Source organism: Trichomycterus rosablanca, chromosome 16, assembly GCF_030014385.1.
Source record: "Trichomycterus rosablanca isolate fTriRos1 chromosome 16, fTriRos1.hap1, whole genome shotgun sequence".
Lineage (NCBI taxonomy): Eukaryota > Metazoa > Chordata > Actinopteri > Siluriformes > Trichomycteridae > Trichomycterus > Trichomycterus rosablanca.
In genome coordinates, this window is record NC_086003.1 from 13,674,313 (window position 1) to 13,818,491 (window position 144,179).

The 144,179-nt window shown below is 40.9% G+C and overlaps 3 protein-coding genes across 6 annotated transcripts; 2 read left to right on the top strand and 1 right to left on the bottom strand.

Moving 5' to 3' along the window:
- Positions 1–2,249: 2,249 nt before the first annotated feature.
- rbm27 (RNA binding motif protein 27) lies at positions 2,250–61,253 on the bottom strand. Of its 3 annotated transcripts, none has more exons than XM_063011403.1 (21): positions 61,003–61,253; positions 56,134–56,252; positions 52,713–52,843; positions 52,518–52,597; positions 49,070–49,242; positions 48,573–48,878; positions 32,853–33,086; positions 23,425–23,604; positions 22,706–22,852; positions 21,574–21,715; positions 20,380–20,533; positions 15,304–15,507; positions 14,179–14,307; positions 12,583–12,708; positions 10,786–10,860; positions 9,615–9,782; positions 7,742–7,846; positions 6,000–6,197; positions 5,831–5,914; positions 4,474–4,593; positions 2,250–2,373 (listed from the first exon to the last, which is right to left on the bottom strand). In XM_063011403.1, the coding sequence occupies exons 1-21, from the start codon at positions 61,059–61,061 to the stop codon at positions 2,284–2,286; spliced, it is 3,024 nt and encodes a 1,007-aa protein (XP_062867473.1). In that variant the 5' UTR covers positions 61,062–61,253; the 3' UTR covers positions 2,250–2,283. The 3 variants fall into 3 exon arrangements, with proteins under 3 accessions (XP_062867473.1, XP_062867472.1, XP_062867474.1); XM_063011402.1 differs by having other exon boundaries at positions 49,046–49,242; XM_063011404.1 differs by lacking the exon at positions 23,425–23,604 and having other exon boundaries at positions 49,046–49,242; positions 61,003–61,252.
- Positions 61,254–63,765: 2,512 nt separating this feature from the next.
- On the top strand, positions 63,766–117,626 carry LOC134330630 (leucine--tRNA ligase, cytoplasmic-like). 2 transcript variants are annotated; one of them, XM_063011830.1, is made up of 32 exons: positions 63,766–63,835; positions 65,220–65,341; positions 65,449–65,536; positions 65,900–65,980; positions 68,728–68,868; positions 69,237–69,398; positions 69,534–69,646; positions 70,643–70,706; positions 70,787–70,854; positions 74,494–74,719; positions 76,834–76,921; positions 78,338–78,414; positions 78,531–78,584; positions 78,665–78,805; positions 79,104–79,181; positions 80,767–80,852; positions 81,252–81,317; positions 84,339–84,421; positions 85,074–85,212; positions 94,687–94,899; positions 95,705–95,762; positions 96,355–96,418; positions 99,151–99,334; positions 99,481–99,571; positions 102,805–102,945; positions 103,048–103,188; positions 104,226–104,336; positions 107,679–107,789; positions 112,711–112,815; positions 115,110–115,205; positions 115,584–115,716; positions 117,163–117,626. In XM_063011830.1, the coding sequence occupies exons 1-32, from the start codon at positions 63,830–63,832 to the stop codon at positions 117,384–117,386; spliced, it is 3,555 nt and encodes a 1,184-aa protein (XP_062867900.1). In that variant the 5' UTR covers positions 63,766–63,829; the 3' UTR covers positions 117,387–117,626. The 2 variants fall into 2 exon arrangements, with proteins under 2 accessions (XP_062867900.1, XP_062867901.1); XM_063011831.1 differs by having other exon boundaries at positions 117,181–117,626.
- Positions 117,627–120,768: 3,142 nt separating this feature from the next.
- plac8l1 (PLAC8 like 1) lies at positions 120,769–125,471 on the top strand. The gene is made up of 3 exons (XM_063012047.1): positions 120,769–121,041; positions 122,279–122,415; positions 125,142–125,471. The coding sequence occupies exons 1-3, from the start codon at positions 120,804–120,806 to the stop codon at positions 125,271–125,273; spliced, it is 507 nt and encodes a 168-aa protein (XP_062868117.1). The 5' UTR covers positions 120,769–120,803; the 3' UTR covers positions 125,274–125,471.
- Positions 125,472–144,179: the final 18,708 nt, after the last annotated feature.

The window sequence follows — 144,179 nt, forward strand, 5'->3', positions numbered from 1 at the left end:
TCTTGTTTGACCTGACCCATTCCTTTGCCTTTATTCAAATGCAAACGAGTGTTGAAATCCATTTTCACAAGCAGAAAAAATACATCCAACAAGCCTCAAAAATATATATATAAACAATAATAGTTCAAAAGTTCAAATCCAGTTTACACTTAATATTTTACACTACATGGTGTAGAAGCACGGCTGGAAAAACCAAGGGATCAAAGGAAGATTTGCACTTTTTCTTGAAATTTTAACCGACAGTCTTGAAATAACTAAGACGTTCAAACAGAATTGTTAGATGCTAGATATCTAGATAATCTATGTCCAAAAAAGTGGTTGATGCTGGCTTCAACGCTTTGAATTGATGAGGATCCTAAAGAAAGTGTTTGGACACATAATTAAATCGAATTAGTGTTAATGGTAAATTAGTAAACATTCTTATCTTAATAGTTATAAATAAGATGAGAGATGTTCCAAACATGATGTTATTATCAGGCTGACGCAGCACAGACATCAGAAATCTTCCAGAAATCGTTTTTTTCCCAAACTTCCCAAGTGACAAAATAGATGGCAAATGAAAACAAACCGTTAAAATTCAAACCAGGAATAAAATAATATACTAAAGAGCACATAATACAAGAATTAAGATTTATGGATGTAATTTGTGCGAATTGTTTTTACAAACTGACAAAATAGGGAAATATAACGAAACATGGAAAAAAAACCATGACTTAAGTGATCAACACTGAACTACCATTCATTCTAATAGTTAAAAATAATTAAACAGTCGTTACTATTGCAACCATTTACAAAATGTACAAAAGAAGATCTTATAAAAAGTCAGCCGATCTCAGAAAAAGTAAGGCGAAAATGATGTTTAAATTAAATACACATCCAAAATATTATCAACCTTGTTTCTACACTCACTGTCAATTTTATCAGCTCCACTTACCATATAGAAGCACTTTGTAGTTCTTTAATTACTAACTGTAGTCCATCTGTTTCTCTACATGCTTTGTTAGCCTCCTTTCATGCTGTTCTTCAATGGTCAGGACCCCCACAGAGCAGGTATTATTTGGGTGGTGGATCAGCAATGCTGATGGAGGTTTTTAAACACCTCACGGTCACTGCTAGACTGAGAATAGTCCACCAACCAAAACCATCAAGCCAACAGAGCCCTGTGGGTAGTGTCATGTGACCACTGATGAATGTCTAGAAGATGACCAACTCAAACAGCAGCAGTAGATGAGCGATCGTCCCTGACTTTACATCTACAAGGTGGACCAATTGGTAGGTGTATAATAGAGTGGACAGTGAGTGGACACGGTATTTAAAAACTCCAGCACAACACACACTAACACACCACCACCATGTCATTGTCACTGCAGTGCTGAGAATGATCCAACACCCAAATAATACCTTCTCTGTGGTGGTCCTGTAGGGGTCCTGACCATTGAAGAACAAGGTGAAAGCAAGTTTAAAAAAAAGTATGTAGAGAAACAGATGGACTACAGTCAACAATTGTAGAACTACAAAGTGCTTCTATATGGTAAGTGGAGCTGAAAAAAAATGGACAGCGAGTTTAGAAATGAGGTGGTTGTAATGTTATGGATGATCAGTGTATACTCATACTCCCATCCAAAGTGCTCTTTGGTTCAGGATGACAACACAGATCGGCCTGAAAGAAGCAATGACACACCCTAACAAGTCTATATTTACATCAAGTGGCATTAATCTGGAAGAAAGTCTAGTAAAAAATGTAATGAAAAACCGCTGGAAGTGTATTCAGAACTTCACACACAATGTATATTATTTAGGTAAATAAATGCCGTATTAATATGATCAAAAACGTGACATTCATAAAGAGGCTTAAAAAAACAATCATTCTGAATGTAAATATAACTCTTAATCTATGGGGAACATTTTTACTGGGCAGAAAAAAAATCCAAAAAAATATTCACAGTAGCGACAAATAGTTTTACTGCTATCTGATCAATCACAGTGAACCAAAATACATCTTTAAATGAACTTTCATCTCAGCAAAAGTGAGACTTTCGTAAATTATCCTGAGGTTCCAGAAAGGTAAAACAAAGCCCCTTCAGACGCCTCACATTTATCCAGATTGACCTTGACAGAAAGTGTCGTCCGACACCCCGAAATCCTTTTCTCGTCTCAAATACTAAAAATACTGCAACTAGTTTAGAAAACAAAGAGATTCGTTATGTATATCAAACACATTTAAATTAGCTTCTTAAAAAAAGCTGTCCTTTTCACTATGAAAACGTTTTATTGAGCTTCTGTTCAGCGCCTCCAGGAGCGACTCTCATACTCGTCGTCTTCATCCTCGTCTTCCTCTTCCTCTTCTGCCAACAAGAACGGGCTCTCTGGCTCCTGCACAAAATTATAAACAAATAAAATAAAACTTCTTTCTTTAAACCAATCTTTAGTCCAACCAAATGTTTTCCCCTTTCCTGCCAGTTTATTCATTTCTTACATTTACTTTGACTTTTATTTGATTGCAGACAGGATGAACCTGAGATATTTCATGTTTTATCTGCTCAACTTCATTTCATTTATTAATAAACATCCATTCCTGCATTTCAAGCCTGCAACACATTCCAAACAAAGTTGGGACAGTAAAGCATTTACCACTTTGTAATGTTGCCATTCCTTTTCACCACACTTAACAGACGTTTTGGCACCGAGGATACCAAGTGATTTAGTGTTTCAGCTTTTATTTTGTCCCATTCTTCCTGCAAACACGTCTTAATTCTCCACACATTCTCTATTGGGGACAGGTCAGGACTGCAGGCAGGCCAGTCCAGTACCCGTACCCTCTTATTCCACAGCCATGCTTTTGTAATGTGTGCAGCATGTCGTTTTGTATTGTCTTGTTGAAAAATGCATGGACGTCCCTGGAAAAGATGACGTCTTGAAAGCAGATCTCAATGTACTTTTCTGCATTAATGCTGCCATCACAGAAGTGTAAATGACCTTTGCCAAGGGCACTGACACAACCCCATACCATGACAGACCCTGGCTTTTAGACTTGTTGCTGATAACAGTCTGGATGGTCCTTTTTGTCTATGGTTCGGAGCACACGGCGTACATTTCTTCCAAAAAAAACCTGGAATGCTAATTTATCTGACCACAGTACATGTTTCCACTCTGTGATGGTCCATCCTAGATGCCTCCGAGCCCAGAGAAGTCAACGCCACTTCTGGACATGGTTAAGATAAGGCTTCTTTTTTGCACAGTAAAGGTTTAAGTGGCATTTGTGCATGTAACTCTGTATTGTAGTGCTTGACAAAGGTTTGCCAAAGTTATTCCTTGCCCATGTGGTTACATCAGCTATTGTTGAGTGGCGGTTCTTGACGCAGCACTGTCCGAGGGATTGAAGATCACGGATGTTCACCTTAAGCTTGCACCCTTGGCGCCCTCCAACGTATTTATTGACAAACTGGAGATCCTCAGGCCATGTTTGCATTTTCCATACTGTCTCAACTATTTTTGATTTGGGGTTGTATAATCTCTCTGCTGCTTTAACAAACCCAGCACTGGCCAAGGAGGCCTGCAGACAAGCCCATGGCCCATTTAACACATGTAAGGCTTCCTGGCTCTTCTATGCACCAGCAAGTGGTACAATGAAATTCTTTTTCCACATATACCAGCTTGGTTGGAATATGGGGTCAGTGTGCAGGGTCAGCCACTGTATGGTGCCCCTGGAGCTGAGAGGGCTAAGGGCCTTGCTCAAGTTTCCAACACTGGGGATTTAAACTCTCAACTTTTCGCTTCATAGCCCAAAGATCTTCCAACTAGACTACCACTGTCCCTATTTACTACATATGCTGACGTCTTAACCAGACAGCAAAGACATAGCTATCGCAGCTGCAATTTAAGGAAACCCTAATCAACCCCATCTCCCTCAGACATGGCCAAGTACATTTGTTTGGGGTATATAGTTGAGTTCCTACCCTGCATGATACAGTGACATCACAGGTCCAATTTCCCCCGGCTTTTGTATTCCTAATGCCACAACTGGTCTTGGTCAGACTTAAGTTATAATATAAACATAGTCAAAAGTATGTGTACCCCTGACCATGAGCTTGTTGGAAATCTCATTAAAATGGAGCTGCCACTATTCTGCAGCTATACCAACCTCCACCTTTCTGAGGGAGGTTTTGCACACTTTTTTGGAGAGTGCAAAAGTTGAGGTTGGTCTATTCAAGCAAAAGAGAATTTGTTGAGTCAGGCACTGATGTTGAGGCTGGCTCACAATCTGCATTCCAATTCATACCCAAAGTGTCTGTGCAGGCCACTGGAATTCCTCCACACCAAACTCTTCAAAACCATGTCTTTATGGACTTCACTTTGTGGCATCAGTTTGGGAAAGAGGCTTTCCTGTTCTATCCCTAGTTAACTGTTAACGTAATAATTAGAAGGGGTGTCCACATACTTTTGGCTGTATAATGCACATTAACAAAATCGTACCGTATTAACCTCCTCTTTCGACTCCTCTTCTTCTGGTTCAGTAGAGACTGATGGGGTTTTGGGTTTGTACCATGATATCTGAAGAATCCGTCCTTTGAATTTCGCTCCTTGATTTGCAGCCTAAAAGTAAATAAGAGTAAACAAGTTAATATTTACCAAATTTACATTCACCAAACACCAAGTAATTAAAAATAACGACACCAAAGTAAATAATGGTCATGTTCCCCCTTTTTTTCTTCCAATATAGTCAATTCCAAGTTCTTTTTACAATTAATTTTGCCACTTGAACATTCCCTATGCTGGCTGAGGAGATTTGCAGACTAGCATGTAGCCCCTCTGATGGTGTGCAGTCACAGGCTGCTTTCTTTCACCTGGCAGTAGTGGGTTCTGGTAGAGAACTTTCAAACCGAGGAGTCAGCCCTGGTGTGCTAGCGTATTTCCCACGTGACACCGTGAATCATCCAATATTTGTGCAGGCACCACTGTGCCACCTGAGTGCCCAATTGAGGAGCCCCACCCAGATTAAGGAGAGTGTACCGACACACGCCCCTCCGACATGTGCGCAGTAGCCGACTGCATCTTTTCACCTGCACGGGGCGAGTTCATATGCAAATCAGCTTTAGGTATGGAGAGCCAGACCCTGATCACATTATTCCTTAACTCTGTGCAGACACCATTAACCAGCCAGCAGAGGTCGTAATTGCACCAGTTATGAGGTCCCTATCCGGCTCCCTCCCTGTGTGAACAACAAGCCAATCGTTGTTCAAACAGCCGTCAAGCCCAGCCGGATGGCAGAGCCGAGTTTCAAACCGAGGAGTCAGCTCTGGTGTGCTAGCGTATCTCCCACGTGACACGGTGAATCATCCAACATTTGTGCAGGCGCCTTTTTCGACCTTTTTTTACTCAGACATGACCAATCGAGACGCCCAGCTAGGTCGATGGCACCATTTGAGCTCTCCATCGAAATGGGCTAGTGTTAGACCACTGTGCCACCTGAGTGCCAAATAACATAGTTAAAAAAACAGACTTACATTTACGTTTGTGGCATTTAGCACATCCAAAGCGACTTACTAATTATGAGCAACTGAGGGTTAAGGGCCTTGCTCAGGGGCCGAACAGTGGCAACTTGGCAGTAATGGGGCTTGAGCCGGCAACCTTCTAGTCCAGTACCTTAACCTCTGAGCTACCTAAGCTGCCCTTTTCTGATTTTTGTTCAAATTAGTTATGAATTATGGTTATGTGGGTGGAATGGGGACAATAATAATTCACTAATATACAGATAAGAACTATAAAAACTGTTAAATAATACAATCTATCATTAATATTAAGATACTGAAGATAATGAAAGCAGTAGTACATTTTCCGCTTCACTTCGAGTCTTGAACGTCAACACGACGCTGGTGGCATCTTGGTCATGGAGCTCTTCGACCTCCCCAAATTTCTGTAAAAGGAAAGTACACATGATAAATTCTAACCACCTCAAACAGCAACAATGTCTATTTATATTCTACAAGTATTGCTCTCACAACAAAGTGCGGCATAAGCTCCTCTTTCTCCTCCTGAGTGACTCCTAAAATAGCAAGGGCCCGAGGTCGGTGGTCCACCACCATGTGGTTGGGTGCTCCCCTGCCTCTCGCACTCCTCCCTCTGCCCCTGGCTCTGCCTCGACTTATGCTCTGCGTGGGTTTGGCTCGGCCGACTGGTAAAAGCCCCAAACGCTTCGCCTTTAAAGGAGAAAACAGGGGAGTTTTTTAGTACATACATTAGGTAGATTTGCAGATGACAGTTCCCCCAAAAAACATTAAAATAAATGCACAGACATTGTTTACTACTTGTAAGCATTAGTTACTGGTTTTAACTCTTTTTGTTAAGTAAACTATAACAGAACTCTGGTAAGTTTAAAAACTTTGCACATGTGAAGGATATATTCTCCGATCTGCATAAACATTTATAACTTATTATTGTGGCCAATCATGTCCAGATATATTTAAAATAATTGGGCTGAACCCTGTATCCAAAGAGGTTTAAGGGGTATGGGGGTACATCTGTGTATAGGTACCATTGATGCCAAAGAATACATTGGAATTTAAAATCCACCGTCTGACTCTCGTCTTCATTTTTAATAGGAGGCAGATCAGGGCTGCAGACAGGCCAGTCAAGCGCACACACACACTGTGTCTATGGAGTCATGCTGTTGTAGCCCATAACGAGGAATGAGGTCTGTCTTGCTGAAATATGCATGGACGTCACCTTGACGGCAGCATGTGTCTCTCTAAAATCCTAATCTACTCCCTTGCATCGATGGCACCCTCACACAAAAGCAAGTCACCCATGTTGTGTGTACTGATGCACCCCCATACCCCTTAATCCCCCTGGATAAAGAAGTCATCCAAATCATTTTCTTAATACAGGGAGCAGAAATTAAACTTTAATGTCTTAAAAGGCATTATACATTAGGCGTCGTCCTGAGGGTGTGGTGGGAGTGCTGCTGTGTAATTTGATGGAAATGGCTAATGGCATATATTTCGTACACCAGCTTAATGACTTTTTAGCTCTAAGCACGTGTTGGCTGTGCTTTAATGGGGATGTGTTAAGGGACATGAGCCATACTGAAATTAAATGTTGTATGAGGGTTCAACACCATAAATAAGTATAGATGCAAATTCAACTAGTTTCTTTTAACCAATAACCAACATCAAATCAACAGTTAACTAATGCCAAAATATACAGCAGTCATTAAATAACACTCATAAATTGAATAACAGAACAAATGGAAGCTACCATACACAGCACAGCCTACCTTAACGGTTGAATGTAAAACCTAGAATGATTGAAGGTAAATCCAGCGATGATCTCAAAAACAAGAATACTCGTTCATGTTTTGACACCCCCCTCCCCCTATGCATCCAAAGAATTGATTGGGAGTTACCCAAGTCATGTTTTTAGCTGCTTTACACTTCAACATCTCAGACTTTGCTATATAAATTGTCGTAGGATTGCTAGGACTGCCTCATATTGCAAATTAACCAGTAAACGTAAGACACTTAAAAATTTTAAATCGCTAAACACAAACCTTAAATGTGTAATTTGACAGAAAATTGCATATTACACAGAAAAAGTGCTCATTTCACAGTCCGTCAATTAGGTAGGGCCTTACTTATAACATAACCCTTAATTGCTTGCATTGTATTTGATCATAATCTGCTCAATGGCATAAATATAAATGTAAGTATAATGTAGGTAGGGCAAAGGCAATATTCTGGCATACCTCCACTTGCAGCTGACCCAGTTTCCTCTTTAGGTCTGTAGTGTCCTCTCCTGAAGATAACTTATTGTGGAAGTCCAACTCTGCATCTAGCAGCTCCTTCTGTGCCTTCAAATCAAGAAGCAATTTAATGCATTTCAACTTATCAGATACTTTGCAGTTACAACTGAGATATGCTGAATTGAACACTGAACAATGACTGGGCAAGTTAGGATGTAAACCAAACTGGGGCATGCACACTGAGGGGGTGAGTGTGGGTTACATTTAGGCACTGCTTGTTGTACAGCATGATTTTGGAAAAAAGATCACTGTCAGCTATTAAAAATAAATTTAAATGACAACTTAAACTGACAACATTAATCAAATAAATAATTCTTTGTCAGTTATTGGTTAATGATTACCATCCCTAATTTAACAAAGATTAATAATTAGGGATGCATCAATACCATTTTTTTCCCAACCAAGTACAAGTACATGTATTTTTGTACTTGCCGATACCGATACCAATACCTATTTAGAATACCGTTTTCTTTTTTAAACAAAAACACACATGAGAAGTGACGAGAAGTTCAATGATACCACGTCCAAAAATGCACGTCAACAAGTAGCGAGTGATCAAAGTGTTTGTGCGCTGATGTGATGAAATCAAGGAGGAAAAATAAATGAATCTGAGTTGATTTGGCAACACGAATAGCACGGATTGTTCTGTAGTGAGTTGGAGGTTAATAAATATTTTTGCAATGTTGGTGTTTTGTTGTTATGTTTTGTAGAGAACGATCAGGTCAGAAATACTGTAATACGTGTGTGTGCCGGTGTATTCTGATATAAACTATATTATCCCCCTGTCCCACCTGTTTACACTCCTCTCCTGCGTTTCCCCTCACACCGTATCCTGCGTTCTCATTGGCTGTTCGACATGTCACTCATTCCCAGTCGCACATCTCAGATCAGATATCTGACATGCTAGAAAACTCGATCCGGTCGCCGAGCGCCGAGCGAAAATCAGGGCAAAAATCGTGTAGTGTGAACTAGGCATAACGCAGCAACGTGCACTAGGCACACGGTATCGGATGTTTAGTATCGGAGCCTCGTTTGCGAGTACGAGTACAAGTTAATGAGCGCGGTATCGGGCAAATACCCGATACCAGTATCGGTACTCATGCATCTCTATTAATAATATAACTATAATTATCCTCTCTACTGATGTTGATCTCCACCCTGATTGAGAAGAGCCGTGACTAACACACGCCCCCTCCGACACGTGTGCAGTAGCCTACTGCATCTTTTCACCTGCACGGGGCAAGTTCATATGGATCAGCTTTTTATATGGAGAGACACATCCTGATCCCATTATCACTTGACTGGTGCCATCTATCAGCCAGCAGAGGTCCCGTCCGGCACCCTGCCCTTGAACAATAGCCAATCGCTGTTCATGTAGGCGCCCAGTTTGAAATGTCAGCTCTGGTGTGCTAGCTTGTTTTTCCGCTGTGCCAATATAACTGTAATTATTAAAGAACCAAATCAAATCTAACCTCTTAATTAAAGCCAGATAGAGTGAAGTTCTTTTAGTAAGGACACATTATAAGAAGAATCAATTCTTCTCTCTGGAGAAACACTATCCTTATCGTAATAGGAGCCAGAAAAGACTTGACAGCACAGTATAATAATAGAAAAATATAATGATATACTCATTTGTATCTTCCATTCAAACCAAAATTACTGGCCAAGTTTATTAATTCCTCACTAATCTTTAGCAAGTGCTGCATTTAGGATCAGGATAGACTTTTAAAAAATAAAACAATATCCAGCTTAGGTCAGATTTGCTGGGGATTTGAGCTGTTTGACTGAACATAGCCTGACATAGTGTATATCTTACATCTGTTTTGGTCTTGGCCTGAGCAGAATTTCCTGTTAACTGGGAGCCATGGCTGATTTCATTCTTTAGCTGAGAGATCTTCTCTGTGAGCTCTTTCAGGGTTTTCATAATGTTGGCCCGCTCCTCTGGCTTCATCCCTCGGTTCTTTTCCAGACGGTTTATTAAGGCCTGCAAACAATAAACATAAATAAGAAGTGCACCAGGTCGAGCAGGATTTGCTTTTGCTATAATTATAGACATATTACTACATATAACTACCAAACCCTAACCCTAACCCTTGTCTATACAAATATAATCCAAACACTTACTGATATGCAAATATGATATATCTGACTACTATAGAAATGTAGACATCCTTCTAATTATTGTGTTCAAGTATTTCATCTACACCCATTACTAACAAGTGTATACATGTAATTATAGGCTATAAAGTATATGGTTGCAACAATTTGAAATAGACCCTTTCCTGTGCAGTATGACTGTATTCCATGTGTACAAATGAAGGTCCATCAGGCCAAGTTTTTTTTTTTTTTTTTATGCATTTTCTCCCGTCGCTGTACACGCCTCCTCCGACACGTGCACAGCCCTCCTCTTCTCGCCCCTGCTTTCTGCACAGGCGTCTCTTTCGCCAATCAGGGACCTTACACAGCGTGTACCCACACATAGTCCGGTCATCCCACCCTAGCAGATACGGTGGCCAATTAGTATCTGCTGCAGGCACTCCCAATTATGGCTAGATGGCGCCCAGCCGACCGGAGACGACAACGAGTTTTGAACCGAGGTGTGCAAGTGGAATATCCCGCTGCACCACCTGGGCGCCATCAGGCCAAGTTTTGACGAGTTTGGTTTGAAAAAACTCCAATGTCCTGCACAAGAGCCCTGACCTCATTATCAATGAACACACATTTGGGATGAACTGGAATGCTGAAATGCTTCATATGAAACTGGAGCTCCTCCACACCAGTCTCATTAAACTGTGTCGTAAAATGTGTCCTATATTTGACTGTCTAATGATTTCAGGCCATGACACAAAACATTTTGTAAAACACAGTTTATGCACAGCTGTGCACCATTACAGTTGTAAAAATATTTACTTATTGAAAAAGTAAAGGTTTGAGACAATTAGCTTGTAGCTCACATCCTAGTCTGGATCATTTGGAAACCTTCTTACCTTCTGATACTCGATCTGCTTCTCCAGCATCTCCTGTTTCTTTTTCCTCATATCTTGCTGCAGCTTTAGCGCCTCCTGAAGGAGGAGAGAGAAGACGATTAAGATGCTTGATGAAAACATGCTAGACTTTTCAACCATCCCATGGTATGGTGCCTTGTTAAGATGAGAAGACTTGCATGCATCAGGCAAAGGGTGCTCTGGTGGTGCAATGGCAAAACACGCTAGCCTGCTAGATTTGGGGTTTGAATTTCTGCAATACTATTGGGCAGTCAGATATAGGAAGGCGCACATGTCAGGGTGCCCAGATAAAATAAGTAGGGTTGGTCACAAAGGGCATCCAGCATAAATACTGTGCCAAACCGAGAGTGCGGACCAGAATGATCCACTGTGGCATTGTGTAATTGTAGAACTACAAAGTGCTTCTATATGGTAGATGGAGCTGATAAAATGGACAATGTGTGTAAAAACAAGGAGTAGGGCTGTCGCGGTGAAAGAATTTCCCCTTGCGGTATTTAGCGTGGTTCAACACCGCGGTATGCGGTAATATCGCCAATTTTTTTTTGTTTTTGAAAATTACTTAATTTATCTGGATTTTAGAGCTATATAAACAAGCTTTATTGTTAGGCTATGATTCGGTATATTACTGCTTTATAATGACAAAGATGAGACAGATTTAAAGACAGCTTTAGGACAAATCAAATGCGTGTTTATTGTTAAATACAGAACAGAGCTAAGATGCGCGTCTTTTATTAAAAAAGGTTTAAATTTAGCTTCTAGCCTAGGCTAGATATACACTGTGAAACGAAAAAAAAGTGTTTAGGCTAAATATTTTAAATGCACATTAATCAAAATATGATTAAAAAAAATAGAATAAAGAATAAAGTCTGTAAGATCTTAAACCTGCGTTATCATGCGCGCTAGAAAAACCAACATGTTCACCAGATGTGGTTCCAGAGAGGATCTGAGTGGGGTAGCGATGTTCCCAACGGCACTAAAACTCTCTCTGATGGTGTGCTCGTTACACTAATACACACGTACTCTACCTGCATGCGACTTTAGAGAGCAGAGGAAATCTAGCCTGGTTGTTGTGCCACTATTAACCATCTATTTAGTAGGTATAATTAACAGAACAATATACAGTATACTACATTTCAAGTTATTATTCGTTTCAATACATTTTTATTCAACGAAAAAATACATTTAAATCATTCCAGCAAGAGAATATTTGCAGGCTGCAATGCCATATTAACCGTCATTAAGTGTTTTAGTACGCCAAGGCTTTTTTAAGATTTGAATATAGTCTAAATTACAAGTATTTTATTGAGTGTGAACTCGATTTGATCATTAATAAACTTGCCTATAATTACTGTTGCCATTGGTTCCATCTTAAAACACAAAGCCTGACACTCAGCAGCAACACATGTGAACAGGTTGCAGGAACATGACACTCTTAGCTCATTTTCATTATAAATTTATTTAATATTTATTACGCCCGAATGTAAGCGTACAACAAGATGGACCCTGCAACAAAAAAAAAAGAAAAAAAGAAAAAGAAAAAACGTGAACATCGCGGTGTTGTGGTTGCTTGGCATGCCCTGCGGTTGGCTGATCTATACCGCGGTATTTCAAAATTGCGGTTAGCGCGACAGCCCTAACAAGGAGGTGGTTTTAATGTTATGGCTGATCAGTGTATATATCACACATACAATATAAGACTTGCCAGCACTTAATAATATCAGCCTTTATGATGGTGGAAGTTACATCTCTGCTTTTGCGTTACAGGTTAAAAACACTCACCTGCTTCTTTTTCAGAACATCCTGATCTTCATGGGGTTTGGCCATCTTCCCCAGCACTTTTGGAGGTGGCTTCAATACTGTCCGTGAGTAAGGCCCTTTCTGTAGTGCACTGGCTGGAGCTACCACCTTCAAACAAATTGCAATAAAAAATATACATCTAATACAGGCTAATTTAAACAAAATTATGATAAATAGTATGTTTAAGCTCCAAGCTGGATTTGGTCAAACATTTAATCCCAGTTTACAGTTCTATATCAAGGAGCATGACCGAACCTGTACCCATTAACAGATGTTAAGAGTTCATGCTAGACCTTAAAGTCTGCCATCAGTATTAACTGGCTTGTAAAAATGAGCCCGTGTAGCTGGCTGAGGTAACGTTGCCACCTAGCTTGCCTTTGAGATATTACAGTATTAACAAAGCACTGTTTCCCTGATTTCAGGAAGTGCACCAATGCTAGAGGACTAGGGTGCCCTGGAAATGAGTTAGGTATTAATTAAATATAAGAGTCATGCTAACCCATTTAAAATCGTGTGTACCGTGTGGTTTTAACTGTGTACACTTGCTGTGGTAGTAGGATTTACTGTAAAATGTTACAAAAGGGTTTGCTTTTTAAATCAGTTTGGGGTCAACTATGTTACAACAATTCTAAAGCTATTTAGGGGTGGTGAAAAGCGCTGCTCTTTTTAGGAGTTGTGTCCATTTTATTATAGTAATTAATACAGATTATAAAAGATCATTGTTAGCAGGGTTCATTTTATCAGCCGACTCCCTCTATTTGTGGTCATTCCTGCCTGCTCTGCCCCCCTTGCTGGCGGAGGGGAGCTGAAATTGTAACGCACACCCTTCAAAATAAGTGCAGTGTGTCAACTGCATCTATTCACCTGGCAAAGGTGAAGTCTCACAAAGAGCTGTACCGCATACAGCAGTGGTCCTCAACCACCAGGTCATTTATTACCGGGCCGCACCGAAGGAATAAATAATTGGAGATCGCTACAATGAAAACACTGCTTCCATTTTCAACATCCTATCTTTGCAAAGCGGGGTTTTCTGCAGTGATGGCAACCAGAATAAAGTTACGGAGTAGACCAGACACAGAGAACACACTTTGGGTTTTATTGTCTCCCATCACGCCTAGGTGGGAGCGTCTCATTGCAAGCTCAGGGTTCCCACTGATTTTCCGTTATGGGTGAGTAGTATTGTGTTTTTTATTATGCTCTTCATATAATTTTATTTTAAATCCTCCTGCCCCTGCCGGTCCGTGAAATTATATCTTATCTGAAACAAGTCCGTGGTGCAAAAAAGGTTGGGGACCGCTGGCGTACAGAGAGAGATGTTAAACACACCGCAAATCGGCCATCACTAGTGCTGCTTCCACCACCAGACAGCTGAGGGCAAAATTATTCAGAAACCATAATTTTTTTAACCGTTTTCAACCTCTCTCTCTCTCCCTCCCTCAGGCACAGCCAATTGTATCTGTTAGCTGTCCGGCTAAGTCAATAGCATCATCTGGGATTCAAACTTCAGAGCATAAAAGCGTAATTTTTAGTGCTGTGTTAACAAATTTGAATAAAACACCAAGGTCAGTTTGTACATACCAATGAAGACTCAGTGGAAGAATTAGGAGGCTCGAGACTGCCTGCAGTTCCTGTTCCGAGGGTGTTCGGCTGTTTGGGGAGGGTTTTATTCAGCACATAGGCACCAGGTGCGTGTTGCTTGTTTATTACCTGAAGATACAGAAAGGCAAATGTTTCAATCAGTCTAAACTCTTGTTTAAACATCTGACACCTGTTACAGTATGGTGTAAATCCACATTTACCTACCAAACTCACACAGGTGCAGACATAGTGTTTGTTGTGTTTGTTACAGTAGGCTGACAATATCTAAATACAGTGGTTATGTGGCAGCTGTTTATATATACACTAATCAGCCATAACATTAAAACCACCTCCTTGTTTCTACACTCCCCCCTTTCATGCTGTTCTTCAATGGTCAGGACCCCCACAGGATCGCCACAGAGCAGGTATTATTTGGGTGTTGGGTCATTCTCAGCACTGCAGTGACACTGACATGGTGGTGGTGTGTTAGTGTGTGTTGTGCTGGTATGAGTGGATCAGACACAGCAGCGCTGCTGGAGTTTTTAATCACCTCACTGTCACTGCTGGACAGAGAATAGTCCACCAACCAAAAACATCCAGCCAACGGCACCCCGTGGGCAGCGTCCTGTGACCACTGATGAAGGTCTACAAGATGACCAACTCACACAGCAGCAATAGATGAGCGATCGTCTCTGACTTTACATCTACAAGGTGGACCAACTAGGAAGGAGTGTCTAATAGAGTGGACACGATATTTAAAAACTCCAGTAGCGCTACTGTGTCTGATCCACTCATACCAGCACAACACACACTAACACACCACCACCATGTCAGTGTCACTGCAGTGCTGAGAATGATCCACCACCTAAATAATGCTTGCTCTGTGGTGGCCCTGACCATTGAAGAACAGGGTGAAAGCAGGTTAAAAAGATATGCAGGGAAACAGATGGATTACAGTCAGTAATTGTAGAACTACAAAGTGCTTCTATATGGTAAGTGGAGCTGATAAAATGAACAGTGAGTGTAGAAACAAGGAGGTGGTTTTAATGTTATAGATATACTGTATATAAGAGAGAGTTTCATCCTGACACACATTTAAATAACCCCATCTCTAGTGCTCCTTACCTTGTGAGCAGCAGGCATCTGGGTACTGAGGTTGGCATTCTGGTTGGTGGTCTGATCCTGGTTCTGGGCCATATTTTCTCTGTGCCAGTAGACTCTGATGAAGCGGTTGTTGAGCACAGCCTCAGTGCTGGAGATTGCCCTCCGAGCTTCCTCGTTGGTCGTATACTGAATAAGAGCTGCGTCTGGGTCACCTCCAAACGCCACCTATCACAATACCAGCAACCACACACACAGTAAATCATTCGATTCAATCAATGTCTTAAACAGACACACTTTAAAAATGTCTGATTAAAATGATCCCCCTTCTTTAATATTTGTTGTTATGAATACAAATGTTATGCCACACAAAAAACGTTACTGAATTACTTTAACTTATGCCTGCATTCAATACGTGTACTACAAGTAACAACCATCAGCCCAAAAATGTTTATAGCCCTGACCATGACCTGTGCAATTGTTATGAAATAGTCATTGCTATGCACACCTTTGAAAGGTGGTCCTAATAGTTCTAATATTATGGCTGATCAGTGTGTATGTGTATATAGTTTTTGTGATGTAAAAACATAAAACCAAGATAAACCATTTCAGGTTTATTTCCTCTAAATTAAACCAATAATTTGTGCAATTCAATTGAAAAACAAACACTCTAAAACAGATTAAAAGAAATAAAACTGTTCTGGGAGGCTGCTAAGAGGCCTACAGCAACATTAAAAGAGCTGAAGGAATTTCTGGCAAGTACTGATTGTGTACTAAAGGTAACAACAATCTCCTTTAATCTACTTAGGTCTGGACTGTGGGGTCAAGTGGCAAGAAAAACACCCCAAGTCCAGCTACATTTAGCAAAAAAACTTGCATCAAGTCTGACGAATGCATGTGTTATAGTCTGATGAGACCTGATGAGGTGAACTTTTGGCCATAATTCCAAAAGGTATGTTTGGCACAAATCCATACCCCCAGTGAAGCATGGTGGTGGTAGCATTATGCTTTGGGTCAGTTTTCCTTCGGCCAGAACTGTGGCTTTGGTCAAGGCGGAGGGAATTATGAACAGTTCCAAATATCAGTAAATTCTGGCACAACACTGCTAAAAAGCTGAAGATGAAAAGGAATTTTACATTTTAGTACAATTATAACACAAAGCATACCAAGGGCTTCACCAGAAGATCAAACTTTTGGAACGGTCCAGCCGGATCCCAGACCTAAATGCAACTGATCTGTAGGGTGACCTAAAGAGGGCTGTGCATAAGATGCACTCACAGTAGTGTTGGGCGGTATGACGGTATTACGGTATACCGCGGTATTTAAAAATGCTGACGGTATTTTAAAATGCTGACAGTATTTTAAAAATGTGAAGCGCCAAATTTCTGCTTAAGGTCCACCTTGAAAACGGAGACTTTAAGACCTGCGCGCATCCACAATAAGGGAGGGGTGGGAGTTGTAGGCGGGTGGAGCTCACTGATTGGTTGTGGGTAGAGATGCATGAGTACCGATACTAGTATCGGGTATCGTAACTCGTACTCGCAAACGAGGCTCCGATACTAAACATCCGATACCTTGTGCCTAGTGCACGTTGCTGCGTTAACGCAGGGATTTTCAACCTGTGGGGCGCGAGTGCCTGCCCGCTTAGGGGGGGTTTACTTCTAAAACTAAAGCAATTCATTTTTCACCCACGCGTTTAATGTTATTTAGGTCCGTTTGAAAAAAAACTAAAAACTTCAAAATAGAGCTAACAGCGAAGATAACCGGTTACAAAAGCAGCGGCCGCTGTTATAGGACGTGTGTGTGTCTTTAATACTCTGTTCACAGTGTCGATACAAGTGATTCAGGAGTCGACTCATTTTAAGCTTCTTTTCTCGGTCATCTCTCCGTGTTTACTGTTATAATGAATGATGCGGTTGTAAATAAACACCAAATACTACAGAACATTCTGTGTTACTCGCTTACATTATAAAGCTCAGGCTTAATTATACTGGTTATTACCACAGAGCGGGAGCCGACTCAGAGTCGTTTACGATTTACCGAGGTGAACCACGAATGTATGTGCTGATAGAATCGGCTCAGATGGGATCGGACTGTATTATCTTTTTAAAGTAAATATTTCAATCAGCAGAATCGCATCGCATCGCATGTATGATGTGCACAACGTTAATTACGTGCGTTTATTAATGAACGTTAACGTTAGCTTGTCAGAAGCTTTCTCAATGATGTCTGTGCGGTGTTTTTTTTTTTTTTTTTTTACAATTAGTGATGGCAACCCAAGCAACTGTTCCACTGCACTATTTTACACTAAAAACTACACTATTCCATAATGCTCCAGATTGCATCATTCTAAATAGGTATCGGTATCGGCGAGTACAAAAATACATGTACTTGTACTCGTACTCGGTTGGGAAAAAATGGTATCGATGCATCCCTAGTTGTGGGGGTGCTCACTTTTTGAGGCGATAACACAAAAGCTAGGGAGCGCTCTACATAGGGTGTGTTCAAACACCTAGTGAGCTGCCTTGCTGTCTTACTGCCTACATAGGCAGCTGCCTCAGTAGAGAGGATTCTATTAAGTCAATGACTTATTATAAGGCAAGTCATTTGAACGCGCTACTTAGACAGTGATTCCATCGGGTTTTGCTTGCTAAGCTAACAGTTAGTATCTTGACCTTCAAAACCATGGGATGGGGTGGCACCACGCGCTAGCATGTCAATATAACATCTCTTTGTACCGAATACAGTTACATTCACTGACAAGCCCGAACTTGAAAAAAAACACACTTGTGCAAGTTTATACAGTATAATATTATCTGTGTGTGTGTGTCGCGCTCACTCTTCGCGATACTCGGATTTCGGATTTGAATTCCTACAATAAACAGCTTTCATTATGACTGATTAATTCCCCGTACTGATGTGAAGCAGAATTGGTGTATTACAGCCAATAAGAACGGCGCAAAAATGAAAAGAACATATAAAACATTTATATAACGGTTCCCAGAGATGCGACTCGGTTCATTTGAAAGAGCCGTTCAATAGAATCGGATCGCTCGCGAACGACCCATTACTAACAGAGAGACGTCCGAACATTATGGCTATTTATTTTAGTAAGGCTCTTTTTTCTCTCTCTTTTATTGATGACTTAAAAGCAAAACCATGATATAAGTAATATATAAGTATATATATAGTTATATAAGTCATCAAGTAAGGCTCTGTTAGAGGCATGTGCAGTCACACCAACCACAATACAATACAAGCAAACTGCAAGCACGCCCACACTATCAAAATGAGTCACGTCCCCTAAAATGATAAGCTACCAATCTTTGCAAGTCTTTGCAACCAAAACAATTTGTACAACCCCTGGCAAAAATTATGGAATCACCACTCTTGGAAGATGTTCTTTCAATTGTTTAATTTTGTAGAAAAAAAATAAATCACAGACATGCCACAAAACTATCATTTCTCAAACTGTCAACCCTCTGGCATTAAGAAACAATAAAAAAAGAAAAAAATATAATAGTTGTGGTCAGTCACAATTGCTTTTTTTTTTAGATCAAGTAGAGGAAAAAAATATGGAATCACTCAAATCTGAGGAAAAAATTATGGAATCATTAGAAAACACTGCACCATTATTACTTTGTTGCACCACCTCTGGCTTTTATAATGGTTTAAACTCTATGAGGCATGGAGTTAACTAATGACAAACAGTATTCTTCATCAATCTGCCTTCAACTGTCTCTTGCTGTTGCCAGATCAGCTTTGCAGGTTGGAACCTTGTCATTGACCATTTTCTTCAATTTCCACCAGAGATTTTCAAATGGATTGAGATCCAGACTATTTGCAGGCCATGCCATTGACATTATATGTTTTCTTGAAGGAAAGTTTTCACGTCCTTTGCCCTATGGCAAGATGCATTATCATCTTGAAAAATGAAGTCATCATCACGAAAAATGAAGTCATCATCACCAAATATCCTTTCAACTGATGGAATAAGAAAAGCGTCCAAAATTTCAATGTGGACTTTGGCATTTATTGAAGACCATCTCCCCTGTGCCTTTACCCGACATGCAGGCCCATATCATCAACAACTGTGGAAATTAACATGTTTTCTTTAGGCAGTTATCTTCATAAATTTCATTGGACAGACACCAAACAAAAGTTCCAGCATCATCACCTTGCCCAATGCAGATTCGCGATTCATCACTGAAGATCACTTTTATCCAGTCACCCACAGTCCACGATTGCTTTTCTTTAGCCTACTTTAACCTTGTTCTTTTCTTTTTAGGTGTTAATGATGGCTTTTGTTTAGCTTTTCTGTATGTAAATCCCATTTCTTTTAGGTGATTTCTTACAGTTCAGTCACAGACATTGACTCCACTTTCTGGCCACTTGTTTCTCATTTGTTTTGTTGTGCATTTTCTGTTTTCAAGACATATTGCTTTAAGTTTTCTATCTTGATGCTTTGATGTCTTACTTGGTCTACCAGTATGCTTCCCTTTTACAACCTTCCCATTTTGTTTGTACTTGGTCCAGATTTTAAACACAGCTTACTGGGAACAACCAACATCTTTTGCGACATTCCACAATGATTTATCTTCTTGAAGGAGTTTTATAATCCTCTCATTTGTTTCAACTGACATATCTTGTGTTGGAACCATGATTCATGACAATCTGCTTTGTGCAACAGCTCTCCGAGGTGTAAGCACTCTTTTTAAACTGAAGAATAATTAGCAAATCTAATCTGCTGCAGATGTTTTGTTTTTAAACTGCAAATTACAGAGTGATTCCATAATTTTTTCCTCTACTTGATCTAGAAAAAGCAATTGTGACTGACCACAACTATTATATTTGTTTCTTTTTTTTATTGTTTCTTAAAGCCAGAAGGTTGACATTTTGAAAAATGATAGTTTTGTGGCATGTCTGTGATTTATTTTTTTTCTACAAAATTAAACAATTGACAGAACATCTTCCAAGAGTGGTGATTCCATAATTTTTGCCAGGGGTTGTATAATCTCTTGTGTGGCTCTAGTCAAACACATACACACAAAGGACAATACGAACTGGTTATACAGTTAATAGATAAAACAATGTCTGTACCTGGATGTTCACTATGGTCCCAAACTTGCTGAAATGCTCATTTAGTTTGGTGATGGTGTTAAGTTCTCTTGGAATTTTGCGCACTTCAAGTTTGGTGTTGACGTAGTGGTTCTTCTTTGGAAAGGGCATCTTGTGCTGGTTGTTGAAATTTTGCCTGGGAATACAACACCCTTTGGTTAGACTAAATAAAATAAGGTCACATGATTAAGATACATTGATGATATTAAAACCACTTAGTTAAGAATGTCTGTGGCATCTGCAGGTTGGGGAGTACAAATATCAGAAAAAGGATGCTGTACTTGATCTTTCCTGGGCCATAGTGCCAGCTGTTATTTGCACCCACCATGAACCACTGAACTTAATTTCCCAAATTAGGTTCCGTCATCCTTCATGCATGGCTGGAACAAATTCCTGATGTCTTTAAATGATCAGGCTGAGTGCAATTATTGCTTTTTATATGCATTTTCTCCCTTATTATCCCAATTTTAGTGTTGCCAATTAGTCTTTCACTGCTGAGGACCCCAATCACATCCAAGGAGGATATATTTGCCTGACACACGCTCCCTCCGATGCGTGCACAGTCCTCTGACCCTTCTTATTCACCCATACTTTGATGGATTCGTGTGCTGATCTCAGCGTTCCTCCACTTTCTGTACAGGCTACGATCCAGGGTCCTTACAGAGCATTGAAGACCCCACCCCCACCCCTTTTTAGTCTGATCTTTTTCCACACAGCAGACTAGTGTCCAATTTTGTCTGCTGCAGGCACTGCCAATTGTGCATGTTAGATGTTGCCCAGCTGACCGGTAGCAGAGGTGAGATTTAAACTCGTAGAGTTCAGAACACTGTCACTGGTGTGCTAGCGGAATATCCCACTATGCCACCTCGGCACCCCTTTTAAAAAGATTTCATTTAAAAGATATCAATTCTAAATTACTTTGTTTTACTTTAAATAGAGCATTTGCATGGTTCTCCAGATCATCAAATTAATATTTAGTACTAGGAGTGTTAGGGTAGCACAGCAGTCTAGTACACACCTAATACACTCCTAGATCTTTGGCTCAGTCAGCCATGATTCCACATGTAACTTAAGAACAAAGATTACTTGTTGGTGTAGACAGGCATATATAAGTCGGTAGCTAAACCAATTAACCTTATAGCTTTATTTCAGACAATCAGAGGTACAAACACTTACTTATCTGTCCAGGGCTTTTTAGCCTGAGGACTGTCTGCATGGCCCAACGTTCTCTTTCTGCTCTCGGGTTCTGTGCTGTGTCTCAACTCACTGCTCGGTGCGTTGGTTATTGATGGCTCCGTCTGGATTACAATGTTGGCAGCTAAAAAGACAAAATAATTTCCTTTATTATTATTTTTCTATTATTAATTAATTTATTCATGCTTTGTCAGATGGCAAAGTTCTTAAACTGCAGATAGACTACATGACTACATTTTTTCTGGCCATATAGTATAGGTAAACAATGTTTTATAATTTTGTTTAAATGAAATACAGTAGAACATCAACTGTAATACAGAAAATAAACGGAACACCATACTAATACTAAGCAGGACACCTTTGTGCTCTTTGGACAGCTACAGTTCTTTGTGGGATTGATTTCACAAGTCTGTGTCTGTATTCATGCTGCAAATCTCCTGTTCTAACACATCCTAAATGTGCTTAACTGTATTCAGATCTGTTGGCTAAGGATTCCACTGAAGTACACAGAATAATAAAAAGCAATCAATATGCAACAATACTCAGACATGCAGTTGATTGGCAACAGGGGACCCAATAAAATCGAGATTCATCAGACCAGGAGGCTTCTTTCATTACTACAACTGTCCAGGTGTAATGAACCATTCAGGTTTTTGCCTCACAGAAGCAAAATCCAAAGTGGTTCTCTGCTGTTGTACACAATTCACCTTATAATTTAATGTTATGTGTTCTGAGATGCTTATCTGCTCACCACCTTTTTAAAGAGTGGCTGTTTAAGATTTAGAAGTTCTGTCAGCTCAAACCAGTCTGACCATCAACATCAAGGCGTTTCTGTCAACAGGACTGCTACTTCGATATATTTTTAAATTTGCACAGCTATCTGTGTAAACGTTAACAACATATGTATCAAGACACCAATAGTCATGCCACTTAAAATCCAGTTTCCCCAGTCTGATTTTTTTTTTTTTATATAAACACGACCATAACATGGTTGCATAACCGTATACATGACTGAAAATTGAGCAGTTGTGCATGTGTTTGTAATAAATCGCTCAGCAAGCAAATATATTGAAGGTCATGTGTAGCACAGGAGGAAAAAAAAAATGTGTGATACCTCTGGAGCTCTGCGTGTCTCCTGATGTGAGGCCGATCAGGTTGGGTCTCTGGGTCTGAATACGAGGAATAAACTGCCGGTACGGTGTTCTTCCAGGACCTGTGATGCCAGGAGACTCTGGATTATACGCCTCAGGATCATAGCTGTCTGTGGAGTCAAAGAAAAAAACAACCACAAATGTATAAAAATTAAGAAAATGTCTCAAGTTATAATATAAAGTACAGAAATGCAAATACATACAGGTATACAGGACATGTTTACTTGTACAGAATTTTAACTGTCATGCAGATAGTAAAAGATGCAGCAGTTTTATGCAAACGTTTGGACAAGTGTTCAAATAGCATGTTTTGTTGTTCTTTTCAAGACCAAGTGTGGAACAAGAAGTTACAATAGAACCACCAACTGGTAAATGTCTGCCTCTACACTTGAGTTATAAATCAGACAAAAACAAGGCGGTTAAATGACTGTTTAGAATGCTTAGAATTTTAAGCATGTTAAATGACCTGTATAGGTTACAAATGGTCTGTTTTAATTTCAAGTACTCTTCAGGATGACTGCTGCCAATGCAAGTAAATGAATAAATAAAAGTTCCTTAAAGTAATTTTATTAATGAAGTTATTAATGTTGACTTGACTTTTCTGTATAGATTCAGTAAGAAAGTAAAGCTGAAATTAAGCACCACTGCAAAAAAGCACAGAAAAACAAAAGCAGTGGCTTACATTCAGACAGAGTGTACTGAGGATGGAGGGAAGTAGAAGTGGTAGCAGAGGAAGAAGGAGGAGGAGGATGAGGAGGATGAGGAGGAGGTGGGCCCACTCCAGGCGGAGCCAGAGGGGAGGAGGTTCTTGTCCGTGCATGAAGAGGTGTGTCTACCCCACCGGCTGGGATTAGAGGAGGGCCTACATGGGACAAAATGGCAAAACTGAAGCACAGTAGTCTCAAGAAATGATCATTACAATACTAAAACATTTATATATTATAGCAGTAAACATGCATTATTAATTATTATACAACAGGTAGTTCCGACCTTACAATCTGATTGGTTGAGAAGCGTTCTAACCGTGCTGATATTCGTGATAACAGCACGGCCTTTTCACACAACTGTATTACTCCGCTGACGCGTTGCCAGTAACGACAAGCTTCATGCACACAAACGCGCACGCAGGCAACACAGACTTTATTCCCGATCTCGTTTTAAATCCGTTATCTGATATACAATCTAGTGCACTGTGTAGGGAACATAAATGCACGATCTGATACACAATCTAGTGCACTGTGTAGGGAACATAAATCCACGATCTGATACACAATCTACTTCACTGTGTAGGGAACATAAATCCACGATCTGATACACAATCTAGTGCACTATGTAGGGAACATAAATTCACGATCTGATACACAATCTAGTGCACTATGTAGGGAACATAAATTCACGATCTGATACACAATCTACTGCACTGTGTAGGGAACATAAATTCACGATCTGATACACAATCTAGTGCACTATGTAGGGAACATAAATTCACGATCTGATACACAATCTACTGCACTGTGTAGGGAACATAAATCCACGATCTGATACACAATCTACTGCACTGTGTAGGGAACATAAATTCACGATCTGATACACAATCTAGTGCACTGTGTAGGGAACATAAATCCACGATCTGATACACAATCTACTGCACTGTGTAGGGAACATAAATTCACGATCTGATACACAATCTAGTGCACTGTGTAGGGAACATAAATCCACGATCTGATACACAATCTACTGCACTGTGTAGGGAACATAAATCCGCGATCTGATACACAATCTACTGCACTGTGTAGGGAACATAAATTCACGATCTGATACACAATCTAGTGCACTGTGTAGGGAACATAAATCCACGATCTGATACACAATCTACTGCACTGTGTAGGGAACATAAATCCGCGATCTGATACACAATCTAGTGCACTGTGTAGGGAACATAAATTCACGATCTGATACACAATCTAGTGCACTATGTAGGGAACATAAATCCACGATCTGATACACAATCTACTGCACTGTGTAGGGAACATAAATTCACGATCTGATACACAATCTAGTGCACTGTGTAGGGAACATAAATTCACAATCTGATACACAATCTAGTGCACTATGTAGGGAACATAAATCCACGATCTGATACACAATCTACTGCACTGTGTAGGGAACATAAATTCACGATCTGATACACAATCTAGTGCACTATGTAGGGAACATAAATCCACGATCTGATACACAATCTACTGCACTGTGTAGGGAACATAAATTCACGATCTGATACACAATCTACTGCACTGTGTAGGGAACATAAATCCACGATCTGATACACAATCTACTGCACTGTGTAGGGAACATAAATCCACGATCTGATACACAATCTACTTCACTGTGTAGGGAACATAAATTCACGATCTGATACACAATCTAGTGCACTGTGTAGGGAACATAAATCCACGATCTGATACACAATCTACTGCACTGTGTAGGGAACATAAATTCACGATCTGATACACAATCTACTTCACTGTGTAGGGAACATAAATTCACGATCTGATACACAATCTAGTGCACTGTGTAGGGAACATAAATCCACGATCTGATACACAATCTACTGCACTGTGTAGGGAACATAAATTCACGATCTGATACACAATCTAGTGCACTGTGTAGGGAACATAAATTCACGATCTGATACACAATCTACTGCACTGTGTAGGGAACATAAATCCACGATCTGATACACAATCTACTACACTGTGTAGGGAACATAAATTCACGATCTGATACACAATCTACTTCACTGTGTAGGGAACATAAATGCACGATCTGATACACAATCTACTTCACTGTGTAGGGAACATAAATTCACGATCTGATACACAATCTAGTGCACTGTGTAGGGAACATAAATTCACGATCTGATACACAATCTACTTCACTGTGTAGGGAACATAAATGCACGATCTGATACACAATCTACTTCACTGTGTAGGGAACATAAATTCACGATCTGATACACAATCTACTGCACTGTGTAGGGAACATAAATCCACGATCTGATACACAATCTACTGCACTGTGTAGGGAACATAAATTCACGATCTGATACACAATCTAGTGCACTGTGTAGGGAACATAAATTCACGATCTGATACACAATCTACTGCACTGTGTAGGGAACATAAATCCACGATCTGATACACAATCTACTGCACTGTGTAGGGAACATAAATTCACGATCTGATACACAATCTAGTGCACTGTGTAGGGAACATAAATCCACGATCTGATACACAATCTACTGCACTGTGTAGGGAACATAAATTCACGATCTGATACACAATCTAGTGCACTGTGTAGGGAACATAAATCCACGATCTGATACACAATCTAGTGCACTGTGTAGGGAACATAAATTCACGATCTGATACACAATCTACTTCACTGTGTAGGGAACATAAATTCACGATCTGATACACAATCTAGTGCACTGTGTAGGGAACATAAATCCACGATCTGATACACAATCTACTGCACTGTGTAGGGAACATAAATCCGCGATCTGATACACAATCTAGTGCACTGTGTAGGGAACATAAATTCACGATCTGATACACAATCTAGTGCACTGTGTAGGGAACATAAATCCACGATCTGATACACAATCTACTGCACTGTGTAGGGAACATAAATTCACGATCTGATACACAATCTAGTGCACTGTGTAGGGAACATAAATCCACGATCTGATACACAATCTACTGCACTGTGTAGGGAACATAAATTCACGATCTGATACACAATCTACTTCACTGTGTAGGGAACATAAATTCACGATCTGATACACAATCTAGTGCACTGTGTAGGGAACATAAATCCACGATCTGATACACAATCTACTGCACTGTGTAGGGAACATAAATTCACGATCTGATACACAATCTAGTGCACTGTGTAGGGAACATAAATTCACGATCTGATACACAATCTACTGCACTGTGTAGGGAACATAAATCCACGATCTGATACACAATCTACTACACTGTGTAGGGAACATAAATTCACGATCTGATACACAATCTACTTCACTGTGTAGGGAACATAAATTCACGATCTGATACACAATCTACTTCACTGTGTAGGGAACATAAATTCACGATCTGATACACAATCTAGTGCACTGTGTAGGGAACATAAATCCACGATCTGATACACAATCTACTGCACTGTGTAGGGAACATAAATTCACGATCTGATACACAATCTAGTGCACTGTGTAGGGAACATAAATTCACGATCTGATACACAATCTACTGCACTGTGTAGGGAACATAAATTCACGATCTGATACACAATCTAGTGCACTGTGTAGGGAACATAAATCCACGATCTGATACACAATCTACTGCACTGTGTAGGGAACATAAATTCACGATCTGATACACAATCTAGTGCACTGTGTAGGGAACATAAATTCACGATCTGATACACAATCTAGTGCACTGTGTAGGGAACATAAATCCACGATCTGATACACAATCTACTTCACCGTGTAGGGAACATAAATTCACGATCTGATACACAATCTACTGCACTGTGTAGGGAACATAAATCCACGATCTGATACACAATCTAGTGCACTGTGTAGGGAACATAAATCCACGATCTGATACACAATCTACTGCACTGTGTAGGGAACATAAATTCACGATCTGATACACAATCTAGTGCACTGTGTAGGGAACATAAATCCACGATCTGATACACAATCTACTGCACTGTGTAGGGAACATAAATCCACGATCTGATACACAATCTACTTCACTGTGTAGGGAACATAAATTCACGATCTGATACACAATCTAGTGCACTGTGTAGGGAACATAAATTCACGATCTGATACACAATCTAGTGCACTGTGTAGGGAACATAAATCCGCGATCTGATACACAATCTACTGCACTGTGTAGGGAACATAAATTCACGATCTGATACACAATCTAGTGCACTGTGTAGGGAACATAAATCCACGATCTGATACACAATCTACTGCACTGTGTAGGGAACATAAATTCACGATCTGATACACAATCTAGTGCACTGTGTAGGGAACATAAATCCACGATCTGATACACAATCTACTGCACTGTGTAGGGAACATAAATCCACGATCTGATACACAATCTACTTCACTGTGTAGGGAACATAAATTCACGATCTGATACACAATCTAGTGCACTGTGTAGGGAACATAAATTCACGATCTGATACACAATCTAGTGCACTGTGTAGGGAACATAAATCCACGATCTGATACACAATCTACTGCACTGTGTAGGGAACATAAATTCACGATCTGATACACAATCTACTGCACTGTGTAGGGAACATAAATTCACGATCTGATACACAATCTACTGCACTGTGTAGGGAACATAAATCCACGATCTGATACACAATCTACTTCACTGTGTAGGGAACATAAATTCACGATCTGATACACAATCTAGTGCACTGTGTAGGGAACATAAATCCACGATCTGATACACAATCTACTGCACTGTGTAGGGAACATAAATTCACGATCTGATACACAATCTAGTGCACTGTGTAGGGAACATAAATTCACGATCTGATACACAATCTAGTGCACTGTGTAGGGAACATAAATCCACGATCTGATACACAATCTACTTCACCGTGTAGGGAACATAAATTCACGATCTGATACACAATCTACTGCACTGTGTAGGGAACATAAATCCACGATCTGATACACAATCTAGTGCACTGTGTAGGGAACATAAATCCATGATCTGATACACAATCTACTGCACTGTGTAGGGAACATAAATTCACGATCTGATACACAATCTAGTGCACTGTGTAGGGAACATAAATCCACGATCTGATACACAATCTACTGCACTGTGTAGGGAACATAAATTCACGATCTGATACACAATCTAGTGCACTGTGTAGGGAACATAAATCCACGATCTGATACACAATCTACTGCACTGTGTAGGGAACATAAATCCACGATCTGATACACAATCTACTGCACTGTGTAGGGAACATAAATTCACGATCTGATACACAATCTACTGCACTGTGTAGGGAACATAAATCCACGATCTGATACACAATCTACTTCACTGTGTAGGGAACATAAATTCACGATCTGATACACAATCTAGTGCACTGTGTAGGGAACATAAATCCACGATCTGATACACAATCTACTGCACTGTGTAGGGAACATAAATCCACGATCTGATACACAATGTAGTGCACTGTGTAGGGAACATAAATTCACGATCTGATACACAATCTACTGCACTGTGTAGGGAACATAAATCCACGATCTGATACACAATCTAGTGCACTGTGTAGGGAACATAAATTCACGATCTGATACACAATCTAGTGCACTGTGTAGGGAACATAAATTCCCGATCTGATACACAATCTAGTGCACTGTGTAGGGAACATAAATCCACGATCTGATACACAATCTACTGCACTGTGTAGGGAACATAAATTCCCGATCTGATACACAATCTAGTGCACTGTGTAGGGAACATAAATCCACGATCTGATACACAATCTACTGCACTGTGTAGGGAACATAAATCCACGATCTGATACACAATCTAGTGCACTGTGTAGGGAACATAAATCCACGATCTGATACACAATCTAGTGCACTGTGTAGGGAACATAAATCCACGATCTGATACACAATCTAGTGCACTGTGTAGGGAACATAAATCCACGATCTGATACACAATCTAGTGCACTGTGTAGGGAACATAAATCCACGATCTGATACACAATCTACTGCACTGTGTAGGGAACATAAATCCACGATCTGATACACAATCTACTGCACTGTGTAGGGAACATAAATCCGCGATCTGATACACAATCTAGTGCACTGTGTAGGGAACATAAATCCACGATCTGATACACAATCTAGTGCACTATGTAGGGAACATAAATCCACGATCTGATACACAATCTACTGAACTGTGTAGGGAACATAAATCCGCGATCTGATACACAATCTACTGCACTGTGTAGGGAACATAAATCCGCGATCTGATACACAATCTAGTGCACTGTGTAGGGAACATAAATCCGCGATCTGATACACAATCTACTGCACTGTGTAGGGAACATAAATCCGCGATCTGATACACAATCTAGTGCACTGTGTAGGGAACATAAATCCGCGATCTGATACACAATCTAGTGCACTGTGTAGGGAACATAAATCCGCGATCTGATACACAATCTACTTCACCGTGTAGGGAACATAAATTCCCGATCTGATACACAATCTAGTGCACTGTGTAGGGAACATAAATCCACGATCTGATACACAATCTACTGCACTGTGTAGGGAACATAAATCCGCGATCTGATACACAATCTAGTGCACTGTGTAGGGAACATAAATCCACGATCTGATACACAATCTAGTGCACTATGTAGGGAACATAAATCCATGATCTGATACACAATCTACTGAACTGTGTAGGGAACATAAATCCGCGATCTGATACACAATCTACTGCACTGTGTAGGGAACATAAATCCGCGATCTGATACACAATCTAGTGCACTGTGTAGGGAACATAAATCCGCGATCTGATACACAATCTACTGCACTGTGTAGGGAACATAAATCCGCGATCTGATACACAATCTAGTGCACTGTGTAGGGAACATAAATCCGCGATCTGATACACAATCTAGTGCACTGTGTAGGGAACATAAATCCACGATCTGATACACAATCTACTGCACTGTGTAGGGAACATAAATCCGCGATCTGATACACAATCTACTACACTGTGTAGGGAACATAAATCCGCGATCTGATACACAATCTAGTGCACTGTGTAGGGAACATAAATCCACGATCTGATACACAATCTACTTCACTGTGTAGGGAACATAAATTCACGATCTGAAACACAATCTAGTGCACTGTGTAGGGAACATAAATCCGCGATCTGATACACAATCTACTGCACTGTGTAGGGAACATAAATCCGCGATCTGATACACAATCTAGTGCACTGTGTAGGGAACATAAATCCGCGATCTGATACACAATCTACTGCACTGTGTAGGGAACATAAATCCACGATCTGATACACAATCTAGTGCACTGTGTAGGGAACATAAATCCACGATCTGATACACAATCTACTGCACTGTGTAGGGAACATAAATCCGCGATCTGATACACAATCTACTGCACTGTGTAGGGAACATAAATCCGCGATCTGATACACAATCTACTGCACTGTGTAGGGAACATAAATCCACGATCTGATACACAATCTACTTCACTGTGTAGGGAACATAAATTCACGATCTGAAACACAATCTAGTGCACTGTGTAGGGAACATAAATCCGCGATCTGATACACAATCTACTGCACTGTGTAGGGAACATAAATCCGCGATCTGATACACAATCTAGTGCACTGTGTAGGGAACATAAATCCGCGATCTGATACACAATCTACTGCACTGTGTAGGGAACATAAATCCACGATCTGATACACAATCTAGTGCACTGTGTAGGGAACATAAATCCACGATCTGATACACAATCTACTGCACTGTGTAGGGAACATAAATCCGCGATCTGATACACAATCTACTGCACTGTGTAGGGAACATAAATCCACGATCTGATACACAATCTACTGCACTGTGTAGGGAACATAAATGCACGATCTGAAACACAATCTAGTGCACTGTGTAGGGAACATAAATCCGCGATCTGATACACAATCTACTGCACTGTGTAGGGAACATAAATCCGCGATCTGATACACAATCTAGTGCACTGTGTAGGGAACATAAATCCGCGATCTGATACACAATCTACTGCACTGTGTAGGGAACATAAATCCACGATCTGATACACAATCTAGTGCACTGTGTAGGGAACATAAATCCACGATCTGATACACAATCTACTGCACTGTGTAGGGAACATAAATCCGCGATCTGATACACAATCTACTGCACTGTGTAGGGAACATAAATCCACGATCTGATACACAATCTACTTCACTGTGTAGGGAACATAAATTCACGATCTGAAACACAATCTAGTGCAATATGTAGGGAACATAAATTCACGATCTGAAACACAATCTAGTGCACTATGTAGGGAACATTAATGTGTTTGTAACGTGAACAGTTAGCTTAATAGACCATTTAGCAGCTCCTAAGAGTTCTGTTCTCACCCATATACTTTGGTGTGTGTGAGAGGTTTTTTATTTCTTTTTCTCCCTTCGGAGGTTCTCGCCTTTTTCTTCTTGTTGTTCTTACCTCCCTAAAATGAGTTTTTGCAACTTGGAATGTCTGCTTTGTAGTGTTAAACTTTATATTCGTTGTGGAACTACTTTTTGGCGGAAGGTATTGTCAATATTAAAGCATATTTAATATGAAATTCAGGGCTTCTTTGATTGATTTTCTTTCTTTATTTTGTAAAAACTGTTGTATAAAAGCAATAGAACACTCGAGGTCGTGTGTTATCGCGAATAACATCACGGCTGTGATGATCTGTGACCGAATCACAGCCGTGATGTTATTCGCGATAACACACTCCCTCGAGTGTTCTATTGCTTAACTCACTCACTCACTTAACCGCTTATCCAATCAGGGTTTGGGAAGGGGGTGGTGTCCCTGCTTTTCAATGGGTGCAAGGCACGCAGCTAGTCAGATCAATATTTTTCCAAAACCCCTCATTAAAAATGTATTAAAGAAGAAAGAACTAGAAGAAATGTTTTCAGGAAACTAGAATTACCAATTTTCCAAAAGGAAAATAGAAAAAGTGTCATGGCACCCTGCACTGCTCTGGTGGGGAACGACCCGAGAATTTTTCAAAAATGGGGGAAAAAACACAGTACACGTTTGGAAAGCCAGTTGCCTCGCTGTTATTTGGCATATGTCCATCAGAAGCATGATGCATTTCTCAAAATCCTCCAAAATGTTGTATTTAAAGATAGAAAAGAAAGAAAGAAAGAAAAACCCTCAATCTTCATCACGTAGAACAAGTCAATAACGTTTACTCACCTGCTATTGGGTAGATGCCAGGTGGCGGGGGTTGCCCGTGAGGAGGGATAGGCATAGGCATGGGCATCATTGGAGGAGGCTCCGTCATCGGGGGCATCAGCATGGGCATGCGGGCAGGGGGCATTCCAGGAGGAGGGAAGGGAATCATGTTGGGCAGGGCGACGTCGTCTACGATCAGAGGGTCATTGCCATGGTCGAAAGGACAGAGGTCACCTCGCACGCAGAATCCTTTTTCTGGTAGAAGAGAAATACTAGTTTAGGGAATAAGACATCCAAGGAGGGGAATCCGACAACTACTTTAAAACCTGCTTGACAGCCTATCAGGAATGATGGAAATATGCACGATGAACACAATATATTTGTATATAGACGCTGTCGAATGGAAATCATACGCCTCCAGGTTTAGCACGTCTTACTTTTTTTTGCATATAAAATACCTATATATAAACGACAGAAACTGATGAACCACACCGTTTATTCAAATTCCTGTTCCACACTTTTCCTGTGTCTGTGTGGGATTCCTCCAACCCTATGAAACATGCAAAAGGTGGATTGGCTGCTCAAAATTGCCTCTGTGCCAAGTGGATTCCTTCAGAAAGCAAGAACAAATACAGAGAATACGTTATGTTCTTTGTAATCATTTACAAACAGTAGGAGTTGCTGTTGCAGCAGCAAGGAGGTGAAACCCTGACCGACTTTCCCTCCCAAGACACAGCAAATTGTGTGTGTTTTTTTTAATTGCTCGACTACGTCAGTGACACCTCTAGGAGTCAAAGGACTCGAGAGTCTAAGAGAGTCTCTACGGTGGAGGACACTCACCGTAGAGAAACTCACTTTTCCCTTGCGTTAAATCCACCTCAAGAAAAGTCAGTCATTGTGTGAGAAAAGATGCGTTGTGTGGCATTTGAGTTTTTTAAAAAAGGACATGGTGCTTCTTGTGTTAACATTTAATTGGTCTCGGATAAAGGTTTTGCATGCCGATTAATTGTTACATGTATTAAACAAAACTTAACGTTATGTGTAACACATGCACCATAACACGTCAGCCATAACTCCAGCAGCACTGCTGTGTCTTATTCACTCATACCAGCACAACACACACTAACACACCACCACCATGTCAGTGTCACTACAGTGCTGAGAATCATCCACCACCTAAATAATACCTGCTCTGTGGTGGTCCTGTGGGGGTCCTGACCATTGAAGAACAGCATGAAAGGGGGCTAACAAAGCATGTAGATAAATAGATGGACTACAGTCAGTAATTGTAGAACTACAAAGTGCTTCTATATGGTCAGTGAAGCCGATAAAATGGACAGTGGAGGTGGTTTTAATGTTATGGCTGATCAGTGTATGTTTTAACACATATTTAATGGCGAAAATAGAAATGAATGCTTCTGTCTATTTTATCTTGTCTTTATTTTTCGGTCCACCTAAAACGCTTTTAAAAACAAAATACTATTAAATTTAACCAAATCCACTATTTCTAGACTTTGAGAAGTGTCTGGTTTTATTCTGCATGCTTGGTAGATCATTAGACAGCCTAGTTAGGCAACAGATCCAACAGAGAGCTTTCGACATCTCCCACCAGTGTAAAAATCTCCCACCGGTGTGAAAAATACCCCAGGTCCAGAGAGAATGAAAGGTATATATAAACCTCTTTAGAAAAGCTCATCTGAAGTTGTTACTGAAAGAAGCTGCTCCACAGAGGATTCACTAAAAGGACTCGTATAGGAGTCATTAGCAGTGAGAGATGTCACCAGGCCAACGCAAAAGACAACACGCTTTTCATTAAACACTGATCATTTAAATAATACTATGCATTTAAATTATGCGGAGTACTTGTTCTGGAGGTCTTTAGACCAACCAGGCAGAAACTTCATCTAATACTTCTCCTGGTCTGTCTGTTTAAAGACCAAACAGTAAACAAGAGGAATCAGTGAAGCTACAGTGTATCACAAAAGTGAGTACACCCCTCACATTTCTGCAGATATTTAAGTATAACTTTTCATGGGACAACACTGACAAAATGACACTTTATCACAATGAAAAGTAGTCTGTGTGCAGCTTATATAACAGTGTAAATTTATTCTTCCCTCAAAATAACTCAATATACAGCCATTAATGTCTAAACCACCGGCAACAAAAGTGAGTACACCCCTTAGTGAAAGTTCCTGAAGTGTCAATATTTTGTGTGGCCACCATTATTTCCCAGAACTGCCTTAACTCTCCTGGGCATGGGGTTTACCAGAGCTTCACAGGTTGCCACTGGAATGCTTTTCCACTCCTCCATGACGACATCACGGAGCTGGCGGATATTCGAGACTTTGCGCTCCTCCACCTTCCGCTTGAGGATGCCCCAAAGATGTTCTATTGGGTTTAGGTCTAGAGACATGCTTGGCCAGTCCATCACCTTTACCCTCAGCCTCTTCAATAAAGCAGTGGTCGTCTTAGAGGTGTGTTTGGGGTCATTATCATGCTGGAACACTGCCCTGCGACCCAGTTTCCGGAGGGAGGGGATCATGCTCTGCTTAGTATTTCACAGTACATATTGGAGTTCATGTGTCCCTCAATGAAATGTAACTCCCCAACACCTGCCGCACTCATGCAGCCCCAGACCATGGCATTCCCACCACCATGCTTGACTGTAGGCATGACACACTTATCTTTGTACTCCTCACCTGATTGCCGCCACACATGCTTGAGACCATCTGAACCAAACAAATTAATCTTGGTCTCATCAGACCATAGGACATGGTTCCAGTAATCCATGTCCTTTGTTGACATGTCTTCAGCAAACTGTTTGCGGGCTTTCTTGTGTAGAGACTTCAGAAGAGGCTTCCTTCTGGGGTGACAGCCATGCAGACCAATTTGATGTAGTGTGCGGCGTATGGTCTGAGCACTGACAGGCTGACCCCCCACCTTTTCAATCTCTGCAGCAATGCTGACAGCACTCCTGCGCCTATCTTTCAAATACAGCAGTTGGATGTGACGCTGAGCACGTGCACTCAGCTTCTTTTGACGACCAACGCGAGGTCTTTTCTGAGTGGACCCTGCTCTTTTAAAACGCTGGATGATCTTAGCCACTGTGCTGCAGCTCAGTTTCAGGGTGTTGGCAATCTTATTGTAGCCTTGGCCATCTTCATGTAGCGCAACAATTCGTCTTTTAAGATCCTCAGAGAGTTCTTTGCCATGAGGTGCCATGTTGGAACTTTCAGTGACCAGTATGAGAGAGTGTGAGAGCTGTACTACTAAATTGAACACACCTGCTCCCTATGCACACCTGAGACCTAGTAACACTAACAAATCACATGACATTTTGGAGGGAAAATGACAAGCAGTGCTCAATTTGGACATTTAGGGGTGTAGTCTCTTAGGGGTGTACTCACTTTTGTTGCCGGTGGTTTAGACATTAATGGCTGTATATTGAGTTATTTTGAGGGAAGAATAAATTTACACTGTTATATAAGCTGCACACAGACTACTTTTCATTGTGTCAAAGTGTCATTTTGTCAGTGTTGTCCCATGAAAAGATATACTTAAATATCTGCAGAAATGTGAGGGGTGTACTCACTTCTGTGATACACTGTATGTATAATGTAGTATTTAAGAGTAGCAGGATATTATTAAATCCCTATATATACAGTGTATCTCAAAAGTGAGTACACCCCTCACATTTCTGCAAATATTTCATTATATCTTTTCATGGGACAACACTATAGACATGAAACTTGGATATAACTTAGAGTAGTCAGTGTACAGCTTGTATAGCAGTGTAGATTTACTGTCTTCTGAAAATATCTCAACACACAGCCATTAATGTCTAAATAGCTGGCAACATAAGTGAGTACACCCCACAGTGAACATGTCCAAATTGTGCCTAAATGTGTCGTTGTCCCTCCCTGGTGTCATGTGTCAAGGTCCCAGGTGTAAATGGGGAGCAGGGCTGTTAAATTTGGTGTTTTGGGTACAATTCTCTCATACTGGCCACTGGATATTCAACATGGCACCTCATGGCAAAGAACTCTCTGAGGATGTGAGAAATAGAATTGTTGCTCTCCACAAAGATGGCCTGGGCTATAAGAAGATTGCTAACACCCTGAAACTGAGCTACAGCATGGTGGCCAAGGTCATACAGCGGTTTTCCAGGACAGGTTCCACTCGGAACAGGCTTCGCCAGGGTCGACCAAAGAAGTTGAGTCCACGTGTTCGGCGTCATATCCAGAGGTTGGTTTTAAAAAATAGACACACGAGTGCTGCCAGCATTGCTGCAGAGGTTGAAGACGTGGGAGGTCAGCCTGTCAGTGCTCAGACCATACGCCGCACACTGCATCAACTCGGTCTGCATGGTCGTCATCCCAGAAGGAAGCTGACGCACAAGAAAGCCAGCAAACAGTTTGCTGAAGACAAGCAGTCCAAGAACATGGATTACTGGAATGCCCTGTGGTCTGACGAGACCAAGATGAACTTGTTTGGCTCAGATGGTGTCCAGCATGTGTGGCGGCGCCCTCGTGAGAAGTACCAAGACAACTGTATCTTGCCTACAGTCAAGCATGCTGGTGGTAGCATCATGGTCTTGGGCTGCATGAGTGTTGCTGGCACTGGGGAGCTGCAGTTCATTGAGGGAAACATCAATTCCAACATGTACTGTGACATTCTGAAACAGAGCATGATCCCCTCCCTTCGAAAACTGACTAACATCCACCAGCTCCGTGATGTCATCATGGAGGAGTGGAAGAGGATTCCAGTAGCAACCTGTGCAGCTCTGGTGAATTCCATGCCCAGGAGGGTTAAGGCAGTGCTGGATAATAATGGTGGTCACACAAAATATTGACACTTTGGGCACAATTTGGACATGTTCACTGTGGGGTGTACTCACTTATGTTGCCAGCCATTTAGACATTAATGGCTGTGTGTTGAGTTATTTTCAGAAGACAGTAAATCTACACTGCTATACAAGCTGTACACTGACTACTCTAAGTTATATCCAAGTTTCATTTCTATAGAGTTGTCCCATGAAAAGATATAATAACATATTTGCAGAAATGTGAGGGGTGTACTCACTTTTGTGATACACTGTATATACAGTGGGGGAAATAAGTATTTGATCCCCTGCTGATTTTGTAAGTTTACCCCCTTACAAAGACTTGAACAGTCTATAATTTTTATGAAAGGTTTATTTTAAGAGAGAGAGACAGAATATCAACAAAAAATCCAGAAAAAAAACATTAAATAAAAGTTATAAATTAATTTGTATTTAATGAAGGGAAATAAGTATTTGATGCCCTACCAACCAGCAAGAATTCTGACCCGCACAGACCGGTTATGTGCACAAAAGGCACACAAATTAGTCCTGTCCCTGTATAAAAGACTCCTGTCACAGAATTAGTTTCTTCCATTCAAATCTCTCGACCACCATGGGCAAGACCAAAGAGCTATCAAAGGACGTCAGGGACAAGATTGTAGACCTGCACAAGGCTGGAATGGGCTACAAGACCATCAGCAAGAAGCTTGGTGAGAAAGAGACCACTGTTGGTGCGATAATTCGAAAATGGAAGAAATACAAGATCACAGTCAATCACCCTCGCTCTGGAGCTCCATGCAAGATCTCACCTGGTGGGGTAAGAATGATTCTGAGAAAGGTGAGGTCAGTCCAGAATTACACGGGAGGAGCTTGTCAATGATCTCAAGGGAGCTGGGAGCAGAGAAATGCTGGATATGACCCCAGGAACACCATCCCCACTGGGCATTTCTCTGCCTCCAAACACGGCGAGTGGAGTTGATGCCAAAGAGCTCAATTTTGTTCTCATCTGACCATATCACATTCTCCCAAGCTTTCTCTGAATCATTCAGGTGTTCACTGGCAAACTTCAGACGGGCCTGTACATGAGCCTTCTTGAGCAAAGGGACTTTGCGGGCACTGCAGGATCTCAATCCATTATGGCGAAGTCTGTTACTAATGGTTTTCTTGGTGACTGTGCTCCCAGCTCCCTTGAGATCATTGACAAGCTCCTCCTGTGTAATTCTGGACTGACCTCACCTTTCTCAGAATCATTCTTACCCCACCAGGTGAGATCTTGCATGGAGCTCCAGAGCGAGGGTGATTGACTGTGATCTTGTATTTCTTCCATTTTCGAATTATCGCACCAACAGTGGTCTCTTTCTCACCAAGCTTCTTGCTGATGGTCTTGTAGCCCATTCCAGCCTTGTGCAGGTCTACAATCTTGTCCCTGACGTCCTTTGATAGCTCTTTGGTCTTGCCCATGGTGGTCGAGAGATTTGAACGGAAGAAACTGATTCTGTGACCGGAGTCTTTTATACAGGGACAGGACTCATTTGTGTGCCTCATGGGTACATAACCGGTCTGTGGGGGTCAGAATTCTTGCTGGTTGGTAGAGGATCAAATACTTATTTCCCTTAATTAAATACAAATTAATTTATAACTTTTATTTAATGTTTTTGTTGATATTCTGTCTCTCTCTGTTAAAATAAACCTTCCATAAAAATTATAGACTGTTCAAGTCTTTGTAATACTTATTTACCCCACTGTGTGTGTGTGTGTGTATATATATATATATATATATATATATATATATATATATATATATATATACAGTGTATCACAAAAGTGAGTACACCCCTCACATTTCTGCAGATATTTAAGTATATCTTTTCATGGGACAACACTGACAAAATGACACTTTGACACAATGAAAAGTAGTCTGTGTGCAGCTTATATAACAGTGTAAATTTATTCTTCCCTCAAAATAACTCAATATACAGCCATTAATGTCTAAACCACCGGCAACAAAAGTGAGTACACCCCTTAGTGAAAGTTCCTGAAGTGTCAATATTTTGTGTGGCCACCATTATTTCCCAGAACTGCCTTAACTCTCCTGGGCATGGAGTTTACCAGAGCTTCACAGGTTGCCACTGGAATGCTTTTCCACTACTCTATGACGACATCACGGAGCTGGCGGATATTCGAGACTTTGCGCTCCTCCACCTTCCGCTTGAGGATGCCCCAAAGATGTTCCATTGGGTTTAGGTCTGGAGACATGCTTGGCCAGTCCATCACCTTTACCCTCAGCCTCTTCAATAAAGCAGTGGTGGTCTTAGAGGTGTGTTTGGGGTCATTATCATGCTGGAACACTGCCCTGCGACCCAGTTTCCGGAGGGAGGGGATCATGCTCTGCTTCAGTATTTCACAGTACATATTGGAGTTCATGTGTCCCTCAATGAAATGTAACTCCCCAACACCTGCTGCACTCATGCAGCCCCAGACCATGGCATTCCCACCACCATGCTTGACTGTAGGCATGACACACTTATCTTTGTACTCCTCACCTGATTGCCGCCACACATGCTTGAGACCATCTGAACCAAACAAATTAATCTTGGTCTCATCAGACCATAGGACATGGTTCCAGTAATCCATGTCCTTTGTTGACATGTCTTCAGCAAACTGTTTGCGGGCTTTCTTGTGTAGAGACTTCAGAAGAAGCTTCCTTCTGGGGTGACAGCCATGCAGACCAATTTGATGTAGTGTGCGGCGTATGGTCTGAGCACTGACAGGCTGACCCCCCACCTTTTCAATCTCTGCAGCAATGCTGACGGCACTCCTGCGCCTATCTTTCAAAGACAGCAGTTGGATGTGAGGCTGAGCACGTGCACTCAGCTTCTTTGGACGACCAACGCGAGGTCTGTTCTGAGTGGACCCTGCTCTTTTAAAACGCTGGATGATCTTGGCCACTGTGCTGCAGCTCAGTTTCAGGGTGTTGGCAATCTTCTTGTAGCCTTGGCCATCTTCATGTAGCGCAACAATTCGTCTTTTAAGATCCTCAGAGAGTTCTTTGCCATGAGGTGCCATGTTGGAACTTTCAGTGACCAGTATGAGAGAGTGTGAGAGCTGTACTACTAAATTGAACACACCTGCTCCCTATGCACACCTGAGACCTAGTAACACTAACAAATCACATGACATTTTGGAGGGAAAATGACAAGCAGTGCTCAATTTGGACATTTAGGGGTGTAGTCTCTTAGGGGTGTACTCACTTTTGTTGCCGGTGGTTTAGACATTAATGGCTGTATATTGAGTTATTTTGAGGGAAGAATAAATTTACACTGTTATATAAGCTGCACACAGACTACTTTTCATTGTGTCAAAGTGTCATTTTGTCAGTGTTGTCCCATGAAAAGATATACTTAAATATCTGCAGAAATGTGAGGGGTGTACTCACTTCTGTGATACACTGTATATATTAGGGCTGTCAAACGATTAAAATTTTTAATCGCGATTAATCTCAGAATTTCATATAGTTAATCGCGATTAATCGCATTTTTTTTAAAAAGAAGAAAACAAGGATTTTTAAGTGAAATGTTACAATTAAAATGGTGAACACATTTTATGCTAAATGTACTTATGTTAAAAACTGCTGGGACAAGAGAAAACTGTAATTCACTCACATACTAGGCAGTAATACTATCCAGCAGAGACCCTTGACTTCGTATAAATGTCAGATTGTAGGTTAGAATTTCTCCAAATATTGTAGATCAGCGGTGCTTTAGGTGGGATAAGGCGTAGTTATTGTAACAGACTTTTCTGTGGTTGTATCGTGACATTTGATGGACGTTTCTACACGAAGTGAGTGTGTTTTGACCCTTTGGGGCTTCCATAGTTCATGGACTAACATGCTTGGCTAACGCGATAACTCCAGCTGTCCGGTACGGTAACAGAATAAGTTAATAAAAGTGTTCTGCTCCCGACAACTTGTGAATATACCGTGTATTTATTTCTTTATTAAGCGAGTGCATCACTACACGCTCGGTTACATTATGTTAACAAACCGCAAATGAAAAACGCTGGCAAGTCTCAACATGAACTACGGATGACTCGCAGGGCCAAATAGAATTTGCGTTAACGGCACTATTTTTTTTAATCGCGTTAAATTGAGATTGCGTTAATGCGTTATTATCGCGTTAACTTCGACAGCCCTAATATATATATATATATATATATATATATATATATATATATATACAGTGTATCACAAAAGTGAGTACACCCCTCACATTTCTGCAGATATTTAAGTATATCTTTTCATGGGACAACACTGACAAAATGACACTTTGACACAATGAAAAGTAGTCTGTGTGCAGCTTATATAACAGTGTAAATTTATTCTTCCCTCAAAATAACTCAATATACAGCCATTAATGTCTAAACCACCGGCAACAAAAGTGAGTACACTCCTAAGAGACTACACCCCTAAATGTCCAAATTGAGCACTGCTTGTCATTTTCCCTCCAAAATGTCATGTGATTTGTTAGTGTTACTAGGTCTCAGGTGTGCATAGGGAGCAGGTGTGTTTAATTTAGTAGTACAGCTCTCACACTCTCTCATACTGGTCACTGAAAGTTCCAACATGGCACCTCATGGCAAAGAACTCTCTGAGGATCTTAAAAGACGAATTGTTGCGCTACATGAAGATGGCCAAGGCTACAAGAAGATTGCCAACACCCTAAAACTGGGCTGCAGCACAGTGGCCAAGATCATCCAGCGTTTTAAAAGAGCAGGGTCCACTCAGAACAGACCTCGAGTTGGTCGTCCAAAGAAGCTGAGTGCACGTGCTCAGCGTCACATCCAACTGCTGTCTTTGAAAGATAGGCGCAGGAGTGCTGTCAGCATTGCTGCAGAGATTGAAAAGGTGGGGGGTCAGCCTGTCAGTGCTCAGACCATATGCCGCACACTACATTAAATTGGTCTGCATGGCTGTCACCCCAGAAGGAAGCCTCTTCTGAAGTCTCTACACAAGAAAGCCCGCAAACAGTTTGCTGAAGACATGTCAACAAAGGACATGGATTACTGGAACCATGTCCTATGGTCTGATGAGACCAAGATTAATTTGTTTGGTTCAGATGGTCTCAAGCATGTGTGGCGGCAATCAGGTGAGGAGTACAAAGATAAGTGTGTCATGCCTACAGTCAAGCATGGTGGTGGGAATGCCATGGTCTGGGGCTGCATGAGTGCAGCAGGTGTTGGGGAGTTACATTTCATTGAGGGACACATGAACTCCAATATGTACTGTGAAATACTGAAGCAGAGCATGATCCCCTCCCTCCGGAAACTGGGTTGCAGGGCAGTGTTCCAGCATGATAATGACCCCAAACACACCTCTAAGACGACCACTGCTTTATTGAAGAGGCTGAGGGTAAAGGTGATGGACTGGCCAAGCATGTCTCCAAACCTAAACCCAATAGAACATCTTTGGGGCATCCTCAAGCGGAAGGTGGAGGAGCGCAAAGTCTCGAATATCCGCCAGCTCCGTGATGTCGTCATGGAGGAGTGGAAAAGCATTCCAGTGGCAACCTGTGAAGCTCTGATAAACCCCATGCCCAGGAGAGTTAAGGCAGTTCTGGGAAATAATGATGGCCACACAAAATATTGACACTTCAGGAACTTTCACTAAGGGGTGTACTCACTTTTGTTGCCGGTGGTTTAGACATTAATGGCTGTATATTGAGTTATTTTGAGGGAAGAATAAATTTACACTGTTATATAAGCTGCACACAGACTACTTTTCATTGTGTCAAAGTGTCATTTTGTCAGTGTTGTCCCATGAAAAGATATACTTAAATATCTGCAGAAATGTGAGGGGTGTACTCACTTTTGTGATACACTGTATATACTGTATATACTGTATATTAGAGATGTACTGATCGGGGTTTTTGGCACAGATTCCGATCTCCTTTCAGGGATATCGGCCGATGGCCGATAGCCGATTCCGATGGGGGGGGAATCGGGGGGAATTTACGTTGCAAATTTAGCAGTAAATAAAGTACATCAAACAACAACATCAGACATACAGTGTATCACAAAAGTGAGTACACCCCTCACATTTCTGCAGATATTTAAGTATATCTTTTCATGGGACAACACTGACAAAATGACACGTTGACACAATGAAAAGTAGTCTGTGTGCAGCTTATATAACAGTCAGGGCTCTAGACTAACGTTTTGCACTGGTTGCACTGGTGCGCCTAACTTTTTTTCTTAGGTGCACCAGCACAAAAGTTAGGTGCACCCAAATTTTCGACCTCATCGCATTTAACACCGCAGTTTTACAGGTTCACTTTTTTTTTTTTTTATCACTGTCCATACAGGCAATATTGACTTGGAAATAACTAACAATCTGGTCAACATGGCCTCGTCTGATGATCTGTTTGCTGCTGCCTGACAATGAAGGGCAGTGGGGAGAGGGGACACTTGGGCAGTGCATTTATCGCGGCATGTAATGTGTTTTATAGATGCATTGGGCTTTTTCAGCCTTTCAATTCGAAATGTATTAGAACCAGTCACAAATATACTATTGCCGGCCACTGTCTTCTTTACAGTTAATTATAGTATTACAGACTAATTATAGCACACTTATAAAAATTATAAAAATAATAGAGTAAATGTGTATGTATGTGTGTATATCTATTTATATGTGTGTGTATATTTAAAATGATATGTATATGTTTGTGTGTGTGTGTTAGAGTGTAATCTTAAATACAGTGCATTATATTATCGGCTTTACTGAATCTTTTACACAGATTCCCAAAATCGCTTGCGGTGCACTCACTGTGTATTTTGACTACATGTATTGTAATATATTTTGGTCTTTTAGTTATTTTTATATTTTACTTAACGAAAATATCGTCGTGTTTTTACTTTCACTATCGCGGCACTTTACCGCTAGCATTAGCCCCTTGCTACTGTAGAGGGTCGGCTCACCTAGCCGCTGTCCGGTGGGGATGCTGCGGGTCTTTTGCTGTGCGGTGGTGGAGGTGTGGGAATAAAGACACACGGCAGGGTAGAGTCACTTTAACTGTTTAGTCAGGACTTAAGTGAGCGTTACAACACTTTACACCGCCGAGCTCCAGAACCCGAACTTCCATTCTGGGACATCCGGCGAATCTCATATACAAAACTAAACTTACGGCAGAACGTCCGAACACACGTGTATAAACCTGGTGCTGCATTCTGATTGGCTGAGCTGAATGTCGCTCACATATCACCGCTACAATATTGTCCCGCCCTTCACTATCTCTGATTGGTTTAGACCATGATATTGGCCTAATGTGTGTCCGTTGTTTTTTTTTTCCCTCGGACGCCTGGTCGCACCGGTGCGACCTGAGATTTTTTTTAGTCGCACCATTGAGAAATTAGGTCGCACTCTAGAGCCCTGACAGTGTAAATTTATTCCTTGCTCAAAATAACTCAATATACAGCCATTAATGTCTAAACCACCAGCAACAAAAGTGAGTACACCCCTAAGAGACTACACCCCTAAATGTCCAAATTGAGCACTGCTTGTCATTTTCCCTCCAAAATGTCATGTGACTCGTTAGTGTTACTAGGTCTCAGGTGTGCATAGGGAGCAGGTGTGTTCAATTTAGTAGTACAGCTCTCACACTCTCTCATACTGGTCACTGAAAGTTCCAACATGGCACCTCATGGCAAAGAACTCTCTGAGGATCTTAAAAGATGAATTGTTGCGCTACATGAAGATGGCCAAGGCTACAAGAAGATTGCCAACACCCTGAAACTGAACTGCAGCACAGTGGCCAAGATCATCCAGCGTTTTAAAAGAGCAGGGTCCACTCAGAACAGACCTCGCGTTGGTCGTCCAAAGAAACTGAGTGCACGTGCTCAGCGTCACATCCAACTGCTGTCTTTGAAAGATAGGCGCAGGAGTGCTGTCAGCATTGCTGCAGAGATTGAAAAGGTGGGGGATCAGCCTGTCAGTGCTCAGACCATACGCCGCACACTACATCAAATTGGTCTGCATGGCTGTCACCCCAGAAGGAAGCCTCTTCTGAAGTCTCTACACAAGAAAGCCCGCAAACAGTTTGCTGAAGACATGTCAACAAAGGACATGGATTACTGGAACCATGTCCTATGGTCTGATGAGACCAAGATTAATTTGTTTGGTTCAGATGGTCTCAAGCATGTGTGGTGGCAATCAGGTGAGGAGTACAAAGATAAGTGTGTCATGCCTACAGTCAAGCATGGTGGTGGGAATGCCATGGTCTGGGGCTGCATGAGTGCAGCAGGTGTTGGGGAGTTACATTTCATTGAGGGACACATGAACTCCAATATGTACTGTGAAATACTGAAGCAGAGCATGATCCCCTCCCTCCGGAAACTGGGTCGCAGGGCAGTGTTCCAGCATGATAATGACCCCAAACACACCTCTAAGACGACCACTGCTTTATTGAAGAGGCTGAGGGTAAAGGTGATGGACTGGCCAAGCATGTCTCCAGACCTAAACCCAATAGAACATCTTTGGGGCATCCTCAAGCGGAAGGTGGAGGAGCGCAAAGTCTCGAATATCCGCCAGCTCCGTGATGTCGTCATGGAGGAGTGGAAAAGCATTCCAGTGGCAACCTGTGAAGCTCTGGTAAACTCCATGCCCAGAAGAGTTAAGGCAGTTCTGGGAAATAATGGTGGCCACACAAAATATTGACACTTCAGGAACTTTCACTAAGGGGTGTACTCACTTTTGTTGCCGGTGGTTTAGACATTAATGGCTGTATATTGAGTTATTTTGAGGGAAGAATAAATTTACACTGTTATATAAGCTGCACACAGACTACTTTTCATTGTGTCAGTGTCATTTTGTCAGTGTTGTCCCATGAAAAGATATACTTAAATATCTGCAGAAATGTGAGGGGTGTACTGACTTTTGTGATACACTGTATTTCATTAGTCTAACTGACCACACACACACACACACAGGTTAAATGTTATCCAGTTCAGTCTGAAAAAACCTTAAAAAGAGCCTTACAGTGAAGATAAACCGGAGCAGCGTGTGTGTGTGTGTGTGTGTGTGTGTGTGTTTGTGCCTTTAAGAGAAATGATCTGTTCACTGTATCGCTTAGTGATTCACGAGTCGATTCATTTTCCGCGAAGAGTACGTTTCTCTTCTCAGTCATCTCTCCGTGTTTACTGTTATTAATTAAATGTCGTGGTTTTAAATAAACACCAGCTACTACAGAACATTTTGTGTGACTCTTACATTAAAAAGCTTCATTAAACTGTTATTACCACAGATCTGTAACCGAGTCAGACTCGTTCCGTCTAAGCAACTAAAAGTTTTCTGATGATCCTAAAAGTTCAGCAGATGATCCTGAACTAACGAATTTGCTAATGAATAAACTTTTGCCTCCGATTGGCTCTGTAACATTTTCTGTTCTCATCTACATCACAAGTAAGAACCGCTTATGATTTACTAAAGTGAACCAGGAGTTTATATAACGTGCTCATAGAATCGACTCAGATGTGACCGGGTTGAATTATCTTTTTAAAGTAAATATTACAATCAGCAAAATTACATCGTATGTATGATGCACAATGTTAATTTAGGTCATGAAGAGCTTTCACGATGGTTTCTGTGCGATGGTTGATGAATGGTGATGCGATGGTTGGTGCTTTGTAGCTCAAAGTCTGATTCAATCCACTGAGCTGTTAAGCTAAACATGATCTTTATATATCACACGATCGGATCGGCTACTTTTAGGAGATATCGGCTGATCGCCGATAGCATATTTTGATTAAAAATCGGCCGATACCGATTCATAGCCGATCGATCGTTTCATCTCTAATATATATATATATATATATGGCAATAATATCGCATACCACGGTGTTGAGCCACGCTAAATACCGAAAGGGGAAGTTCTTTCACCACGACAGCCCTATGTAAATGTCTTCTTTTTTACCATTTACAAGCATCCAGTGTAGTGCCACCTATTCTGATTCATTTTTTTTCTGTTGTATCAAATAATAATAGACAAATAACTAATTATTTTAACCCCCCGCCCCCACAAATTTGCTCCCAATTTAGTTGTCTCCAATTCCTTCCCATTGGAATCAAGCCTCTGTATGAATAGGGTGAAGACTATTATATGCCCCTTCCAACAGACATGCAGTCACCGAACAAGCCCTGCAAAGAATCAGTGCCCTGTCCATATTATTCTTGCCTTATGTGCCCAGTGTTTCTCGTGGAAATGAACCCACCACACCCTAGACCAGGATAAGACCTGATCCAAAAGCTATTTGATTATACATTGTTTGCTCTATTAAGAGAAAAGTCCACATGTCAACGAAGGGCAGTTGTAGCCTAGTGGATAAGGTACTGGACTAGTAGCCGAAAGGTCACTGGTTCAAGCCCCATCACTGCCAGGTTGCCACTGTTGGGACCTTGAGCACGGCCCTTAACCCTCAATTGTTTAGACTGTATACTAACAGTAAATAAAAGCGTCTGCTAAAGGCTAAAAATGTAAATGTAAATGTAAAATTGACATTAATGTCACATGACTTCTGATCTAGCTGTTTAGAACCGGGTCACACTGAATGTCTAATGGGTTTCAGTACCATATATGAAATTGGCACAGATGAGCATAGAAAGTGCTAGATTAGTGTGATTTGCTGATTACACTGTTGTGAAAGAGAGAAATCTGTGACAAACACTGAAGAAACAAAACTAAATCTAAGCCTGTAAAGAAAACGCATTGGAAAAACTCCAATCATCTCATTTAATGTGTGTTAAAGATTCAGCACAAATAAAGGTTCAAATCATCCAACCCAAAACCATTTAGGACTTAACTTTGTACTCATCAGAAGCTGCTTCTATTTAAAGCATTAATAAAACGTTCAGAATGAAAATCTCTTACCGTCGTAGTCCCTGCACCGGTGTTTTAGCGTGCTGCTCTTGCTCTCGGCATGGTTGGAGAAGTATGTGGTCCAGCTCTCAGTAGTGCTGTCTGGCAGGTGAGCCGTTACGGCGCTGGGGATGCTGGGATTGCACGAATGGGGAAACTGAGACCGAGGGTGGGGCATAGGGAGCAGGGGGAGTTGCTTTTGCTGCTGCTGCTGCTGCTGCTGCTGCTGCTGTTGTTGGGTCTTCCCCACAGGGCCTGATGTCAACGGAGTGTACGGCTCAGGCTCCTTTCGTTCTGGCTCGAATTTGGACCTGTGTTCTGGGAAAACAAAGGAAATATGATAGCAACGGGCCAGCATTGCTGCTGAGTTTGCACCTTAACTTGTTGCTTTTTATGATTCTGAATTGGTAAACGACTTTAATAATAACTGGACAACAAGCAGAAATTAATCGAGAGGGGCTGAGGTCACTGAAAGTGATGCTCACCTCGCCTCTGCTCTCTGTCCCTACTTTTTCCTCTGCTGCTGCTCCGACTGCGACTTCTGCTCCGGCCTCGCGAGTTCGCTCTTCTCCGCTCGGTCCTCTCTCGTTCTCTGTCTCTCTCGCGATACGAGTCGCTGTTTTTTACATGCCGTTCCGGCTCCCTCCTTCTGCGCTCCTCTCGCCGCCGGTCATCACGATTCCTATAGTGAAACACGTGCAACACACATAATTAGTGTTTGAATAGCCGCTCAGGTGGCACAGCGGTAAAAAAAGCTGGATTCTGAGTACATCGTTTCGAATCCAGCTCTGCCTCCCCGGTTCGAGGCTGGGCGGCTGTATAAGCAACGATTGGCCGGTTGCTCAGTTGGGGGGTGGGACAAAGAACCGGATGTGGGTCTCTCTCTCTGTCAGAATGCGATTACGATCTCTGCCGGCTGATTAGAGGCGCCTGCACAAGAGATGAGGAAGAGTGCCCTTAGGGTGTGTCTCTCCGCATGCAACGCTAGGTGGCGCCAAACTCATCAATGTGCGGGTGGCAAAAATGCATCCGGCTGCTGCTTATGAGGGGATATGGGTTAGGTTCGATCTCCTCGGTCAGGGTGGGGATCGGCATAGACAGAGAGGAAGCACGATGCAAATTGAACGACTGGATGCGCTAAAGGGGGAAAAAAAAAGTAGTGTTTGTTTATTAGGATTTTAAAGTCATGTTTTTACACTTTGGTTACATTCATGACAGGAACGGTAGTTACTCATTACACAAGATTCATCAATTCACAAGTTTATATTGAACACAGTCATGGACAATTTAGTATCTCCAATTCACCTCACTTGCATGTTTTTGGACTGTGGGAGGAAACCGGAGCACCTGGAGTAAACCCACTCAGACACAGGGAGAACATGCAAACTCCACACAGAAAAGACCCGAACCGCCCCACCTGGGGATCGAACCCAGGACCTTCTCGCTGTGAGTGCTACCCACTAGCCACTGTGCCGCCCACATAATTAGTGTAAAATATACGACGGTCATTCAAAAAGTTTCTGCACTTTTAAAAACTCTATTTATTAAGAATTTCAAAAACAAATGACATCACTTTTCCACATTGGTTGAGCACGTAGTGCGGAAATTTTTTGAAGATCCCTTAAAGAATTGCATGCTTTTAAGATTTTATTTCATAAATCTACAGCTGACATGACAAATGCGTGTTGTTTAGTCTGAAAAAGCTTACTACAGATACCAAACAGGGAAGAAAAAAGGCTTGTAGCTCTTTTTCAAGGTTGACCAGTAAAAAAAAAAGCTGCCGACAATTTACTGTACAGTTTTACACTAGCTGAGGTGTTGTGTTCAATTTACTGACCCCCACTCTGACCAAATTGCAACTAATCATACTAAACAATATGTCAAATTATTGTTCCACTTCTGTCCTGATGTACTGTTAAGTACAGTATGCAATTTAAGATGCCTCCAGTCTTCGTTAAATCAACTTCTGCAATAAAACTGTGTGAATTTGTTCATTCTCTTGAATTTCTTGAACTGAAAGAAAAAAAAAAAAAAAAAAAAAAAAAAAAAAAAAAAAAAAAAAAAAAAAAAAGAATTGACTTAATTGCTGAGCTGAGTAGCTTAATTGTATTTTGTAACTACAAACAAGGTTGCTCGGGTGGTGCAGCAGCAAATCGACCGCTGACATCCAGGGTTTGAATCCCCAGCCTGAATATCATACAGATATGATTGGCCAGAGCGTGTAACTATATTGCTCCCATTGACTACAGGAAAAAGGGATCCACTGACACTCTGACCAAAATAAAGTGGTGATTATCAAGAAAATAAAACAATGAAATAAAATAAAATCAATCAGTGTGAACAGAGGCATGTTAACCACCATGTTAGATTCATATTCCTATTATTTACACTTTATGATTGTATGGGAACTGAAAATACTAATTGGTGCAGTTTTGCAAGTCTTCAGCTGCTTAACAGGCCGTGGTTGCCGTTGCCAGATTCTCCTCTTCATAATGAGTCATACATTTTCAACTGAAGACAAGAGCCAAGCTGAGTGAACTTGGTGGTGTTTCTGCGTGGAATTGATGTTTGGCTTCCTCACTGCATATCAGACTGTGTTATGTGACAACGGTCTTCCAAAGTACTCCCGAGCCAATGTTATTTACATCTACATTCATCACAGTGGCATGACGTTTCTCATTCAATACCATCGGGCTTTAAAGATCACACACATTTAACAGTGGTTGTCGGCCTTACGCTACACAGCCTGAGGTTTCTCCAGATTCTTTTAATCTTTTTATAATATTATATACAGTAGCTAGTAAAAGGTCTATTTGAACTGATTTGAGGGTCTATTTTTCACAAGATCTGGCACAAAGTGGTGAGCCATTAGCCAACCTTGCTTGTCTGAAGCTTTGGTGGATCCTCCTTTTATAGCCAAACATGATTCCCTCATCTGTTACAAGTAGGGATGTAACGATGCACCACAAGACAGTTAAAAATCGGTGCACATGTGCCACGATTCGAATTGGTTATTTATTTAAAATGAATCGATATTCACTTTAAACAACAGAGGGCACTGGCGCTATTTACCTCGCCTGGTTGACGTCACTACAGGGTTGCCAGGTTCGGAATTTTCCAGCCACATTTATTTATATGAGGATACTTTCTTTATTTGTATTATTCATTTATTTATATAATGTTGGATTTGATTTAAAATTTCATTTCAATTTTTTTTTTTTAAACTAAGCATTATTTGGCATAGTTTGTACCTACCTCAGAAATAAAAGGGCTTTCATTATTTAGATAAATAAAAGACAAGCACAGATACAGTATTTTATTTTAATAAAGAGAAATAATAAAAGGAAACTGTCATAATTTGTCTTCTATTTCATTTTGTTTAAAAAAAATCGGGAAAAAATCGTATCAAGAACACAGTATCGTGAATCGTATTGCATTGTGGGTAGAGTGTATCGTTACATCCCTAGTAGGTAGTAAAATGTCTATTTGAACTGACTGACTTCTCACAAGATCTGGCACAGATAGTGAGCCATGACCCAACCCTAGTTGTCTGGAGCTTTGGTGGATCCTCCTTTAATTGCCAAACATGATTCCCTCATTTGTTACCAATTGATCTGCTTATTATGAAATGTCTCTAAACTCAAATTCTATATAAAAGTTGTACTCTTATTCTGAGTTTGGGGGCACCAAATGCAAAATTTGTTTGTATTCACACAATACATCATTTTTAAAGTTGCTCAGCCCCAACTTTAAAAGTCCTTATTTTGTACTTTTATCAGTTAAATAACGGTTTAGGAGAATAAACAAATAAACAAAGATAATCACAGATAAACTGTCCAAACTGATCTGGAATTGGGGAATTAGAGTTTGTATTTGGCCGTATTCTGGTAGCTTATTTAAATAGTCCTTTAAGAAAACGCCTAACAGTAAAGAACCTTACAAAATGAAAATGCTTACCTTGATTCATTGAAGTCAGACCGATTCCTTAGCGGGCTTCGCCTTCTTCGGCCATCCTTCTCATCTTCAACATGACTAACCTGAAAATATTAGAAATTGTGTCACAATGTTAAATTATTAATCCTAAAAAATAAGGAACAAGTTAAACAGTTGATCAAATACTTTGTTCTAAACGTAATACTATACAAAGTTTACCTCTTCCTTTTCTTCAGGTTTCGGAGCTGAAGGTTTTATCTCTTCTTTAGGAATCTCTTTTGCAGGTGGATTTCCCAAGTAATTTTTGGTAGTAAGACATTCAAAGAGTTTCTCTACGAAGCATGTGGTTTCTGTTGGCAGAAGAATTGGAAATTTATTTTAGAAAAATAAAACGCTTTTTTTTTTTTTATATTTTTCTCCGATTTCAACCCCTCCCCCCACTTTTCTCCTCTAATCTAGTCGTATCCAATTACCCTGGTTGCGTTACACTTCACCTATACTGATACAACCCTCCACTGCTGGCTGAGGAGCTTCGCAATTGACACACACCCCCTCCGACATGTGAGCAGTACCGACTATAATCAGCCAGCAGAGGTCATAATTGCGCCAGTTATGAGGAACCCTGGTCCGGCTTTCCCATCCCTGAACAACAGCCAATCGTTGTTCATGTGGCCGCCTAGCCCAGCCGGTTCGATACGATACGATGTATTCGAAATCCCAGCTCCGGTGCGCTAGCGTATTTTACCGCTGCACCACCTGAGCGGCATAAAACACATTTCAACCCCACTGTATTTAACCCAGCCAGAGCCAGACCCAGATAGTGACAAATCAGGCAGTTGTGTTTGGTCCAGACACCAGAGCCAAGTGGGCCCAGGCTTAATAGATCCACTTATATAAATAAAACTATAAACTGTGTTTGACTGTAAATAGCCGTTCTATCACTCAACTGAGCACCTACACAGATACACGACTGGCTATGTATTAGTAAGGAGGAAGGACAACGGTCGAAGCAGAGTTCCTTATTGCTGCTGCAACTGCTACCTTGGCCAAACGGTCTAGCTGAGGCACCTGCACAGTGTGCGGTTGATCATGGATGGTAGTAAGGGTCTCTCCCCAAACAACTGCAGACACTGCAGGTGAAAAGAAGCGAGTGGGTGAGTGGTGGCACACGTTACAGAGAGGCGATTCTAAAATGGTGGGATTGATCGGGTGCTGTAGGACTCGTGCTGTACTAAACTACCTGAAAATTGCAACAAACCAGTAGCACCACAGTCTCACCGTTCTGTGGTCAAATGCTCAGTTTTTTAAATCAGAGATTTTAACAGGTGAAACAATTGAGATGTGAAATAATAATGCTAATAATTAAGCACATAAAAGCATTATGAGCAACTGCTTTGTTCAGTATTTGACCCTCATCTATTATTCAATGTGTTTTTCCTTGACTCTTTTAATCTGCCCTGTTATTAATAGCTACTTACATCTGCCATCACTAACCCCAATTTTAGAACTGATTTAGCTTGGTCACTAAAAAAAAAACTAAATAAACAGCTTATTAAAAAACAGCCTTGTGTTTTATCAGTCAGGCTAATTTTCTAATAGAGAAATATGAACTTACCACCTTCTCTTGTTGAGTACAGGCTATCAGACTGCGCACTGGAAATGTATTTATAGCAACACATTTACCTGCCACTTTACCGGGAACACATTTGCACATTCATGCAATTTTTCAATCAGCCAGTCATGTGACGGCAGCCTAATGCATACAAATCATACAAACCCGAATCAAGAGACTCACATACACAGAGTCTGGAAAACAGGAGGCTGGGCTTATTCAAGGAGCAGCTTTTTGACACTGCTTTAAAGACAAATGATTAATACTGATGATCTTTGGCTTTATAATAATAATAATAATAATAATAATATTTATTTATTAGGATTTTAAAGTCATGTTTAAAATGTTTGGTTACATTCATGACAGGAACGGTAGTTACTCATTACACAAGGTTCATCAGTTCACACAAGGTTATATCAAACACAGTCATGGACAATTTAGTATCTCCAATTTACCTCACTTCTCACCTGCATGTCTTTGGACTGTGGGAGGAAACCAGAGCTCCCGGAGAAAACCCACACAGACACAGGGAGAACATGCAAACTCCACACAGAAAGGTCCCGGACTGCCCCACCTGGGGATCGAACCCAGGACCTTCTCGCTGTGAGGCGACAGTGCTACCCACTGAGCCACCGTGTCCTAATAATAATAATAATAATAATAATAATAATGTTACATTCTTACTCCCATTCATTTATCAATACTGAAATGGTAGAATCAGGCGACCAGAACAGACACACTGCTAGGAGGAGCCTACTTTGAATATGCAAGAGCATTTTAAACAGAAGAAATGTAAATTAGCAGCCTTTGAAGTATTTGGTTATGTGTTTGGTTAATTTCATATATGAGGATATAAATCAAGCATGAATAACTGATTACAGACTGTTTCGGCCATCCCACCCTCAGACATTAGCCCCCTACGACTGCTTCTTTTTACCTGCCAGAGACAGGGTCTCAAAGAGAGCCGTACCATGTACAGTGAGTCAAGTACTGCTCTCAGCTATTCCAGCTGAGGCTGCAATTGCAGCAGTAATAAGCGATCCCTTCATCCACTCCATTCAACACACACAGCCAATGCCAACATTTAAATGCCAACCAGAAGTTTAACCCAGTGATTAACTGGGTCAACATTTACCATATTACTAATAAGTTCTACCAATCAGCCTTAACATTAAAACCACCTCCTTGTTTCTACACTCACTGTCCATTTTATCAGCTCCACTTACCATATAGAAGCACTTTGTAGTTCTACAATTACTGACTGTAGTCCATCTGTTTCTCTGCATGCTTTGTTAGCTCCCTTTCATGCTGTTCTTCAATGGTCAGGACTCTCCCAGGACCACCACAGAGTAGGTATTACTTAGGTGGTGGATCATTCTCAGCACTGCGGTGACACTGACATGGTGGTGGTGTGTTAGTGTGTGTTGTGCTGGTATGAGTGGATAAGACACAGCAGCGCTGATGGAGTTTCTAAACACCTCACTGTCACTGCTGGACTGAGAATAGTCCACCAACCAAAAATATCCAGCCAACAGCGCCCCGTGGGCAGCGTCCTGTGACCACTGATGAAGGTCTAGAAGATGACCAACTCAAACAGCAGCAATAGATGAGCGATCATCTCTGACTTTACATCTACAAGGTGGACCAACTAGGTAGGAGTGTCTAATAGAGTGGACAGTGAGTGGACGCGTTATTAAAAACTCAAGTAGCACTACTGTGTCTGATCCACTCATACCAGCACAACACACACTAACACACCACCACCATGTCAGTGTCACTGCAGTGCTGAGAATGATCCACCACCCAAATAATACCTGCTCTGTGGTGGTCCTGTCTATTAAAGAACAGCATGAAAGCAGGCTAAAAAGGTATGTAGAGAAACAGATGGACTACAGTCAGTAATTGTAGAAATACAAAGTGAGCTGATAAGATGGACAGTGAGTGTAGAAACAAGGAGGTGGTTTTAATGTTATGGCTGATCAGTGTATATAAGCAAAGATGTTGCCTAGAGCTTTGAGGAATCTCTACCTTTTTGTAGGAAGACGTCCAACTGGTCGGCACACAATGCCCGAAGCTCTTTCTCAGGTTTGTCCTTCTTCACCAAAGCCACAACATAGTTAGCCAAAGCAGAAGGGTCTGCATCACATCTAAAAAATAAAAAGAAATACAATATCTAACATTATTTTCATATTCCCAGCATCTGGATTTGAATAAACTAAATCATAGCCAGGTGGACTGTCACCCAGCTGGTATGAGGTACACATTCCTCACTGGTTATTCAAGCAAACCTACTTTGTACCTACAATTACTGGCCAAATTAGGTACCATTTAGGTGCAGTTACTGACTGTAGTCTATTTGATGCCATACACAGTATTAAATAATGTACCAGATTGATTAGTCAGTAAGTACTAAGTAGGTACCAGTGCCACTACAAGGCAACTGTTACTGCTGTGCTGAAAATGATTCAGCACCCATATATTTCCTTAGCAGTGGAAAAAGAGATCAAATTATAATTTTCCCCAGCCCTCCAATATAAAGACTAGTAAATATCAGCTTAAAAAACATCTGCCATTAGGGTGGCGCAGCAGTCTCTATGCTAGCAAGTGGATGACAAATACTTAGTACTACAGTGTGTTCTATTGTGTCTGTTACAGCTCTGTGAAAGAGTATGCCACTGGCTTGTAAAAATAAGAGTCCAATTGTTCCATCTTTAAATAAATAAGCACCATAAAGAAATCTACACGGGCAGCTGAACAGTGAAGAAATGCAAGGTGGATACACACTATACACACTCATCAGGTCAGTGCCACTGCTGTGCTTAAAACAATCCACACTCAAATAATCTGCTTGGCCTTTTGTCCAATGGTAATCACTTCTTACAGATGAACAATTAATACTGGGGGAGAGGTGGTGTATGACAATACAGTATGTGCCTTCCAACAGTGTGGGTAATAGAGCCTTAACTGTATACACTGATCAGCCATAACATTAAAACCACTTCCTTGTTTCCATCTGTTTCTCTATATACTTTTTTTTTGTCTGCTTTCACCCTGTTCTTCAATGGTTCTTCATGGCCCCCACAGAGTAGGTATTATTTAGGTGGTGGATCATTCTCAGCACTGCAGTGACACTGACATGGTGGTGGTGTGTTAGTGTGTGTTGTGCTGGTATGAGTGGATCAGACACAGCAGCGCTGCTGGAGTTTTTAAATACCGTGTCCACTCACTGTCCCCTCTATTAGACACTCCTACCTAGTTGGTCCACCTTGTAGATGTACAGTCAGAGACGATCGCTCATCTATTGCTGCTGTTTGAGTTGGTCATCTTCTAGACCTTCATCAGTGGTCACAGGACACTGCCCACGGGGCACTGCTGGCTGGATATTTTTGGTTGGTGGACTATTCTAAGTCCAGCAGGGACAGTGAGGTGTTTAGAAACTCCATCAGCATTGCTGTGTCTGATCCACTCATACCAGCACAACACACACTAACACACCATCACCATGTCAGTGTCACTGCAGTGCTGAGAATGATCCACCACCTAAATAATACCTGCTCTGTAGTGGTCCTGGGAGAGTCCTGAGCATTGAAGAACAGTATGAAAAGGGGCTAACAAAGTATGTAGATGGACTACAGTCAGTAATTGTAGAACTACAAAGTGCTTCTATATGGTAAGTGGGGCTGATAAAATGGACAGTGAGTGTAGAAACAAGGAGGTGGTTTTAATGTTATGGCTGATCAGTGTATATCACAATGTTATTTATTAGGATTTTAATGTTTTACACACATTGGATTCATCAGTTCAAGTTTTTAATGTCAAACACAGTCATGAACAATTCACAAATTCACCTCACCAACCAGAGCTTCCAGAGGAAACCCACACAGACACGGGGAAAACATGTAAACTCCACACAGAAAGGATTCGGATTGCTCCACATGGGAATCGAACCCAGGACATTCTTGTTGTGAGGCGACAGTGCTACCCAATGAGCCACCGTGCCGCCCCCTTATAATGATGTATTGCAGAAAAGTGACAGATTCAATGCCCCTTTTAATTACAAACTCTGATCATGTTTATTGGAATTCATGTATGACTTAATTTTGTCACTGATCGCATACGTCACATCGCCCAGGCCTAGCACCTACAATCTGACCTTATATGGTTAAGTGTATTTGATGAAATGGTAAGTGAGTGGGTTTCAACATTTCTCTCTCTCAGACACACACACACACACACAAATACAGTAATGTGTATATAAACGTCCCAGAAGGCCATGTACAGGCAACACACAAACTACTATGCCAGAATCATTACTTTGCCTCCAGCGCAGGGTCAGCCATTGTACGGCGCCCCTGGAGCCGAGAGGGTTAAGGGCCTTGCTCAAGGGCCCAACAGTGGCAGCATGGTAGAGCCTGGATTCGAACTTTTAACTAGAGATGGGACGATCGATCGGCTACGAATCGGTATCGGCCGATTTTTTATCTAAATATGCTATAGGCGATATTTCCTAAAAGTAGCCGATCCGATCGTGTGATATATAAAGACCACGTTAAGTTAACAGCTCAGTGGATTGATCCAGACTTTGAGCTACGAAGCACCAACCATCACATCACCATTCATCAACAACCGTACAGAAACCATCGTGAAAGCTCTTACGATGTAATTTTGCTGATTGTAATATTTACTTTAAAAAGATAATTCAACCCTGTCACATCTGAGTCGATTCTATCAGCACGTTATATAAACTCCTGGTTCACTTTAGTAAATCGGAAGCGGTTCTTACTTGTGATGTAGATGAGAACAGAAAACGTTACAGAGCCAATCCAAGGCAAAAGTTTATTCATTTAATGTAAGAGAGTCACACAAAATGTTCTGTAGTAGCTGGTGTTTATTTAAAACCACGACATTTAATTAATAACAGTAAACACGGAGAGATAACTGAGAAGAGAAACTTACGCTTCACATAAAAACGAATCAACTCATGAATCAATGAATCACTTATAGCGATACTGTGAACTCTGCGTCTCTGTAACTCTACGTCTCTTTTAAAGGCACACACACACACACACACACACACGCGCTGCTCCGGTTTATCTTTACTGTGAGGCTCTTTTTAAGTTTATTTACTGCTAACCCCCCTACTAAAATCAACCAGTTAAACTCAGTTGACTCAGTTATGTTCAATTTCACTAGCCACACCCAGTCATGATTACTTCAAGGTGCGTTTAATCTAAACAACACTTAAATAGAACATTATAGCAATGTGAAGAGACTCATCCCAAATTATCTTAAACGTCTTGAGTGCAGTTGTTACTGACAGGGGTGGCACAACCAGTAATTAGGTTTAAGGGTCTACACTCACTGTCCATTTTATCAGCTCCACTTACCATATAGGAGCACTTTGTAGTTCTACAATTACTGAATGTAGTCCATCTGTTTCTCTGCATGCTTTGTTCTCCCCCTTTCATGCTGTTCTTCAATGGTCAGGACCACTACAGAGCAGGTATTATTTGGGTGGTGGATCATTCAGCGCTGCAGTGACACTGACATGGTGGTTTTAAATACCGTGTCCACTCACTGTCCACTCCATTAGACACTCCTACCTAATTGGTTCACTCTGTAGATGTAAAGTCAGAGACGATCGCTCATCTATTGCTGCTGTTTGAGTTGGTCATCTTCTAGACCTTCATCAGTGGTCACAGGACGCTGCCCACTGGACACTGTTGGCTGGATGGAGTTTAAAAACTGCATCAGCGCTGCTATGTCTTATCCACGCATACCAGCACAACACACACTAACACACCACCACTATGTCCATTGAAGAACAGCATGAAAGGAGGCTAACAAAGCATGCAGTAAAACAGATGGACTACAGTCAGGAATTGTAGAACTACAAAGTGCTTCTATATGGTAAGTGGAGCTGATAAAATGGACAATGTGTGTAGAAACAAGGAGGTGGTTTTAATGTTATGGCTGATCAGTGTACTGTATATCAAGTCTCAGTCATACAAAAAAATCATACCGCCCAGCTCTAATAGCGATCAATCTTAATTAATGATGGGTGAAGGACAATACATCTCCAGTAAACCCAGTTTATCTTATCAGTGCTGGTCCTTAAGGATTATTTTTCTCTAATATGTAGAAAGTACAGTCTGTGCATGTCAACACTCCTACAGGGTGCATTTACATTAACACATGCTTTTATTCAAAGTGACCTGCAGGGTTACAGGATTAGGACCAGATACTATTTAAAAACAACTCAGCAGTGGTGGGGCTTAAAACCTTGACCTTTTTTTTAATCAATATTCTAAGACCTTCACTACTCCATCACTGCCCTAGGGTATCCAAGTTGGTTCTAATGTAGTTCTAAAAAATGGTCCACCACCCAAATGATCATGGTCACGTTCCAGTATTTAATAGGTATATGAGAACCACAATGTATACATAGCAACATATATTCAGGCTAGTCAGGAATAGGACTCATACAAAGTAAACCTTAATGAAAACACTCGTGTAAACACAAACACTGGACTCCTAAGCACTTTATATGAACAAGGTTAATAAAAAAGCATGACAACTTTTTCTGTGAGCCTCTGCAGGCCTAGCCAGAGTGAACCCAGTCATGCTGCACTGGACAGCACTCGTAGAGCAATGGCTTAGCTTAGCATAAGTAGCTTCTAGTCAAGCAAAAGTGCATAAAAGCTGCTTTAATGCGTCTCCACATAAAGGCAATAACAACCAACCGTCTGTTCATTAAATAAGTTCACTGCTATAATATTAAACTGCGGGAAACCCCAAACAGCCCGTGAAGAGCTAATAAGCTAGCAGGCTAACACGCTAATCCCTACTAGCAGGTGCTAGTTAGCTGAAAATGTCATTGCAAGTAATCAGACTTACATGGGCTCGAGGAGTTTAGCCAGCCACGACTTCAGAGCGTCCACATTATCAATGATCATCGTGACAAGCACCAACAATACTGACTATAAACAGAGTTTTTCTGGTGTTCTTCCAGCTTTCATCGTCTATTTAATAACGTTACAGATCGATCTGGGCCTAAATCAGTCTGCACGGCAACACCAACTGCTTTCCGTTCAAACAAGACGTGCTAAGATAACTGGCAATGCCAGGAACCAATAGCTACAGCCGGGATAGCATACTACCCTACTAAGTAGTATGCAACATAGTACGCGGTCAGTAGTGTACGTCAGTAGAAACGCACTTTTTTTACATACTGTGTAGTACGCTAGTATGCTTTTTTATTTTTATTTTAGTTTATCAGTGTGTTTTGATTTATTCTGATGATGAGTCATATTTCTTTTTGTATATATGTACAAAATTATTTCTTACATTTAGAACGTATTAAATTAATCTAACTACTTCATATAAATATGTTGAATAATAATAATAATAATAATAATAAAATTACAGAATTCTATAAAAGTTACAGTATGTTTTAAAAAATGAAAAATAACATATATAATATTCAATAATTGTACTTGTAGAATGTATTAAATTAATCTAACTACTTCATATAAATATTTGAATAATAATAATAATAATAGTAAAATTACATGATTCTATAAAAGTTACAGTATGTTTTAAAAAATGAAAAATAACATACATAATATTAAATAATTGTATAATTTAAAAACAGACAACAAGCAAAACAAAAACAACAATAACAACACCATGGCAACAGTGTTCTCGAAACATAGGTCAGCACATCAGTTTAAGTAACCACCAGTGAGTAGTTTTATACAGTTTCCCTATGTTCACATAGATTTTCTCCAGTTTTTCCTAGTTACCACTTTTCTAAAATGTGCAGAAGATGAACCAGTATCTTAAATTGCCCCTTAATGTAATGGAGTGTTTGTTTGTTTATTAGGATTTTAACGTCATGTTTTACACTTTGGTTACATTCATGACGGGTAGTTACTCCATTACACAAGGTTCAACAGTTCACAAGGTTATATTGAACACAGTCATGGACAATTTAGTATCTCCAATTCACCTCACTTGCATGTCTTTGGACTGTGGGAGGAAACCGGAGCACCCGGAGTAAACCCACACAGACACAGGGAGAACATGCAAACTCCACACAGAAAGGAAATGTAATGGAGTGAATAAGTAAGTGTTGTGCCTTGTGATGGATTAGGGCACTACAAAGATTGTATTCCTTCCATGCTCTTAGTGTTTTTTGGGTGGTGATGGACCGAGCAAAACCCTGACCAAAATAATGCAGTGAAAAATGTAAATGTAAATACTTAAACGCATCATATTGGCACATTAGGATGTAAAACAATTGTTAAACTGTTTTTAATGATAGGAATACCTTTGTTTCTTTGTATCTTTGTTTTAATTACATTTTTTATTTGACCTTTAATTTAACCAGGCAAGTCAAGAACGAATTCTTATTCTTATACTTATTCTTATTCTTAATGGTGGCCTGGCAAGCAGCAGAACCACTTGAAGTAAAAAAAAAAAAAAAAGCATCAGTAAAGGATACAACATCAATAATAAAACATAACACCATAATAGTCACAATATAGGCCTAAGAGCAATCAATTATTGGTAAAGCAGTTACAAGCATCCATAAAAATGACCTTTACATGATTCTTAAAAATTGAAATTGAAACAAAAGAATCCAGTTTTAGTGTTTTTTGCAATGTGTTCCAGTTGTGTGCAGCAGCAGACTGAAATGAAGAGGGGCCGTAGGAAGTATTTATTTTAGGGACTTTAAATTGAATGAAGTGGGAGGACCTGGTGTTGTATTTAGCAGATATCGGTTGTATGAGGGTCTGTAAGTAAGGGGGGTGTTTTTCCTATAAGAGTCTTATAGGAAGAGACCAATTAACCAGAGGGTAAAGAGAGCAGTGATGGGTTCTAAATGAGGCATTTGTAACAAAACGGATAACAAAATGATAAAGGTTATCTAGCTTCTGAAGAGCACCTTCACATGCCAGTCTGTAAACTGTATCACCATAATCAAACAGAGGGAGAATAGTCATCTGAACCAGTGTGATTTTGGCAGCATGGGTGAATGATGAGCGATTTCTGTAAAGAAAACCGAGTTTGGCCTGGACTTTGAATTGCAGCTTGTCAATATGGTTAGTAAAGGATAATGAACTATCTAACCAAACACCTAGATATTTATACACTGTTAATGTAGGAGTTTGACACAAAATTACATAAAATTATATTATATTAAATATTACATTATATTATATTAAATATATTACTTTTTTATGAAACAAAATAAAATGTTTTTAAAAATAAGACATTGGAAGAATGTGATGCACATAATGAATTTATTGAGCTGTTTTAATTAACAGTTTTACATTTAGAGGTGGCATCATGGCACAGCTGGTGTGATTTACAGCAACATGGAGTCATCAGGACCTAAGTTTGATGATTTGCCATGTCGATGTGAGTAATTTTTTTTGGTTTACTGTGTCAACTGGTTTACTGTGTAATACATTAGGGTTTCCTACGTCTTCGGTCTCTGAATGTGGCACCAGATCCACTGCTACATTAACCGCTAAACGCTTCACTTTTGTTGACATTTTGACAGCTTACAGTACAGAAAACTACATTTCCCAGAATGCTTAGCCCTCAAGGACCCGCCTTTCACTGAAAGAAGTGTCATCAGAGAAGTGCCGAGGAACCGGCGGCGTGGGTCTGCTGTATCTTTTGTCTGTTAAAAGTTATTTCTAAATAAAGAAGAATGACTGTGAGTTTGTTGTTTTTTTGTACATACATAACTTTTGGAATTTTGTTTATTGTTGTTGCCCTTTCTGCATTAAGTTGTAGTTAAAAGTAGAAACAGCGTATCACTAATATTCCATGCTAACAGTAACATCGGCTGTATTCCAAATGGCAACTTACGCCCTATGTTAGCGCACTAGTTGTAGTATTTAGTGACTTATTTTGAGGCCGACCTAGTGCACTTTGTGTTGTGCGTGTTGGAAATTTGGATTTTAGCCTTAGTTAGCCTGTGTGCTACTGTGTTGGAAATTAGAAATGGTTCTTGATTAAAAGGCGTCTGCATTAAAATAATCTCTGTGTAGGCTTTTATATATACATAGTAGACATCCAGATGATTTGTTAACATTTTTTCTTAGAGAATAACGGCTAACAGATACATGGCCAAAAGTATAAGGACACTATTTCTGATATGTATTCAGCTTTTTGAAACAGCCTTTAGTAACAGTCATGCAAACATACTTTCAGGGTGACACTGTTAAGAAATACCACGTTTCCAGTTCCAAAATTTCGCCCTGTTTGCAGTTGCCCCAGTCATCTGTAAGTGCTGCTGTTGTTAAATGGAAATGTCACATTTCAGAACTGGTCTGTCACGTTGTGACTATGGTCTAAATCACATCATCATTGGACTCGAAAACCCCTGGATGGATTGGCCTCCTATCAGGGGGGTATTCCTGTCTTGTGCCCAGTGTTTCTGGGAAACCAGACACACCTTGAGGATAAAAAGTAGCTTTTTATTGTTGTGATGTTCTAGTTTTGTGATGGATAGATGGATGGATAGATGGATAGATGGATGGATAGATGGATAGATAGATGGATAGATAGATAGATATAGATATAGATAGATAGATAGATAGATAGATAGATAGATAGATAGATAGATAGATCCCAGAGGGACATTCATTTAGAAATGCTCTTATGCTGTAGTATCACTGAGTGAATGAGCAGTGAGATCCTTTCGGGCGGCACGATAGCTAAGTGGGTAGCACTGTCGCCTCACAGCAAGAAGGTCCTGGGTTCGATCCCCAGGTGGGGTGGTCCTGGTCCTTTCTGTGTGGAGTTTGCATGTTCTCCCCGTGTCTGCGTGGGTTTCCTCCGGAGCTCCAGTTTCCTCCCACAGTCCAAAGACATGCAAGTGAGGTGAATTGGAGATACTTAATTGTCCATGACTGTGTTCTATACGACCTTGTGAACTGATGAACCTTGTGTAATGAGTAACTACCGTTCCTGTCATGAATGTAACCAAAGTAGAAAATGCACATGTATTTTTACTTGTCATTTTTAAGTTTTAGGTTGGTCTGTGCTCAATTTGTCAATGCTTCCATTTTTCTATTCTAATTCCTCCTCCTTAGGAACGAAAAGGAACAGCCAAGCTTGACTTCTTGAGGAAGATCGAGGTAGAGGTCCAGCAGAAATGGGAAAAAGAGAAAGCCTTTGAACATGATGCACAAGCCTCGCCCGAGGAGTATAAAAAGTGGGTTTGCTTTGAGACATCAGAATCCAGTGTAATTATCTACCACATGTTCATGTTAATTCTGTAATACTGTCTCCAATAATTTGTTTCGACTGGCTTTTTTACAGTAAGAACAAATACCTTGTGACCTTCCCTTACCCGTACATGAATGGAAGGCTTCATCTTGGTCACACCTTCTGTCTCTCCAAGTGTGAGGTCAGTTTTTGTCTATTAAACATTGTCTGTTGGTCACTTAATACAAGCCTGATTAAGGCTGAAAGGTCTTTCTTTATCTTTAATAACATTGCAATGGTTTCCCATGTGGTGATTAGTAATTACAGAAAATGTACATTGTTGGAGCCACAAGTCTTTTTTGTGTTGTATGTTTGGTATTTGTAACACTACTGCATACTGGATACTCCAGTTGACACCTATTAATGAATTCCTGCATGTTTGTTAGTATTATGTTAGTAAAATCAGTTCTTAAATGTGTCTAATCAATAAGCATGACTTCTTGTAAGCTTTTTATAGACTGTATGATATGTATGGCCTGTTTATAAACCTTAATGTGTCTTGCAGTTTGCCATGGGGTATCAGCGTTTGAAAGGGAAGCATTGCCTTTTCCCATTTGGACTGCATTGTACTGGAATGCCCATTAAAGTAAGTAAATCTCTTATTGTATTGCAATCAAGATTCTTTAAATCATGTATCTATGTAAAAGTTTCATACATTCACATACAAACATCATTTCCAGAAAAGTTGGGACATAATGTAAATTACCTAAAGTTTTACCTTATTAATTTTGCTTATTTGTTCATTTTTAACACTCAAAAATGAATGCCTGCAACTAGTGCTGGACAATAATTCGATATCGAATTTGCCTCTGTTACTTTTTTGCGGAAGCATTTTTGCTCGCAGGTGTTCCAACAGGGACGCAATTCAACAGCGCACCTCAAGCGAGTAGTTCTCCATCAAAACAGTGCAGTTACACACTCAACACAAATGTCAACAACCAACACAATTACAGAAGAAGTACTACTACTGAGTACTAATACCAGTTATTAATATTACTTTTTATTAGTTGTGGCGCGCTACGAATAAAGGCATCAACGGGATATTCGCGTTCCACTGTTGCCAGATTGGGCTGTTTTCCTCCTAATTGGGCGTTTTTTTTTTTTTTCAAAAACAATTTAATAGCATTTAAATAACACTTCTATTGAAAAGAGAATATTCAGTTTTAAGAAGCCCCAGCATTGTAGAAGGCTATTAAAAGTAAAGTAATTTTGCAATGCTGATTTGGCTTAATAGTGTTGGTCAGAATGTGTCATATTCTTGAAAGAAAATTAAAATTTGTTTTCCATGCATTCACACTGGCATGTTCTGGGGTTCAGATGAGTCATCAGTACGCACAAGTTTGCAATCAAATGATCAAGTATTGCAAAGGAATATCTTTGAAATTCTGTTAAGGTTATAGGCTATATTTTAGTTTTTCACAGGGAAAATGAGAAAAAATAAAAAGCTTATTATGCTAGGCTTGATGTAATTCTATATGGTACTCACTGCCTGTAAAGGTAAACGAGTGTGTGACCAAAACAGATCAACAGCTACTAGCCACATACAAAAATAGTTTCTGTGCCACCCCTGTGTGAGCAATGGTCTCAGTCTGGCCACCCCTATGGAAATTGTCTGGCTCCGCCACTGTCCACAGTTGAAAAAGAAGCAGATGAAATAGCTGATAAGAGATGAAGGACTAATTCAGTGGTGTATTCAGCTTGTATTTCTTGCCAGAAACCAGAAAAGAGGTTTGCAGGTACCGCCATCCAATTTTGGTGTTTTGGCAGTTTTTGTGACATTTGTGTTATTCATATCGATATCGGAATTATATCGTATCGACCGAAATTAGGAGTTATATCGTGATATAAATTTTAGCCATATCGTCCAGCCCTACCTGCAACACATTTCATAAAAAAGTTAGAACACGGGAGTTTAAGAGCAGAAATGTTTCAGTAAAACAAATCTTGGGTTTTAGAAGATTAATGCCTTTATTTGTCATACACAGTTCAGCCATAACATTAAAACCACCTCCTTGTTTCTACACTCACTGTCCATTTTATCAGCTCCACTTTCCATATAGAAGCACTTTGTAGTTTGTTAGCCTAGAGAAACAGATGGACTACAGTCAGTAATTGTAGAACTACAAAGTGCTCCTATATGGTAAGTGGAGCTGATAAAATGGACAGTGAGTGTAGAAACAAGGAGGTGGTTTTAATGTTATGGCTGATCAGTGTATATACATATACACGTATACAGTGCAACAAAATTCTTTCTTCGCATATTCCAGCTTGTTTGGAAGCCATTGTACGGCGCCCCTGGAGGCGAGAAGGTTAAGGGTCTTGCTCAAGGGCCCCACAGTGGCTGCATGGCCGAGCTGGGATTCGAACTCTCAACCTTTCAGTTAATAGCCCAAAGCCCCACCCACTAGACCAGCGGACCCCAACCTTTTTTGCACCACGAACTGGTTTTATATAAGATATAACTTCACGGACTGGTGGGGCGGGAGGATTTAAAATATTATAACTATAGAACGGAAAATCAGTGTGAATCCTGAGCTTTTTTCACTGCATCAAGACTCCCACCTAGTGGTGATTAGAGACAATAACACCCGAAAAGTATTGGAAATTTAATTGCTCTTGTAGCGAGCTCAAATTATTTATTGTTTCTGCGTGGCCTGGTAATAAATGACCCACGAACCATTTCCGGCCAGCGGCCCAGTGGATTGCACTAGACTACCACTGTCCCCATAACGGAAGCATTCAGGATTGGCCTTGGTTGTATAAGGTTGTATCGGGGCCCATCGCATTGCCAAAAAACCCATAAATTAGCAAATATATCAACAGTTTAAGTTTAGGTAAGGCCCTTTCCTCTTTCAGCATGACTGCCTCTGTGCACAAAGCAAACTCTATAAAGACTCCAAAGAAACTCCAGTGGCCTGCACAGAACCCTGACATCAGCGCTACTAAACAGTTTTGGAATGACCTGAAACATCAATTGAGGTTTCTTGACCAGCATCAGGGCTTAGCCATACATATGCTCTATTAACTGAATGGGCACAAATTCCCACAGACTTTAAAGTCTAGTGAGAAGCCTTCTCAGAAGAGTGGTTGCTGTTATAGCAGAAAAGATCACATAGAGGTCACTCCATTTAAATAACCATTGTTTTTGAAATAGGATGTCCAACAAGCTCATGGTGGTGATCAGGTGATCCAATCATTTTTGCCCATACAGTGTATTAATGACCATGGTTTTGAAATAAGATGTCCAACAAGATCAAGGTGTTTACTTACTTTTGGCCAGACTTTTGGCCAGACTGTAGGTTGTGTAAACTTATGTTTTGCATGTGGCTGCAGGCTTGTGCCGATAAGCTTAAGCGTGAGATGGAGCTCTATGGAATGCCGCCCCAGTTCCCAGATGAGGAAGAGGAGGAAGCTGTAGAGAAGGCCAAGGCCACTGATGAGATTATCATCAAGGACAAGGCAAAGGGCAAGAAGGTAAAAAAATGTTCAAGCCCAGGAGGGCTTTTATAGTCCAAAAATCTATTATAATATTTGATGTAAGGCAAATCATATGAGCATATAAGTTGTTGTGATATAAACACAAGCACACATACCCCAAATGCCTATACAGGTCCTAGAACATCAAGGGAGGCCAGTGAGCCTTACTTAAAAATTTAATTTCGTTTTAAATTTAGTTTGTTGTTTTAGCTACATCTCTCAAGGGTAATGTTGGTACTTACAGAACCAAAAGAGTCTTGTGGGTTTTGTATGCATAGTACAGATGAATAGGCAGGTTTTCCTCGACAAAGTAAGAGACTAACAGTTCCTGCATTAAACCGTGTTATTATGAATGCCATTGGTAGAGCAAAGCAGCTGCCAAAGCCGGAGCCTCCAAGTTCCAGTGGGACATCATGAAGTCACTGGGCCTGAAGGATGAGGAGATAGTGAAGTTTGCTAATGCTGAGCACTGGCTGGACTACTTTCCTCCGCTGGCAGTGGAAGATCTGAAGAAAATGGGCGTGAAGGTAAACATAATGCACATGCTGATCAGCTTTGATTTATATAGTGGTGTATAAGGTGACCTGCCATGCTGAAAACAGATAATGTGTTGATTTACAGGTTAAAGTAAAACCTTGATTTAAAAAGATTGCGTGTTGCAGGTGGACTGGCGTCGTTCTTTCATTACCACCGATGTGAACCCGTACTACGACTCCTTTGTGCGATGGCAGTTTGTCACTTTGAAAGAAAGGAAAAAGATCAAGTTTGGAAAAAGGTATGTCTAATAAAGCTCCTCTCAGCTTGTACTAATGATCCCAGCCTGTTCAGTCTGCAAATCTTTTAAACTGGCTGGATATAGACAGGTGGGATTATATTGGGGGGGATGGATGATGGGATTTAAAATTAATACTGTACTTGTATGTCATCATCTAACATTTGTACCCTTCCACAGAAATGAAATAGAGAGTCTACCTACGCTTGGGTAAAGCTGGGTTATTGCCTTTTAGGAAGCCGAAATAAACTCCATTCCAGTCTTTCTGATGTCTGTTTTGCAGGACTTCTGAAATGGCAGTAACCAAACCCAAAGGGTTTACGGTTTTTCCGAACAGCTTTTAACTGTCTGTCAATGCCAATTTGACACAGAGTAAACTTTTTGAGTGGTAAAACATCATCAGTGTGAATATGAGACGAATCTGCTTTTGTGTGGAATAACCATCAAATCCAGTCTGAAAGCTCCACATGTATCTGTGTTTATCTGGATTTTTCTCACTGTTTCACTTTTAAACTTGTGTTACAGCTCGAGGTTCTGAGAAATTGTAAGAATCAGCTTTTTATTTCAGTGTTTTTAATATTATATTTGTGTTATTTTCAGAGTATAACTGTCAAAAACAACCCCATTATTTTATATTAGCCTAAAGTATATGCAGTTCCATGAGACCATGGAACACATTAACAGGTTTCCCATACATCCTTATGGGAAAAAATACCTTAAAACTCAATGTCTTTGAAACTCAACGCCACTCCCAGAACCAATTGACGTTGAGTATCAAGGTACCACTGTATATAAAAGCACATGCTTGTATACTGCTTTAACAGAAACATGGAATCATACAGTATACCTGCTGGTTTCGCAGCTCCTTACATGGCGGAGGAGAGCCACAGGCTTGCTGACGCCTCCTCCAACACATACTGGCATCTTGACCAGTGCCATGTTATGTTTTTGTTTGTGCGTTTTCGTCTTTGATCATTTTAATCCAACGTTCAATTACAGGTACACCATTTATTCTCCGAAGGATGGACAGCCGTGCATGGACCATGACAGACAGACTGGCGAGGTAGGTTACTTCAAATAAACTAAAATGACTAAAGTTTGGTCTAAGGGACTTTTTATATGGTTGTACTTTCTTTATTGTAGGGAGTTGGACCTCAAGAGTACACTCTGATCAAGATGAAAATGCTTGAACCCTACCCAGCAAAACTAAGGTACCTGTTTAATCAAAATTCTAATATGTTTAGTTGCCAGTTTATTATGTACACTGCTACATAGGTGTGTTTTGTGGGTATACAATTATGAAGTTTATCTGCTGCTGTCAGTGTTACTTTTAACAACAATGCTGACAAAATGCTTTTATTTTTTGTCGACAATAACTGTGATGTTATTAAATATCCACACACAAGCAATTAATTCATGTTGAAAATGTGATACAATGAAATTATTTGGTATCTTGTTGACTCTTGGTCGCGGGCCGGTACTGGTCCGTGGGTCATTTGTTACCAGGAATAAATAATTAGAGATCACTACAAGAGCAATTATATTCCAAAACTCTTTGGGTGTTATTGTCTCCAATCACCACTAGGTGGGAGCAGCGTCAGTATTTACACTGATTTTCCATTCCATAGTTACTCTTTTTTAATTCCTCCCTCCCCCGCAGGTTCGTGAAATTATATCCTATATGAAACCGGTCCGTGGTGCAAAAAAGGTTGGGCACCGCTGTAGTAGAGTCAAAAAGTGACCGCTGGGTGCTGGGGTGGTGCAGGGGCCACCCCAGCACACACCACTGTGGAACACACCAGAAACACACCACTGTGGAGTGTTCAAACTCGAATCTCAGCAGAGCCACCGACCTGACCGGGCATCCACACATATACCCCCAATCCCAATCCGCTCCCTACTCACTCCGCCTCTCCGCTCCGCCTCCGTTTGCGCGTTCACGTGGAGTGCTCGCCACATTAAGGGCTGTCCCAAAGTAATCAGGACGGAGGGGGAGTGGACTATACAACCCTCCAACAGCGAGTGTACACAAGAGCACACTCAACCACCACACTCCACAGAAGTGCAGCTAGGAAAGGTGAATGGAGGAAACACCTTACAAATATACAGGGGTTGGACAAAATAACTGAAACACCTGTCATTTTAGTGTGGGAGGTTTCATGGCTAAATTGGACCAGTCTGGTGGCCAATCTTCATTAATTGCACATTGCACCAGTAAGAGCAGAGTGTGAAGGTTCAATTAGCAGGGTAAGAGCACAGTTTTGCTCAAAATATTGCAATGCACACAACATTATGGGTGACATACCAGAGTTCAAAAGAGGACAAATTGTTGGTGCACGTCTTGCTGGCGCATCTGTGACCAAGACAGCAAGTCTTTGTGATGTATCAAGAGCCACGGTATCCAGGGTAATGTCAGCATACCACCAAGAAGGACAAACCACATCCAACAGGATTAACTGTGGACGCAAGAGGAAGCTGTCTGAAAGGGATGTTCGGGTGCTAACCCGGATTGTATCCAAAAAACATAAAACCACGGCTGCCCAAATCACGGCAGAATTAAATGTGCACCTCAACTCTCCTGTTTCCACCAGAACTGTCCGTCGGGAGCTCCACAGGGTCAATATACACGGCCGGGCTGCTATAGCCAAACCTTTGGTCACTCGTGCCAATGCCAAACGTCGGTTTCAATGGTGCAAGGAGCGCAAATCTTGGGCTGTGGACAATGTGAAACATGTATTGTTCTCTGATGAGTCCACCTTTACTGTTTTCCCCACATCCGGGAGAGTTACGGTGTGGAGAAGCCCCAAAGAAGCGTACCACCCAGACTGTTGCATGCCCAGAGTGAAGCATGGGGGTGGATCAGTGATGGTTTGGGCTGCCATATCATGGCATTCCCTTGGCCCAATACTTGTGCTAGATGGGCGCGTCACTGCCAAGGACTACCGAACCATTCTGGAGGACCATGTGCATCCAATGGCGGTGCCGTGTATCAGGATGACAATGCACCAATACACACAGCAAGACTGGTGAAAGATTGGTTTGATGAACATGAAAGTGAAGTTGAACATCTCCCATGGCCTGCACAGTCACCAGATCTAAATATTATTGAGCCACTTTGGGGTGTTTTGGAGAAGCGAGTCAGGAAACGTTTTCCGCCACCAGCATCACGTAGTGACCTGGCCACTATCCTGCATGAAGAATGGCTTAAAATCCCTCTGACCACTGTGCAGGACTTGTATATGTCATTTCCAAGACGAATTGACGCTGTATTGGCCGCAAAAGGAGGCCCTACACCATACTAATAAATTATTGTGGTCTAAAACCAGGTGTTTCAGTTATTTTGTCCAACCCCTGTAGGTTCCCACATCATTTTCAGGAAAAATATGATATTAGGTTATCATCATAAGGTGTTAGGGCAAATTTAGGCACAGTCTTTTTAAAGAAAGTAATGAAATCTGTGATCGGTGAACTTCATAAATGGCAAAATAATTTTACCCCAACAATACTATCACTAACATTATTATCATATTTAACACCATTTTTTGGAGAATTAAAACATAACTATACATTTATACTAGTTATAAAGTAGCAGGTGCTTGCGTCTCCTGAGCTCGTATTCCCGCTTGGAGATGCTGAAATGATAAAGGAGCGCAAGACATGACAGCAAGGCGACAAAAGCGTCTATCTGTAGCCATGGTGATGGCAAAAGAGGGCGTCCCAGAGTTGACTCCAGAATTTAGACCCTCCCCTTAATTGGAAGCACCCTTCACAGCACAGAGTGTGACTTCATATGGAGTGTCACTCTGTAGTGGAGTGTTAGTGAGGAGGGAACGGTTTGGGAAAGGCCGATACAGTTAGCCTTGTTTGAGCGAAGGAAGGTCAGACAGGGTCTCCTCCCACTCTGGTGCTGTGTTCAAAATAGTGTGTTACATACTACTCATGTACTGATGGTGCCCCAAATCAGTATGCAGTATACAGTATGTGACTACAATTATTTTTTCAGTACGTAAAAGATACTCCAGTACTCCAGTACATGACAGAGCTATCTTCGTGGGGTACTTCCAGTTTTGATATGCCATAAAAAAAAAAAAAAAAGTAGTCAGAGCCTTCATATGTTTGTGTGCAACGTAGTATGGTTTGCTTTTGTCGCATACTTAATAGTGCATACTGCTATGGGGACCAGTATATAGTATATACTCAGTATGTGGTAGGCGATTTTGAACACAGTCTGTGACTGTTTCAGTCCCAGGAGTCAGGGGATGGGTCAAATTGTGCTAAACATGGCTCTCTGTTCGTGATACGTCTCTGGGTGGGAACCCAGGTGAGAAGAAGTGGAAGACAGAACACATGTTGGAGCGGGTGTGTAATGATCAGGCGCCCCTTGATCAGATTAGAGGCTGTGCAAGCAGCAGTGGATTAACAATTGGGAGTAGGAAATGACTAGATTGTGAGATAAAGGGGAAAAATCCATAATAAACTGATCATGGATGATGAGCTAGATCAAGGGTTTTCAATATGTGCTCTATCAGCCATATGTAACCTGCAACACTTAAAGGTGCTTGGACTTTTATGCTTTACCCCTTTTCTTCCTACATACTAATGCAGCTTTAAAGATGCATTGCTGTGCCTCTTGCAGTCTTGCTATGATATAGGTTGCGAACGACTGGGCTGAACAGCTTTTGATTTTGCATGGAAAAAAAGAGCTGTAAGCTATATAATTTAAAATCGATGGGCAGCAGACAGATATATGTAAGATGACGACATGACTTCCTTTCTTCCCCAGAAAAACAACAATGTTTGGTAGTCAATTGTCGTTTTGTAGTGCTTATGTTGTCCTCTACCCTCCTCAGCACTCTAAAAGAAAAGAAGGTGTTTCTGGTGGCGGCTACTCTGAGGCCGGAAACCATGTTTGGCCAGACGAATTGCTGGATCAGGCCTGATATGAAGTACATTGCCTTCGAGACAGCTAGCGGAGACGTGTTCATCAGCACTCAGAGAGCAGCCAGGAACATGTCTTACCAGGGCTTCACTAAGGAGAATGGAATGGTGCCAGTAGTCATGCAGCTCATGGGCCAGGTTTGCTGCTCACACACGCTGACACCCTTAAAATAATCCAGCCTATTAATATATACAGAAAACTGACAGAGCTTTGACTTTTTTGCACTTTGTGTTGTGGATCGCATTTTGATTCAATATATTTAATATTTCTACTCTTTAGTCTACACTTAATTACCCATAGTGACCAACTTTTTAGAGCTTCTGGCTGCATCCATCCCTCCTTCAATTTTGAAAAGATAGATAGATAGATAGATAGATAGATAGATAGATAGATAGATAGATAGATAGATAGATAGATAGTAGGGCTGGGCGATATATCGAGATTTTATAAAATATCTATATATTTTCATACGCGATATAAGATAAGACAATATCGCATATATCGATATAGATGTTGCGTTCCAGTTAGATCCGACAGTTCGTCTTTCTCTTCTCCCAGTTTGTCTCTGCACATGTTCACCTGCCCCGCCTCTCTCCCTTACTGAACACAACTCGCCCCTCCCTCCCCACCGCCAATCCCTTTCATTTCTGTAAGTAAAACTCCCATGATAGCGTGGAGATGGTGGAGGAGCTGGTTAGTAAATAGAATAATAATGGCTCAATTATTTGGAGATGGTTCATATTTAGTGGTGGAGAAGTGTCAGGTGAGCAGCAGAATAATGTATTCAGTAGAGAACGCCGAAAACAAGTCCAGATAAAAGGTTCCAGCTCTGTGTACCTTCATTCGTTTTTCACTTCAAATCCCAAAGTTGAAAAACAAGAAAACGAGTCGTTATTCGTTTCAAAAAACAATATTGGAAAACATAAATACATACAAGCACATGCACGCGCTGACATGCACGTATTTACTTCATATAGAAACGTTTATACTGGATGATCGCCCGACGTCCGACACGTCATTTATTTATTTATCATGTATTATAGTATTTCTTGTTCTTGACCAATAAACAACCAAAAATTAATAAAATTGCATGAACTAACTCTGCAGTAAACAAGGAGCAAACAGCTATTAAACAACAAATAAAGCTGTTAAATAGTAATAAAGTGCATAAAGCAGAACGCTGAATAAAATGCATTAAATGTTGTAATAGTTACACAGTTACATGAACGATTAGTTCTGCCTGTATTACAGAACTGAGTTCTATACGGTAAAAGAAAATATTAATGTAAATGTTAATGTTGTGGCGACTGATGTAAAATAATGTATAAAGTACAAGTGTGTGTGTGTGTGGGGGGGGGCGGTTTGGGAAAGGCCGATACAGTTAGCCGATACAGGCTAACTGTATCGGCCTTTCCCAAACCGTTCCCTCCTCACTAACACTCCACTACAGAGTGACACTCCATATGAAGTCACACTCTGTGCTGTGAAGGGTGCTTCCAATTAAGGGGAGGGTCTAAATTCTGGAGTCAACTCTGGGACGCCCTCTTTTGCCATCACCATGGCTACAGCGGGAGACGATAAATTTTGATCTCTTCCCTACACACTCGCTCCCTGCGCCCTATAGTGCACTTAACATTCTTAAAGGGCCAGACAATATATTTGTAATTCACATTACACGACAGGTGAGACGTTAGAAAACTACAAACATTTTCTTAGAATAGTTCTTTTTTTTTTTTTTTTTTTTTTGGAAAAATAGTTCTTGTGTGAAGCTTCCCAGCATGAATATTAATAAAAGTGCCTGTAAAAAATTTGGAACATGTAGCTTTGTCTCAGAAGTGTCTTTTTGTTATTATCTTATGGGATGAAAAAATATCGAGATATATATCGTATATCGCCATTTAGCTAAAATATATCGAGATATTACTTTTGATCCATATCGCCCAGCCCTAATAGATAGATAGATAGATAGATAGATAGATAGATAGATAGATAGATAGATAGATAGATAGATAGATAGATAGATAGATACTCTATTTATCTTGAGTGAAATGATTGGCGTCCAGTAGTTGAATAAGCAGAAGAAAAGAAAGTAATACAAATACAGATAAAGTAAGTAAGGTGTAGCAAATGTACATAGGCAGTAGTTACAGGCTTGACTGAAGCACTGTTCACTTAACTGTACTTAGTTTCTACCTGCCTGTTTTTAAGTGTTCGTGACTGCAAAACCATCTACTGTATATTATTCCTTTAGGACATTCTTGGTTGTGCTCTGAATGCCCCCCTCACCTCATACAAGACCATCTATGCCCTGCCAATGCTCACCATCAAGGAAGACAAAGGTATCCAATATAATTCTTCTACTACTTTCTCACCTGTACAGTGTACATGCATTTATAAGACTGGTCTGTATGTGTCGACCCCACTTGTTTGTTAAACTATACACAATTAATACAAAGAAATTAAAATATTTCTTTAAGAAGTTTCCATTTCATACTTAATGTAACAAAGTCATTGATAATAATGTGTTTACTATTCTTTATAAGCTTCTTATCCTTTATAAGCGTCTATGGAAATTAATTTAGAAAATGATCTGATCAATCTTTAAAACCTAAGCCAAGGATTTATGAGCACTGGACTGATGATTTTTTTTTTATATTAAGGTTTGTCAAGCAGATCAAATCAAATTGATAAATAAATCTGGTAGTGGCTTTAGATTAAAAATGTGTATCGCTGTGCCATCGAAGTGCCAGCAGGTGTTTTTTTATCCAAAAAAAATCACTAACCTACCACTGACTACCCAATGACTGTTGATAACTGTTAAGGAGAGTAGAGATCAACATTCTAAAACTTTAATTATAAAACGGATAGTTCCGGTCCTAAAATCTGATTGGCTGAGCCGCGTTCGAAGCCGTTGTAAAATCCCCGATAAACGCACACCTATGACCACCTCACATCATTCCATATTAATACGCCACTGAAAATAAAAAGTTAATGTTATTTTCGCCCTCATGTTGCCTAGCAACACTGTTAATCGAATTATTTTGCGTCGCGGAAGAATGCTTTATTGTAAGTTTATACACAATAAATACATTTATGAATTAAACATTGTTGTATTTATTATATTTTATGTTGACCGCCGTTTTATAAAAGCAATAAGCCACTCGAGACCGTGCATTACTGTTATGATTTTAGCACGGGGAAAGAAGTTTTAGGCACTCCGCTTCGCGTCGTGCCAAAAACGTCATCCCCGTGCTAAAATCACAGTAATGCACGGCCTCTCGTGGCTTATTGCTTTAATTTAAGTCTCCAGATTCTTTTTTTTATATGCATTTTCTCCCCATTGTCCTCCCAATTTAGTGCAGTCAATTTGTCTTCCGCTGCTGAGGGATACCCGATTGTATCCGAGGAGAGCATGACGGTGCCCACGCCTCTTCTCGCCCCTGCATTCTGCACAGGCGTCTCCTCCGCCAATCAGGGTCCTTACACAGCTTATAAAGATCCCACCCATACATAGTCCCGTCGTTCCACACTGGCAGATACTGTGGCCAATTAGTATCTGTTGTAGGCACTGCCATTTATGCCCGCCAGATGGCGCCCAGCCAGAGGAGTTCAGAATCTCGGCGCTGACGTGCTAGCGGAATATCCCGCTGTGCCACCTGGGCACCCTGGAAATGAAATAATCAAAAAAATGTGCAGTGAAATGTGATTAGATTGTAGATGCATTTATTGCAGGTAAATGTGCTTTGTGTGTGTAGGTACTGGAGTTGTTACCAGTGTACCATCTGATGCTCCTGATGACATTGCAGCATTAAGAGACATCAAAAAGAAACAGGTTCATACATTTGTTTCCTAATAACTTAATATCTGTTCTTCTTTATGGAGCCTCAGATGAACTTCTGTTAAGTGGCTAGAATCTTTTGTTCCAAATAGCTTATTGTGTCCCTACAGGCACTGAGAGAGAAGTATGGAATTCAAGATCACATGGTCCTTCCATTTGAACCAGTAAGTAACAGCATACTAGTGTCCAAAACAAAAACAAGATGTTTCAGGTGAGGTTCTGACCCTCTGTTTTGACATACCAGGTGCCCATCATTGAGATCCCAGGCTATGGAAATCTGTCAGCTCCTCTTGTGTGTGACGAGCTGAAGATCCAGAGCCAGAACGACCGAGACAAACTGGCCGAGGCCAAAGAGAAGGTCTACCTCAAAGGCTTCTATGAAGGGGTGAGGCTGCATTATTAAATATGATCATGCAAATACTCTCATTATACACATATGGACCAGTATTGAATAGTGTACAGCACATTTTTACTCAAGCACTTTACCTGTGCATTACACATAGCTCATACGGATTGTGACATGGGTTGAATGGAAGTGCTTCATGGGAGGCATGGGTAAAGTATTTTTGGAAAATGTTTAGTGACCTTAACATGCTACTGTACTTTAGATTTTTATATTACTGTTACTTGTTTACTGTTTTTATGATTATCTGTTAACTGTTTTCCCTCCCACTTCTCTCTAGATTATGTTGGTTGAAGGTTTTAAGGGACAAAAAGTTCAGGATGTGAAGAAGCCCATTCAGAAGATGATGGTGGAAAAGGTATTATTTTAATACTGTAGTACCGAATAAATATTGTATTGAATATTGTTTTTAGGCAGCACTATACACCGACAAGGCATAGCATTATGACCATTGACAGGTGAAGTGAATAACACGGATTATCTCTTCATCACGGCACCTGTTAGTGGGTGGAATATATTAGGCAGCAAGTGAACATTTTATCTTTTAGATTGATGTGTTAGAAGCAGGAAAAATGGCCAAGCATTAGGATTTAAGCGAGTTTGACAAGGACCGAATTGTGATGGCTAGACGACTGGGTCAGAGCATCTCCAAAACTGCAGTTCTTGTGGGGTGTTCCCAGTCTGCAGTGGTCAGTATCTATCAAAAGTGGTCCAAGGAAGGAACAGTGGTAAACCGGCGACAGGGTCATGGGCGGCCAAGGCTCACTGATGCACGTGGGGAGTGAAGGCTGGCCCGTGTGGTCCGATCCAACAGACGAGCTACTGTAGCTCAAACTGCTGAAGAAGTTAATGCTGGTTCTGATAGAAAGGGGTCAGAATACACAGTGCATCACAGTTTGTTGCGTATGGGGCTGCATAGCCGCAGACCAGTCAGGGTGCCCATGCTGACCCCTGTCCACCACCGAAAGCGCCAACAATGGGCACGTGAGCATCGGAACTGGACCACGGAGCAATGGAAGAAGGTGGCCTGGTGTGATGAATCACGTTTTCTTTTACATGATGTGGATGGCCGGGTGTGTGTGTCGCTTACCTGGGGAACACATGGCACCAGGATGCACTATGGGAAGAAGGCAAGCCGGCGGAGGGAGTGTAATGTTTGGGCAATGTGCTGCTGGGAAACATATCTTACTTTGACACGTACCACCTACCTAAGCATTGTTGCAGACCATGTACATCCTTTCATGGAAACCTTGACTTGTTGACTTGGCCTTTCAAATTCTTTAGATCTCAATCCAATCGAGCATCTGTGGGATGTGCTGGACAAACAAGTCTGATTCATGGAGGCCCCACCTCACAACTTACAGGAGTTAAAGGATCTGCTGCTAACATCTTGGTGCCACATACCACAGCATACCTTCAGGGGTCTAGTGGAGTCCATGCCTTGACAGGTCAGGGCTGTTTTGGCAGTAAAAGGGCGACCAACACAATATTAGGTCATAATGTTATGCCTGATCGGTGTATGTAGTACTGAAATATCTCATTGTAATGTACAGACAAATTCAGTCTGCATTTCAGTACAGACAATTCTTGCATTTTTTCCCCATTTTCCTCCCAATTACCCAACCTCTTGCACACACTATCCCTCATCTCTGTGCAAGTGCCATCAATTAGCCAGCAGAGGGCGTTTACCCATCAGTTATGACGAATCTCCTCGGGCACCCTCCCTTGAACAACATGCCAATCGTTGTTCTTATAAGCGCTCAGCCTGCTGGAAGCAGACCTGAGATCCGAGTTCGAGATGCCAGCTCTGGTGTGCTAGCGTGTTTTACCGCCACACCACCTGAGCACCCAGGATAATAAAAACTACTTAAACATAAGGAGGTTGTTGATCTTTTATGTATTTGCCTGCAAATAATTAAAGTTCAGTTTTTTTTCTGCACTAGGGTGATGCTTTGATTTACATGGAGCCGGAGAAGCAAGTGATGTCTCGCTCGGCTGACGAGTGTGTGGTGGCTCTCTGTGACCAGTGGTGAGTGAATTGCAGTTTCTTATTGAATAGTAATGACTGGTTTATCCAGTAAAAGCTTAAACTGATGTTCTAAATCATAGAACTTTGCTTCATTCCTTTTTAGCTTCGATGAAAAGAAAGTCATGCGAAGAAAGTACAAAACATTCTGTAACTGTTCTCCTGGTCTCAGCAAAATGTGGAGTAGCACAGGATTAAATGAGATAAAACACAGGCTTCACATTAATGCTGCTCTTTTACCCAATTACCCGGACTTGACATTTTCCTCCGTTGCTCTGATCCAGAAGATCAGGCTGTTCCAAGTGTTCCTCTGGGATTTAGGTTTGGTTGGAAGCTCGTGCTTAAGTGTCTTGATCCTTTTTACTTCCTCAGACAGAGATATGGATGTTTAATCTGTTACAGGTACCTGGATTACGGAGACAAAGAGTGGAAGCAGCAGGCCATGAACGTTCTAGAGTCTCTGGAGACGTAAGTTCACCTCATGCTGCAGGTTCTTAGTAGAATAAAGAACATAAGACTGGAACTGATGAGAATGAGCTAACACAGAAGATAAACGTTCTACACATTGTGATATAAATGGTTGAAAAATGATCATGTGATCATATCCCAAATTATATTTAATGACATTGATATGATAATCGAGCAAAACTGGGAATTTTCATGAACATGAATTTTGCTTTATATAAATGATTAGATGTCTAAAGTAATTTAAAATAGGTTTGTAAACATTTGCATTTTTTTTGTTTTAAAATCCTTCTTTTTACTTAATTGAACTTCGATGTTTTGAGTGCTGCTTTGTTTAAACAGATTGGTTTAATATAGTTCCAGTGAACATGTCCACTTTATATTATGAACTTATATTATACACTAATACACCGATCAGCCATAACATTAAAACCACCTCCTGGTTTCTACACACACTGTCCATTTTATCAGCTCCACTTACCATATAGAAGCACTTTGTAGTTCTACTATTACTGACTGTAGTCCATCCTGACGTAGTTTCTCTGCATGTTTGTTAGCCACCTTTCATGCTGTTCTTCAATGGTCACGACCCCCACAGGACCACCACAGAGCAGGTGGTGGACGATTCTCAGCACTGCAGTGACACTGACATGGTGGTGGTGTGTTAGTGTGTGTTGTGCTGGTATGAGTGGATCAGACACAGCAGCGCTGCTGAAGTTTTTAAATACCGTGTCCACTCAATGTCCACTCTATTAGACGCTCCTACCTAGTTGGTCCACCTTGTAGATGTAAAGTCAGAGACGATCGCTCATCTATTCCTGCTGTTTGAGTTGGTCATCTTCTAGACCTTCATCAGTGGTCACAGGACGCTGCCCACGGGGTGCTGTTGGCTGGATATTTTTGGTTGGTAGACTATTCTCAGTCCAGTAGTGACAGTGAGGTGTTTAAAAACTCCATCAGCGCTGCTGTGTCTTATCCACTCATACCAGCACAACACACACTAACACACCACCACCATGTCAGTGTCACTGCAGTGCTGAGAATGATCCACCACCTAAATAATACCTGCTCTGTCGTGGTCCTGGGAGAGTCCTGACCATTGAAGAACAGTATGAAAGGGGGCTAACAAAGTATGTAGAGAAACAGATGGACTACAGTCAGTAATTGTAGAACTACCAAGTGCTTCTACAGTGGGGCCAAAAAGTATTTAGTCAGCCACTGATTGTGCAGGTTCTCCTACTTAGAAAGATGAGAGAGGTCTGTAATTTATCATCATAGGTACACTTCAACTATGAGAGACAAAATGAGAAAAAAAAATCCAGGAAATCACATTGTAGAATTTTTAAAGAATTTATTTGTAAATTATGGTGGAAAATAAGTATTTGGTCAATAACAAACAAGCAAGATTTCTGGCTCTCACAGACCTGTAACTTCTTCTTTAAGAAGCTCTTCTGTCCTCCACTCGTTATCTGTATTAATGGCACCTGTTTGACCTCGTTATCTGTATAAAAGACACCTGTCCACAGCCTCAAACAGTCAGACTCCAAACTCAACCATGGCCAAGACCAAAGAGCTGTCGAAGGACACCAGGAAGAAAATTGTAGACCTGCACCAGGCTGGGAAGAGTGAATCTACAATAGGCAAGCAGGTTGGTGTGAATAAATCAACTGTGGGAGCAATTGTAAGAAAATGGAAGACATACAAGACCATTGATAATCTTCCTCGATCCCGTGGGGTCAAAATGATCATGAGAACGGTGAGCAAAAATCCCAGAACTACACGGAGGGACCTGATGAATGACCTGCAGAGAGCTGGGACCAAAGTACCAAGGCTACCATCAGTAACACACTACGCCGAGAGGGACTCAAATCCAGCAGTGCCAGCCATGTTCCCCTGCTTAAGCTAGTACATGTCCAGGCCCGTCTGAAGTTTGTCAGAGAGCATATGGACGATCCAGAAGAGGATTGGGAGAATATCATGTGGTCAGATGAAACCGAAATGGAACTTTTTGGTAAAAACTCAACTAGTCGTGTTTGGAGGAAGAAGAATGCTGAGTTGCATCCCAAGAACACCATACCTACTGTGAAGCATGGGGGTGGAAACATCATGCTTTGGGGCTGTTTTTCTGCAAAGGGGACAGGACGACTGATCCGTGTTGAGGGAAGAATGAACGGGGCCATGTATCATGAGATTTTAAGCCAAAACCTCCTTCCATCAGTGAGAGCATTGAAGATGGAACGTGGCTGGGTCTTCCAGCATGACAATGATACCAAACACACCGCTCGGGCAATGAAGGAGTGGCTCTGTAAAAAGCATTTCAAGGTCCTGGAGTGGCCTAGCCAGTCTCCAGACCTCAACCCCATAGAAAATTTATGGAGTCCGTGTTGCCCAGCGACAGCCCCTAAACATCACTGCTCTAGAGGAGATCTGCATGGAGGAATGGGCCAAAATACCAGCTACAGTGTGTGCAAACCTGGTGAAGACTTACAGGAAACGTTTCACCTCTGTCATTGCCAACAAAAGTTATGTTACAAAGTATTGAGTTGAACTTTTGTTATTGACCAAATACTTATTTTCCACCATAATTTACAAATAAATTCTTTAAAAATCCTACAATGTGATTTCCTGGATTTTTTTTTTCTCATTTTGTCTCTCATAGTTGAAGTGTACCTATGATGAAAATTACAGACCTCTCTCATCTTTCTAAGTAGGAGAACTTGCACAATTAGTGGCTGACTAAATACTTTTTGGCCCCACTGTATATGATAAGTGGAGCTGATAAAATGGACATTGAGTGTAGAAACAAGGAGGTGGTTTTAGTGTTATGGCTGATTGGTGTTTATGCACAGGGTGTATACACTCAATGAAAGTATATTATTATGATAAAACAAATCTTCGCAAAATATATTTAGACTATGTTAATAGAGATAAGTCAAGCTTCTTATATAACGTTATCTACTTCTAAATACCAATATACATTAATTCAGCAATACTCAACAACCCTTTGCTTTATATATTTTGTAGATTCTGTGATGAAACAAGGAAAAACTTTGAGGCAACATTAGCTTGGCTGCAAGAGCACGCTTGTTCCAGAACCTACGGTCTAGGTAAATCTGTCTTTTCTTCAAATCAGTTAAGATCTGGTTAAGTAGGTGCTTATTTTGTAGTTTTTAAATACAGCATTTGCAGAAGGTGTTTTGTAATGCTCAGCTCTATTTGTTATTATTAATAGTGTTCGATATTCAAGCTAGTTTTTGAAACTGCCTGACTTACTCATGTTTTGGCAGCGTTTGGCCACACAGCTTAAATCTGATTCAAGATGGGCAGATTTTATTGTGATCTAAAAGCTTAATAGCAGATTTAGCCTAACTTAGTTTTTTATTTGCATTTAAGCCACATTTTATTTGGCTATACAAATGTGCCACTTTTTATTTTTTTCCTGTCTTTCCTGCCACTGTCTGTTTAGAATACATTCATGGCCATGATTAGACAATGCTCTTATGTGAAACACTACCTACTGTGAAGAATTCACACTAGTAGTTAGTTAACAGGCTGTCTTTCACCTCCTCTGCACTACTGGTGTATACAGGTCTTTGTTGGTTACATAACGGTCAAGCTGGCACCAGGAACAACAGTATGAACGGACAAATTGGATTTGGTTAACTTGTCCTGCATTTTGAATATAGCTTTTGTAGTCTGTACCCTTTCACCTCTGCTTCTCCTCAAACACTTGTTTATTTTTGCTGCAATCTCCCACAGGAACAAGGTTGCCATGGGACGAACAGTGGCTGATCGAGTCCCTGTCAGACTCCACCATCTACATGGCCTTCTACACTGTAGCCCATCTTCTCCAGGGAGGTGTCCTCAATGGACAGGGACCCTCACCTTTGGGAATAAGGTACTCTTTTTCATTCTCTAGATAGACTTGATACTCAGGTTAGGAAAGACATGGGGGAAAAAACAGACCACCAAACATTAGGCACATACAGTTCAAGAAGAGCAGTAATGTATTATCTCCCAATGTATTATTTACCACATCTAATAATTCGCACTGTATTTCACTTCACTGTTATAATAAGATGATACTCAGCTCTACCTTTAAGGCCTACAGGTTTGTCTTCACTGAAATAAAATAATATAGCTTTAGAATATAGTCTACAAAAAATTGGATGTGTATATATACGTATATGTATGTATTTGTATATACACACACAGTATGTGTGTATATGTGTATATATGTACAGTGTATCACAAAAGTGAGTACACCCCTCACATTTCTGCAGATATTTAAGTATATCTTTTCATGGGACAACACTGACAAAATGACACTTTGACACAATGAAAAGTAGTCTGTGTGCAGCTTATATAACAGTGTAAATTTATTCTTCCCTCAAAATAACTCAATATACAGCCATTAATGTCTAAACCACCGGCAACAAAAGTGAGTACACCCCTAAGAGACTACACCCCTAAATGTCCAAATTGAGCACTGCTTGTCATTTTCCCTCCAAAATGTCATGTGATTTGTTAGTGTTACTAGGTCTCAGGTGTGCATAGGGAGCAGGTGTGTTCAATTTAGTAGTACAGCTCTCACACTCTCTCATACTGGTCATGAAAGTTCCAACATGGCACCTCATGGCAAAGAACTCTCTGAGGATCCTAAAAGACGAATTGTTGCGCTACATGAAGATGGCCAAGGCTACAAGAAGATTGCCAACACCCTGAAACTGGGCTGCAGCACAGTGGCCAAGATTATCCAGCGTTTTAAAAGAGCAGGGTCCACTCAGAACAGACCTCGCGTTGGTCGTCCAAAGAAGCTGAGTGCACGTGCTCAGCGTCACATCCAACTGCTGTCTTTGAAAGATAGGCGCAGGAGTGCTGTCAGCATTGCTGCAGAGATTGAAAAGGTGGGGGGTCAGCCTGTCAGTGCTCAGACCATACGCCGCACACTACATCAAATTGGTCTGCATGGCTGTCACCCCAGAAGGAAGCCTCTTCTGAAGTCTCTACACAAGAAAGCCCGCAAACAGTTTGCTGAAGACATGTCAACAAAGGACATGGATTACTGGAACCATGTCCTATGGTCTGATGAGACCAAGATTAATTTGTTTGGTTCAGATGGTCTCAAGCATGTGTGGCGGCAATCAGGTGAGGAGTACAAAGATAAGTGTGTCATGCCTACAGTCAAGCATGGTGGTGGGAATGCCATGGTCTGGGGCTGCATGAGTGCAGCAGGTGTTGGGGAGTTACATTTCATTGAAAGACACATGAACTCCAATTTGTACTGTGAAATACTGAAGCAGAGCATGATCCCCTCCCTCCGGAAACTGGGTCGCAGGGCAGTGTTCCAGCATGATAATGACCCCAAACACACCTCTAAGACGACCATTGCTTTTTTGAAGAGGCTGAGGGTAAAGGTGATGGACTGGCCAAGCATGTCTCCAGACCTAAACCCAATAGAACATCTTTGGGGCATCCTCAAGCGGAAGGTGGAGGAGCGCAAAGTCTCGAATATCCGCCAGCTCCGTGATGTCGTCATGGAGGAGTGGAAAAGCATTCCAGTGGCAACCTGTGAAGCTCTGGTAAACTCCATGCCCAGGAGAGTTAAGGCAGTTCTGGGAAATAATGGTGGCCACACAAAATATTGACACTTCAGGAACTTTCACTAAGGGGTGTACTCACTTTTGTTGCCGGTGGTTTAGACATTAATGGCTGTATATTGAGTTTTTTTGAGGGAAGAATAAATTTACACTGTTATATAAGCTGCACACAGACTACTTTTCATTGTGTCAAAGTGTCATTTTGTCAGTGTTGTCCCATGAAAAGATATACTTAAATATCTGCAGAAATGTGAGGGGTGTACTCACTTTTGTGATACACTGTATATATATATACTGTATGTGTATATATATATACAGTGTATCACAAAAGTGAGTACACCCCTCACATTTCTGCAAATATTTTATTATATCTTTTCATGGGACAACACTATAGAAATAAAACTTGGATATAACTTAGAGTAGTCAGTGTACAGCTTGTATAGCAGTGTAGATTTACTGTCTTCTGAAAATAACTCAACACACAGCCATTTATGTCTAAATGGCTGGCAACATAAGTGAGTACACCCCACAGTGAACATGTCCAAATTGTGCCCAAAGTGTCAATATTTTGTGTGACCACCATTATTATCCAGCACTGCCTTAACCCTCCTGGGCATGGAATTCACCAGAGCTGCACAGTTGCTACTGGAATCCTCTTCCACTCCTCCATGATGACATCACGGAGCTGGTGGATGTTAGACACCTTGAACTCCTCCACCTTCCACTTGAGGATGCGCCACAGGTGCTCAATTGGGTTTAGTCCATCACCTTTACCTTCAGCTTCCTTAGCAAGGCAGTTGTCATCTTGGAGGTTGTGTTTGGGGTCGTTATCCTGTTGGAAAACTGCCATGAGGCCCAGTTTTCGAAGGGAGGGGATCATGCTCTGTTTCAGAATGTCACAGTACATGTTAAAATTCATGTTTCCCTCAATGAACTGCAGCTCCCCAGTGCCAGCAACACTCATGCAGCCCAAGACCATGATGCTACCACCACCATGCTTGACTGTAGGCAAGATACAGTTGTCTTGGTACTTCTCAACAGGGCGCCGCCACACATGCTGGACACCATCTGAGCCAAACAAGTTTATCTTGGTCTCGTCAGACCACAGGGCATTCCAGTAATCCATGTTCTTGGACTGCTTGTCTTCAGCAAACTGTTTGCGGGCTTTCTTGTGCGTCAGCTTCCTTCTGGGATGACGACCATGCAGACCGAGTTGATGCAGTGTGCGGCGTATGGTCTGAGCACTGACAGGCTGACCTCCCACGTCTTCAACCTCTGCAGCAATGCTGGCAGCACTCATGTGTCTATTTTTTAAAGCCAACCTCTGGATATGACGCCGAACACGTGGACTCAACTTCTTTGGTCGACCCTGGCGAAGCCTGTTCCGAGTGGAACCTGTCCTGGAAAACCACTGTATGACCTTGGCCACCATGCTGTAGCTCAGTTTCAGGGTGTTAGCAATCTTCTTATAGCCCAGGCCATCTTTGTGGAGAGCAACAATTCTATTTCTCACATCCTCAGAGAGTTCTTTGCCATGAGGTGCCATGTTGAATATCCAGTGGCCAGTATGAGAGAATTGTACCCAAAACACCAAATTTAACAGCCCTGCTCCCCATTTACACCTGGGACCTTGACACATGACACCAGGGAGGGACAACGACACATTTGGGCACAATTTGGACATGTTCACTGTGGGGTGTACTCACTTATGTTGCCAGCTATTTAGACATTAATAGCTGTGTGTTGAGTTATTTTCAGAAGACAGTAAATCTACACTGCTATACAAGTTGTACACTGACTACTCTAAGTTATATCCAAGTTTCATGTCTATAGTGTTGTCCCATGAAAAGATATAATGAAATATTTGCAGAAATGTGAGGGGTGTACTCACTTTTGTGATACACTGTATATATATATATACAGTGTATCACAAAAGTGAGTACACCCCTCACATTTCTGCAGATATTTAAGTATATCTTTTCATGGGACAACACTGACAAAATGACACTTTGACACAATGAAAAGTAGTCTGTGTGCAGCTTATATAACAGTGTAAATTTATTCTTCCCTCAAAATAACTCAATATACAGCCATTAATGTCTAAACCACCGGCAACAAAAGTGAGTACACCCCTTAGTGAAAGTTCCTGAAGTGTCAATATTTTGTGTGGCCACCATTATTTCCCAGAACTGCCTTAACTCTCCTGGGCATGGAGTTTACCAGAGCTTCACAGGTTGCCACTGGAATGCTTTTCCACTCCTCCATGACGACACTGGCGGATATTCGAGACTTTGTGCTCCTCCACCTTCCGCTTGAGGATGCCCCAAAGATGTTCTATTGGGTTTAGGTCTGGAGACATGCTTGGCCAGTCCATCACCTTTACCCTCAGCCTCTTCAATAAAGCAGTGGTCGTCTTAGAGGTGTGTTTGGGGTCATTATCATGCTGGAACACTGCCCTGCGACCCAGTTTCCGGAGGGAGGGGATCATGCTCTGCTTAGTATTTCACAGTACATATTGGAGTTCATGTGTCCCTCAATGAAATGTAACTCCCCAACACCTGCTGCACTCATGCAGCCCCAGACCATGGCATTCCCACCACCATGCTTGACTGTAGGCATGACACACTTATCTTTGTACTCCTCACCTGATTGCCGCCACACATGCTTGAGACCATCTGAACCAAACAAATTAATCTTGGTCTCATCAGACCATAGGACATGGTTCCAGTAATCCATGTCCTTTGTTGACATGTCTTCAGCAAACTGTTTGCGGGCTTTCTTGTGTAGAGACTTCAGAAGAGGCTTCCTTCTGGGGTGACAGCCATGCAGACCAATTTGATGTAGTGTGCGGCGTATGGTCTGAGCACTGACCGGCTGACCCCCCACCTTTTCAATCTCTGCAGCAATGCTGACAGCACTCCTGCGCCTATCTTTCAAAAACAGCAGTTGGATGTGACGCTGAGCACGTGCACTCTGCTTCTTTGGACGACCAACGCGAGGTCTGTTCTGAGTGGACCCTGCTCTTTTAAAACGCTGGATGATCTTGTCCACTGTGCTGCAGCTCAGTTTCAGGGTGTTGGCAATCTTCTTGTAGCCTTGGCCATCTTCATGTAGCGCAACAATTCGTCTTTTAAGATCCTCAGAGAGTTCTTTGCCATGAGGTGCCATGTTGGAACTTTCAGTGACCAGTATGAGAGAGTGTGAGAGCTGTACTACTAAATTGAACACACCTGCTCCCTATGCACACCTGAGACCTAGTAACACTAACAAATCACATGACATTTTGGAGGGAAAATTACAAGCAGTGCTCAATTTGGACATTTAGGGGTGTAGTCTCTTAGGGGTGTACTCAATTTTGTTGCCGGTGGTTTAGACATTAATGGCTGTATATTGAGTTATTTTGAGGGAAGAATAAATTTACACTGTTATATAAGCTGCACACAGACTACTTTTCATTTTGTCAAAGTGTCATTTTGTCAGTGTTGTCCCATGAAAAGATATACTTAAATATCTGCAGAAATGTGAGGGGTGTACTCACTTTTGTGATACACTGTATATATACAGTGTATCACAAAAGTGAGTACACCCCTCACATTTCTGCAGATATTGAAGTATATATTTTCATGGGACAACACTGACAAAATGACAATTTGACACAATGAAAAGTAGTCTGTGTGCAGCTTAAATAACAGTGTAAATTTATTCTTCCCTCAAAATAACTCAATATACAGCCATTAATGTCTAAACCACCGGCAACAAAAGTGAGTACACCCCTAAGAGACTACACCCCTAAATGTCCAAATTGAGCACTGCTTGTCATTTTCCCTCCAAAATGTCATGTGATTTGTTAGTGTTACTAGGTCTCAGGTGTGCATAGGGAGCAGGTGTGTTCAATTTAGTAGTACAGCTCTCACACTCTCTCATACTGGTCACTGAAAGTTCCAACATGGCACCTCATGGCAAAGAACTCTCTGAGGATCTTAAAAGACGAATTGTTGCGCTACAAGAAGATTGCCAACACCCTGAAACTGAGCTGCAGCACAGTGGCCAAGATCATCCAGCGTTTTAAAAGAGCAGGGTCCACTCAGAACAGACCTCGCGTTGGTCGTCCAAAGAAGCTGAGTGCACGTGCTCAGCGTCACATCCAACTGCTGTCTTTGAAAGATAGGCGCAGGAGTGCTGTCAGCATTGCTGCAGAGATTGAAAAGGTGGGGGGTCAGCCTGTCAGTGCTCAGACCATACGCCGCACACTACATCAAATTGGTCTGCATGGCTGTCACCCCAGAAGGAAGCCTCTTCTGAAGTCTCTACACAAGAAAGCCCGCAAACAGTTTGCTGAAGACATGTCAACAAAGGACATGGATTACTGGAACTATGTCCTATGGTCTGATGAGACCAAGATTAATTTGTTTGGTTCAGAGGGTCTCAAGCATGTGTGGTGGCAATCAGGTAAGGAGTACAAAGATGAGTGTGTCATGCCTACAGTCAAGCATGGTGGTGGGAATGCCATGGTCTGGGGCTGCATGAGTGCAGCAGGTGTTGGGGAGTTACATTTCATTGAGGGACACATGAACTCCAATATGTACTGTGAAATACTGAAGCAGAGCATGATCCCCTCCCTCCAGAAACTGGGTCGCAGGGCAGTGTTCCAGCATGATAATGACCCCAAACACACCTCTAAGACGACCACTGCTTTATTGAAGAGGCTGAGGGTAAAGGTGATGGACTGGCCAAGCATGTCTCCAGACCTAAACCCAATAGAACATCTTTGGGGCATCCTCAAGCGGAAGGTGGAGGAGCGCAAAGTCTCGAATATCCGCCAGCTCCGTGATGTCGTCATGGAGGAGTGGAAAAGCATTCCAGTGGCAACCTGTGAAGCTCTGGTAAACTCCATGCCCAGGAGAGTTAAGGCAGTTCTGGGAAATAATGGTGGCCACACAAAATATTGACACTTCAAGAACTTTCACTAAGGGGTGTACTCACTTTTGTTGCCGGTGGTTTAGACATTAATGGCTGTATATTGAGTTATTTTGAGGGAAGAATAAATTTACACTGTTATATAAGCTGCACACAGACTACTTTTCATTGTGTCAAAGTGTCATTTTGTCAGTGTTGTCCCATGAAAAGATATACTTCAATATCTGCAGAAATGTGAGGGGTGTACTCACTTTTGTGATACACTGTATATATATATACATACACATATACTGTACACACACACATATATATATATATATATATATATATATATATATATATATATATATATATATATATATATACAGTATATATATACATACGTACATATATATATATACAGTGTATCACAAAAGTGAGTACACCCCTAACATTTCTTCAAATATTTCATTATATCTTTTCATGGGACAACACTATAGACATGAAACTTGGATATAACTTAGAGTAGTCAGTGTACAGCTTGTATAGCAGTGTAGATTTACTGTCTTCTGAAAATAACTCAACATACAGCCATTAATGTCTAAATAGCTGGCAACATAAGTGAGTACACCCCACAGTGAACATGTCCAAATTGTGCCCAAATGTGTCGTTGTCCCTCCCTGGTGTCATGTGTCAAGGTCCCAGGTGTAAATGGGGAGCAGGGCTGTTAAATTTGGTGTTTTGGGTACAATTCTCTCATACTGGCCACTGGATATTCAACATGGCACCTCATGGCAAAGAACTCTCTGAGGATGTGAGAAATAGAATTGTTGCTCTCCACAAAGATGGCCTGGGCTATAAGAAGATTGCTAACACCCTGAAACTGAGCTACAGCATGGTGGCCAAGGTCATACAGCGGTTTTCCAGGACAGGTTCCACTCGGAACAGGCTTCGCCAGGGTCGACCAAAGAGGTTGAGTCCACGTGTTCGGCGTCATATCCAGAGGTTGGCTTTAAAAAATAGACACATGAGTGCTGCCAGCATTGCTGCAGAGGTTGAAGACGTGGGAGGTCAGCCTGTCAGGGCTCAGACCATACGCCGCACACTGCATCAACTCGGTCTGCATGGTCGTCATCCCAGAAGGAAGCTGACGCACAAGAAAGCCAGCAAACAGTTTGCTGAAGACAAGCAGTCCAAGAACATGGATTACTGGAATGCCCTGTGGTCTGACGAGACCAAGATAAACTTGTTTGGCTCAGATGGTGTCCATTATGTGTGGCGGCGCCCTGGTGAGAAGTACCAAGACAACTGTATCTTGCCTACAGTCAAGCATGGTGGTGGTAGCATCATGGTCTTGGGCTGCATGAGTGTTGCTGGCACTGGGGAGCTGCAGTTCATTGAGGGAAACATTAATTCCAACATGTACTGTGACATTCTGAAACAGAGCATGATCCCCTCCCTTCGAAAACTGGGCCTCATGGCAGTTTTCCAACAGGATAACGACCCCAAACACAACCTCCAAGATGACAACTGCCTTGCTGAGGAAGCTGAAGGTAAAGGTAATGGACTAAACCCAATTGAGCACCTGTGGCGCATCCTCAAGTGGAAGGTGGAGGAGTTCAAGGTGTCTAACATCCACCAGCTCCGTGATGTTATCATGGAGGAGTGGAAGAGGATTCCAGTAGCAACCTGTGCAGCTCTGGTGAATTCCATGACCAGGAGGGTTAAGGCAGTGATAATAATGGTGGTCACACAAAATATTGACATTTTGGGCACAATTTGGACATGTTCACTGTGGGGTGTACTCACTTATGTTGCCAGCCATTTAGACATTAATGGCTGTGTGTTGAGTTATTTTCAGAAGACAGTAAATCTACACTGCTATACAAGTTGTACACTGACTACTCTAAGTTATATCCAAGTTTCATGTCTAGTGTCGTCCCATGAAAAGATATAATAAAATATTTGCAGAAATGTGAGGGGTGTACTCACTTTTGTGATACACTGTATATATATATAGATGTATATATATATATATGTATGTATATATATATATATATATATATATATATATATATATATATATATATATATATATATACACACATTTATATATTGACGCACGTCTCCTCCGACACGTTCGCAGTAGCTGGCTGCATCTTTTTACCTGCATGAGGCAAGTTCATATGCGGATCAGCTTTGTGTACGGAGAGCCACACCCTGATCACATTATTCCCCAACTCTGTGCAGACCCTATCAATCAGCCAAATCAGTCGTAATTCCATCAATTATGAGGTCCCAGCTCCGGCTTACCCACCCAGCCAAACGTTGTTCATATAGCCACCCACCCCAGCCGGATGGCAGAGCTGAGATTCTATACGGTGTTTTCGAAACCTCAGCTCTGGTGTGCTAGCGTATTTCACCGCTGCGCCACCTGAGCTGCCATTAACATTTAAACTTAACAGCATGGGCCGCCATATAACTATATAACAAACTCTACACCCTCTAAATCACACAAACACTCTAACCACTATACACGCAAAAAAAAAAGAAAATCAACCCCCTTACTTTGATGTTTAAAGACAACCATTTTTAATGTATTCAGCCATAATAATAGCCATAGTAGCCGTAACATGGCATTAAGAATTAAATAAACATACAAACAGCATGGGCCAAAATAGTGGGTGTGAGTGTGCAGGCTCTCACTTGCACTAAAGTAAATTAACTTTTATAATGTTGTCACTATACACTGAGTTCACAAATGAGAGCTCAAAAAGCTAACATTATGGTCTATGTAGACCACCACTGTTAATTGTACTGAAATAGTAAAAATAAGTGTATAAACATGGTAAACAAGCCTTGTCATCCTTTCTCAGACCAGAGCAGATGACCAGGGAGGTGTGGGACTTCATCTTCTTCAAATCAGCTCCATTTCCCAAAACGAACATCCCCAAGGAGCACCTACAGAGGCTGAGGAGAGAGTTTGAATTCTGGTATCCTGTAGATGCCCGTGTCTCTGGAAAAGATTTGGTGCCAAACCATCTCTCCTACTACCTCTACAACCATGTTGCCATGTGGCCTGAGGACAGGTATGCAATGCTTTACCCAATTTAAAACAGAAATATAAAATGTATGTGCTGTATAATCTTAGATTTTACAGACGTTTATTGTGCAAAGCATAGTCTTAAAATTGGAGACATCAGGTACAATACAAATAAGAGCAGAATTCATTCATTCATTATTTAAATAAAAACAACACAAAGGAAAAATTAAATGTTTTACCTTATTAACTTAATTGATTGAAATATTATGCAAACTTGCAATCCTAATTAGTATAAGGGCACGGTGGCTCAGTGGGTAGCACTGTCGCCTCACAGCAAGACGCTGCCCTAGCGAATCACGCCAGGTGCTGCATATACAGAATGACGATACACGATGCGTGTGTGCATGTGCGTCTGCCCTGCGATGGACTGGCGCCCCGTTTAGGGTGTTACTGTGTGCCTTGCACCCATTGAAAAGCTGGGATAGGCTCCAGCACCCCCCCCCCCCCCCCCCTCTGCGACCCTAATTGGATAAGCGGTTAAGAAAGTGAGTGAGTCCAAAGACATGCAAGTGAGGAATTGGGGACACTAAATTGTCCATGACTGCTAATGCCCAGTATGTCAATAATACAACATAAGTTCTGATTAGAATGATTATCTAACAAAGGTTTCTATTTTAGACATTCTGTTTAGTAGATGAAGTAATGAATTCAGTTTGACACACAGTCAGTCTGTAGGCTGCAGCAGCACCTCTTGCCTCCTTTCTTAATAAATACCCAAGATGCAGTAAGCTGTTGTGATGCATATAATTCTATGTTCTATATTCTACAAAGCATTTGTTTTATTCCTGCAGTGAGAAGTGGCCAAGAGCAGTTCGTGCCAATGGACATCTCCTGTTAAACTCTGAGAAGGTTGGTAGACCCCATACTCACAATCATTACTGAAGAACTCATGGGTCTGGATGTGTTAGATTAACTCCAGTGACTGAGTTACTTTACAGTACAGGAATTTATAATGAACTTACAAGCATAGGCAGATTTCGAATAACAAATGCTGTGCCCTAGCGCAGTGATCCCCAACCACCGGGCTGCAAACCGGTACCGGTCCGTGGGCTATTTATTACCGGGCCGCACAGAAAGAATAAATAATTAGAGATCACTAGAAAAGCAGTTTTCACTGCTTCGATTTCGGGTGTTTATGTCTTATTGTCACCCCTAGGTGGGAGCAGCATCGTTGCAGTCTGTGAGCAATATTATTAAATCCTTCCTTCCCAGCCGGTCCGTGAAATGATATCTTATATGAAAACCGGTCCGTGGTGCAAAAAAGGTTGGGAGACGCTGCCCTAGCGAATCACGGCAGGTGCTGCATATACAGAATGACGATACACAGTGTGACTTGGCACTTCAAATTTTTAACTGTGCAATTCTTATGAACTATTACTGTGCTTAGACAAAAATATCCCATAATTTCTTCCCTCATTTGCGCTCTGCTTGTTCTCCCCAGATGTCCAAATCCACCGGCAACTTCCTCACCTTGAGCCAAGCTATTGATAAGTTTTCCGCAGATGGTAAGTTCTCCGAAACACATCAGCCTCGACTTAACCGTTCCCAAAAATAGCCTCATTTTGTCTAAGCTCCGCTGGAAAGCTGACGAGTCTCGTTTGAGTTTGCCTTCCAAAGCCCGAGATCTTTTAAGTTTCATGTAAGCCGCAAAACAGGACGGCTGCTCGTTTTCGACGTTTGAAGGCTGCCGGAACGAAATAAGCTCATCCCCAGGGAGACTTGAAGTCGGTCCATCTGGAGGGAACTGCAGACGTCTGGCGAGTCCTCATTAGATGCTGTCTTATTTATGGAAAAATATGACTAATTGAGCTTGACATTATATTGTCAGCCTGCTGCTGGCACTGTTAAAAGTAAACACTTATAGTGAAGGAATCATTTCTAGTCTTTAAAATTCTAAATTATTTGTTTATTATAAATCATAAAACAACACGTATGTTAATACAGTGTGCTGCCGCATAATTGCAGTGGTAAAACAACAAATATACATTTTTACCACTATCCCACCCCTGTGTCTTATTACTTCCATGGTGGAGCCAGTAGGATTACCATAAATAACATATTTAATGTACAACCCCAAATCAGAAAAAGTTGGGACAGTATGGAAAATGCAAATAAAATAAAAATGCAGTGTTTATGTTTACATTTACTTTGACTTTTATTTGATTGCAGACAGTTTGAACCCAAGATATTTCATGTTTTGTCTGCTCAACTTCATTTCATTTGTTAATATACCTCCATTCCTGCATTTCAGGCCTGCAACACATTCCAAAAAAAGTTGGGACGGGGGCAATTTAGGGCTAGTAATGAGGTGAAAAAACTAAATAATGATGTGATTCCAAACAGGTGATTGCTCATCAAACACTCAGCCTTTCCTGGATGTTGCTAAGTACCAAACCATGATTACAAAGATGATCAGATGATCTCCAGTTTGTCAACAAATGTGTGAGAAAATGATTGAAATGTTTAAAAACAATGTACCTCAAAGAAAGATCGGAAGGGATTTGCATATTTCTCCCTCTACAGTGCATAAAATCATTAAACGATTCAAGGAATCAGGAGGAATTTCAGTGCATAAAGGTCAAGGGCGCAAGCTTAAGCTGAATGCCTGTGATCTTCGACCCCTCAGACGGCACTGCATCAAGAACCACCACTCAACAACAGCTGATATAACCACATCAACCTTTATCAAGCACTACAATACAGAGTTACATGCACAAATGCCACTTAAAACTTTACTGTTCAAACAAGAAGCCTTATATTAACCATGTCCAGAAGCGACATCGACTTCTCTGGGCTCGGAGGCATCTAGGATGGACCATCACACAGTGGAAACGTGTATTGTGATCAGATGAATCAGCAGTCCAGGTCGTCTTTGGAAAAAATGGACGCGCAGTGCTCCGGACTGTTGTACATCTTAAGACGTGTTTGCAGGAAGAATGGGACAAAATAAAAGCTGAAACACTAAATCACTTGGTATCCTCGGTGACAAAACGTCGTTTAAGTGTGGTGAAAAGGAATAGCAACATTACAAAGTGGTAAATGCTTTACTGTCCCAGCTTTTTTTGTAATGTGTTTCAGGCCTGAAATGCAGGAATGGATGTTTATTAATAAATGAAATGAAGTTGAGCAGACAAAACATAAAATATCTCAGGTTCATCCTGTCTGCAATCAAATAAAAGTCAAAGTAAATGTAAGAAACACTTTGTGTTTTATTATTTGCATTTTCCATGCTGTCCCAACTTTTTCTGATTTGGGGTTGTAAATACAAACATTTATAACCATAAATACCGACCTTTTTAAAACCCCATTAAATCAGATTTGAATGTATTTTTTTAAATGTATTTTCTTTCCTTTTACTCCCAATTTAGCGTAGCCAATTTGTCTTCCACTTTCTGAGGAGGATATATTTGCCTGACACATGCCCCTCCGACATGTGCACAGTCCACCCACCCCCTCTTATTCGCTCATACATTGGTGGATACCCACGTGAGGCTAATTTCGCACACGAAGAGTCACCCACTCATCTCCATGTTCCTCCACCTCTGTACAGGCGCCTAGGGCTACTAACCATGGTCCTTACACAGCGTCAAAGACCCCGCCACCTTTTTAGTTTGGTCTTTTCCCACCCAGCAGACTTTAGTGGCTAATTTTATCTACTGCTGCAGGCACTGCCAGTCGACCAGTAGCAGAGCTGAGATTTAAACTCGTATTGTAGTGGAATATCCCCGCTGCACCACCTGTGCACCCACTCCTTTTCTTTTTCTTTTTTTCTCCCAATCAAGTCGTATCCAATTACCTGATTGCATTACACTTCCTCTCTACTGATGCTGATCCCCACTTTTGATTGAGGTGAGCAAGACTGACACACACACCCTCCGACACGTGCAGTAGCCGACTGCATCTTTTCACTTTTCACCTGCACGAGGCGAGTTCCACGCCACGTATCATCACACTAATCTCAGAATAAAAATGTGTGAAAAACACTGACAATGTAAATTTGTTCGTTACATCACTTAATTACCATTATTTAAATGAATGCTAAGTAATAACAATGCAAGGTTTTTAAATCACTTAGGTTTTTGGCAAGTCTGTCCACTTCTGCAAGTTTTTAATACCAGGTCAAGTGCAGTAACTATGACCACCCCTATAGCTACCAAACAAAGCACAGATCTCTGACGAAGCAATTAATCAATTAATCAAGTAATTAACCACTGAATGTCTTCTCTCTATTTGTCAGGTATGCGTTTGGCCTTAGCTGATGCAGGAGACACAGTAGAAGATGCTAACTTTGTGGAGGCCATGGCCGACGCTGGAATTCTGCGCCTCTACACTTGGGTGGAATGGGTGAAGGAGATCATCGCCAACCAGAATAATTTAAGAACCGGGCCTGTTAACACATTTAATGACCGCGTGTTTGCCAGGTAAACATCATCTCAAACACACGCTGACAAAATAATCACCAAACTGCTTGCATGAGGTCGACCTTTATATACCACAATGACTGCTTTGCTGGCCTGAAGGTCATTTGGTGCTAAAGCTCTAATGCTGATTCATTTTCCCTTCACAGTGAAATGAATTTGGGCATCATTAAGACAGAGCAACACTATCAGAGGATGATGTACAAGGAGGCTCTAAAGTCCGGCTTCTTCGAGTTCCAAGTAAGTGACACAGCTGCCCATCTATAGAAAATCCATATGTACACTAACCCTAACCCGAGCTCTTTATTAGGTACATCTTTCTGGTACGAACCCACACCAACCATACAGATGGACTTTGTAGATATACACTGATCAGCCATAACATTAAAACCACCTCCTTGTTTCTACACTCACTGTCCATTTTATCAGCTCCACTTACCATATAGAAGCACTTTGTAGTTCTACAATTACTGACTGTAGTCCATCTGTTTCTCTGCATGCTTTGTTAGCCCCCTTTCATGCTGTTCTTTAATGGTCAGGACTCTCCCAGGACCACTACAGAGCAGGTATTATTTGGGTGGTGGATCATTCTCAGCACTGCAGTGACACTGACATGGTGGTGGTGTGTTAGTGTGTGTTGTGCTGGTATGAACGGATCAGACACAGCAGCACTGATGGAGTTTTTAAACACCTCACTGTCACTGCTGGACTGAGAATAGTCCACCAACCAAAAATAACCAGCCAACAGCGCCCCATGGGCAGCGTCCTGTGACCACTGATGAAGGTCTAGAAGATGACCAACTCAAACAGCAGCAATAGATGAGCGATCGTCTCTGACTTTACATCTACAAGGTGGACCAACTAGGTAGGAGTGTCTAATAGAGTGGACAGTGAGTGGACATGGTATTTAAGAACTCCAGCAGCGCTGCTGTGTCTGATCCACTCATACCAGCACAACACACACTAACACACCACCTCCATGTCATTGTCACTGCAGTGCTGAGAATGATCCACCACCTAAATAATACCTACTCTGTGGGGGTCCTGTGGGGGTCCTGACCATTGAAGAACAGGGTGAATGCAGTCTAAAAAAGTATGTAGAGAAATGGATGGACTACAGTCAGTAATTGTAGAACAACAAAGTGCTTCTATATGGTAAGTGGAGCTGATAAAAGTGCCCTTTTAAACTTTTTTTCAAGCGACCCACATTTTGTCCATGATTTCTTACGTGACACAATACATCTTACTGTCTCTATAAAAGATCTAACATAAAGCCTCCACAAGGTGGCGTTCACTTACAAGTTTATTTAATCATTATTATATTTCTCTGCAACCAATTGTTTTTGTATATTTCTCTGTGACCCTGGGTTTGAAAAGCCCGCCCTAGAACAGTTTATTTGTTCCTAATAAAATGGCCAGTAAGTTTAAGAAAAACGGTATTTAAAAATCCCACAATGCCATGTCATTTCAACATGTTATTGCAATGCTGAGAATTGTCCACCACCCAGACTTCATCTGGTCAGTGAAGGGCCTTTGGGGTCTCTTAAGTGACAGTTGGGGTACAACTGGGTGGCAAAGTGTACAGAACAACAGATGGGCTACAGTTGTGTATTCATGAAGTTCTGTATGAAAGACCTCTATGTAGGTGTAGCTTGTAAAATTAACAATGAATGTAGATATCAGAAAGTTGTACCTAATAAAGTGCTGAGTAAGTGTATACAGTGTATCACAAAAGTGAGTACACCCCTCACATTTCTGCAGATATTTAAGGATATCTTTTCATGGGACAACACTGACAAAATGACACTTTGACACAATGAAAAGTAGTCTGTGTGCAGCTTATATAACAGTGTAAATTTATTCTTCCCTCAAAATAACTCAATATACAGCCATTAATGTCTAAACCACCGGCAACAAAAGTGAGTACACCCCTTAGTGAAAGTTCCTGAAGTTTTTTTTGTGTGGCCACCATTATTTCCCAGAACTGCCTTAACTCCCCTGGGCATGGGGTTTATCAGAGCTTCACAGGTTGCCACTGGAATGCTTTTCCACTCCTCCATGACGACATCACGGAGCTGGCGGATATTCGAGACTTTGCGCTCCTCCACCTTCCGCTTGAGGATGCCCCAAAGATGTTCTATTGGGTTTAGGTCTGGAGACATGCTTGGCCAGTCCATCACCTTTACCCTCAGCCTCTTCAATAAAGCAGTGGTCGTCTTAGAGGTGTGTTTGGGGTCATTATCATGCTGGAACACTGCCCTGCGACCCAGTTTCCGGAGGTAGGGGATCATGCTCTGCTTCAGTATTTCACAGTACATATTGGAGTTCATGTGTCCCTCAATGAAATGTAACTCCCCAACACCTGCTGCACTCATGCAGCCCCAGACCATGGCATTCCCACCACCATGCTTGACTGTAGGCATGACACACTTATCTTTGTACTCCTCACCTGATTGCCGCCACACATGCTTGAGACCATCTGAACCAAACAAATTAATCTTGGTCTCATCAGACCATAGGATATGGTTCCAGTAATCCATGTCCTTTGTTGACATGTCTTCAGCAAACTGTTTGCGGGCTTTCTTGTGTAGAGACTTCAGAAGAGGCTTTCTTCTGGGGTGACAGCCATGCAGACCAATTTGATGTAGTGTGCTGCGTATGGTCTGAGCACTGACAGGCTGACCCCCCACCTTTTCAATCTCTGCAGCAATGCTGACAGCACTCCTGCGCTTATCTTTCAAAGACAGCAGTTGGATGTGACGCTGAGCACGTGCACTCAGCTTCTTTGGACGACCAACGCGAGGTCTGTTCTGAGTGGACCCTGCTCTTTTAAAACGCTGGATGATCTTGGCCACTGTGCTGCAGCTCAGTTTCAGGGTGTTGGCAATCTTCTTGTAGCCTTGGCCATCTTCATGTAGCGCAACAATTCGTCTTTTAAGATCCTCAGAGAGTTCTTTGCCATTAGGTGCCATGTTGGAACTTTCAGTGACCAGTATGAGAGAGTGTGAGAGCTGTACTACTAAATTGAACACACCTGCTCCCTATGCACACCTGAGACCTAGTAACACTAACAAATCACATGACATTTTGGAGGGAAAATGACGAGCAGTGCTCAATTTGGACATTTAGGGGTGTAGTCTCTTAGGGGTGTACTCACTTTTGTTGCCGGTGGTTTAGACATTAATAGCTGTATATTGAGTTATTTTGAGGAAAGAATAAATTTACACTGTTATATAAGCTGCACACAGACTACTTTTCATTGTGCCAAAGTGTCATTTTGTCAGTGTTGTCCCATGAAAAGATATACTTAAATATCTGCAGAAATGTGAGGGGTGTACTCACTTTTGTGATACACTGTACATGCTGGTGACTTTCACTGCCAAAGTAGATATTTTTTGCGCCGTGATTAAGTTGCTTTTAAGAATGCTGTATAGCCCTTTATTTAAATTTTTAACCCCAATTTCTTCACTTAGGCTGCCAAGGATAAGTACAGGGAGCTGGCCATCGAGGGCATGCATAGAGACTTAGTGTTCCAGTTTATCGAGAACCAGACCCTCTTGCTTACTCCCATCTGTCCTCATCTGTGTGAACACATATGGACCCTGCTGGGAAAAGTAAGCCACAATCTGTTATCTATTTCCAAGCAGAACTTGATACATGATTCTGATTTGTTTATCATATTATATTTATTAAACTACCTTGTTCCACTCTCTCAGAGTGAATCATTGATGAAGGCTAGCTGGCCAGCGGCTGGTCCAGTGGACGAGATTCTGATCCGGTCCTCCCAGTACCTAATGGAGACCGCCCATGACTTGCGCCTTCGCCTTAAAGCCTACTTGCAGCCTCCCAAAAACAAGGTATGATGTGTGTGGTGCCAGTGCGTCCATGTATATGACCATTACATTATGCAAAATAATTTTAAACACTGGCCCTATATTATAAAATATATAATAATATATAATATATAAAATATAATTTTATATAACATAGATAATCTACAGTATAATAATAAACAGTGATGTGTAAATGTAATTGCTCATATTTGAATGCTTTTAATTATGTAAAAACTAAACAACCTTTCTCCCAGTATAGTCATGTCCATTTTATCTGATCATTTTTCAATTGTACTATTTTAAATATAACCACATGGGTTGGGACTACTTCAGAAAACCATTGTCACATAACACAGTCCACCACTGCATTAAGAAAAGCAACCCGAAACTCTGTTATGCAAAGAGAAAACCAGACAACAATTCTTTACAAAATTGTTCATCTCATATGGGTATAAAGACATTTTAAATACATGCTATGGCCAGATGAGTCCATGCTTCAGCTTGTTTTGGGAAAACAGATGTTGAAAAGGACCACACAGTCTGTTATCAGCAAAAAAGTGAAAAGCCCACATCTATCATAGTTTGGATGTGCATCAGTTCCCTCAGCACAGGTGACGTGTGTGTGAAGGTAGCGTTGATGAGGCGTATATTGGGATCTTAGAGACATGCTACCATCAGGGTGGCTTATTTTCAGCAAGACAATGCCAGTCCTCATCAGAAGTGTGTGTGTGCTTGAGTGGCCTGCCTGCAGTCCAGATCAGTTTCCTATCGTAAATGTATGGTGCATCACAAATTAGACAACAGCGACCACAGACTAAGCAGCTGAAGTCTAGTATCAGGCAAAAATGGCTAAATATTATACCTGCAAAACCATAACAATTCATATCCTTGATTCCCAAATGAAAAGTATAATAAATACGAAAATTGATGTAACTGATCAGTGAAGACATTTGTGTTAATTCTTTTGAATCTTTGTTTAACTTACTGCGTCTTACAAAAATGTATTTAAATTTTTTGTTGGTCAGCCTAGTCCTTAATTCCAGTTTTATTTCCCCTCACAGAAAGGAGACAACAAACCTCCAGTCAAGCCCTCTCACTGCACAGTGTACGTGGCAAAGAATTACCCACCATGGCAGCACAGTGCTCTCTCCCTCCTAGGCAAACACTACAAGGTAAACCATTTTGTTATACCTTATTGTGATTATGTTGAATGAGCTTTATTTAAGTTAGTTGTGCTTTTCCTGAAAGCAAGATTTGGCTTTCTTTTATTTACATTTAATTTATTAAACACTGTAGTACAGTACATCTATAGTACATCTTGAATTTCCCCCATGGGGATCAATAAAGGAATCTTATCTTACATTTAGAAAGATGCTATTCAGTAAAATCTTAGACTTTTTATTAAATTGTTTATACATTAATATTATGTCATAATTGTATTAAGTTATTGTAAAAAAAAATCATTTAATCATTTAATCATAAAAAAATCATTTTCTAATAAAAAAATCTCAGACATGGATAAAAATGACACAAAAGCATCAAATCCACAACACAAAAGTGTGTACACTTAAAAAGTATCTAAGATTATATATATATATTAGGGCTGTCAAACGATTAAAAATTTTAATCGCGATTAATCTCAAAATTTCATATAGTTAATCGCGATTAATCGCATTAAAAAAAAATCTGTGTAAATGTTATAGAAAACAAGGATTTTTAAGTGAAATGTTACAATTAAAATGGTGAACACATTTTATGCTAAATGTACTTATGTTAAAAACTGCTGGGACAAGAGAAAACTGTAAGGGAGTTTTATTCACTCACATACTAGGCAGTAATACTATCCAGACCCTTGACTTCGTATATATGTCAGATTGTAGGTTAGAATTTCTCCATCAGCAAACATTGTAGATCAGCGGTGCTTTAGGTGGGATAAGGCATAGTTATTGTAACAGACTTTTCTGTGGTTGTATTGTGACAGTGGTTTGATGGACGTTTCTACACAAAGTGAGTGTGTTTTGACCCTTTGGGGCTTCCATAGTTCATGGAATAGCATGCTTGGCTAACGACTCTAGCTGTCCGCTATTCGGTACCGTAACAGAAAAAGTAATAAAAGTGTTCTGCTCCCGACAACTTGTGAATATACCGTGTATTTATTTCTTTATTAAGAAAGTGCATCACTACGTTACGCTGTCTTAATGAGAGATGCCGTGCACGGTCAAGTCTCAACATCAACTACGGATGACTCGCAGGGCCAAATAGAATTTGCGTTAACGGCACTATTTTCTTTAATCGCGTTAAATTGAGATCGCGTTAATGCGTTATTATCGCGTTAACTTCGACAGCCCTAATATACAGTGTATCACAAAAGTGAGTACACCCCTCACATTTCTGCAAATATTTTATTATATCTTTTCATGGGACAACACTATAGACATGAAACTTGGATATAACTTAGAGTAGTCAGTGTACAGCCTGTATAGCAGTGTAGATTTACTGTCTTCTGAAAATAACTCAACACACAGCCATTAATGTCTAAATGGCTGGCAACATAAGTGAGTACACCCCACAGTGAACATGTCCAAATTGTGCCCAAAGTGTCCATATTTTGTGTGACCACCATTATTATCCAGCACTGCCTTAACCCTCCTGGGCATGGAATTCACCAGAGCTGCACAGGTTGCTACTGGAATCCTCTTCCACTCCTCCATGATGACATCACGGAGCTGGTGGATGTTAGACACCTTGAACTCCTCCACCTTCCACTTGAGGATGCGCCACAGGTGCTCAATTGGGTTTAGTCCATCACATTTACCTTCAGCTTCCTCAGCAAGGCAGTTGTCATCTTGGAGGTTGTGTTTGGGGTCGTTATCCTGTTGGAAAACTGCCATGAGGCCCAGTTTTCGAAGGAAGGGGATCATGCTCTGTTTCAGAATGTCACAGTACATGTTGGAATTCATGTTTCCCTCAATGAACTGCAGCTCCCCAGTGCCAGCAACACTCATGCAGCCCAAGACCATGATGCTACCACCGCCATGCTTGACTGTAGGCAAGATACAGTTGTCTTGGTACTTCTCACCAGGGCGCCACCACACATGCTGGACACCATCTGAGCCAAACAAGTTCATCTTGGTCTCGTCAGACCACAGGGCATTCCAGTAATCCATGTTCTTGGACTGCTTGTCTTCAGCAAACTGTTTGCGGGCTTTCTTGTGCGTCAGCTTCCTTCTGGGATGACGACCATGCAGACCGAGTTGATGCAGTGTGCGGCGTATGGTCTGAGCACTGACAGGCTGACCTCCCACGTCTTCAACCTCTGCAGCAATGCTGGCAGCACTCATGTGTCTATTTTTTAAAGCCAGCCTCTGGATATGACACCGAACACGTGGACTCAACTTCTTTGGTCGACCCTGGTGAAGCCTGTTCCGAGTGGAACCTGTCCTGGAAAACCGCTGTATGACCTTGGCCACCATGCTGTAGCTCAGTTTCAGGGTGTTAGCAATCCTCTTATAGCCCAGGCCATCTTTGTGGAGAGCAACAATTCTATTTCTCACATCCTCAGAGAGTTCTTTGCCATGAGGTGCCATGTTGAATATCCAGTGGCCAGTATGAGAGAATTGTACCCAAAACACCAAATTTAACAGCCCTGCTCCCCATTTACACCTGGGACCTTGACACATGACACCAGGGAGGGACAACGACACATTTGGGCACAATTTGGACATGTTCACTGTGGGGTGTACTCACTTATGTTGCCAGCCATTTAGACATTAATGGCTGTGTGTTGAGTTATTTTCAGAAGACAGTAAATCTACACTGCTATACAAGCTGTACACTGACTACTCTAAGTTATATCCAAGTTTCATGTCTATAGTGTTGTCCCATGAAAAGATATAATGAAATATTTGCAGAAATGTGAGGGGTGTACTCACTTTTGTGATACACTGTATATATATATATATATATATATATATATATATATATATATATATATATATATATATATATATATATATATATATATATATATATATATTATAATGTAACTGGAATGTTAGCATCGTGATGATTCTAGTTAATTATTATACAAACACATTTTATTGACCCTTCATATTTGGCTTAAACAGTGGTACAGCTAATAGCTGACCCCTTAGCAAAATAAGTGTATTAATGATGAGCTCTTCATTATATTTTTATAGAGGTTGTGGTGACATTGTATCCAACCAGCTTGAAAAAAAATCCAAACCACCAAATAATTTCAAACAAAATGAATAGAATTTCTAGAAAAGGTTTAGAATGTCTAGAAAACAACCTGTTCCCCAAATCTGTAATTATAGTTATGTTAAAAGCAATCAACAGCTCAGGTGCTTAAATGCTCATTAATTGCCAAAATCAGTGCCACAGTAACATAAGCCATTTTTCCATATGCAAGTTCCAAGCAGAAACGTCTAGTTATTTTTCCATTTAAAACAGATATACTGAAGTGTGTATGACTTTATCTCTGTGTTTTCTAGAGCAACAATGGAACTCTTCCTGACAACAAGGTAATCGCTATGGAGCTGGGCAACATGCCAGAGCTGAAGAAGTACATGAAGCGGGTCATGCCATTTGTAGCCATGATCAAGGTATGAACCATCTGTCATGTTCACCTGGAGGTTTAAGATTTCATGAATGAATGTATTTTTGGCCAAATTTTCTGTTTTGAAATGTAGCTTTTTCACTGCTTGAATGACCGTATTATAAACGAAATATTTAAATGTAAGAATAATTTCTAGGAACTAGAGTTATCAAGAACAAAAGAGGCTTCAGTTCTTGCATGATTTAAGTGTCTCAACCTGTCTAAGGCTAGGAACATATTCAAGGTGAATACCTAAATGCAAACATTACGGATGCAATTTGGTTTGTGTGGGATCAGCCATTAAAACCACCTCCTGGTTTCCACACTCACTGTCCATTTTATCAGCTCCACTTACCACATAGATGCACTTTGTAGTTCTACAGTTACTAAATGTAATCCATCTGTTTCTCTACATTCCTTTTAGCCTGCTTTCACCCTGTTCTTCAATGCTCAGGACCCCCACAGAGCAGGTATTAATTAGGTGGTGGATGGTCTCAGCACTGCAGTTACAATGACATGGTGGTGGTGTGTTAGTGTGTGTTGTGCTGGTATGAGTGGACCAGACACAGCAGCGCTGCTGGAGTTTTTAAATACCGTGTCCATCACTGTCCACTCTATTCGACACTCCTATCTAGTTGGTCCACCTTGCAGATGTAAAGTCAGACACGATCGCTCATCTATTGCTGCTGCATAGACCTTCATCAGTGGTCACATGACGCTGCCCATGGGGCGCTGTTGGCTGGATATTTTTGGTTGGTGGACTATTCTCAGTCCAGCAGTGACAGTGAGGTGTTTAAAAACTCCATCAGTGCTGCTGTATCTGATCCACTCATACCAGCACAACACACACTAACACACCACCACCATGTCAGTGTCACTGCAGTGCTGAGAATGATCAACCACCCAAATAATACCTGCTCTGTGGTGGTCCTGTGGGGGTCCTGACCGTTGAAGAACAGCATAAAAGGGGGCTAAAAAAGCATGCAGAGAAACAGATGGACTACAGTCAGTAATTGTAAAACTACAAAGTGCTTCTATATGGTAAGTGGAGCTGATAAAATGAACAGTGAGTGTAGAAACAAGGAGGTGATTTTAATGTTATGGCTGATAGTGGCAGTGTACGTAACATATGTAAAGGTTTGACTGACCCTGCCACAGGCCAGCATTTCTGATAAACTGAGAAACTTAAATTGCAAGTCTGTTAGAGAGAACGTTGTGTTTTTACTTACCTCCCTGATGCCCAGTTTGGTCAAATGACCAACTCTGAAAAGGTTTCAGGTTGTACCAAGCCTCTTTTATTTCAAAATTAAGGTCACTGTGATCCTGGGAACACTTAAATCCTTAATAATGTTTTATAGCTTTGCCCCAATCTCTGCCCTGGCACAATTTAATCATAAATCAGTTCATTGGACTTCATGGCTTGTTTTTGTTCAGATAATGCTGTGTATAGTGTGAGTTGGTGTGTTCTCTTTCCAGTGGAAAACACATAACATTGACAGTTACATATACTTAAGTTCATGTACATATATACTGCACACGTGGATACTTTTATTTTTTTCTATGTGCATGTTGTGCACTGAATGTTATAGAATGTTGTTATTATACATCGACCAGCCATAACATTAAAACCACCTCCTTGTTTCTACACTCACTGTCCATTTTATCAGCTCCACTTACCACCGTCCCCCTGTGTAGGACATTTTATTTTGAGTTTTGTTTTGATACATTTGATGTGTTGGCTGGGTTGCGATAAAAAGCATGGACAAAATGTGGGTTGCTTAAAAAAAAAGTTGGTTTAGTATATGCTTTTGCTTTTTAAGAGATTAACAATTTTGTATAATACAACTAATGCAGGGGTGTCAAATTCATTTTCACAGAGGGCCAGATCTGCATTATGGTGGCCCTCAAAGGGCCGATTGTAACGTATCCTGCTGTGATTGCAGTCTGAAGTCTTGGACAATTTGTTGTTTTTCTTGGAGGCTAAATTCTGTGTTTGGTATCAAAATGCCAAATTTATACTGTATATTTATACTGTACAGTATATCTACATTTATATTGTACTCCTTTACCACAGACACGGCCTCGTAACACAAGAGATGTACCGGTTTTATTTCTTGAAGCACAAACTTGTATTCACTTTCCCATCTTTCATTAAATTGCCTCCTTCTACTTCAATTTTCTCCTCTTGTACATGTTGGGATTATTTGTAAATATTTCTCAACATCACTTGTTGGAATACCGCCTGATGTGGAAACACTGCCATCTAGCGTGGGATGCGGTCCCTTCGGCATGTCACAAAATCGGCATGTATTGTGGGAGATGCAGTTTATGTACAATTGTACAGTGTATTTTAAGACAATCGTATGTATTTTAAGCTCTCGCAGACCACATTAAATGACGTGGTGGGCCGGATTTGGCCTGCAGGCCTTGAGTTTGACACATGTAAACTAATCTGATTGATGGCTGAGAGCCTAACTCAGGGGCCCAACATTGGGAAGTTGCCGGTGGTGGAGTTTGAACAAGCAACCATCTGATCACTAGTCTAGTGGGACAGTGGTTGCCTAGTGGGTAAAACTTTGGGCTATCAGCTGAAAGGTTGAGAGTTCGAATCCCAGCTCTGCCATGCAGCCACTGTTGGGCCCCTGAGCAAGGCCCTTAACCCTCTCTGCTCCAGGAGCGCCGTACAATATATACAGGTCCTTCTCAAAAAATTAGCATATTGTGATAAAGTTCATTATTTTCCATAATGTAATGATAAAAATTAAACTTTCATATATTTTAGATTCATTGCACACCAACTGAAATATTTCAGGTCTTTTATTGTTTTAATACTGATGATTTTGGCATACAGCTCATGAAAACCCAAAATTCCTATCTCAAAAAATTAGCATATCATGAAAAGGTTCTCTAAACGAGCTATTAACCTAATCATCTGAATCAACGAATTAACTCTAAACACCTGCAAAAGATTCCTGAGGCTTTTAAAAACAACCAGCCTGGTTCATTACTCAAAACTGCAATCATGGGTAAGACTGCCGACCTGACTGCTGTCCAGAAAGCCATCATTGACACCCTCAAGCAAGAGGGTAAGACACAGAAAGAAATTTCTGAACGAACAGGCTGTTCCCAGAGTGCTGTATCAAGGCACCTCAGTGGGAAGTCTGTGGGAAGGAAAAAGTGTGGCAGAAAACGCTGCACAACGAGAAGAGGTGACCGGACCCTGAGGAAGATTGTGGAGAAGGGCCGATTCCAGACCTTGGGGGACCTGCGGAAGCAGTGGACTGAGTCTGGAGTAGAAACATCCAGAGCCACCGTGCACAGGCGTGTGCAGGAAATGGACTACAGGTGCCGCATTCCCCAGGTCAAGCCACTTTTGAACCAGAAACAGCGGCAGAAGCGCCTGACCTGGGCTACAGAGAAGCAGCACTGGACTGTTGCTCAGTGGTCCAAAGTACTGTTTTCGGAAATCAAGGTGCCAGAGTCTGGAGGAAGACTGGGGAGAAGGAAATGCCAAAATGCCTGAAGTCCAGTGTCAAGTACCCACAGTCAGTGATGGTCTGGGGTGCCATGTCAGCTGCTGGTGTTGGTCCACTGTGTTTTATCAAGGGCAGGGTCAATGCAGCTAGCTATCAGGAGATTTTGGAGCACTTCATGCTTCCATCTGCTGAAAAGCTTTATGGAGATGAAGATTTCATTTTTCAGCACGACCTGGCACCTGCTCACAGTGCCAAAACCACTGGTGAATGGTTTACTGACCATGGTATTACTGTGCTCAATTGGCCTGCCAACTCTCCTGACCTGAACCCCATAGAGAATCTGTGGGATATTGTGAAGAGAAAGTTGAGAGACACAAGACCCAACACTCTGGATGAGCTTAAGGCCGCTATCGAAGCATCCTGGGCCTCCATAACACCTCAGCAGTGCCACAGGCTGATTGCCTCCATGCCACGCCGCATTGAAGCAGTCATTTCTGCAAAAGGATTCCCGACCAAGTATTGAGTGCATAACTGAACATAATTATTTGAAGGTTGACTTTTTTTGTATTAAAAACACTTTTCTTCTATTGGTCGGATGAAATATGCTAATTTTTTGAGATAGGAATTTTGGGTTTTCATGAGCTGTATGCCAAAATCATCAGTATTAAAACAATAAAAGACCTGAAATATTTCAGTTGGTGTGCAATGAATCTAAAATATATGAAAGTTTAATTTTTATCATTACATTATGGAAAATAATGAACTTTATCACAATATGCTAATTTTTTGAGAAGGACCTGTACATATGTATGTATATATGACAAATAAAGGCATTCTATTCTAGTACCTTAACCACAAAGCTACCACTGACCTTGTAGTTCATTGCTTATTGTTCTGTGCAACTGTTGTTCCTCTTGCTTTTAGGTGGTCCTGCAGTTTAACTCGCTTAAACCTAAGTTGTATTTGTATTTCAATCTGGCCACTCTTGTAACTAGAGGTCACCACAGCATATCACTTGCGTCTGCATACATTATTTAGAAAGTTTTTAATGCCAGATACCTTTCCTAACACAATCAGGCTTGGGACCAGCACTTAGAGTGCACTGACAAGTGTGCTCTGCTAGTTTGGCCACCCCCCAACTTAGACGTAGCAAATCCTGCTTTTGTAGATGCCCGACTGACCGATAGTACAGCAGTCTTGGGCGAGTGTCTTCTATTGCTGCACCACCCGAGCACTCAGTTGTTAAAATAATGATACCTTAATTGACTTTGGCAAGGTTACCCACCTTTACATGTTACATATGCCACATTCGTCTACAATTCAAGTAAATAAATTACTGATTCTCAAGAAGATAACACACTTTGTTTTCTATAAGTACAAATAAAAAAATGAACACTGTTTTACTGTTGGGAAACTCATCGTGCTATTTTTGTGCTATTTTGTGTGCATCAGGACAATCTGGAGAAGAAGGGACCGAGGGTGCTGGAGCTGGAGTTGGAGTTTGATGAGCGAGCAGTTTTGCTGGAGAACATTGTTTATCTGACCAACTGTCTCGAGGTAGGTGGCGGAACTGCTGTATGTACAATGTGATGAATTACTCTGTAATCCTAAACCCTGAAAGTCGCTACACACTTAGGCTATAAAATTGAGTCGCTGTTACTGTCAAAACTTTTCATATAAGTTCATAAAATTTTTATAATAAGACCCATTCAATGGGTGTTATGATATAGCATGAAATAAATCAAGAAAAGTATGATTATGGTGAATTTGTTACTACTGACAGTTGTGAAATTCATTTAAAACAACAGTTCTTTTGCAGTTTCCATGATTACAAAAACTTATCACAGCCCTTATCATGTACAGTATATGCAATAATAATCAAAATTGCAATCGGCTACCTTGTTTATGTTCGTTTTACCTTGCTATGTTTTAATGAGGGTAAAATTAAACAATGTGAGTTTTCTTTTATTAATTCTATTTTATTGTAAGGAATTTATACTTCTACAGGGGTACCTTGAAACTCAACGTCAATTAGTTCTGGGAGTGGCGTTGAGTTTAAAAGGCGTTGGGTTTCAAGGTATTTTTTCCCATAAGGATGTATGGGAAACCTGTTAATGCTTTCTGTGGTCCCATGGAACTGCATATATTTTATGTATTGTAAAATAATGGAGTTGTTTTTTGACACTTATACACTATAAATAACACAAATATAATATAAAAACACTGAGGTAAGGCCGCTCAGGTGGCGCAGCGGTAAATAGTACGCTAGCGCACCAGAGTTGGGGTTTCGAATACATGGGTCTTTCCGACTGGGCTGGGCGGCTGCATGAACAACGATTGGCTGTTGTTCATAGGGGTAAAAATTCGGATCATAGGTCCTCATAACTGGTGCAACTGCGACCCCTGCTGGCTGACTGATGGCGCCTGCACAGGGCTGAGGAATAATGCTGATGGGGGCGTGGCCCTCCGTACACAGTGCCCGTCAGTGTATGAACTTGACCCGTGCAGGTGAAAAATGCAGTCTGTACTGACTGTACGTGCCAGAGGGGGCGTATATCAGTTGAGAGGCGTCCTCAGTCAGGTGTGAAGGGTCAAATCAGCCTAGATGACTCAATCACGGTAATTGGACATGACTAGATTTGGGGGGGGGGGGGGGGGGGGGGGGGGGGGGGGGGGATTTGGGGGAAAAAAGTGGGAAAAATAGAAAAAAAAAAAAAATACAATTGAAAAACAGTAAAAAGAAAAAGGTTTATATAAAAATACAATAAAAACTGCACTTTACTTTTACTTCTTTATTGTTTCCTTATGCTTCTTAATCATGGAGATGCTTTATCTTGGAATACCGTATTCAGTTCAGTAAAGGCACATTCGCATGAGAAGCGGCACATTAGCTTTCGCGCTGCTTTTTAATTATATTCGTTTTAGACTCTCTCGTAAGATAAGCTGATTCTTACCATTTCTCAGAACCCGAGCTATAACACAAGTTTAAAAGTGAAACAGGAGAAAAATCCAGCTAAACACAGATACATGTGGAGCTTTCAGTGTGAATTTGACGGTTATTCCACACAAATGCAGATTTGTCTCATATGCACACTTTGATGCCATTTTACTGCACTGAGCAGCCAAGCACTAAACAAAGCGGCTGGTTGTTAATTTAAAATTAAATAAATATTTTTCTGTGAAAGAAACTGAACACTTTGAGTTTAGGGGACGTTGAGTTACAGGGTACCACTGTATTATACTTATATATTATACTTGTATACTATATTATTTAAGTGTCTAACTTGACCTCTGCTTCATGCACGGCATACATACTGACCAATGGGTACTGTATCCCTAAGGCCATCAGACTCTTCATCAGGTGTGCCTTGACCATTCAGTAGGATGTCTTGTTGTATTGGGAAGCAAGTAAATCCACTAGCTCCCCCTCAGACCCATCAATTATGTTTGTAAAGCGCCCAACATGCTGTGATCTCTTCCCATCTCACATCTATGGAATGTCTTTTCTAAGTAGTTGTATTTAAACAGTGCTGAAAGGGACGTTTAAAAACCCACCCTTGTGTAGCAAACGATGTCTTGATGTTTAAGAAATCAGCTTACCATTTGATTCAGTTCTTTTAAAGCACTAATGTAATTGAATTCTTTGTATTTATCGTTCTCTTCTTCACATTTGTATGATGCAATATTTTTTCTTTTTTTTTCTGACAGTGCAGTTGCTCTTATGTGTTATGTCTTATGTCTCTTTCTCTCTCAGATTGCATACATCGACTCATCTTTGTTTGTCGTGTTATATTTTTGGTCGGCTTAAATCATCTGTTCTGCATTTTGCTATTCTCTCGTTTTCTCTGTAGCTGGATCAGATAGACATTCTGTTTGCCTCCGAGGCAGACGACAAAGTGAAAGAGGACTGTTGCCCAGGGAAACCGTACAGTGTGTTCAGATCAGAGGTAATGCTTGGAGCTACAGTTGAACAATCGACAGATCAAGTACCATACATAAAATCCTACTGAACAGTTATATTTTTTGTCTGTTCTACCATTCTTCACTAGCAAATAAAATATACCCACCAGCCACTTTATTAGATTTACCTATCTATTACGCACTTTTATTAGCCATGTTCATAAAAAAAACATAGCCTAAGAGTTAACCATAGCCCTAACCCTGACCAAATATTATAGTGAGTGGTGTTTGGCATCTTAGAAATGTCACAAATAAAACATATAGCAACAGATTATGACCAAAACAATGGTAATGTCTATAAAGTTAATGAAGATTTAAGAATCATTTAAGCTACAAGCCCTTGTTCTCTTTTTCCTTCTCTATAGCCTGGAGTGTCAGTAACCGCAGTAAATCCTCAACCATTCAACGGCCTCTTTTCCACTCGAGTCGACATCCGGCAGGGAGACTCCAAAGACAGCATCATCCGCAGACTGTCCAAAGTCAACCGAGGCATTAAGGGTAAGCCTGCATGAAGTAAATTAAAACCAACACCTAAGAACTCCTGACCAGGCACATGGCTGCAATTGTCTTATGGCCAAAAGTAGCCTGACCATGAGCTTGTTTGGGATCCCATTCCAAAACAAAGTATTTAAAGTATTCTGACCAGCCATGGCAACTAGTAACTTAATTTTCATCCATTGAAGATATGTTCACAAAGGGTACACTAGCCAATTTGAACCCAAGATGAACCCTATGTGGTGCTAGCAACCGATCAAGCGTCTATACAGACATGATTGTCTCTGTCTGTTGGAGGGAATGGCTGAACAGCCAAGTCATTTAAAGGTGCACTTGTCAGTCCAGATAAACATTAGGAGTGTTGTGTCTGAAAGAGCATCTAGCTAAAAATCAACGTGCCAAATTAGGAACATGCAGAACAGAATGACCCTCTGTGGCAACCCCTAAATATACGGGAGCAGCTAAAAAAAATACATTGAAAATACATTGAAGCAACATGAACTGCACAAATGCAGCAAATATTTTCACATCGTGTCTTAGAAGTGTCTGGAGAAGCCTATTTTTTCATCACCAGAAAGCAGGAGTCACTGTTGCATCTGCCCCTCTCTCAGACATGGCCAGTCATGCGAGTCATTGAAAACTTGAACCTTGCTGGTGGTGGTGTGCTAGTGCAGCGGTCCCCAACCTTTTTTGCACCACGGACCGGTTTTATATAAGATATAATTTCACAAACCGACAGGGATGGGAGGATTTAACAATACTAGTCACAAATGATTGGGGAGGATTTAACAATACTAGTCACAAATGATTGAAAATGAGCTTTGTTTTCACTGCAACGAGACTCTGCTCCCACCTAGGGGTGATACAAGACAATAACACCAGAAATATTTTGAAAATGGAAGCAGTAAAAGCTTTTCTAGCAGTCTCTGATTATTTATTCTTTCTGTGCGGCCCGGTAATAAATGACCCGGGTGGTTGGAGACCACTGCACTAGTGTATGCGGCTAACACTTTTGGAGCAATTGCACAATGATGAGGTGCAAAGTAACACGGTTTCTCATTAAATGTAATGTTTTATTCCTCAGAAAGCAGATATTTTCTCACAACAGTCAAACAAGCATGCTTAAAATGAATTAATAGAAATAAATACTGACTGCAATCACAGTACACTTTCATCAAAGTGCTTCTTAACATGCGTCCTGCCCAAGCATTAGGCACTGTACCCCAGAATCTCTGTCCAAAATAATAATATTTTGTTAAAAATAGTTATCTGCTGAGGTGTTGAGGATTTCAGCCAGGTCTTGTGGTAACTTCAGGGAAGAACTGAGGTGAAAGCTGTGCTATTCCAAACCTAATTACTTGACCAGAACCTTAATAGCGAGCCTGCGTCAAATCAAAATATTGTGTCTATTAGGAAGCTTTGATGTCTAAACGAAGTTTCTTATTACAGAACTCTTTTCTCGTTCAGACTTATCCAAAGTGAAGCTGATGCGCTTTGAGGACCCGGTTCTTGGCCCCCGCAGAGTCCCTGTTCTGGGTAAAGAAGAACAGGGAAAACTGCCCATCTCAGACAAGTGTGTGTTTCACATCAACCTGGAGGAAAAGAAGGTCCATGTAAGCAACAACGGCATCAAGGTGGACATCGGAGACACTCTCGTTTACCTGGTCCAATAAAATCTGAGACAGTTCATGAGATAAAACATACATTTTTTAAAAACATGGTAACAGATGTTGTAGTATTGGCTAGCATTGAGTCATGAAGTGCAGTGCTAATGCTGAACAGTTGAGCAATAAAACCATTCTTAAAAGTTTAGATTAAGGGTCAGTAATTTTCAGAACAGGATTTGATGTATTCATGTTTAACTGTGAATGTTCATGTCATTCAGAATATTTTATTAAATCTGCTTCAGTGTGGCTGTCAACTAAATAAATCTGTTTATCTACATACATTTTCATTTAGCCTAGCATGTATATCTAAAAAGTCCAACATTTACTTATAATACGTGTGTTTACATGTACGAGACTTTACATAAATGTGATAACATGGCGTTATAAAAACAAACATACATGATACTTTACTAATTTTCTAGTTACAGTGGTACCTTGTAACTCGACGTCCTCTAAACTTAAAATCTTTAAACTCGACGCCCTTCTTCGAGCAATTTGTATCCTTAAACTCAAGGTTTCCTTTGAACTCAACAAGTTCAACTTTTTTTTTTACATTTAATTTCAATGTAACAATGAACAGCTGCTTTGTTCAGCGCTTGGCTTGAGCGGTGCGGTAACACGTCATCAAAGTGCGAATATGAGACAAATCTGCATTTGTGTGGAATAACCGTCAAATCCACTCTGAAAGCTCCACGTGTATCTGTGTTTAACTGGATTTTTCTTCTGTTTCACTTTTAAACTTCTGTTATAGCTTGGGGTGCTGAGAAACTCTAAGAATAAGCTTTTCTGAGAGTCTAAAATGCTTATCGTAAAAAAAAAAAAAAAAAGCTTATGTGACCATGTTTTAAAAGAACAACACAGGAACAATAAACCTCTCAATTATTACTGCTCATAAGTTGTCTCCACTAATGAAATTCCTTGCTTGTTGTTTTAGTACAGTGTCACGTTAAGCTTTGTGCTCCGTCACACTCCACAGAAAATAACGGCACAGCCAGCGCAAAAGCAGCAAACTGTTTTTCAATTGTATTTCAGTGTTGTTTATATTATATTTGTTATTTTTAGTGTATGAGTGTCAAAAACAACCCCATTATTTTACATTATACAGTAGTGTTCAAAAAAATAGCAGTGATTTAAAAAAAGTGAATAAAGCACAAAATCATTATAATCACTTTTATTTCCATAAATGCAAATGCACTGAAAATACTAAACTTTCAATTCTAAATCAAAACATTAACAACATTTAGCCAGTTTGTGTTCAACCTTTACAGAAAATTAAGAAAAATGAATATTAGGCTGTTCAAAATAATAGCAGTGCCAGCATTTTTCTTTAAAAACTCAAAAAATGTATCTATAACATGAAAAAATGTTTGAGGTTTTACTTTACTTTAAATTACTGAACTAATATTTAGTGGCAGAACAATTGTTTCCGAGATCTGTGTTGCATGGAGTCGACCAACTTCTGGCACCTCTGAACAGGTATTCCAGTCCAGGATGATTAGACTACATTCCACAGTTCTTCTGCAGTTTTGGTTTTGCCTAAAAAAAAACGTGTTTCAGATATCAGCCCACAAGTTCTCTATGAGATTGAGGTCAGGGGATTGGGCTGGTCACTCTATTACCTCAATCTTGTTTGTCTGTAACCAAGATGTTTTGGGTCATTGTCATGTTAAAACATTTATTTTAAGGACATTTCTTCTTTGACATAGGGCAACATGATCTCCTCAAGTATTCTGATATATTTAAACTGATCCATGATCCCTCGTATGCCATAAATAGGCGTAACACCATGGTATGAAAAACATTAATTTATCCTACTTTGAAAGTACTTTGGGAAAAAAACTTTATTTTCCCTTCAACTGTCTGTAGAAAACAAAAGACAACAAGACAACTTTGACATACACTATACACTGATCAGCCATAACATTAAAACCACCTCCTTGTTTCTACACTCACTCTATTTTATCAGCTCCACTTACCATATAGAAGCACTTTGTAGTTCTACAATTACTGATTGTAGTCCATCTGTTTCTCTACATACTTTTAGTCTGTTTTCACCCTGTTCTTCAATGGTCAGGGCCCCCACAGGACCACCACAGAGCAGGTATTAATTAGGTGGTGGATCATTCTCAGTACTGCAGTGACAATGACATGGTGGTGGTGTGTTAGTGTGTGTTGTGCTGGTATGAGTGGATAAGACAGCAGCATTGCCGGAGTTTTTAAATACCGTGTCCACTCACTGTCCACTCTATTAGACACTCCTACCTAGTTGGTCCACCTTGTAGATGTAAAGTCAGAGATGATCTATTGCTGATGTTTAAGTCGGTCATCTTCTAGACCTTCATCAGTGGTCACAGGACGCTGCCCATAGGGCGCTGTTGGCTGGATATATTTTTGGTTGGTGGACTATTCTCAGTCCAGCATTGACAGTGAGGTGTTTAAAAACTCCAGCAGCGCTGCTGTGTCTTATCCACTCATACCAGCACAACACACACTAACACACCACCACCATGTCAGTGTCACTGCAGTGCTGAGAATGATCCACCACCCAAATAATACCTGCTCTGTAGTGGTCCTGGGAGAGTCCTGACCATTGAAGAACAGCATGAAAGGGGGCTAACAAAGCATGCAGAGAAACAGATGGACTACAGTCAGTAATTGTAGAACTACAAAGTGCTCCTATATGGTAAGTGGAGCTGATAAAATGGACAGTGAGTGTAAAAAACAAGGAGGAGGTTTTAATGTTATGGCTGATCTGTGTATTCACTCACTATTAATCATAACTTGTTGGGACATTCCATGAGACAACAATGGTCCTTAATATGGACTTGTTCCCCTTTGGTGCTATAACAGCCTTCAGTCTTCCAAGATACTTTGCAGTGTTGCTGTCAATCAAGCATTTTTAGGTTTAGGCACTCATGACCCGCAATGACCTTCTAATTTATCCCACTTAAGGAATACTTGGCAAAACCCCTGTTAATTTCACAACAAGTGAAAAGTGTAAAACCACTGTATAATATGATTTCTTTCAACCTGGATGTTGAATTGTGCAAGTCTGCTTTATTTATGCTTGTTTTGTAAGTTGCAAGCTGAATAATTTGGCGTGTATACCTTATTTATTGTCTGTTCACTTTAGTTTACACACGTGTTGTGTTTTTACGTGTGTATTATTCACTTGAAGGAAGCTATGCACTTTATCTTTCCAATACAGCTTGCTGCTTTCGTCCCTCTGCTATCAAGCTGCTATCTGAATGAACACACTCCTCCTACTATGACAAAAAAGTCTTCCCCCTCTATCACGATTTTTGCACCAATGCTGTGTAAGTGTTCATGCATGTCTGGAGTAACATTGGCAGTACATTGTCAAAACATTTTAAAAAGAGGCCAACACAACTGCTATACCATCTATGCTCTCTGGCTCTCAGCATGCAACAGCTACTCTTGAAGTCTCTTGAAGAGTACAAACAGGACGACTCAAATGGACATGGCAGGGAAGTCCTTTGTTCGGGATGTGGCAGCAGGACGTCGTGGTGTGACAGGAATGACCTACCTGTGATCACCCAGCCGGGTCTTGGAGTAACAACCACAACTGTGACCACCATCACACAGACGGGGGGAGACTGGAGCACGGGCCTGTTTGATGTGTGTGACGACACCAGTGTCTGTAAGAACTACAAATGTTCTTGGTGTAAGAAAATTAATTTGGGATTAAAAAGTGTAGTTTGTTTGAGAAGTTGAAAAATGCTGTTGTAAAAAGCTATTTTATTATCAATGATGAAATAATTTTGTCATTAATAATTGTAGACTTCTGGAATTTAAAATTATACCACAGAATCAGGAGCCTTTATTGGAAATATTACTTTTTTATTACTTTTATATATATATACACACACACCGATCAGCCATAACATTAAAACCACCTCCTTGTTTCTACACACACTGTCCATTTTATCAGCTCCACTTACTATATAGAAGCACTTTGTAGTTCTACAATTACTGACTGTAGTCCGTTTATTTCTCTACACACCCTTTTAACCTGTTTTCATGCTGTTCTTCAATGGTCAGAACTCTTCCAGGACCACTACAGAGCAGATATTTAGGTGGTGGATCATTCTCAGCACTGCAGTGACACTGACATGGTGGTGGTGTGTTAGTGTGTGTTGTGCTGGTATGAGTGGATCAGACACAGCAGCGCTGCTGGAGTTTTTAAATACCGTGTCCACTCACTGTCCACTCTATTAGACACTCCTACCTAGTTGGTCCACCTTGTAGATGTAACGTCAGAGACGATCGCTCATCTATTGCTGCTGTTTGAGTTGGTCATCTTCTAGACCTTCATCAGTGGTCACAGGATGCTGTCTATGGGGTGCTGTTGGCTGGATATATTTTTGGTTGGTGGACTATTCTCAGTCCAGCAGTGACAGTGAGGTGAATAAAAACTCCATCAGCGCTGCTGTGTCTTATCCACTCATACCAGCACAACACACACTAACACACCACCACATCATTGTCACTGCAGTGCTGAGAATGATCCACCACCCAAATAATACCTGCTCTGTGGTGGTCCTGGGAGAGTCCTGACCATTGAAGAACAGGGTGAAAGCAGGCTAAAAAAGGCATGCAGAGGAACAGATGGACTACAGTCAGTAATTGTAGAACTACAAAGTGCTTCTATGTGGTAAGTGGAGCTGATAAAATGAACAGTGAGTGTATATGATGGTTCTTCATGCATGTCCACCCTGAGTTTGGTGATTCTGTGTTCATCAAAATGAACTCTTTATAACAATGCACTGTTTTTCATTATTATTGAAGTAATAAATCATATTTATAAGCCTGACTATAAACACACCAAGAGACATTTCTCATAATATGTAATTCTTTTGCGTTGTTTTCCATCGTAGGCTTGATTGGTGCTTTTATGCCCTGCTGTTTGGATCTGGGTTTGGCTCATCAGTATGGAGAATGCCTGTGTCTGCCTCTGCTTCCTGCTTCCACTTTTGCTATGCGGGTTGCCATCAGAGAGCGTTATAAAATCAGGGTGAGTCTTTACAGGTAAAAAGTACTGATATTACTTTACTTTGGGGTCTAGGCAAATGATGATGTATGGGTTAGACATGAATGCAAATGCTGTGATGCAGAACCAGTGCAAGTCTGTAACCTGCAGTGTGTTTACAAGAGTGTTAAAGGGATTTTGCCTGCAGAATGTTAATTCTTAATAGTTCTTGGGCCATGGAATAGGTTTATCAACATCATCAAGCACTTAAGGGCCAACATTTTGTGGACACACTTTGATTATTACATCCAAAACCATGAGCATTAATGTAAATTTCCATTTACTAGTCCAGCTGTTATGACCTTCATTATTTAGAAACACTGTCTATTAGATTTTGCTATTTACAACCATTTAGCGAGACTACTAGTGAGGTCAGGCAGTCATTTTGGGCTATAAGGCATAGCTTGTTGTCACTTCTGATAATTATATATGTTGGATGTGGTTCAGGTCAGGGCTTTATGCAGACCTATCAAGTTCTTTCATACAACACTTGACAAGACATTTTATTATGGGCTTCATGCACAGGGCTTTTCCATGCCAGATCCAAGTAGGAATGAACTGCCCTATTACTTTCATTCATTGTCTGTTTGGCCACTTCTTTATATTGGTCAGGGTCATGGTGGGTGCAATTCACTGGGCAAATAGTAGAAAAACACCCTGGACAAGTCACCAGTCCATCAGAGAGCAAACACACACACACACACACACACAGAGTCACAGCTAGGGCAATTTAGTATCTCCAATTAACCTGACTGCATGTCTTTGGACTCTGGTAGGAAAACCATATGGGCAAACGGGGGAACATGCAAATCTCACACAGAAAGGACCCAGATTGCTCCACCTTGAAATTGCACCCAGGGCATTCTTGCTGTAAGGCAACAGTGCTACCCACCATGCCACCATGCTGCCCTGCCTTCATACTATTGTAATAATGTTAAAATAACCTAATTCAACTAATTCTCGTATGGCTGGGCACTGTGTTGCTGGAACTTTCCTTTCCAAAACTGCTGCTGCAAAGTTAGACGCATATAATTTCATTTATAGAATTGATTTATTATTCCTGTTAGCATTTAATAATTAGAAATGAGAATGTTCCAATATGTTTGTCCATATAGCTATGTTTCCATGAGCTGTTTATAATTCTATATTAATTAATTATTATAAATGAAAAGTGTATATGTTGATTATAATTACTTTTATAAATATATTATTTAAGTGAATTATTAGTAAATAAGTTTAGTCTGAAATGTAGTGAGGGTTACCCCACAGCAAGAAGGTCTTTGGTTTGATTTCAAGGTGGAGCGGTTTGGGTCCCTTCTGTGTGGAGTTAAAAGTTCTCCTTGTGTCCTCGTCTGTTTGCATAAGCATTAAGTCTGTAACATCAGTTCAAAATCCATAAGATAAGATAAGATAACACTATTGATCCCGAAGGAAATTGCAGTGTTACAGTACCATGAGGTACATGTAAAGATAAATGACAATTGTAGTTTTTATTAACAACACAGCTGCAAAAATACTAAAGTGCAGTGGCACCTTGAAACTCGATGTCAGTTGGTTCTGGGAGTGGCGTTGAGTTTAAAAGGTGTCGAGTTTATTCAAGGTATTTTTTCCCATAAGGATGTATGGGAAACCTGTTAGTCCATAGTCCACATATTTTAGGCTAATGTAAAATAATGGGGTTGTTTTTGATACGTATACACTAAAAATAACACAAATATAATGTAAAAATACTGAAATACAACTGAAAAAGTTTCTTATGCTTCTTAATCGTGGAGATAACTGATCTTGGAATACTGTATTCTGTTCTGTAAAGGCGCATTCACATGAGAATAACACAACACAAGTTTAAAAGTGAAACAGGAGGAAAATCCAGCTAAACACAGATACATGTGGAGCTTTCAGAGTGAATTTGACGGTTATTCCACACAAATGCAGATTCGTCTCATATGCGCACTTTGATGACGTCTTACGGCACCACTTAAGCCAAGCGCTGAACAAAGCGGCTGTTCATTGTTAATTTAAAATTAAATAAATAAATAAATAAATAAAAAAGCTGAACATGTTGAGTTTAAGGTAAACGTCATGTTTAAGGGTACACATTTCTCCACGATGGGCATCAAGTTTCAAAGATTTTAAGTTTAGGGGGTGTCAAGTTACAAGGTACCACGGTATTACACTCCATTTTTCTTGTTACTCATTGTTCTAATAAACCCTAGTTGTCAAAGTAAAAATCTATTGAATATAGACAATACTTACCAGCCATGACTGGAAATAGTCCTCAGTTAGCTGCACTGAGGACTGTAAAGTTTCACTAGCTACTACAATGTTTGTATTTTGGCGACTCTTATATAAATGTGATAATTAAAAATATACTATATGGCCAAACTTATGTAAAAACCTCTCCTAATTATTGAGTTCAAATATTTAAGCCACACCCATTGCTAATGGGTGTATAAACTCAATTATATAAACTAAATCATGCTTCCAAGTTTGTGGCAAGACAAGGTCCAATAAGACATGAGATACTGCACAAGCTAATAGTCAGCTGTCTACATACTTCTGGCCATATTGTGCACTTCTTTTTACAATGTAATGCATCTCTGACTGGGGCACCACTTCCAGACTAATGCAACTGACATTAAATATTCAACACAATTTGCCCTCTAATTCATTCTGTGATACCTTCTGCTTCTCCCTGTGTGTTTCTGTAGGGCAGTGTATGTGAGGACTGGACTGCTGTATTCTTCTGCTACCCTCTAGCAGTTTGTCAGATGATGCGGGAGATGAAGAGGAGGCTGAGGAGACAGATGTACACTGTTTCCACTGCACTCCAGTGCTCTTGAAGGACAAAAATGTGTGTGTGTAATGTGTGTCAGTTCAAATTTCTGATATGTAATACATAGTGCTGTCAGTGTTGTTATTTGTGGTAGCTTAAGGGATTCAGGGACTACTTTTGGCATAAAGATTGATGTCTGACATTTTAGTAATGATGAGCCGTCAATGGATGAAGAGATTTGTTTACACACTTCATGTTTAGTATTTAAATTTTAAAAAGTTATCCAAAGATACATATTTATACCAATTTATGTCAGTTTTTTGCACATTGTACAGGTAGCCATGTATGTATGTGTATGTACTTGTATATATGTGTACTAATGTACAGTATATTCATACACATGCATATGTATGTGTGTGTATGTATGTATGTTTAGCTATATACAGTATAAGGCTATACAGGCCCCATTCAATGTGCAATACTTAACACTTTTAGCACTTCACTATTTAATATTTATTCTCTATCATATAATCATCTATCTGTCTGTCTGTCTGTCTGTCCTTCCGTCCGTCCGTCCATCCATCCATCCATAAATCTATAAAATTAAAGTATTAAATAATTTAATAATGTTCATTGTATTAATAATGTTAAAAAATTGACATCCAAATATTACATCAATATGTGCTTGTTATATATCTCATTCTTAAACCATTGATGATAAAATGTAATTAATTCTTCCTTTTTATGAAAATTAATGCAGCAATGTACTGTACTTCCGCTTAGTATGATCAGACACTGGCATTGATTGATAGGACCAGAGGGGCAGTCTACATTCAGAGATTTATCCCAAATGCCAAATGTAATAAATGGGGTTCGAGCTCTGTGCAGGCCAGTCAAATTCCACTTTCCAGGAAACCTTTCAGTCCAGCCCAAACCACTTTAGCCACTCTTTTGTTTACTTTTTTTGGTTGACTGTTACCTTCCCGGACGAGCCCTCGTTTGGGGACAGTGGTAGCCTATTTGGGTAGGGCTTTTGGCTATCAACCAGAAGATTGGCGGTTCAAATCCAGGCTCTGCTATGCAGCCACTGTTGGGTCCTTGAGCAAGGCCTCTAACCCGGTCTGCTCCAGGGGCGCCATACGATGGCTGACCCTGTGCTCTGACCCCAGCTTCCAAACAAGCTAGGATATGCGAAGAAAGAATTTCATTGTACTGTACACGTGTATTTGTATATATGACAAATAAAGTATATCTTCTTCTTCTTTTTCTTCATAACATACATATGAGTGAGTAAATTAATAGCCCTGTAAGTATATGTTGCCATACAAAAGATTTAAACCCTGTTCTTGTGTTCTTACATTGCACCCTGTGTTTCTGAATGTTGCCGGACCTGCTGGATGACTAGGATGAAGCTGTTAGTATAAATATATGAAATGTTTAACTAGGGTGACCATACGTCCTCTTTTTCCTGGACATGTCCTTATTTGGGACCTAAAAAATGTCCAGGTTCTGCTGTGTGTATGTGTGAATTGTTTTTAGGTCTTTTTAGAAGTTTTTACATTTCACCACAACAGCTGCAGATCAATGGACTGCACATCTGTCTGTGTCTTGTTAAAAAAAAGCCTTTCCCTGATTCTGAAACAGTGAAAAATTTTCATGCCCACGTACTAACACAGAGGCTCTTGTCAACGCTGTAATGGTACTGCATTCTTTGAAATTGCTCAGCAAGCACTGGAAGACACAGCTTACTGTGGGGTCTTTACTAATGGGAGCACTCCAAATTAGTCAGCTGATACGATTGTGCAATACATTACAGAAACTTTAAAAAAATGGGATTTAATTTAACTATCTATGTGTCTATCCATCCATCCATCCATTGATGCATTTGTCAAATATTTAAACCTCTACTTTATACACATTGCCATGGTGCCACCAATTACATGAAATTACCCCCCTCTTCCCAGTCAAAGTGTCCTCTTTTTTAGAAAACCAAAATATGGTCACCCTAGCTTAATAACACCTTAATTTAATAACATTAAAACCACCTCCTTGTTTCTACAACACTGTCCATTTTATCAACTCCACTTACTATATAGAAGCACTTTGTAGATCTACAATTACTGACTGTAGTCCATCTGTTTCTCTACATACTTCTTTAATCTCCTTTTACTCTTTACTCTTCTTTAATGGTCTGGACCCCCACAGGACCACTACAGAGTAGGTATTATTTAAGTGGTGGATCATTGTCAGCACTGCAGTGACACTGGCATGGTGATGGTGTGTTAGTATGTGTTGTGCTGGTATGAGTGGATCAGACACAGCAGCACTGATGGAGTTTTTAAACACCTCACTGTCACTGCTGGACTGAGAATAGTCCACCAGGGCACCATCCTGTGACCACTGATGAAGGTCTAGAAGATGACCAACTCAAACAGCAGCAATAGATGAGCGATTGTCTCTGACTTTACATCTACAAGGTGGACCAACTAGATAGGAGTGTCTATTAGAGTGGACAGTGAGTGGACACAGTATTTAAAAACTCCAGCAGCGCTGCTGTGTCTGATACACATACCAGCACAACACACACTAACACACCACCACCATGTCAGTGTCACTGCAGTGCTGAGAATGATCCACCACCCAAATAATACCTACTCTGTCGTGGTCCTGTGGGGGTCCTGACCATTGAAGAACAGGGTGAAAAGAGATTAAAAAAGTATGTAGAGAAACAGATGGACTACAGTCAGAGCTGATAAAACGGACAGTGAGTGTAAAAACAAGGAGGTGGCTGATCAGTGTATATACTTCATGGCTGTATACCTAAATGTTAGCAATGGATGTGGTTTAAATAGCTAATTGTTCTATTTAGAAGACCGTTTTTGGAATGTCAACACATGCATATTTACAGATCAAATATCACACCCGTCACTTTTTCCATTATAACCTTATTGTGTATGTTCCAGCTGAGGGCACTGTTGCTACATACACACATATATATACACACACACACACACACACACACACACACACACACACACAGCCACACACACACACACACACACACACACACACTCTTCCTTTTGGGCCACAAAAATGTGTGTAAGCTAAGAGAGGTGCTGCTTCCTTGGTGCCTCCCTTGTAGGAAGGCCATAACAGCCTCCAGTGCTGCAACATCGAGCCTAGAGAGACGAGAACATAGAGGAAACTGCGAAAATTAACCAGGCATAAATGCATCATCTGTATTATTCTGTTAGCAATGTGCATCCCAAAGCTGGAATGTATATTCATGAGTCTACATAATTGATGCATTGTTTCTTTAGGGGTAATTTTAACAAACCACAAACTGATGAACTTTACTGCAATCATGCAATCTGTCTTTACACCATTGGTGCATTTAATGACCCTATTGTGTTTTTTTTCCTGGCTGTGATGTTCGAGGTTTGTATGTGTGTATAAGCAGGAGTTTGAGAGAGTACTACATGGTGTCCCTAAAGTCTGGACACATAGGAAATATCACTAACTATAACTAACTACACCGATCAGCCATAACATTAAAACCACCTCCTTGTTTCTACACTCACTATTTTATCAGCTCCACTTACCATATAGAAGCACTTTGTAGTTCTACAATTACTGACTGTAGTCTATCTGTTTCTCTGCATACTTTGTTAGCCCCCTTTCATGCTGTTCTTCAGCGGTCAGAACTCCCCCAGGACCACTACAGCGCTGCTGTGTCTTATCCACTCATACCAGCACAACACACACTAACACACCACCACCATGTCATTGTCACTGCAGTGCTGAGAATCATCCACCATCCAAATAATACTTACTCTGTAGTGGTCCTGTGGGGGTCCTGACCATTGAAGAACAGCATGAAAAGGGGCTAACAAAGCATGCAGAGAAACAGATAGACTACAGTCAGTAATTGTAGAACTACAAAGTGCTTCTATATGGTAAGTGAGTGTAGAAACAAGGAGGTGGTTTTAATGTTATGGCTGATCGATGTATATAAGTTCTCCTTTTTGAGATGGCTCTATTCAGCAGGGACGTGTGGTCGGGATGCAATATTAGTTTTTTACTTTGTTATCATGAAAAAAAAATAAAACAATAAAATAATAATAATATTTATCTACTGATTTGTGCTTTAAATATATTTTCTGAAAGTTCCATTTTCTGTATATGAGGCAGCGACGAGATGAGCTAACCTCGAATTGTACAATCCCTCTCAAACTGGATTGAGCGTGTGTAATTGGTGCATGCTTATTGCCGTCTCTCTTTATGTCACCAATATAATCTGTGTAGACACTTTTATTACATGTCCTCACTTTTCATAGTCTAGGTAAAGTATTTCATTTATGTGCATAACACATAGTCTTGCTGATCTGACATGAAACTGCACTGAAAATGCACAAGGTGAAGCAGCCAATACCCCTGCCTCACTGAAGGGGACATGTGTGAGCCAACAGGTTTATGCTTGTTCTGCTGTTGCTTGTTCTGCTGTTGCTTTTCTTCTACAAAGATGGCAAGCCCTGATACGCTAGCTTAAAAATCTTTCACTTAAAACAGAAGGTAATAAATAATGGAATACTATACCTTACCTACATATGTGCGTGTAAGGACTTCTGATATGTAACATATCCAGTTATTATATACAAGCAGCCATTTAAATGGTTAAGCTTCTCTATTCAATTCATATACAGTGGTACCTTGTAACCTTTTAAACTCTGTGCCCTTTATAGAGAAATCTGTACCTTTAAACTCAACGTTTCTCTCAAATTCGATGTGTTTAGCCTTTTTTTAATATTCATTTTATTTCAAAATAACAGTGAACAGTCGCTCTGTTCAGCGCTTGACTTGAGCGGTGCGGTAAAACATCATCGAAGTGCGAATATGAGACGAATCTGCATTTGTGTGAAATAACCATCAAATCTAGTCTGAAAGCTTCCACGTGTATCTGTGTTTAGTTAGATTTTCCTCGCTGTTTCACTTTTGAACTTGTGTTATAGCTCGGGGTGCTTATCATAAAAAAAAAAAAGCTTAAGAATGACACAGAATCACTAAACCTCTCTTAATTATTACTGCTCACAAGCTCTCTCCACTAATGGAATTTCTCGCTCGTTGTTTTAGTACAATATGTTTTGTGCACTGACACACTGTATAGGAAATAACAGCACAGCCAGCGCAAAAGCGGTTTTGTCACTTCTCATGTGAATGCGCCTTTACTGAACGGAATACGAAATTCCATGATCAAGCATCTCAATGATTAAGAAGCATAAGGAAACAATAAAGACGTAAAGGGAAAGTGCAGGTTTGTTGTATTTTTATATTGATTTTTAACTGTTTTTCATATGCAGTCCCACTTACACCATTATGGTAAAAAATACCTTGAAACTCAACACCTTTTACACTCGATGCCACTCCCAGAACCAGTGGCTGTCGAGTTTTAAGGTACCACTGTAAATCTGGCTCTGAAACAGTCAGTGCCACCAGCCATGAACCTCACTGCACTTTACTGATATTCAGGTCACAGCACAGCCACCAGAGCTTTTCTTCACACAGCAGGAGCCTTTTCAGTGTCTAGTTGGTTGGAAAACCAGCCACTGAGATTGGTTAGATGCTTCGCTTTTACTTACAGTACATTCCTTCACATAAATTCCTCCCATTGTTGTTTTCTTAAGGTAAAATTTCTACTCACTATTATTACACTCCCTCTGAAATCAACAATGCAATACAATATAAAATAACTGTTTGTAGGAAGCTCAGCATCAAGGTGCACAATTTTAAATATACTAAAGTGGTTTAAAGCACACAGACACTGGAGTCTATCAGAGTGTACTTAATATTTGGGTTGGTACATTAAATAAGGTCCATGTATGAATGGTCAGAGCACTTAAAGATCTTTGCGATAATTGAAATGCAAATACAGTGAGACACCAGTGACATTCCATTCTTGTAAAAGTGTGTCAGCAAGTGTTTCTGCAGTCATGTTCCAAAATGTACTAAGCAGATTGATGTCCTTATATGGATGCTTTAGAATATAATTTGTATAATTGAAAAGTTTATATGTTAATTATACTTAATTTAAGTAAATATTAAGTAATTATTGGTAAATGAGTATATTCTAAAACGTAGTAAGGGCGGCACAGTGGCTCGGTGGGTAGCACTGTAGCAATACAGCAAGAAGGCCCTGGGTTACATTCCCAGATGGAGTGGGCCAGGTCTTTTCTGTGTGGAGTTTGCATGTTTTTCCTCTGTCCACGTGGGTTTCCTCCCGAAGCTCAAGCTCAAGGTATTTTCCATCAGTCAGGTTAATTGGAGATACTAAATTGCCCCAGGTGTGTGTGTGTTTGCCCTATGATGGGCAATCTGGTGGTATTTATTTATTTATTAGGATTTTAACGTTATGTTTAACACACTTTGGTTACATTCACGACAGAAATGGTAGTTACTCGATACACAAGATTCATCAGTTCACAAGTTTAACGTCAGATACAGTCATGAACAATTTTGTATCTCCAATTCACCTCACTTGCATGTCTAGCACCCGAAGTAAACCCACGCAGGCATGGGGAGAACATGCAAACTCCACACAGAAAGGACCCGGACTGCCCCACCTGGAGATTGAACCCAGGACCTTCTTGCTGTGAGGCGGCAGTGCTACCCAATGAACCACTGTGCTGCCCGATAAAGCAGTGGTAAAACAGACAATGAATGAATAAAATGTAAAGGATTATGATTTTAAGGTGTGCTTTAAACACAGAAATTAGTGGGTAGAGCTTTGGGTTATTAATCGGAAGAATGTTGGTTTAAATCCAGCCTCTGCTATGCAGCCCCTGTTGGGCCCTGTTTGCTCCAAGGGCACGGCACATTGGTTGACCCTGTGCTCTGACCCCAGCTTTTGAACAAGTTGGGATATGCAGAAAAAGAGTTTCATTATACTGTATACCTGTACATTTATATATGACAAATGAAGGTGTTTATTGTTCATCTTATTAAGTAGAGATGGAGGTAAAAGACAGAAGTAGAATAAAAAAAAAAAGGTTTTATTTTTTAATATACTTTAAGTGCATCAATGCACTATTTACAACATGATGTCTTTTGACTTTGTGCTAGCAAATATGAACAAATAAATGCATGTAGAAGCATAACTGAACTTAACCAAATAATTAAGATGGGTGTCTACATATTTGTAGGTGTATATACATACTGTATAGTGACCTTTTCTGAATTAAATTTTATGTTTTTTTGTTTAAAAGACAGAATCAATAAACAGAATCACAATGTGTGTACATTAAAGTGGATAAATACTGTGTAAGTATTTATTGCCCTCAACATAGCAGTAAATCAAAGGGGCAACATATCATTGCCCATGGTTTTGAGTATGATGCTCAGGTGTCCATATATCCTTAACAATATTATGCACATAAATCAAAGAAAGACAGGTTACTGCTAATCATGCATGAAAATATGAGATCAAGCTATATCGCGGTGTTAGGATCTAAGAATTAAAAGAAATAAAAGCATAAGCACATCCAGCATCACTCAGCAAACAAGATTATCTGATGATACAGCGGCAGTGTCTTAAAGGAATAAGAAGTCTTTGTGGTGTATAAAATATGTCACTGGTCTGATATATAAAGTGTGGAGGAGTGAGTTCTTCAGCTCATGACCCGGATCACACTGGCATATTGGGGTCAAGTTATAAGATCAGGAGGAGTAAATTCTGATGATTCCAGGTCAAAAATCCTCCTCCAGGGTCTTGTAACTAATAAAGGCTTATATGAAAAATGTGTCAGTGTTGGCAGTCAGGAGATAAACAATGTGCAACCAGGAGTGAAAATCTCATCATTGCGAAACCGTGTAGTGGTGTGAATAATTCAGCCTATACAGAGGTTCAGTAGTCATAATGAAATGAACATGTCACAATATACTGGTACAAAAATACAGTCAGTTTCACAGATGAAATCACAGATAGAAATCCTGCTGAACTCACAAATACTTCAAGTGGTTAACGTTTAGGTGGGTAAATACAATTTATACATGGGGTGAATAATATTTATTTATTTATTTATTAGGATTTTAACGTCATGTTTACGCTTTGGTCACATTCATGACAGGACAGGTAGTTACTCATTACACAAGATTCATCCACAGAACATGCAAACTCCACTCAGAAAGGACCCAGACTGCTCCACCTGGGAATCGAGCCCAGGACCCTCTTGCTGTAAGGCGACAGTGCTACCCACCAATTCAATGTATTCATTCACAAAATAGGAAGAGCCGATTTTTGTCTTTACAACAGTTTTTAATTATATTCTGAATGATGTATGTTTATCGTTGGAAGTCAGATCATTCATGAAAATTAATTCTTCAGTTGTTTAATGGATGAATTGAAGGCAAGGATCTACTTCACAGTCTGCACTAGACTGTGAACTTTCCATAATGATTTATTATTAATTAAATCAAGTGAATGGGAAGATAATGGAAAAAGTTAGGTTTATCCTTTAATAATATTGGCTTTATGAGGCATTGTACATGTAAGGGGGCATTATTATTCTATAATATGGGTACATAATGGGTACATAAAGGTACACATTCTTTGCACCAAGAAGTGCACCCGTCCTCTAAGATTGCATAAAATTACTATTGAAATAGCATCAACTTCAAATTTACCTATTGTAATGTAACAGTAGTCAAGTCAAATTTATTTGTATAGGGCTTTTTACAATGGACATTGTCTCAAAGCAGCTTCACAGAATCTAGGACCAACAGACTTAAAAACCCTCTTGAGGAAGCTAAGGGCAAGGGCAAGGAAAAACTCTTGAGAGGAACCAGACTCAGCAGAGAACCCCCATTCTCCTTGGGTGGCCTGGAGGATAATTTGAATAAATACATATACAAAATTAATTTGAACTAAAAGTTATAATTAGCAAAAAATAATTGGAGTTCTTCATTATTCAGTCCAGTCTGTGATAAAGTCTGTAGTGAGACATGGTTCAAACACGACCGACTAGTTACCGTCATATCCATAAGGAGCGGCATTGTTGGCACAGAAGTCTCGACTTGTAGGTTTTAACCTCGGTTGGGTAAACAGGTTTCTGTCAGAATCACCTCGGGGTAAAACAACAGAAGATGTAGTTACAATGTGAAATAGTTAAGAGTAAAAGGTCAGTTTTGCAGAGAGTAGCATGAGACTCTGGCATCCCTAATTATTACAGCATAACTAAAAGTCACGAGAGCTTTCACAGGATGTCAGCACCCACCTCCGCCACCGTCATCAAACCTGAGTGATTGGACAAGAGAGGCAGAATGACAGCAACCCAACATCCCTGATCACCACAAGTTTCTATGACCTAGAACCCCCAAGCTCTGTGCCTTTGTCTGTAATCGGAGTGGGCACCTTTGGTCCTAGGGGCCCAGAAGCCAACATGCAGCGCAAATCTGACAACATGAGAGCACCAAACTGCCCAGACACCAGACCCCCAGGACTGGAGCCACACCCCTAGTTTGGAAAAACGAATCAAAAGCCTGAGTAAATAAATATGTTTTCATTCTCGACTTGAACATTGGGACTGTGTCTGAATCCTGAACAGAGGCAGGGAGATTATTCCAAAGTTGTGGAGCTTTGTAAGAAAATGCTCTTCTACCAGCTGTGATTTTTTACATTCTAAGAACTATAAGTAACCCTGCATCTTGTGAACGAAGTAAACATGCTGGGCTGTAGTGATCAGTAAGTTCACCCAGATACTGTGGAACCAGGCCATGTAGCGCTTTATAATTTTATAGTTACAGTTGAAGTCAAAAGCAAACACGTAAAAGTCATGTTAGTCTGGGCTGATTTCCAATGATTCTGTTCTTTTTCTGTGAATGAATAAGTGAAACACATTTTTGTCCAAAAAAATCTTTTATTAATTTGAATGACTACATGATGATTTCTTTGTGCCCATTTTAAAGGCACATCCAAGCATGTCCGATTTTTACCCAATTATGCTTTGCTTCCTCTCTACTGGTGCCGACCGCCGCCCCGATTGAGGAGAGCGAACTGACACACGTCCCCTCCGACACGTGAGCAGTAGCCGACTTCATTTTTTTCATATGTGAATCGGCCCCGTGCACAGAGAGCCACACCCTGATCAGCATTATTCCTCTACTCTGTGCAGACCCCATCAATCAGCCAGCAGAGGTTGCAATTGCATCAGTCCCTATCCGACTCCCTAACCCTGTATGAACAACAGCCCAACGTTGTTCATATAGCCATCCAGCCCAGCCGGATGGCAGAGCTGAGATTCGATACGATCTTTTTGAAATCCCAGCTCTGGTGTGCTAGTTGAAGGCCAGTTTTATTGTATCTATTAAATATGAGAAAAGAGAAATGATAAATGCACTTCTGCTATAGTTGAAAAGCAAACCAAGATGCATACATTTGAGAAGCTTTTATAAGTGTTCCATTCAATTACAGACGAAAAAAACTGTTGCAGAAATCATTAAAATACCAAGACTGCCATGGTGTACAAAAAACCCTCAAACATATTTAGGTAGCCAGCCAGCCTGCTATCACGTATATTCCAAAGAACTGTAATATTTTTTCCCTTTTTTTCTCCCACTTTAGCGCATCCAATTTCTGCCTGTCAATCATCCTCTCACTAATGCTGGTCCCTGCTCCTGATTGGGGAGGACGAGGCTGCTCCACGCCCCCTCCGACACGTGCAAAGCAATCGAACATCTTATCACCTACACTTGACGAGTGCAGTGCAGTACAGCGCTGTGTACGGAGAGCCACACCCTCTACCACACTCCTTTCCCATCTCCGTGCTGGCGCCATCAACCACCCAGCAGAGGTCGTAATCGCACTAGTCTGAGAGAGAGTCCCCATCCGGCTTAATCCCGCCCCTATCTGAACAACAGGCCAATCGTTGTTCATGTGGCCGCTCAGCCTCAGCCGGCAAGGCAGAGCAGAGATTCCATACGATGTATTCGAGATCTCAGCTCTGGTGAACAGCGTGTGTTTTACCGCTACGCCACCTGAGCAGCCAGAACTGTAATTTTAATGAGGTTGTAGATCTCTAGACATTCATAGACCTGCATTGTATTAAAAATAATAATAAACGACTAATGAACGATTATTGTAATCAATATAATTTATGGATCATTATGAATAGTCCGTAATTTAAAATGCATTTGAAAAGCAGTTGTGTGTTTTTCAGTTTTTTCTTTTTGCACCCTAATGGCCAAGTGTAACTTTCCTCTCTCTTTCATTGCTGCCGTCACACTCACCCCCTATTGAGGGTACTAAGGCTGCAGCTAACCCCTTCTTTTCACTGGCGGGAAGGATGGGGGGTCTCACAGAGTGCAGTATCATTCATCTCATCTGTGATCAGCCAATCGTGAGTCTGCGTCAAAGCACTCGGCCGACTGATTCACGCTCAAAAGCTCGAGATCTCAGCACTGGTGAGCTAAAGTGTTTTACCGCTGCGCCACCCGAGCGGCCCGTTGTGTGCTTTTCTGTATTAGGTTGTGCCTTTTATCTTCCCTGGTGGACATGTAAGGTCTTGGACTGATTGATGCTGCGGTCCTTTCATCCACTATAGTTTCTTTATTGTGAAATGTTAGCAATGATCCAGCAGCGATCAGGATAAAACAGCTCACTTGAGACTTGAATGCTTCCACCTTGTAGAACAAAGAGTGCGTCCTGGTTTGTTCTTATGCATCATTGTAATGGAGGAATGTCAGCACTAGAGGAGCATGCTTTAGAGATGCTTGATTACAAAAAGGTCTCTATTTCATCATTAACCTTAGTTTGGATCATGCCATTGGTTTTAGGACATCAGGAAACATTAATCAACATTAAATGCTGACAACGACTTACACTGTTGGGCAAAAATACATTATTTGCTGTTGATGCTGTTGATTATTTGATGTTCCAATTATTTCCAAAAATGTTGTGTTCACATGGTACAAAGACAACAGAGGGACAACAGTTAAAGATTAGTGACTTTCCAGTACTGTAAAGGTCCAGGAGTAATCACAGCGGTGCAGGGGGAATTACCAGTTTTCTATGTAATGTATTATCATTTGTGCAGTGGTATTGCTCACAGTTCTGCAAAAACATGACATGGAATTGTTAAATTAATGTAATCAAAGCATGTGCATCATAAAATGTATATCCAATTACTCAATTGCATTATGCTTTCTCTCTACTGATGTTAATCTCCACTCTGAATGAGACTGACACCCTCCGACGTGTGCAATAGACGACTGCATCTTTTCATCTGCTCGAGGCGAGTTCATATTTGAATCAGCTTTGTGTATGGAGAGTCACACCCTGATCCTCATTATCCCTCATCTCTGTGCAGGGGCCTGATTCATTGGGCGAAAGGCAGGTAACATCCTGTACAGGTCGCCAGTCCATCACTGGGCACACACACACCCACAAACAGAGACAATTTTTGTAGGCCAACTGGCCTGACTGCTTGTCTTTGGACTTGTGGGAAGAAATTAGAGCATCTGAAGGAAATCCATGCAGACCCAGGGAAAACATGAATCTTTTTTTTTCCCCCATTCCCCCCTAATTTAGTCGTGTCTAATTACCCTGATCGAGTCCTCTGTACTGATTCGACCCTTCACCGCTGACTGAGGACGCGGTACAGACAGTCAGTACAGGCTGCATTTTTCACCTGCATGAGTCGAGTTCATACACTTGACGGGCACTGTGTATGGAGGGTCACACCCCCATCAGTATTATTCCTCAGCCCTGTGCAGGCGCCATCAGTCAGCCAGCAGGGGCCGCAGTTGCACCAGTTATGAGGACCTATGATCCGACTTTCTTACCCTCTAACCCTGAACTACAGCCAATCGTTGTTCATGTTGCCGCCCAGCCCAGTCGGAAAGGCAGAGCTGAGATTCGATACAATGTATTCAAAACCCCAACTCTGGTGCACTAGCGTACTTTACCGCTGCGCCACCTGGGCGGCCCCCACACAGAAAGAATCTTAGCCGCCCAGCCAGGGAATCAAACGTAGACACTTCTTGCTGTGAGGTGACAGCACTACCCACTGCGCCACTTTGCTGCCCATCTATTAATGTTTTTATAATATAATTATGTTTGTTATTAAAAAGGTACATCCGATCATTGCACCAATAAAAAATTGACCAAAGTATTTAAACAATGCTTAAAACGTACTCATTAATCATTTTAATTCTTCTTACTATCACTGCATCTTTCCTCACTGCAACTTTCAGTCAATTTAATACACACATCATATCCAACCTTATTGGCTAAACACTTGCTATCTCTATCACATCTATCATCATATCTATCTCTACTAGTTCTACTCATCCTGAGCTGAATACAGTATTACCTGCCCATATTAGGCTTATTCATCTGCCATGTGATAAATAAATGCTTTTGCATAAGAATAGTAACAAGGGGTTTGTAAGAAAATGCATTTAAAAAGGCAACTGCTTGTTGTGTAACATAATAGAATAGATAAAGGTGCCACCAGGGAGGTGCTAACTGATCCATTTGGTATACTAAAGCATACAGATGGATAGGCACACAGTTTGAGACAGAGAGAGAGAGAGAGAGAGAGAGAGAGAGAGAGAGAATAGTATGCTCTCTTAAACCTCCAGTAGAAAATGACTATGATATAAAATCACCAGGGATTAAAGGCACCACAGCTGTTTACAAATATATGATAAATATCCCGCTTTTAAATATTAGATTAAAAACACATTTAAATACAAATTTATTCATATTCATATATTTTTATTCATATTTGTAAACTCGTGTTCAGTTATGTGAGATCAGAAACCTCATCTTGGGCTGTAAAAAATATATGATCATGATTATCATCACATGTTCCAGATTATATAAAATAAAGGAGCTGATGTTATCTGGATTGCATGTATACAATCTGTGTATACAATCTAAGGCATTGGGGAACAGAGAGATCATCCTTTTCAAAATGATCAAAGCATCCGTCTATTAATGCCAAAGCATTCCTGTGCCTGTGGGAAAAACTGCCTTGATCTTGATCTTAAAAATATCTGTGTCTGGTATGTTTGTAAGCTCTTTGTTCAAACAAAACAGATGCAGAAATGGAAAATAGAACTGAGAAGCTGTGTAGCTGTTAATTCTGGCATGAAAATATACATTTAAATTAGGGCTGTCACATGATTAAAATTTTTTATCGAGATTAATCACGATTAAAGAACCAAATTAATTGTGATTAATCGACTGCAAAAATAACTAAGCAAAATTTGAACAGTTATGTACATTTTCATTGCAAGAACATGTTTACCAATAAAAAATAAAATAAAATTATGATAAAATTATTAAATCTAAATTATTTTTAGAAAGTCTGTGTACAAATGTATGTAGGGTTCATTCTGATTGACTAATCCTGTACATGTAAACCTAAAATAATATGTTGCCTTGCCACATTAGTGCATATACAGCTAATTTTAAAAGTTTAAATACACTTTTAAGGATGTTATGGTTATCTTACGATTTTAAGGATTCCTTCAACTGTTCTTTTTCCTTTGACTGAATGATTACAAAAATACTTATTTGTCATTAAAAAAAACTTTTGAAATTTTGAGTTTATTGAGGGCTTTATAAAAATATAACTGGCCAAAAGTCTTCATACAACAACTATATTCTTTATTGCTATTTTATTTATGCATTTTCTCCCTTTTCTCCCAATTTAGCGTAGTCTTCCATTGCTGGAGACCCTGATCAGGTCCGATCTCCGCATTACAGTCGCCTTGGCTACCAAGCTGGGACCTTACACAGCGTTAAAGACTCCATCCCCTTTTTTTGGCCGGTCTTTTCCCCACACAGCAGAGTAGTGGCCAATTTAGTTTCCTGCAGGGGCACCCAGTCGACCAGTAGCAGAGCTGATAATCAAACTCATGATACACTGCCTGGCCAAAAAAAAGGTCACACACACTAATATTTGGTTGGACCGCCTTTAGCTTTGATTACGGCACGCATTCACTATGGCATCGTTTCCACAAGCTTCTGCAATGTCACAACATTTATTTCTGTCCAGAGTTGCATTAATTTTTCCCCAAGATCTTGTATTGATGATGGGAGATTTGGACCACTGCGCAAAGTCTTCTACAGCCCATCCCAAAGATTCTCAATGGGGTTCAGGTCTGGACTCTGTGGTGGCCAATCAATGTGTGAAAATGATGTCTCATGCTCCCTGAACCACTCTTTCATAATTTGAGCCTGATGAATCCTGGCATTGTCATCTTGGAACATGCCCGTGCCATCAGGGAATAAAAAATCCATTGATGGAATAACCTGGTGGTTCAGTATATTCAGGTAGTCAGCTGACCTCATTCTTTGGGCACATAACGTTGCTGAACCTAGACCTGACCAACTGCAGCAACCCCAGATCATAGCACTGCCCCCACAGGCTTGTACGGTAGGCACTAGGCATGATGGGTGCATCACTTCAGCCGCCTCTCTTCCTACCCTGATGCGCCCATCACTCTGGAACAGGGTAAATCTGGACTCATCAGACCACATGACCATCTTTCATTGCTCCAGAGTCCAATCTTTATGCTCCCTAGCAAATTGAAGCCGTTTTTGCCGGTTAGCCTCACTGACAAGTGGTTTTCTTAAGGCTACACAGCTGTTTAGTCCCAATCCCTTGAGTTCCCTTCACATTGTGTGTGTGGAAATGCTCTTACTTTCACTATTAAACATCCCTGAGTTCTACTGTAGTTTTTCTACCATTTGATTTCACCAAACGTTTAAGTGATCGCCGATCACGATCATTCAAGATTTTTTTCCGACCACATTCCTCCCTCGAAGATGATGTTTCCCCACTGTCCTTACACTTTTGAATAATGCGTTGGACAGTTCTTAACCCGATTTTAGTAGTTTCAGCTTCTCCTTAGATGTTTTCTCTGCTTGATGCATGCCAATAATTTGACCCTTCTGAAACAGATTAACATCTTTTTCACCACCACAGGATGTGTCTTTCCACATGGTTGTTTAACAAATGAAAAGCTACTCACTGCATCAGTTAGGGTTAAATAACTTGTTGCCAGCTGAAACATAATCACCCATGCAGTTTTTATCCAATGGGAGGCTCTTACCTATTTGCTTAGTAAATCCAGGTGGTGACCTTTTTTTTGACCAGGCAGTGTAAATAAAGCACTTGTCTTTCACCAGACCTGTTCCACGCTGTTCTGCCAAAACAGTTCAACTTTTATCTCATCAGACCAGCAAATCATTTTCCTGCTGCCATATGCCTTTTACTCAGTAGTGGCTTTTGTCTTGCTGCTCTGCAATAAAGTCCAGATTTATGGAGTGCTGCAGAGATGGTCTCCTTCCATCAGCATTTCCTATCTTTACACAGGACTTTTGAAGCTTTTTTATAGTGACTGATGGATACTAAAAGCAAAGAGTATGCACCTGTCCACAATTAAAATGCCACAGTAAAGGGTTTAAATATTTTTTGTAAATAAGTTTAAGTGTAGATTAATGGGTAAATTGCAATTATATCCAACCAAAATAAAATCCACAATGCAATAAAGTGTACAAAAGTCAAGGAGTCTGAATATTTTTTGTAATGTACTGTATTGTCATGTATTCAGCCTGTATGTGCTCCTGGAGTGCTTCTAAGTGCCACACCCCTCTCTCTGGTCTCCAGCCAATGCCCCTTTTTTGCTAGGTCACCTTTTAATCACCCACAGACATATAAGGAGGCAGCTTTGGAGGACTCATTCAGGACTATTTTGGTTAATCTTGGTCTTGTCGGTCTGTGCATAGCTCAAATTTGTTTGATTTAAATTGGACTTTGATTCTGTTAGAGTCTGTCCCTTAGTTGTCCGTTTTCCCCTGTGTCTGGTTCTTTTACCCTGGTCCCTTTCTCTGTGTGTGGTGTGTGTGTGGGGGGGCATGTGTGTGTGCTTTCAGAGATCTATTGGTGGAGTGAGTTGACTTCAGATCACCAATCAGATCTCCCAGCCACTTCTAGCTCTCACCTGATCCCCGTTAACGCCTCATTAAGCATAAGGACACCGGCTTTCTCTCCAGTCCTTTCCAGATCGTCTGCGCTACATTGCTGGTATTTTGCTGAAGCACTTTATGCTAAAGCTACTTTTAGGCTCCTATGCCTGTTGTGCTCCCTGGTTTATTCACTGCTCTTGTTGTTTTTGCCTGTTTAACTCCCGTCCATGCGCAGGTGTATTCTTCTGCCGGACCGTTCGATCTGAGGCCCCGGCCTTCGTCACTCAGGTTCCTGTTCCCACTGACACCCCCGAGCCCATGCAGTTAGGAGGGGCTAGGCTTTCACCCGAGGAGCGAACAAGGAGAATCCGGTCAGGCCTCTGTCTATACTGCGGTCAACCAGGGCACCTGCGCATTAACTGCCAGGTCCGATCAAAAGGGGCACTTATTCTGAACCTCCACCTACCACCAAGCCCTGGCTTCTCCAACCTGTGTCCCTGCACCTGCGTGATGGGCCTCTTGCCACCACCGCACTGATAGACTCAGGTGCTGAGGACAATCTCATGGATGAGGACCTAGCTACCAAGATTGGGGGAACCCTGGAGCCCCTGTAACCACCTCTGCGAGCCTGCGCCTTGAACGGCAGGCTTATCACTCAGGTAACACACCGCTCGCCCCCCGTCTCCCTGGTCATTTCCGGCAATCATCATGAGACACTTTCATTATCCATAATTCAAGCTCCTAAGACTCCCTTGGTTCTTGGCTACTCATGGCTGGCCAAGCACAATCCCCAATTTGACTGGAGGTGAGGTAAGATCATTGATTGGAGTGATTTCTGTCATCAGTGTTGCCTACAATCTGCCATTCCCTCCCTAGGGCCAGGTTCCCGCACATCTCTCCCAGAGCCTCCGTTGGACCTGTCCAGAGTCCCCCAAGACTACCCTGACCTCCGGGAGGTTTTCAGCAAGGACCGTGCCAAGGCCTTTCCTCCACACCGGCCCTACGATTGTGCTATTGACCTGCTCCCGGGTGTTTCTTTGCCCAGCAGCCGTCTGTACAACCTGACCCGAACTGAAAGAGAGGCCATGGAGGAATACATCTCTGAGTGCCTCCGACTGCCTCTTATCCGCCCGTCCTCCTCTCCTCTGGGTGCTGGATTCTTCTTTGTGGCCAAAAAGGACCATTCTCTTCGACCTTGCATTGACTATCGGGGCCTGAACCAAATCACCATTAAAAACAAATATCCATTGCTACTCACCTCGTCTGCTTTGTTTTTGTGTATCTAGATGATATGTTAATTCTCTCCAGGTCCAGAGAGAAACACATCTCCCACGTCCGTCAGGTGCCCACTCGGCTCCTCGAGAATCGATAATCATAAAGGCAGAGAAATGCGAGTTCAATGAGGACACCATGACTTTCCTGGGGTTCGTAATTCGAAGGGGATTCATCCAGGCAGACCCGGCCAAGATCCAGGCAGTGACTGAATGGCCAACCCCCTCATGTCGGAAGGAGCTGCAGCGATTCCTGGGGTTTGCCAATTTCTACAGACGGTTCATCTGCAATTACAGCAAGGTTGCAGCCCCACTGACCCGGCTGACCTCTACTAAGACACCTTTCTGTTGGTCCACAGGGGCTGCCAAGGTTTTCCTTCGTCTCGAGGAACTGTTTACTTCTACCCCAGTCCTTATCCAGCCCGACCCCAGCAAGCAGTTCATAGTGGAGGTTGACACCACAGACACGGGTGTTGGGACCCACCATTGGTTCTACCCACCATTCAATCCACTATAGATAATCATATGTTATTTCCAAGTAATAGTTTACCTACAGATTTATACTTGTATCATTACTACTTAGTTATGCTATTTACTTATTAACTGTCATTGTATGTGTTATGTTTTTGTTAGTTCAATAAACATTATAATGATTCAAAATTTAGCGCTGTGAGTTTGATTACCTGGGTGAGAGAAATAATTGACTAAGGAACTTCATCCAAACAGAAAG

Bases quoted from the DNA above. Each gene is read 5' to 3' on its own strand.
- LOC134330630 (XM_063011830.1), top strand. The intron at 65,537-65,899 runs GTCAGTTTTTGT...TGTGTCTTGCAG, and splicing joins TCTGTCTCTCCAAGTGTGAG to TTTGCCATGGGGTATCAGCG. The intron at 68,869-69,236 runs GTAAAAAAATGT...TGCCATTGGTAG, and splicing joins ACAAGGCAAAGGGCAAGAAG to AGCAAAGCAGCTGCCAAAGC.
- plac8l1 (XM_063012047.1), top strand. From the start codon at position 120,804: ATGCAACAGCTACTCTTGAAGTCTCTTGAAGAGTACAAACAGGACGAC. The intron at 121,042-122,278 runs GTAAGAACTACA...TTTCCATCGTAG, and splicing joins GTGTGACGACACCAGTGTCT to GCTTGATTGGTGCTTTTATG. The intron at 122,416-125,141 runs GTGAGTCTTTAC...GTGTTTCTGTAG, and splicing joins GAGAGCGTTATAAAATCAGG to GGCAGTGTATGTGAGGACTG.
- rbm27 (XM_063011402.1), bottom strand. From the start codon at position 61,061: ATGATCATTGATAATGTGGACGCTCTGAAGTCGTGGCTGGCTAAACTC. The intron at 52,844-56,133 runs GTAGAGATTCCT...TTCTGCCAACAG, and splicing joins GGACGTCTTCCTACAAAAAG to AAACCACATGCTTCGTAGAG. The intron at 12,709-14,178 runs GTATGTACAAAC...ATTTGTTTGAAG, and splicing joins CTTCCACTGAGTCTTCATTG to GTGGTAGCTCCAGCCAGTGC.